We start from the raw sequence: 125581 nt of genomic DNA, 5'->3' as shown, positions 1-125581 counted from the left end.
CAATAATGTGGTGCTAACATCCAGCTTCATTGAGGTTTTTCCTTCATGTTGCATTCTTTTCGGCAAAGCCTTTTTTACTAACTGTATCTTTAAGCATGGTATAATCTTTCTCTTTGGAAGAAATACTTTTCCTTGCATTATTTTTTTTCACATCTCTGTATTTCCCTTTTTACTAAAATATTGGCAGTTCCCCCCGCCCCGTCTGTGTTCTTGCTGGTATACTTAATCACTTTGTCCAGCAGATTTTATGTGGGTGGTCATAATTAATAAAGAATTTGATTAACAAGCAGTAAAATTATTTTTCAGATTAATCGTTAATTAAATACTTCCAGTATCGCTCTTACAGCTATACACAGTAATTCAGTGCTGTGAACACAAAACTCACTTAGGCAGAGTCTATTTGTATAAGTATTAGATGGCTCCCATTTAGTCTGGTTTAGAGAACACTGTAGTTGTGGGGACACAAACTGTCATTGCAGGCCATAGTGACCTTGAATCCCTAGACAAGAACTGCTGTTCAATTTGGGGGTAGGAAATAAAACATTGAATTTGGAGAAATCTCACCCCCTTACTTATAACAATCAGATACCAGGTATCCTCCAAATTGCTAAGCATGGGAGTTAGTAGTAGTAGTAGTGGTAAATAGATCATTTGGTTAATGAATTAGTGCAGTTAAAAGCTTTCTTGTAGCAGCCCATATTAGCAGCTGTGATATAAGACTGTGCCAAAAGGTCCATTTTCTTGGCCTGTCGATATTTTTAAGCCGATGAATTGATCATGTAATTAATAGAAGGTGTATAAGTGTATCTCCACTGTTATTGTGGCTATTGATGTCGTGTTTATTGGATGAGGAATTGAAAACTTAAATGCACAATTCCTCAGAAAACCACAGGGTGACCTAATCATCAGTGGAAAGTGCTGGTGCTGATATCCTGCTGTGCCATAGCAGCACATTCAGAATAGGCAGGTCTTGGCATTTTTCTTAATTTGATATGGGAGATATAATTCCCTGCTCAAAGTGAACAGCAGTATATTTTAAGTAGCTTTTCAATTTTATCCCTGAAGTGCAGCTTCATTTTTTTATTATTATTTATTTTTATATATATATGAATGAAACTGATTTTATTTATTTTTGTGTGTGTGTGTGTGTGTAAAAAAATATTTTTTTTCCCCTGAGATTTTTAGTCTGAGAATTGAATATTCAGTCATCCTGGCTACACTCTTATTTGTCGTTTTTCTCTGAGGAAACACCTTTGTTAGGTCAGCTGAAGTGTGTGTGTGTGTGTGTGTGTGTGCGCGCACGTGCATGTATATATATATATCCTGAAATAATCCCACAGAGGAGGTGGTAATGGAAATATGTTTAAGTGTCTAATTCCACAGAATGTAGCAATATTTCCTCTTTCACTGGCATTCAGTCTAATACTGTACGGGCCTTGGATGAAAAATGAGTTGTACTGTAGTAACCATTTTAGGTCATTCCAGATACTCATTTATGTAGGATTGGTGCCAAGGAAATGTTTTAGTCTTTTTACTCTCTGGTACCAGTGCAATGTATGAAGCTATGTTAGATTTAAAAAAAAAAAAAATCATCTGAGGGGAAATTGGAGTAGGCCATAGTTGTGACCAGAAGCAATAGCTTAGTAAGTGTTAGTTCAGATCTGCGTTCCTGTAGCCCATCTTAAGTGGTGACAGAAGCTGATATCAAGACATCTTTTTATATTTATTTATATATACACACACACACAGTAATAGTCCTTCTTTCCCAACTTTAACTCTGTAGAATATCCTGAAAAAAGAAATGTAGAGTATCGTGAATGCAAGGTTTTGACCCTGAAGAAGTAGGACAGCTGTTTATTTTCATTTCAAATGTGTGTTACTGGAAGAGCCATGTAGCTAGAAGTTCAGACGTCCACATCAACAGTTTAGCCTTAGTCCACTTTTCTTCATTCTATATTCATTGTTTGGCTTTTTCTCATGAGTTTTGTCCCTCTAACAGTATAAAAACTTTTCCAAGAAGGAGCAGATATAAATATGCTTGGAGTCTAGGATTCAGATATGACCTATCAAAGCTGATGCAGATGTTTGCAGCCATAGTTGTTTATGCATGAGAGATTAGTTTAAGGCTGATTGGGTACAATTCAGTGGATAGAATATATTGAAGTGGGAATGTCATGTTAATCTTCCACAGTATTTTTGTATTAATTTTATATTAATACAAAAGTCAAAAAGGCCATACTGTATAAAGTGTCAACATCACAGCTAAGATTCAGTGCTCTGGGGGATTACAGGAAGCTCAGCTCTTACTCCATTAGTCAGACCAAAGATGATGCTATTCAAACAGATCCCTATAAGTTGCAGGACCAGCAATAAAAAGCACTATTAGTAGCCTGTATTAGTCATATGTCATATGTCATATTAGTCATATGTTACCTAACATGAAATAAGTATCCAGCTTTCTATAAATGCTTGCTTGGCAGAGATTCTTGATTGCCACCGCTGAACTGCAAGAAAATACAGCTCTTGAACCCGGTTGCTTTGCATGTACTGCTGCTCATGTTTTTGGGTTGCAGAGCCAGACAGTTGAGCAACCACAAGAGAGCTTTATCTCTTCCCTTCAGCCTCCTTCCACTTCTCTCATGCGAAGTAAACCACAATTCCAAGAACTCTTCAGACTAGAGAATAAGGAGCTCAATTGTACAAGCTTGTACATTTGGGGAGAGAGTCAAATCTTCATCTGTTCACATCTTGGTTATTGATCACTATTTTTTCAGAATGTTTGAGACTACAAATGAAAAAAAAACCTAGTCTCATAGAACAAAAAGTGGTTTACAGTAAGGAATACAGAAAAGCTATTAGACAAGTGGAATTGTAATCTTACTCGTTGATTAAAAAGTAAACTCTAATTAGTACAATAAGACTTAAAGAATGATTTTATTCATTCCCTAAACCCACAAGAATTGCTGATGGTTGAGGATTCTGGGAGTTGTTTTTCAACTAGGGAGAACAAGATGGCTGGGCTGGCTCATTTAGTCCAATCAAACCAATGCCGTTTTCTTTGAAAGTGAGTTTCTAGACCAGTGTTTCTCAGCCTGCATAACTTAAAGATATGTGGATGTCAACTCCCAGAATTCTCCAGCCACTATAGATGAAATTCTGGGAACTCAAGTCTATATATCTGGAGGTTGCCCAGGTTGGAAATATGGTGGTAGACCTTAAAATTGTATACTGTGTAGTCTTCTGTGTATGCTTTCAGAAAAAGAGAGTCCTGTAGCTTTTTGTTGATTAATTTACAATGCTGTTAATTACTGTTACAGGACTCTTCATTTTTTATATAGGCTATAATTAGCTAAATCCTTTTAGGTTTATGAGTTCGCACAGTTACAAAGCCCTCTAGGAAGATCTGAAGCATGTGGTCTTCTGGAAAAGTCTGTTTCTGTTATGGAAAAACAGTAGCTTTTGATATGCGTGAGATGGCAATTGACTGCCATCTCTATTCTTCTATCATTCCATATTTATTCTGTGGGTACTTACAGCATTCAGAGATTGTCTCTTAGCTTCTCATGTCTTCATTGAGAGAAAATGTTGGTTTGTGAGCTAATAAGTTGTACACATTAAATATAAGCTGCTGCCTACATAACTCCATTTTTTAAAAAGGGCATCTCCAACTGGTAATGTGCACTCACTTCTATACAATTAGCAACAAAAGGGCAAGCTAAAACTTCAAAACTTAAATGACCTTTTGTTTTCTTGCAGGAAGCAGGGTAAACCCTCCAAGAGATTTTTAAAGAAATCTCTTATGTCGTTTCTTAAAGACCGCCTTGGCAACTATGGGTGAATACAGTCGGTTTATAGATTGGGACAAAATGGATGCTACAATCCAGGATCAAGATGCAAAGGAACTGACCAGCACAGAATTCCAGGACCTGAAACAACTGGCTCGCCAAGGATACTGGGCCAAGAACCACTCTTTAAGAGCAAAAGTATATCATAAGTTGATCAGTGATATCCCTTGCCGCACTGTGACACCAGATGCTCATGTCTACCGAGACATTGTAGTAAAAATTTTGGGCAAACGAAACAGCAGCACTCTTCCCCTTCCGGAATTTGTAGACAACAGCTTGGTTCCCACATACTGCCTGAATGCTGAGGGCATTGGGGCCGTCAGGAAGATCATCTCATGCATTGCAAGCCAGTTCCCGGACATCTCATTCTGCCCAGCTCTGCCTTCTGTAGTGGCGCTCCTCCTTCACTACAGCAGGGATGAAGCAGAATGCTTTGAAAAGGTTTGCCGCATCCTTGCCTGCAATGACCCATCCAAGCACTTCATTGATCAGACCTTCTTGGCTTTTGAGTCATCTTGCATGACATTTGGAGACCTGGTTAATAAGTACTGCCAGGCAGCTCATAAACTTATGGTGGCAGTCTCAGAAGATGTACTAGAGGTCTATTCTGACTGGCACCGGTGGCTTTTTGGAGAACTGCCTCTGATTTACATCGCCCGTGTCTTCGATGTGTTCTTGGTAGAAGGTTACAAGGTGCTCTACCGTGTTGCGCTGGCTCTCCTCAAATTCTTTCACAAAGTCAGAGTTGGGCAGACCCTGGAATCAGAAAATATACAGCAGGACATCCGAGCATTTGTGAGGGACATTGCAAAGTCGGTGTCTCCTGAAAAACTGCTGGAGAAAGCTTTCGCAATCCGTCTCTTTTCACGGAAGGAGATCCAGCTTTTGCAAATGGCCAACGAGAAGGCTCTTCAGCAGAAGGGCATAACAGTAAAACAGAAAAGGTAGCGGGATTTCAGCATCTCTCTATAGGCTTTTTTAATCTAGTAACAACACTCTTTCTTTATGGGGAATAAATATTGCTATAAAATCAGGTGTATCTGTGCATCCATCCTCAGTTACAGCCATTGTGAAAGTATAGATAATATAAAGATGTGTGTGTGAAAAAGATTTTCTGGGAGCTGGATATCCAACGAGCTTAAATTTTTAATAGGGTGATAACATAGTTCTAAGTTTAACTGAATTAAGAAGAGCAACCTCAGGTGGGTTTTTTTCTGTAATTTGTCACATTACTTAGAAAATATTAGGTTAAATCTGTAGAGTCTTCCAGGATATTTCCTGTATTGCACCAGAGCCAATCTGTGGCAAAATGGTGAACTCTGGACCAGTGGGCAGTATTTTCAATTCGTGATAGCAAGCACGTAAGAAGTGAAAGCCCTCAAGTCTGTTTGATGGTTAAAAGATTGCCTCAGATTAAACATTGACAAACATTAATGCCTCTCAGTTCTTATATCTTGGAAAGCTGAATCAATGTTCTATATATTCCATATATTGCTAGAGTGGTGGCCGAAGCCAATAGTTGACAACAGATAATGGGATTTTATTTTTATTTTGGTATAATCTGAAGAAAAGCTAATGTTCTATCACAGTATGATATGGTTGGAAGGAGCTATTGAATCTAGATCCTTGTTCAGCACAGAAATCCAAACCAAACCATCCCTGACAGATGTCTGTCTAGTGAAGGAGATCCCAGCACCCCTCTGGATAGTGATTCCCCTTCCAACTGCTCCTTGCTGTTATGAAACTTCCTAGTGTGGGTCTGAAATCTGCTTTCTGGTAACTTAAATCGTGATTTTGGGGTCTTGTACTCTGAAACTATGAAGAACAGGTCTTATCCTTGTACGTGACCTCTTTTGAAACAAAAACTTCAGGGAAGGAAGGGTTTCCTAGCTGCTGACTGACCCAAAATAGAAAGCTCCAAATAACTTAGCAGCAAAATCAATAACTGATCATTTCACACACATAAAGGGCATCATTTCTAAAACTATATAAGTGTCAGTTTCCCCCAGTCTGATTATTTACCAACCTCCAGGTAATATATCCCATGGTTCTGGTTTAAAAAAGAAAAAGATACAGCTTGTAAAAGTCGATGCTAGAATGAATGTGAACTTTTAATGCGCTAGAAATGTACTGGATACTATGGTTTATGTAACACCTTCAGTGTACCCACGTATTTAGTTTCATTTAGCAGTGGTAAGAATCTAATAATAGCTATTGTCTTAAGAATCCTTTCTAAGGGCTCCTATAGTGTCTTGCTACCGAAATCATAAGACATAATCTGTAATAGCAAATGTATTGCTGATGCCTTGTCTTTAAAATCCCTGTGTTTGGGGAAAACAAAGATAAAAGGGATTTGTTGAATGGACAAATGAATTCAAGGCAAGTTGATCAGGAAAGGTAAGTTAAAGGTAAATGAACCAGAAGTCATAAGTTCTGTGGAGGGAGATTGCAAGAAGAGAAATGTGATCTAGAAAATTTGAAAACCACCAAAGGAACTGAGAACTGATTTAAAAAAAAAAAGTATATGTTTAAGTGTCTTTTATTTCACTATTGGTCTGTTCAAATCTTGTCCTGTGTTTCTTTGTAGGCCGTTTCCATGCACTTTGGTGGGGATGTCTGAAACTGCTGATCTTTTCTTGATTTCTCCTTTTTTTGTTTCCCTCCTCATGCCTTCTTGTTCTGTCAATTCCATATCTGCTGCATCACTCCCCTTTGCAGCAGTGCGTCCCCGGAAAGGTAGGTTTGAATGTTTGAATCTTCACGCTCTGCTTCTCTGATTTGATTTGGCTTCCAAATGGCTGTGACTGCTATGAGCGCTAAGGTGGCGGCAGCAGTAAAGCTTACTGTGCGTCGGTGGCAGTGGGGTAAAATTCAAGGCTGTCTCTCTGAAGATTTAATAAATGCTGCTGTCAAATTTGGCATGTAACGTCTGTATTCTAGGCTGGCTTTGTTTCTCTTCACTGCTACAAAGCTCCTGGATTTCACTGATAAAATGCACAATGCTGTAAGACTGCTGGAGTTCACAGGAATGTAGTTTCATTGACCATCAGAGGGTACCACAGGACCACTTCCATCTTCTTTGGAACTCATCAGAGGTGGGTGGGCAGATGTTAATTTCGGGGGTTTAGACCCTCTGTCAGGAATCGAAGTCATCTTCACACTTTGGATGACTATTTACATTTGTTTTAGAACCTATCCAGGTTCTGGTGCTCAGCAGTTGCAGGAAGGCATATATAGAAGCTATCAGAATGGTATATACAAAATTATATATACAAGAACTGTTGAGAACCATGCAGGGAGAATGTGATGTTAAACATGAAGCTCCTCTCTGTTTGAGTACATTAAACATGTTTTGAAAATGGTAGCTAACCATGTTCTTCACCATGGTTTTCTACCTAAGAAGGCATTCTTTTGATTTGGTCTCTTCTGACTTGTAATGGGAAGGTGGGTGAACTGTACATTCTCCAGGCTGTTGCAGAAATAGTCCTTAATCCAATTTCAGGCTTTCTGTAGTGCCACATACAAATCTCTGGAGGCATCATGGACATTAAATCTGGGCTATGTGGAAGAAGTTGTTGCCTTTTCCAATTGTCCTGTTGACCACCTACAGTAAAGTATTGTAGAAGAAGAGCTAGGTTAGTCTATGGTGGCAAAAAAAAAAAAAAATTAGAAGGTGTCTGGAAGCACCTTTTCTGACCAGCACATTTTATTAAGGCAGAAGTTTTCATGAGCTGCAGCTCGCTTCATCCGGTTGTCATCAAATGAAGTGAGCTGCGGTTCCCAAAAGTTTGCGTCTTTTAATATTCTCAGAACAGGTGCTCCCAGACTCCTCCTGATTTTTTGCAGTAAGATACTGAACCTGTTCTCATTCATTCTCTTTTCTCGGTTATAATATGCTTTTTCTTATTGTTCCATTATTCCAGTTCTCCCCAGGGTTTTAATATAGCCAAAAAGAGTAACACTGGCTTATTCTGACACTTGTTAAACTTTCTTCCTTTGTATCCTCTCAAGTCAGTCTGATCTTTGCTATATTCCCAGCTTTTGCATCTGAATCCCTAAAGATATCTTTCCCCTGCGCCTTACATTTTAACTCTGTGCACTAAGGTCCCATGCTTTTTTTAATTTTTTTTTTATTTTTTTGGCATTGGCTCCTTGTTCTTATTTCTCACCTTGGCAAGTGTCAGAAGCACATTCCACTGGGATGTGCTGGAAATCCTTTGCTTTCAGCAGCTCTGGGCAGTCTAGTGACAAGACTTTTTTCTTGGGGAATGTGGAAGGTGCAAATATGAATGTTCCATCTTACGCAGTAAAATAGCTGCCAGTAGGAATTTCCAATCATCCGGTGCACTAATCCTGGTGAAGCCTGCAGTGAATGGGAACATACTAGATGTGAACTATGTCAACTGCCAGTGGTCACAGTTGCAAGCTGCGCAGCCGTACAAATCAATTAAATATGTAAATACATTGGATGAGTGGTCATCCTTCGCATAAGCCTGTTGGTCAGGCTTCCCCTTTAGGCCATTCCTAAGCCCTTTTAGTTCTTAAAATGTGCATAAAGCAGTCCTGCCCAACTCAGGCTGTGGCAACAAAATAGGAGATTTGCATAAGCTTTGCCTAAGCTTGGCTAGACCTAAGGCTTAAGTAGTAGCACTACATTTCAGGGAACATGGACAGAGTAGTACCAATCAGAGGTCATGCTTAGTAGAGGAGTCAACCGTAAGATGTGAGAGTGGAGTCCTTGGTGCTCTCTGAGCTTGGTTTGCTTGCAGACGTTTCATTACCCAACTAGGTAACATCAGATATGAGAGTTCCTGATACTGGCTGGTCACTCTCAAGTCTTTGGGTGCAAAACTTTGCACTGTTGAAAATACCAATAGCTACTTTAGTGAGACTCTGTTTGAAGGTATAATCAAACACTGCAGTAACCATTGGAAATAAAATGTGTACCAGGTAAAAAAATATTTCGGTACTAAATAGCAACGCTCTGTCTTGCTTTTCTGTCTGACCACAGGCCGCCAAGGCAGTGGATGAAAAATGAAAATGTATAATACGTAAAACATTACTTTGAAAGAAACAGGTTTCTTTGCAAACCTATCGGAAGAGAGTCAATTGCCAGAAAATGTCTACTTCCCAGACATGAGAAATTGCTTCTTCTGAGGGTTTCTTCTGCTTACTTATTGAAATTTCCCTTTTAAGATCACTCACCTAGGAGAGAGTGTCACAGCTAACATTTCTACAGAAATGTTGCTTCAACCTGAGTTTACCCATTCTTTTATTTAATCCTTCAGTTCTAAGTATAGGAAGTGGGGAGAAGATCTCATGTGAATAGCTTTTCAGCCATTAAACCTTACCAGCTTATCTTTTCCTTCCCTGGGAGAGATCTGGTGTTTTTAGTTACAGACTTGGGCAGAGCAAAAGCCCTAGCATAAAATATGTGGTTTTGCAGAGAAATGTTTTTATTCTTTCTCTATTTTGCTGCTCCTGTGCTGTTTTTCTTTGGTGTTAAAGGATCTATCAGAAGTTACCTTTTCTAGTAGGAGGCCTGGAAATGTTATGGTAAAAAAGCAAGACAAAGGGTTAAAATAATGGACATATTTTCTGGGAGTCAAAGTCCATATATCTTAAAGTTGCCAAGGTTGAGAAACGCTGATACATAGCAAGAAAGGCTGGCATTAGCATTTGAATGAGGGAGAGTGGGAACAGACGTGCAGAGTTTGAAGATGGGTACTGAGGCTTTCAAGAGAGGTTGGTCATATTTTGTACCAAGATTTCTATCAGGAGGATGGTGGTGTGATTCTTCAATCCTCACTAAATATTTTATAGATTCAAAAGCTGCACCATGAAACCATGAGTTGTGCTAATATAATTACGGACATGAGTTGTGCTAATATAATTACGGACATGTTTATGTACTACATAAGCATATTCATGTTAAAGTAGGGGAAAGAATAAGGTGTCTTTAACAGTTCTCTTGAATTTCAAATCTTGTTGGCATGTAGAGTAACATATTCAAAACTTAGCTTGCTTCATTGCACAACCCCTGCATTCATTGTATCTGACATAAACTGCACTTAATCTAGCTTGGCTGGAAGAAAGAAATTGCTATGTTGACTTGTTCCTGGTTTATGTATGTCTCTGTACCCTGCTCTTCCTTTTTATGTGTTGGTCTCAAGTTTCTCATTGTCACCAAGACATTTGTGATTTCTTTTAACTCTTTCTTCCTACAAAATTAGTAGCCCTCTACTATCCTATCTATATTAGTCACCTATGGCATATCTACCAAAGAAAAGATATGCTGGTTGCCAATGCTTTTTTTAATCTTTTAATAGTGATTCTCTCTTGCCAGTTAAGACTTGAATTGGGTAGTATTTGCTTTAGTCAATTGTAATTTCTCAACCTTGCTTTTCATTGTTCCCTAGGCAGAATGTCCACTTGGCTGTTCATGCTGAGAACTTCAAGTCTGAAATTGTTGATGTAAAGAAGATGAGGGACATCTGGTCATGGATTCCTGAGCGCTTTGCACTTTGCCAGCCTCTACTGCTCTTCACCACCTCAGAGCATGGCTGCAGCCTAAACAGGTAGTAATTAACTTCCATCATTAAAAAAAAGAATTTGTAGTAGGAAAAAGTTATTGATGTTGTACCTCCATTGATTATGTGCCATCAAGACGGTGTTGACCTTTAGTAACCACCCAGATACATTTTCACTGGGACAGTCAGTCCCACATTTGGCCCTGCCAGTCTTCCAATGGTACACCCATCACCGCAGTAACTGAGTCCATCCACCTTGCTGCTGGTTGTCCTCTTCTTAGATCCCTTTTTCTCACATGAACTTATATCATAATTGGCCCACACCTTCTCATTCTTTCGATATTTATTTTATTACATTATAAGCTGCTTCAGTCAGAGGATTCTCAGCAGCGTACAAGAGCAACAGCAAGACCCAAGGCCACAGTGATAATGCAATAATGTACAGTAAAACCTAGTATAATTGACAATAAATCACAATATAATAACAATTCAGTTTCTGGCACCAGATACTCTGTAACATTCAAATCCCAAAGGCCTTCCAGAACTTCCAAGTTCTTTCAAGCTTCCAGAAGGCCGTAAGAGTGAAAGCTTACCTGGTCTGAGGGTGGGGGAGGGGGCAAACTGTTGCAGAAGAGATTAAGTATGTAATCCCAGAGAAATGGGATCCACAAGGAGCTTTGGGGCACTACAGTTGATATACCCATCCCTCCAAAGGAGTATCTTCTGTGAGATGAAAATATTTTTTATTTAGGTTCAAGACATAGAAAAGTGCACAGTCTCACTTTAGACACTTGAAAGTATCTATAAATTAATAAGGGCTCAGAAGATGCTATTAAATGTATTCTGTAGTAGTAATAATTCATATATGTGAAAGGAATGGTCTGTGATTTAGTGCTTGGCTGTAACTTTAGTTTAGCTTGAAACTTATAGGTGCTTTTTCTGCAATTTTTCCAAGGATTGTTTCGTCTTAAAGAGAATTGCATCAAAATATTCTTTCGATTAGAGAACATTATTGTGGATTTTGAAGTGGGGGGAAATAAAATGCTTGCTTTGATTGATGGAGCTTTTTAGTTCCTATGGATTGAACTTATCTGAATATTCGAACAGTGTTGAACTGCATAGATGATGATGATGATATTTTTATCCCACCTTTAATATCTATATCTATCTATCTATCTATCTATCTATCAATCATCCATCCATCCATCCATCCATCCATCCATCCATCCATCCATCCATCTATCTATCTATCTATCTATCTATCTATCTATCTATCTATCTATCTATCTGTCTGTCTGTCTATCGGCTGTGAACATACCTAATACCCCTGCTTCTTATTTATGCTATATGTCAGTGTTTGTGACTCTGCCAAATTCTAGGGGAGTGTATACAGTTAGTAGTAGGTAAACTAATGTTTCATGAAGACATAGTTTTATATTTATGTTTGTACATCAGGTTTTACTCGCATTGTGAGGGGCATGAACCAACTCTCCTTTTGATTAAAACAACTCTGCAAGAGGTAAGTGGGGAAGATAAGGAGCAGCATGGTTAGAGGATCCCTTGATGAGTTTCCTGTTTGACTAAAGTAGTGTCTACAATTGTATTGCATCTTCCCTAAATAAAAGCTGAGATTTCTGTTGTCACTTTCTTTTCAAAGAAACTCCCTTTGGCTTTCTCTAACAAATTCGTCCTTTGTAGCATTTCTGTTGGCAAAGGGCTAGCTATTTGCCTTTCAAACTTTCCTCTATCACTTTTAAGAATTGGAGGTCCTGGGGAAATTGGAATAGAAAGCTATTTTTCACATTTTTCTTTCCTAAAGGCAGGATATAAATGTTATAAATGCAGTAATAGCCCCTACTTCATCCACTGCTATAAAAGCATCAATTCCTACATGTTGCAGTTCATGAAACTATCATTGATTAAGTGGAAGTCATCCTGTATATCTTTCCTCCTTAATTCTTAGCCTGTCTTCCAATAGGATGGCAAGTAGATGGATAGTCGCTCCTTTATTTGTGATTGCATGGAATTGCATCATGAAAGAAACTGGCTTCTACATACTTGTAGATCTATGGGAAGAAGATCATACTTGCTAGCTGTAGGCACTTGTCTTTATATGGTGTATAATCAAAAGTAAAGTGATAATTACTTGATAACTATAGGTCGCTTTCAGATATGACATGCTGTTCTCACAATAAGACCATCTGAGAAGTTTGCCACAGACTGTCTATTCACCAAGGAGCTACAACCACTTGTTTGATGCTCCTGTTTTTGCATTTACTACCCAAGATGCATTAGAGGCATACTCAGAAATTTAACACCCTTGGCTTTTAATCTGCCGAAGTTGAGATGTCAACTGAAACATCATCTGTTGAATTTCTGAAGATGTCTGCTTCCTAAAACAGTGTCTGTTTACTGTTACCCATCCTAGGTCTGTGGGGCTTATTTATCAACCGACTGGAGCGAACGGAGGCGAGGAGGAAGCAAGCTAAGTTTCTTTGGGACAGGAGAATGTTTTGTGTTCAGGGTAAGAAACCATTGCTACTTTCTTCTAGAGGTCTTCAGGTCTCACTTGAGCACGTTTGCTGTACCTGTTGAGGGCACCTCAAGGAAGTTGTACTTTTCCTGGGCTCACATGGTAACCAAAGGCTCACATGGAAAGCTTACGACGGTGTTTTTCAAGCTTGGTAACTCTGGCTGGGGAATTCTGGGAGTTGAGGTCCACACATCTTAAGAGTTGCCAAGGTTGAGAAACACTGTTTTAGGAAATGAGGTCACAGTGAAGAATCCCAGATTGGAGAAGACTCTGTTAAATTGCAGTAATCAGAACTGATGAGATCACGAAAAGCTGCCTTTTTTTGACCTTCTAAGGATCTTATTATACAGTAGTTTGCTTTATAATTTGAAACATGAATCCTGAAGATATAGCTGTAAAGCAAAGTATATTCCCACAACAATGCAGATGATTCCCAAAGGTAGCATGCTTTATCCTGACTCTTTCTGTGGTATATCTTCATCTGATACTGAATCTTCCATAATATCAGTTTCATCAGTAAGACTTACTGTTACTTTATCTGACTTTTTTCTCTTTGTGTGTTTTTGTCAATGCTCGAGTATGGTTTGGGGTTTTTTGTAAACCTCTCAGGTTTATTCTTTTTCAGCTACTGCCATCACTTTTTTGTATCTTTTTTCCATCTCTGCTTTGCCTGAAGCAATTAGTGTTGAACGATCCTTTCTTTTCCTATTTCTAGTGTCTCTGGTTTTTTGAAAACTAGGCGAGGATGGATTTAAATGTTCTGCAGGTGAAAATTGCAAGTAGCCATGTGGTTCCTTTTTTCTTTTTTTTTAAAAAAGCAACATTAATAGTATCATAATATCCTTTATCTGAACGACTGTACCTAAATCTGCAGGGAAGTAGAAATTTTTATAATCTATAGGCCATACTTCTCCATAGCTGTTTGCACGGAAGTACTTTCTAAATGAAGATGTGTAAAAGTTTTAAATTAAAACTTGTCCCTATTTACTCAATCCAAATTGGAGTTCACACATTGCCGATGAGCTACCAAAAGCAACATGTCAAACCAGAGATATGCTTTTTAAAAAATAAATGCAATGTTAAGATTAACCCAGAAGATGAATCTTTGCCACTAAACTCACAGCCTGGCTGGGATCACCCCGTTGAAATATTGGCACAGTATCCTTTGCTTTGCAAGGCCTGTAATACTGTGCAGTAAAACTTTCTCATAATGTGCTAATACTCTTATTATTTCTGTCCTGCCTACTAGTCTAAGCTTGGCAGTGTCTGTAAATTACCTGAACAACCTTAAAACCTCTATTCATATGGATATCAATGGCTGGATGATAGATCCGAGGCAGACCCGTATAAGCTCCTCTGTCTTTTCTAAAGAAGGAGCAGGATACAAACTGAATAGCTTCCCTTTCTACTGTCTATCACTTTTATGGTTTCAGAATGCATTTGAATGAAGCTTGCATCAGTGGCACCCAAGCACTTTTTTAGAATGTAGGTCAGTTCTTGGAGAAGGACCTAAGTTAGTCATGAAAAAAAATCTTATTAACTCCTCCAGCTGGTGCCTGAAGTGGAACGCTATGAGTGGGTAATAATCAAGCACCCAGAACTCTCCACGACTGGATCTGAACAAGGGAACAATTCTTCGCAGATTTCTGACTCCGCGTCCACAACCAGCCTCCCCTCAGATCCTTCCAGTCGCCTTTCCCCCTTCCTTTCAGCCCGGCACTTCAACCTGCCTTCCAAAGCAGCTTCCATGTTTATGGCTGGTAGCGCTGAATGCATCATCGTAGGTACGTCTCTGCTTTTTGCTTCCTGTCGAAACAGCCCTTTGTATTTCTAGAGAGAGAAATGAGTTTTAAATTCAGTGCTCCCTGTTAGCACTTGCTGTAGCTGCTTTTACACTTGTCTTTGTGAACAGCCAAAATTGGGAATCTGGGTCAGGATGGAAATGAATATGCAAAATGCTTCTGTTTCCGTATTCTAAAAAGATTATACCTGCTGGGCTAATCATTTTAAAAGGCAGCTAGCTAATATTGAAAGTCTAGCAAGCAACACTAAATTACTGGAATTCCTTTAATACCCAGAATTATTTGGAGTGCTCTTACAGATTTTTTGTAGATGTCACAATCCTTTAGCTTGTGGTACATTTTTGAGAAAGTTCTAAGAAAATGTGCAATACCTCCAGACAGATGATTCTCTGCTGACAGTACATTGCCAGCTGGCTTCCACAAGAGCATGTAGAGCCCCACAGTACCCAAAATTACAAAGCCTAAAATTTAATTTGCACTGATCAGAGGGAAGACAAGAAGCTGACAAGAACCTTCATGCAAGTTGTGCATGACATAGAGTAGAGAGAGGAACAGAGGAACATATTCCATTTGTATAGAAGAATGAAGTGCATACTGCAGTGGCCAAATAATGCAGTACATTGTAAGAGGCTATCAAGCAGTTGCTTAACTCTTTTGAGATATAATATTTCATTAATGACCTGTGTCATGCTCAAGAACGTGGTTGAGCATTGTGTTGTAGTCACTGTCTTCAATATACTGCCGTATTCTACATTGCCACCATGATTAGTTGGTACAACCTGATGACTTGAACACAAGCTTTGCTGAAACCCACTGTATGCATACATGAGTTCCTTCCATGTGGCCATATCTTACCCTCCCAATTGTAAGCATTTTCACCAAGCAAGTATATTCACCCTCCCCTCCTCCAGCTAGCATTTTCACCAGCTGCCCAATGGGAGAGCCCAAATTGGCATCCTACCGCCTTCATTTTTGTGGTGAGAAAGAAGTTCTAAAAACCCAACAAGCCTGTATATAGGGACAGGGAGCGAACAGCCCCTCGATGTGTCTCTATAGGGCAGAGGGATGATGGCCAAGTGCAGTGGCAGGAAGGGGATGCCAGGTCCTGGGGGTGGGGGGCGTGAAATCAGAGTTCCTGCTATTGGGGAACCCACAAGCCCATAACTAGAGGAGACACTGCAAAATTGTCTTTGCATCATATTCTCTAGGAAAAGAGGGCTCAACTTCCAAAGCTTAGGGAAAGATGCAAGGAGATGATGCTGTTCTGAAGTAGGCACAACCCCCATATTTAAAAGATGCAGTAAAACCTCAATTTTATAGATCTTCATTCAGTACAACAGACATTTTAGTTCAGATTCTACCTCCAAATAATGGAAAAAGTTAATTGTTTCTGAAGTAGTCCAGAGAACTAGCATATTTTACATCATAGGCATGAGTGATTCATTTGCAGAATTATGTAATTATGAAAATGATGCCAGTTAGATTAATTAGGTAAATTGAAATTTAGCTGACACCCATCCCTCAAATTTTACTGTACTCATGTTGGATTTTGACAGTCATAAGCTTTTAATTCTAAAGCAGTCTGGTTGAAGGAACTGGAGGCAGATATTTTAGATATATGAAGGCATGAGTGTTCCTCCTCTGCCTACAAAAGTAATACAACAATCAAATGTGAGATAGCATCAAGATGTAGACTAGATGTTCCAGAATGACAGAATGACTCTCTTGTTTACAGGTGGTGGTGATGGTCAAGCCTTCTACATTGATGCAGATTTGAATCACGGAAGAACAGGTCCCTGCAATACTTTCAACAATCAGCCATTGTGCTCTGAAAATTTCCAGATAGCTATCATGGAAGTTTGGGGGTTCAGGGACACTATGAGCAGCTGAAAATGTTGCCTCCTTCAAAAATAACTAGCCCATGAAGTATTTTAAGTTTCTGTGCCCATTTCCAGCTGCAGGAACCAAGCTACCATTTGAATCCACAAAATTAAGCTTCTTTGTTCTTTAAAAAGCTAATTTGAAGTGCTAAGGTAAGTCCCAGTTGTTTGGTCACTGTGTTCTTTGTATGCAATTCCATGAGGTCTAAGTGATCCATCTTTAGTCTCTTTCTGCTGTATTGAGTTTGATGCATACCGTGATATTTTTGGTGGTGAGGTCTTACATCACCCCCCAGTTGATCTATAACTCTGTCAGTATTGCCATCAACTGGTGCCTGGAGGCACTCAGATGTTTTTTCAGATCTTGGCAGATGTGGGTTTAACAGCTGGCTTTAACCAGCAAGTCTCATTTCTTATAAAGATGAGTTTTCATCCAAAGAGAGCTATCTGTAATCATAATCAATCAGATTATGTTGCTGATTTCTTTTCACTCTTCTCCCATTCTGGCCCTCTGTGTATTACCTTGTTCTAGAGATTCCCTGATCCTCAAGGAGCTACAATATGTGGGAAAGATTTTATCACGTAGCATGTAGACCTTTAGATCCAATCCATTATTTTCAGGGACTTATTTTCTTAAATCTATATAACCCCCTGCTTTTTTGTGCTGCATGCAGATGTGTGATCCACCTGGCTGCTGTTCTGACAGCTAACTTTTACTGATCATTCCAATATGTGGGAAATATCATTCAGGAGTCTTAATTAATTTTCATTCTGCTGTGGCACTGATCTGTAGAAGTTGAGAGAACCTCCTGCCATCTTCACCTGTTTCTGTTTACATTCCCAATACCGCACATCAGTCATATCATTATTTTAATTAATAGGTTCAGGCTGCTGAAGTCCAATGCAATATATACAGTCCATAGAAATATCACCCCCCCCTTCCAGCCTTAGTCCAGAACTATTATTTGTCCCCTCTTCCAAACTATCCTTATGCATTTGTGCTTAGAGAAGCAGTATTTCCAAAGCAGTATTAGCCATCTGACCTGAAACATTCAGTGCAGAGTAAAGCCATAATTGATTTGTAAATAAACCAACCATTTCTCTGATTTCTCCATTAATTAGGACTGGGTGATTTCTCCAGGCCTGCTGTTTTTACAGTAACATGACAGCTGTTCAGCTATTTTTGATATCTTACATGCAGCTGTTATTTGTTCTTTATCAGTCACACAAGTAGTGCCAGCTGCTTATTGGGTAAGCAAGGAAGGATCAATTGACTATGGCTGCTTCATTTAAAGAATGAAAGATGAAGCTCTTTTTATGTCTTGATACATACCCACCGTCTACACAGTGAAGCGGGCAACTTGCAGGCTTTGGGGCTTGCTTTCTCCGTTGGATATTACCTTAAGCATTTAATTTAATCATGCCCTTTCTAAAAGTAGACATGGCCTGCAGAGGTAAATAGGACAAAGACGGTTTCAGACATATTTAAAAGCAGTAGAAAACTGCATTGTAACTCAAGAGCTATAGCAGAACTTACTTGTCCCTTGACCTTTAGAAGGCTATGGGAATTCACAGCTGGAAGCCACTGCATGAGATCTTCTGTGTGAGCCACTTGCTTCTAATAGTGATATTTCTCTGCAATAGTATCTCTCTTCTTTGAATTAAAAGTGATTATTCTTCTAGCTCCCTCCTCTTTTTTCCCCAAACCTACAGACATATTGGAATAAAATTCAGGAGGAGCTTTCAAGGCACTTGTGAACAACTTCAGAATATCCTGTTCAGGCTGTTTAGGAAGGGGAAAGTCCAGCCCACAAAGGGGAGCACCTGCGACTGTGCCTCGGGAGCTAGTAAATGTCATTAGTTTGTCAGTTAAAGTTACATAAAAACTGAAATGGGTGTTAAAAGAATATCCACACCAAAGCGAAGCAAAGCCGTGACAGTTCTTTGGAAATGTGATTTGCTGCCTCCGTAAGAGTCCTGCTCAGAGACTTGAGGTTATGAAAACAGTTTTGTAAATAGCCCAGACTTGTAATGTTTCCCAATCATTGTTGTACCTTTTTCATCACAATATTGTATAATGAAGTCCAGACCCCATGATAAGCATTCCAGTCATTCTATGTCTTAATGTATTGCAATTTTGATGGTTGGAACAGAGCCTTCTTAACATTTCATCTAAGTGATATCTTGAGAGAGAAGCACTCTGCATTGCACACTGGATAGCAGGCCCCCCCCCCCCCCCCCAAGCTGAAGACGGCAGATGTAATTCATGGTGTGATGCTAAGCAGAGCTAGAAATATCTTCCAAGCCTTTTTTTTTTTTAAAGGGGAGAGGCAGTTTTCTAACCTGCAATGAGCTTAGTGCTCAAATCCTCTTGGAAACTTACTGAAAACCATGCACTGTTGTTGCTATAGGGCATATTTTCCCTTGGAGAGTTAAATACCTTAACAAAGTGTTTGAATGTAAACAAAATTTTAACATGCAAAGAATGCAATGGGTTGTCGATGCCGTAATTAGGGTGAGAGAATAAAGAATAGCACCTGCGGTTCTTTCACACAGAAGTAAATTCTTCCTGGCTTTGGAAATGAATGCCTTAGTTTTCCTCTGAACTCTTGACTTTTTCCCCTTTGCAGCCACAATCCTAATGTTGTAGGATGCTGCAAGCAGGCAAAGATTTTGTTCTCACCTGCGGCTGGGGCTGAGATGCTTGTTACAGGTGTATCTCTGGAAGCCGAGGAAGATAAACTTCAAGCCAGAAGGCAACAGTTGCCTCTTTATCTTCCTTTTGGTGCCGTGCATCTTAATTTTTGAGCTGGGTGCTCTACCTGGGTGTACTGAATATGTGTGAATGTGCAGATTTCACTTCTGATGGTGTTTTTCTCCCCAGAGACATTTGTAATTTTCTTGCCCTGATAACTTTCCCTATTTCATAACTTACATCTCCCCTTCGTCCAGTTGTGATGGGCTATGTCTGTATAAGCATGTGAATCCGTGATGGTGCAGAAGTCCCACTGATTTTATTGTAAAAATAAACTGAATACAACTTCATTTTTCAAAGCAGCTTCATAATTATTGGGGCCAGCTGTTGAGGTCTGTTGCTTCTAGGACAGGGACACAAGGTTGTTCGGGTGTCAGGATCCTGAGATTTGGGGAGGGATCTCCTGTAACATCACGGCATGATTCCTAAGCATCTTTCATTGTTGCTGTTCAGATAAACCCTAAGAGAGGTCATTGTAAAGTTTCTTTCAAATCACACTGGACTCCATGAAAGGTCCAGATTGTTTCCTTGGAAATGTAGCTGGAAGGTGTTTCCTGCTTTGCTAAAATACTACAGCAGAGTTAACATTTTCCCAAACCGAAGCATTCTGCAAACTGATGCCCTTCAGATATTAGGGCTTTGATTCCTAGAATCTCTAGCAAGCAATGACATTCGGTATGTTAGAATTACAGGAGGGTTAAATGGATGTTCTTCAAGGGTATGTTCAGACGCTTCTTTAAAAAGGTGTGGTAATCAGATAGTACTGCTCACTTAGTCCTCTAGAGGTCGGGGGTCACTTCACACACAGTCTCTAACTGAGGAGTAAAGTAAGAGAAAACTAATCATTTGCCAAATGCATCGCGGGACCGGTGATAAAATAGTTAATAGCAGCATTGGAGAAGCATTTTGTGTTGGCCCAAGCAAGAAAAGGGAAGTTTCCTCTGAAGTTTTTGCAAAAAGACCCCCTTTTTTTTTCACAGAACCTGATTAAGAAATACAGGAATTAGACTTCCCTCTCTGCTTGTCAATCCATACTGTGTGTTTATGCCACTCTGCCACTTAAAAATCACTCTAAGTGGCCCAATTAAAGTAAACCTGGCTGGGCATTGCCCATCCGCTCTTTAAACACTGAACCTGCATTTTCAGAGAGGAGAGACCAACGCAAATGTGTCAAATGTGGGTTTTTTCAATTTTCCACTTGCTATGCAAGTGTTCTTTGTTCAAGCCCACTGGCAGCCATTACAGTTTGTAAGTGGGAGGGGTTATTTGGTCATGTTTTCGAAAGCACGGTTATATAAGAACGACATATGTACTTTGGCAAAAAGGAAACATGAGAGAAACAGTAAAAGAATAGGAACTTTGGCTAAGATAAGAGTACACAATTGCTTTTTTGAGCACATTTTTATCATACTGGGTTAACAGCCCCTGCAAATACAGGATATACTGCAATTATTTCTAGGAAAAAATCTCAGCTTTGTCAACAAATTCTCTTTCACAGCAGCCATCAAAGAATTAAATTAGCATAGAGAATGTAGCCCTTGATGGACTAATATTCAGCCACTATATCAGAACTTAATGAAGACAGGGTTTTTTGTCCTTGAGAGATTAAAAACCCCAGAGGCATAGTTGGCACTTACCCTGGCATCTTTCTGGAGCTTTCTAAAACAGCTCTTCCAGAAGGCCGCTGAGTTGTCATTTGCTACCATGTAGATTCAGGTGGACACCATGGTTATAATTAGTTATCATTACTATTATTCGATCATGCTATTAGTGATAATGCTAGTTCTTGTTTTGATGGGATGTTTGGACTGGATTTTATTGGGTTTGGGGTTTTATTTATACTGTAGCCATCATAGAAGAGTGCTGTGGCAAAGATGCTCAAGAACTATTTTCCATGGCCACAGAAACTAGGACCAGAAATAATGGGGATAAGTTGCAGCTCCCCAGACTTCTCTAAATACAAGGAAGAACTTCCTGAAGGTAAGAGCTATACCCCAGTGGAACAGTCAAACTATAGAAGTGGTAGGTTCTGCATCTCTGGAGGTTTTTAGGGAGAGGTAGAGTAACCTCTTGAGGATGCTTGAGGTGGTTCTCCTGCACCTTGCAGAGGGTTGGCCTGGATGATCCTTATGGTCCTAATTCCTTCATTCTGTATTTCAGAATATGTATAATAAATGTTGCTACACTACTCAGATCTCTAAGCATTCTTCAAAAATATATCTCTGCAAATGTTTCCAACACATGGTTTCCACATAAAGCCTTTCAACTTGCAGTGTGTTTATGAAAGTGACTTTCCTATCTAGAGAACATTGCTCTCAGGTCTGACCCCAGAATAAAGAGGTTCTTACCTGTCTTGCTTTGCTTCCATGTTTAAGAAAAAAGCAGTGGTTTAAGCATATGCAGAAGCTTGATTATTCTGTGACTCATGGAATAACCTTTGTAACTGACTTTGATACTCATGGAGATCCTTAATCATCACCGTTGTACTTATTTTTAAGCACACTCATACTAATGAAGGAGAAATATGAAAAGTTGAGGGCACATCTTTCCAAAGGCTTGGAAAGGCAGGAAATCAGAAGAGGTCTAGTTAAGGCAAGTTGCTCCTGGTTACAATGATTCCTGAGCCTTAATTGGAACTCTGCTCACTTTACTTAGAAAAACACTCCATATGTTGTCACTTAAAAAAAAGGGAAATATTAATAGATATGGAAGCTCTACTGTTGAAGACCATAATGGCAAAAAGCACGATGATTAGCAATCTTAAGGTGGGAGACAAATTGCCTTCTGGCTGCACCAACCCCAATCCCAGAGGGACAAACTTTCTGGAATGGTAAGTTTTTTTGTGTCTCAGGTGAGCAAGGTCACTACTGCATCTGTCCGTTGATGATGTAAGGCCTTCAGTGGTGGTTTCACATCACAAATTCCAGCCTGCCCTAGGAAAAGTTTGCAAGTTGTCAATGGCTAGAGATGCTGCCATTCTTGAGAGGGGCCTGGGCAATGCCCTCTGGAAGACCTGCCTATTCCAGGTGCTGTAGATACCATTTTTCCTTTCTGTCACTCAAATGTAAGATGGAGCTGTCCTCCTGGAAGGATTCTCCAGCATGGGGATGAGGACCTTGCCTGAATTTTCTAAGCAATGCGCAGAGTTGAAATACCAGGACCTGGACCTGCCCCCCAGTGCCTAACCCTAGAGGCCCTGCTTGCATTTCCTCTAGTGGAAAAGCTGTATCTTGCTGTCCTATGTCCTGCCACCACCTCACATCTTTTTTTTTTTTCTGGTCAATAGTTAATCCTTAGAGTATTGTCAACATTGGAACAGGCCACTTAGGCTACAACAGCACAATGCTTTGGATTTGAAGGCAAAAAAAATTGTTTCAGGGCACCCTTTCAAATCCTAAGAGCTGCACAGCTTTCGTATAGTCCCACCACCTTTTTAGTGCAGGATTCAGCTTATACCATATTCCTAATCATTGTCAAAGCATGCACGGCCCTACTGTACAGAACAGCATTGTAATGGTTAGGCTGATGTAGTGGTATGTGAGAAAGACCTTGAAAGACAGGCTAAAGAGATGCTGCCTAAGGAACGGTCAGATAAGAGAGGCATAGCCCGCAGTTGCATAATGGGCTGAGAAAGAGGCTCAGAAGGGACGTCCCTAGCTTCCCAGGTTGTAAAGGAGACAGCAGGAGATTTGTACTCTCAGACTTGCTCTTTAACGTAGATTCTGTTAACGTAGCCTTACAATAAAGTAGAATTAGCTCATCTGGTCGTGTTTCCTGCCTGGTCTACCTGACAGCTGAAGATTAACCTCATACCAATGAACTTCAGCCTTATCAGGTAGAGAGGATAAAAGAATGCTCTACATATACTACTACACCATGATGCATCTGAGAACCCATAATTCCTTCCATCTTGGTGCTGAGTTTTATTTTTCCATTCTTACATAGGTTGAGAAACATTCTTCCCTCCCGCCTTGAAGAGCTGCTTAGAAAATGGAGAACACTCTACTTCCTCTTTTCAGATCAGCTTGGTGCAAGAAAGAGCCTGGAGCAAAAATCTTTATCCTTCAATGGATACTAGATAAGCAATCCTGCAAGGAATAATGCTTGAAGCTCAACTTGGCTTTACACTAAGCCAGCTTTCCATTTTCTTTCATTGAAACTTTTTTTTTTATTAAATCAGGGCAGGGAGCTTGGCAGGAAACACAGAGACATTGGGACAGAGAAAGCATCGCTGCCTATCCAAGAAAAAGAATGCAAATTCAGCCCTGGATCCCTTTGTATCTTGCTCCCTAGACTTAAGCATCTCAGGATAAGTCTGAAAAAGGATCCCATCTCTGTCTGAAAAGAGATCCCAGCTCCATCTTTCCTGCTGTAGTGGTTATCCAGTGAGACAACAGAAGGGGGAGCTGTCTCCTAGACTTGCCAGTACTACTGTATTCCTATACTGACTGTAGGGTTAAAAGTGTGCAAGCTCCCTTTGAGCTTTCACTGATCACCAAGGAGGGCACTAAACCTTTTATTTGGCATGCTTGGGGCTCAGCACAGAGACATCTGAAAGGAGAAGAAACCATCGTTAGATTCAGGATCAAATAGGAGACTGAGGTTCCTGCCACCATATGCAGCGTTTCCAAAATCAAAACCACTGCTTCAAAATAAATACAGTGGTACCTCGGGATACAAACTTAATCCGTTCCGTGACTCTGGACGTATCCCGAGTTGGTCATAACCCGAAATGTTCGTTAGTAGAGGCGTTCGTATCCCGAGGTACCACTGTATCATCGTCATCATCAATGCTCAGTTCATATTAGTAGAATTTGTTTTTTGTTCATTTTTAATCATCTGGATGGTTAATTACTAATAAAGTGCAGCAAGGATTCTTTTAAAGTCTTGATCAGTTTGAGTCTCCTGCCTTTCAAGGCCCCAAGTAGAGCCTTTCCTGATGAACAAGAAAGAAGGAGGAACAAGGAAATGCAACAAAATGTTGCAAGTGGAGTGCTTCTCTTTGGTGTGCCAGCTGGCCATTCATCCAGGATATGACACCCCGAGGCACTCATCATGGGAGGAGAGCCATGGTGGTCTATGGTGGCAAAATATCAGAAGTGTGGTTTTTCCAAGCAACAAATGTTATTAATAGGCATCAGCTTTCATGAAAAGGTGCTACCAGACTCTTCCTGAGCTGAGGACTCAGATCTTGGTCTTCATTTAGCTTTGGGAGTCTCTCAAGGTCTATCAAAAACAGGTAAAGGAATAGAGGCTCTCACTTCTTACTTTGGGACTCAAATGGCATGGCTTTAAGCCATGCAAAGTCTTCCTCCTTAGCAAAATGAGTGGTGATAATGCCTCTGGTTGCAACAGACCTATCTTGGAAACATCCTGCCCGAAAGACAAAGAAGAAAAAAATGTGGAAGTGAAAACCACAAGTAGGAAAAAGACACTGCGGAAACTTGTCACACAATGAGGCATGGGATGAATAGAGATGGTAGAGGGGCTACTTGTAAGGAAGGACTCTGAGAAGGTTGGTTCTGGAAGAGAACTCTTGAGGCACTAGTGAAGGATTCTCACTCAAGACTCAGTGGCGCATGAAATGTTAACATTTGTGAGTCAAAGGCATCTCCACGGAGAATATGGAAGTTAAAATGTAGTATATGAGGGGCAGCAGGATGAGGTACATTGAGCTGAAAGGTAAGGAGCCTAGAGTAGAATAATCACTAACTTCAATCCTGTAGTTTTCCTTCTCTAGTAATTAGTAACCAAGGATGAGCCATTTTCTGGCTACCCAGGTCCTCTCCATGTGATCTTGACTAGGTCAGCTCTGTTGGAGGGGAAGGCAAGTGGAAGAATTGTGCGCAGCTTTTTACACGGTCAGGAAAGGAATTTCCAGCGCTCCCTGCTGTTTCCAAGGCTTGTTCACACTACTGATTGCCCACACTTTGTACAGAGCAGAAAACTGGAAAGAAGTCCAGTCAAGTATAGAATGTAGAAAACCAAAATCTTGGTTAACCGTTTTCACATCATAGGATTTGGCTGAAGCACTCTCTGGAGCTTTCAAGTCGACTTTTTAAGATCAGAAGATGCAACCATAAAGCTTGCATAATACAATAATCCTCTGCCTTTTGGTTTTCTTAAGCATAGTTCTGTGTCGAAATTTTCACCAGCAGTTCCTCTTCCAAACTTGCACACTGAGTGTACCAACAGCCCCAGGAGGTCTCTTGCATAATTTGGGGGGTGGGGTCTGTAGCACAAGATTTATTGTGTTTTGAGATTAAATCTTTAAGTTGAGAATGGATGGGTGTTATCTTGAGTGCATAGGAGAGTAAATCTGCTGTTATCTAGAAGAGCCATGAAGACCTGGCTCTTCACCTAGGCCTTTGGGGAGGGAGAGGGAGACCCTTCATTTCATTGCACATGCCATCTTGGAGTCCTTGGGGTTCTCTGAGCTTGGTTCTTTTCTTGCAAACGTTTCATTACCTGGCTGGGTAACCTCTTCAGTGCTAAAATGGGATGGGGTTTGCTCTCTATTTATGTGCCATGGCCTGCCTTGCCAGTGCTGGTGGGGTGGGGGTTTTGTTTTGCTCCTCTGGTAGTTCTTTGATTGGCATGTGTTTGCTGCTTGATTGTGTGCCTGGTGGTAACCTTTGCTTATCTGGGTGATGATTGCTGGTGATTGATTGGTGGTGATTGATTGCTGGTGAGGCGATCTTCTGGTCTTTTGTCTCTTTTGAATAGTACGTAGATGCTGTTTATCTCTATGTGTCTGTTAATTCGTGCCTTGTCTGAATACCAAGCTTCCAAGAATTCCCTTGCATTTTTGGATTTAGTTTGGAATAAAATGCTGACAGTTTCCCAGTTGAACCTATGGTTGCGTCTGTCCATGTGTTGTGAGATGAAGGAATTTCATCATGTCTTCTGACTGCTCGTTGGTGCTTGTGGATGTGCTCTGCTAGTCTTCTACCTGTCTGTCCTATGTAGTGTTTGTTACAGTCCTTACACTGTATGTTGTAGATTCACTTCTATTGATACATGCCATCTTTTATCTTTATGTTTTATTGATTTTATTGTATTTTTGTTTACTTGTTTGATTGTTGTAAGCTGCCCAGAGTCATTGAGAGTTGGGTGGCATACAAGTTTAATAAAATATGAGGATGAGGGTGAGGAGGACGAGGAGGAAGAAATCAATATCAAGACACCATGGATTATACTGTTCACTTTTCTACACCTTTACCTAAGCAATATTTTTAAACTACTAAATTCTAGCCTAACACCCATGAAAAGTCCTAGGTTATAACAATTCTAGTCTGGTTTTAACCCAGGGAACCATCTTCTTTTCAATTTTACATAAAAGAGGATAGCTGCATTCACCACCAGGAGTTCAATACCCATAGAGGATTCGAACCCCGTGGAATAACATCTGGCTATCCGTGTCTGATGATTCCCAGTAAGGATGAAATTGGTCACACGGTGCCTCTGGTAGTCAATGTAACTGAAAAACACTGCACACGATATACACTGGGTAAAAACAGAGAAATTTCTCCCCTCTTAGAAGTCAAGTAAAACTCCGTACATGGGACATGACATAATATATCATCTATATCTCTCTGCTCTGACACCTTAAGGCAGTGTTTCTCAACCTTGGCCATTTTAAGATGCTGGCTGGGGAATTCTGGGAGTTGAAGTCCACACATCTTAAAATGGCCAAGGTTGAGAAACACTGCCTTAAGATAAGGTGAACTATATATACTGAAAAAAGAAGATAAGTTCCTACTGAATTGACAGATACAGGAGACTTCTCTCCACGATGTAATAGGAAGTGCTCAGAGAGTAAACCCTTGAACACAGAAATCTGGCCGGATCCCCACCTGCAAATTGTTACAAGTCATGTAAGACTGGGTTGCCTGTTGAAAAGTGAAAAGTCACAGTCCTCGGACTCCGAGACTTTCCCTCTCAGGGGTTGCCTGTTTGTCTCCCAGAAAAAATAAAGACTGTGAGGTGGGATTACACCTTTTACTCTTAAATAATCAACAGGTAGACTTGATTAACTCACCACTGAGCGATCCAGAAGAGTGTCTACTGGATTCAGCTCAGTAAATAACCATGGCAACAATGGGCAGCTTATGGAATATGGGCCATTCTAAAGTCACCAAAAGTCTAAAAAAAGGTCATATTCATAAATCTCATACCCGTTGAGGCTGAATTCCACTATTTCCATGCCTGTTGTAAAAGCTTTTTCAGGATGCTAGGCTAGGGACTGAGCTCTGCCTCCCAATCCAAGGCACAGGAGTGCAAGAGGGGTAAAGAGCTGATTTCTGTCTAATTCCCACTGGGATTCCTGATTGGCTTTGCTCACGCCAATCTCACTGAGACTGCTAATTGGCTTGGCCTGCCCTAATCTCTCTGCCTTGGTCTTTTGGAGAGACAGAAAACTTAGAAAGCCATAAGCATGTGTCTTGATACAAAAAGACTCAGGTGAAATACCTCAGTTAATCTCCATTAATAGGAGACAAGAGGAAATACTCAGGGACAGGTTGTGTCAGCCTTACCAGGTTAACCAGACAGGAAACACAGCCATATAAGTTAATTCTACTTTATTGTAAAGCTACATTGACAGAATCTTGCAAGCCTGAAAGTAAAATTGTCCTGCCATCACCCTTATGGCCCAATAACTTAGGGAGGGTCCCTCCTGAGCTTCTTGCTCTGTCCACTATGCAGCTGTGGGCTATGCTCCCTCTTATCTGACCATTCTCTAGGCAGCATCTCTTCACCCCGTCTCGCAAGGTCTTTCCCACATACCATTACAGGCTGAAACACGCGTAGGAATCAGGAATGTGATGTATGAATTAGATATTCTAGAGGACTGTCCTCTCTAGCGTAAGATAGTTGGCCATCCATGTGAGGCAGAGCAGGAGATGGTGATGGTGATGGTGATGATGATGACATTGCACCTATTTGTAATGTCAGGGTACTCAGGATGGGGAAAGACATTCATAGAAAATGGAAAGGGAGCTTCAGAGAAAGTTTGGTATTGAGAATATAGTAGTCCAGTGTACGAGGCAGGAATTTCTGCAGCTCTAGCTACTAACCATTGCTTTTAATGGGTGGGTATGTCCAGTGTTTACCCTATCAACTCTTTTCAGCCCTGATGGAAGAATACACTCAGTGCCTTGTGCTACTGATCTCCTGGACAAGTGCTGTTTGCCTGGTGCCACCCAGATCAACTTCAGTGGAATGTGCTGGCCAGTGTTTCTACTGTAAACTTCTGTGCTTTTTGTTTCTTACCGTGAGAAGCTCCAAGAAACACACTGATCAAGGTTGCTGCTGGAGAACCAGTGTGGTGTAGGTGTGGGTTTAGGTGTTGGGGAGGGACTGGGGAGACCCAGATCCAACTCCACCCTCAGCCATGAAAGTTCCCTGGTTAACTTTGGACCAGTCATGTTCTTTCAACCCAACCTACATCCAGAGCTGTGGTGATGGTGGAAGAAAATTGGGGGATAAAGTGCTGATCCACCACCTTGAATTCCTAGAGAGAAGGCACTTTGCAAATCTAGAAAATAAAATCAAATCAGCAATCAAATGTAGCAAGAGTTTGAAAGGACATGAGGGAAGAGGAGTATGAAAACATGTTTCCTGCATGACTAGCTCTAACCGGAATTGAAGGGAAATGATTTTTTAAGAAATCCACCAAGCCAACTATTCTGAAGCTCCCCAGGAAAATCACTGCTGATTACTGAAATGCTAGCAGCCACGCCAGTCTCCTCCAAATTATCCACGCTGATGAATTGTCAAGAAGGCTAAGAATAAAGGTGCTATTTAGGTGGGATAGGACAGCAGCTCCAAGAATTTGCTCAATTTAACACTGCTGTGGCTACTGATTGATGCGTAGACCACCACAGTTTTTAGCAAGAAGGCTGGTGCTTCTTTGATGATGGAGAGGGAAAGTGTTTTGTGAAATATTCATACCTCAATCAAAGGCATATTCAGCCCCCAGTTGTGCTATTCATGCATCTCACCGACAAGCTGGTGCAAAATTGGATGGGATCTTCAGAGCTGGGGGAGTCAGAGAAGAAATGCGTTACAGCGTAGCTGAACTGAGATTCCCTCTTTCCCTTCTGCATCTTTAAAGATGAGATTCCCTCTTCCCCTTCTGCTGTTCATCACCGAAGGTCATTAAAGTATTTTGTATTTGTAAAAGGAAGCGTCCACTTAAATTAGGGCTAAATTAGGGAAAAGAAGATTTGTAGAAACCTCACGGTTTGAATTACAGCCCAGGGAGGACTTCACAAAGAAGAGTGGCAGAGGGAACCCTTCCCTGCCTAGTTTGAACTTGTCCAAAGAACTATCATGTGATTTTAGAAAACTAGCTCTTTGGGTAACAGAATGAGGAAGCAGCCAAGAAGATGAGCTGTGCACTGTGTTTGCTGCTAAGAAGTCAGAGCTGACAGATGCAAAATGCATAGAAGAAGTGTGGCACCACACAGCTCTTTCCACATAAGGTCCCAAGCATTTCATTCCATTCCTTCCCCCTCAATGCATAAACAGGAGCAGGAGAATTGTGCCGGGACTCCAGCAAGAGGATTGAATTAACCCCTCTACTGTTCACTGTGTTCTAACAAAAACAACAATATGCAATCTGGCAGCATTTATGAAATATAACAGCCCCCATTTAATAAATCGAGAAGAATAAGAATAAGAATAATGTGAATATACAGTAAAAAAGAAGAAGTTAAGAAGCCCTTGTGATTAAAATGAACTGAAACTGAAGAAACAAGAGATCCATATAATATTAATACAGATCTAGCTCAATCTTTTAACATATTATTATATCTTTTAAACCATACCGAAACATATGGCGATTCCAGATGTTTTAGTACTGCATCAGGTTTATCCCCATCTCAGGTTGCTCTAAGGTCCATACCTCAGGTTTTGAAAGCCAGCTGTAGAAACACTGCACTGACTTTCCCCACACATTTGAAGGGCACCAGATCAGGAAATCTTGCTCTAAGCCATTCATCTGTTTGTTTGCTTTAAAGAGATAGGCAGCCAAGGTTGATCAGGGTAGTTTGGCTGCAGGTCTCTACCTTGGAGATGCCCAGATTCTTCTACCACCACCACCACCACCACCATCGTGACTAAGGAGACATCAGCGTTTGAATATCAAAGGAAATATACCACATTAAGCTCTTTTGACACTGAAAAAAAATCACAGCATCTGGATTCTACCTACTAGGCTATGAGAAAATATAAGCCAAGATCCCATCATTATGATTTATGTTGGCAAAGTTCACAGCTTTGAACGTTCACTTGGAGAAATTGGTACACCACAAGCAAACTGGCAGGAACAGCATGTGTGTATGTGTGTGTGTGTGTGTGAATAAAATATACCACTTTTCATAATGTGGGCCTACCAACTATACTGGATACCCATAATTCTCAATCAGCATTATAGCTTTTGCAATCCAGCAGATATGAAGGACATCTGGTTGGGTTAAGCTCTAACTGAATGGATCAAAAAGGCCAAGTTCCAAAACAACCTATTTCCACTGATTTTTCAGCCAATTATTCCTGGCTCTCCCCTTTCATTTAATTCATGTATTTATTTGACAGAACAGAGACCAGCCCTGGTGGGTGGCCTACATGAGCACTCCAAATAAATGAATAATGCCATACATATGTGTCAAACAATTGCAAACAGTAAAAAAAAAGAAGAAAAAGAAATGTGCCAGTAACATATCTAGTATTTTATCTAACTTCTGCACTTCTAAGTATGTCAAGCTTTTACTGAAATACCAGTCTTATTCCAGCTGGAGCAAAAAAGGAGCTAATCTCTGCACTATGAGAACTAGGTTTCTGTCTTCAAGAATTCCAGGGCTCAGCTGTTGAAAAAATCCAAATCTCTCCAAGACAATTTGCAGAAAATCCGGTCTCCGCACATCTGTTGTTTCTTTTGGCTGCGGAAAAGCCCGATAACCTTTAAACGCCCTCCAGTCAGTCTGCTGAGAAAGCAGAGAGTGATTGTGGAGATTCACAGACCCTACTTATTCCCCTCACGCCCTCCCCCCAATCATGGTTTGCTTGGCCAGAAAGAAGGGCGATTTAAGATGTTGCTTCCTACACTATAAACAAATTATAAAAAAATATAAATGAACTTAAATTATTGAAAAAAGTATAAATTGAATTGAACGATTAAAATTATCAATTACATTTAATCATTAAAAATTATAAATTGAATTGAATTATACATTTTAAAAGACAAACTATAAAAATTATATTATAAACAGCATCGCGCTGCCGTTTGCAACGCAAACTGGCTTGACTATCAAACCAGGAGAGAACCCCTCCCTGCTTTATTTGGCTCAGCTTTTTTATCGCTCCTTTCCCACTTTGCATCGAACAGAAGTCACAGATTTCTCCCTGGCTGCACTGCAGTTCAGAGCTCCCGTCTACTTTTAATCCATCACGGGTAGCTGGCAAGCCACTTTTAATATTTACTGGATGGGATATGCCCGTACTGTAATCAGTGAATCATTCAGATGCGCTGCATGAGAGCGTGGCTGTGCCAAATGTGGGCAGGGAGGAAAATACTCTTTCAGATTATTTAATGCGGTTTTAAAGTGCAATCCCAGTGCAAGGGGCTGGCGAAACAATGCTTACACGTGCTAAACGTAAGATTTAATGTTGCCGTGTGCCGTGTCTCTTACCAGGAGTACGTAAATCCCATTGAATTCAGTATGATTCATTCCGAGGTGATGTGCAATGGATAGCAACAAACGAACGCGTACTTCTGTTGGAACTGGTTGGGGAACACAACCCCATGCAAGCAGAGGACATAGGGGCAGGAAAATGATCTATATCGTGACCTGGATTGTCTCCATTACATGGTCTGGTCTGCGGCTCTTCCTCCTGTCTCCCAAGGTCGTTCCCACATATCATTACAGCTTCTCAGGGGCTGTACTGAAGAACTGAAGAGGACCCAGCCCAATCCTCCTGCAGGGCCAATTTCACTTTCAAGGAGGGGCAGAACCTGGTTAGAAGTCTAGAATCAAAGGTTAGGCCTTGCCAGGTTCTATTAACCTTGCATAGGACTGTCCTTCAAGCATCTTCATAGCCAAGGGCTTGGCATTATAGCACAGAACAGCTTTCCCTGATTTGCCAAGTTTCCATTCTTCCATCTTGACAACTCTGAGCATCAAGTTTCCACCTTCCCACATGACCAAACCAAACATCTGAGCCTGAACTTTGGGGGATGACGGTGAAATATGTCATGCAACTGTCTCTGTTAGGGGACACCCCACAGCCACCTCCTTTAGTGCTTTCCACTTTGTGATTTCTCCGGAGAAAATTCCAGGAGCTCCCTCGGGGAGACCCATTTTCTCTACCAGGAAGAAAGAGAAGACGTGCTTGGTATTCTTTTGTAAACCTCTGTTTTTATTTACACATGACTTGGTTTAACAGGGCAGTGGATGTTCCTTGCTTTGAAACTGCATCAGGCTCCCCCAGGCTTGCTCCTGCACACCTCAAAGCTGCTTCTGGCTAGCTAGTAGCATCTGCCTTTGCCCAGATTTTGACTGAAAAACACCCCCCCCTCACAAGCAGTTGAGCTGGGACACAAATGGCATTGCTGTAAGAAATAGTTTACAGTTCATAATTACGTTTATTTGGCCAATGACCAGCAAAGCTGGAAAGAAAGAAATACCCAACAAGGAGTCTCTAAAATAAAAGTGTCACATCCACTACTATTTTTTAACTTATTATTGCTTTTTAATGAATTACAAGAAAAAGAACAAAACACAAAGATGATAATGATGGAGATACCTACATGGGTCAAAAAGGGGAGGAGGAGGAGGAGGAGGAGGAGAAAATGACATATTCACATTTTTTTTCTTTGTTGTATTTCTTTCATGTTTTAGTTAAGGCACTTTTTGTGTGTTTTTTATTTTACACACGCAACTATAATGGTATATTAATTCACTGAACAAGTGTAAACCTCAAAGATTACAACTGACGAAGTAAAAATGCACATCACCTAAAACAAGATAGCTAAGACATAATAAAGCTGAAGGGATGAATAAAACAGAAGGGGTTATTCCTGTGACCGGTGATGCCTTACTGACATCACAGCAAGACAGGATTTGGCTACCGCACAAGTGATGAAGGGTTTCCAATCCTGTAGAAGGTGATTCACATAGAAATTGTCTGACCTTCTTGGGAATTTGCCTACGAGGGGCAGAATTTAAGCTGACTTAATATCCCTGCAGAATTTACAGCAAAATAATATGCGAGAAATTGATTCTATCTCCTTGTCACCACAGTCACCAGTCATCAAGATTCATTAAACACGTATCTCTCCCTCTCAAGTCATTAAAAAAAAAAAAACACCTAGAAGAAAATTGTATCTTATTTGGTCAATGGGGTGAGCCGTCTGATTGCCATCTAACCGTATTCCTATACTGTCATTCTTCATTAGTCTTCAAGTACTGGCAACTACTGAGGTCTCTCGGGGGATTGTAATAAAAAAAGATACAAAGGTCAGAATCCAAGTTGTATTTAACAGGCATTTGCAAATTCATGGCCGTCCTGTGTTGTGGCTTCCCTTGTAGAAAGGGCAATAAACCAGCAGTTTAGCTATAATTTCGGTCTGGGCTAGCAACAGAGATTCAGGGTAAGAACAAAGGTGCAGTGTTAATGAAGATGAGGAATAAACAGAAGGCTTGCTCACTCCTCAGATCTCAACAAGATGAAAGTAGAGAGTAAACACAAGTGCAGGGATAGAAGTATAGTTAGAGGTCACGCCAGCTCATGTTTTACAAATGGTTGCCCCATATTTTCATCAAGGCTATCACCCTACTCCTCTTCAGTCAATAAACATGGTGTAAACTCCAGACTTCACACCTTATGGACACCATCCTACAAAGAACTGAATCCAAGGACTTAAAAGGCAACCCTGGTAGAACATAAGAACCGTCCACCTGGATCAGTAAAAGCCCTACCTCAGCCTTGCCCTGGGTGCCCTCCAGATGGGGGAATGTCAAGTCCCATAACTCCCCAGCCAGCAAAGCCATTGCTGAGAATTCTGGGGATGGAAGTCCATGCATCTGAGAGCAGCCAAGGTTGGACAAGGCTGACCCACTGGGTGCATCGTTCTGTTTCCACACTGGCTAACAAAAGCCAGTTAAAAGTCTGCAAGTGGAACACGAGCACAATTTCCCACTTCCCCAGCAATTGATATAGAGAGGCCTGTTTTGTTCATTCCTGGAGTATCCATGGTGACTGATGGACATTAATAGCCATACAATATGGCTATATGATAACCTAATAATAATAAATAACCATATGATATTGTTCATATCTTTCACAACTTTGAACAATAGTAATGTGAGAGAGACCTTCCATTTATCTGAATCCCTCACCATTAGTGTTCATTGAATGACCCTCAAGTTCTAGTATGTTTTAAGGCTTTTTATTATTATTATATTCATTAATTAAAACAAGATAATATCATAGTGTACAGAAATGTTCCTACAATATGACTTCATCAGTGCCAAGATCTTATCATTATAAATATTTCAAATCAAGACACTAAGTACCAACTCGAGAACTTTTCATAAATAGAACCAAACTTTCCATAACTAACAAGTAGGCTGTTCTTTACCATAATTTCTTTTTTATTGATGAAGAATATCAAATCTTGCCATAGGAATATGGATGGGATTGTCCTGTCAGAAGGTATAACAAATGGATTAATTTTTCTATCACCACACTGTACCGAAGCTACTTATACCATTTGTCTTAATATAACGTTCCTGCTTTTTTAAATCATCTTCCTTGTTACTATCACCCTATAAATTCCCTTCTCTGCAGATTTTATTTTCTCATTACTTTCAGTAAACATTATACTGTATTTGCAACAAAGCTAACTGTAGATCTAGTTTGGTTTCCTAATGGATGATTTTACTAATTTCGCTTAATACTGAACCCCGCAAGTTTCTTATTCTTCAGGATATCCATCAGATGAAAATAAGTGCCTTTCTTGATGAAGTTATTCCAGTAGAGCATAGATTTATTTTTCGATACATAGTTCAGTTTTACCAGATTCATGTACCATCTATGAGTATTTTGATATAATTTTCTCTAATTTAAGTAAAGGATGAGCATATAGACTTGGAAACTCAAATCTTATTCCAACTCTCTTCCCCAATGATAATTTGTAGGTCATTTTCCCCAACTGATTTTAATCCAACGGCAAGATTTAACACTGCAATAAAATAGCAAGAAGTTTAGATGTTAACACCTTTGGTGATGTGCTGATTGAAATTTTAATTTTTCCAATTTACAGTAGTAAGGTGCCTTCTAATACTCTTAGATTAAGCGGAGGAAAAAAGAGTACATTTGCTGCAGATGAAACCAGGCAAGATTGATGTCTGATTTTTGTTGTTTCGTTTTTTCCGCTCCGGGGGAACTAAAATCCCCTTAAAATTTGTATTTCTCATTCCAACCAGGATATCCTTTCTTCTCCACGTTTCCTCATGAAAAGGACCATCTATGACGAATAAAAGTAGTGAAATAGAAGGGGACAAGCAAGGTTGTAATCTCTTCCAAGTTTCCATCCTTGACCTCAAAAATGGATTAGGAGCGATACTCCAACACCTCCTTCAGATCAAGGCCAAGGCAGGAGTCCGGTTTGAAGAGGACTTTACTTTTGTCCTAACCTTTTCTCCATGTACATCCATTCAGAAGGAAGTAAGCCCCTTCTTTGACATGATATATCTATTTAAAGACTGGGATGGTGTGTTTTCTGTAGAATTGCAGCTGTTCTGGAAATATTTTTGAGCCCCATATTATAATAATACAGTAATAATATAATATAATTAATATAATATAATAAATATAATATAATAATTTATTTATTTTTTTGAGCAAAGCCACCCTGTGCCTCTGACACAGTCAATGGCTTAATTTTTTAAGTCAGTCTTTCCCTAACCCAGATGTTCTGGCTGGGGGTTCTGGGAGCTGCAGCCCAAACACATCTGGAGGGCAACAGGATGCAAGGAAGTTGCTTGCAGAGTCTCCCTCCTCTTGTTGCTCCAACCGAAAATGAGTCATAAATGCTCATCTTGCCTTATTGCCGATTAAAACCCGATTGCTATAACGCGATCCGGATTAGCCAGACAGCTTTGCAAAAAAAAAAAAAAACCAGAAAGGAAAATAGGAGCAAGACAAGGGGGCTGGCCTTGCCTCATTGGCCCCGCCCCTATGTTAATCAGCGCTGAATCACGCTCATCTGAAAAAAAAGAAAATCGCTGAACGCTCACGACGAGGTCCGATGAGCTTTGACGGGGCGGAACCACACGCGTCTTACGCGTAGCGAAGGGGAGCCGAGAAAGCCAAGTAGCGTCCCCTGGCATTCCTCGCATCGTTTCAGCCCTCGGACGACAGCCCAATCAAATCCGCTCCTCCACCAATATGCTCTGATGTGGAAAAAATCACCACCAGCGCTTGCAGAGCGGCTGTCCCCCTTTCCCATCGTCGTGTCCCCCCCCGCCTAATTTGGCACATCCCGCATGAAAAAAAACCCCGAGAGGCGGAAGGGAAGGGAAAGCAGCCGCCGCAGCAGCGGCAGCAGGAGGCGGAGCCCGCCGCGAGCCACGTGACGCAGGTGGCGCCGCCATTTTGTTCTGCGGCGGCTGGGTATTTAGAGCCAGCGGCGGGCGCAGCAGAGGACCGTCCGCGCAGGACCGCCGTCGCGTCGATACCGCCGCCCAGGCCGCTGACGCCGCCCCGCCCCGCCATCTTGCCTCGTTCCCGGGCGGCGCAGCGAGGACGGGGGAGAAGTCGAAGAAGCCGAAGCCTCCCGCTGCCCGACCTCCTCGCGGCGCCGCAGCCGTCCTCCGCCTCGCCCCGCACCCGGCTCCGCCATGTCCCCTCCTCCGCCCGGCCCCGAGTACTCCTCCTTCTTCGCCGTCATGGGCGCCTCGGCCGCCATGGTCTTCAGCGGTGAGGCCCCGGGAACACCGCGGGCGGGAGGACGGGTCGCCGCCGCTGCTTCGGGGGGCCCCGCGGCCCCCGCCTCCCTCCAGCCCAGGGCTGCGCTCGCACGACCCACCGGGCTCCGGGGGCGCCTGCAGCGGTTCGGAGCGGGGGTCTCAGAAGCAGGGCACGCTGCCAGGGGGTCGTGTGGATGCGTCTCCCGCGGGCATCGCTTGCGCTGGGCGGATTTTTAAACGGGGAGGGGATGGCTGGGCGATATACCCCTTTCTCCTCCTCGATGGCAAGCCGGATGGGGGTTGCCTGCCAGGGCTGGGGAGGATGGGAGCTGGAGTCCGACCTAACCGAACGGTGCCAGGGTGGGGAAGGCTCCGTTCATCCTTTTTTAAAGCTCCGTCTTCCTCCTCCTCCCCCCCCCCCGAAAAAGTCTGATCGTGCCATGGCCAGGAATGCACCCATCCTGGTTGCGTTGGTGCATTGGGAAGGGCAGCGGTGGCAAGGCTGGCGATGTCGTCTTCTGTGCCTGCTGCCTTTAAGCCCCACCCTGCCGGGAGACGGATCTAGCAGATTCCTCTCTACCCCACCCTGGCTCTGGAGCCCCCGCAGAGACCTGGGGAAGGGGGAGGACGGGCAGATCCCTGAGGACTTCGGTACCTTGGGCTCGGAGAGCGATGCTTGCGGGCACCCTTAGCGTTGATCCCTTTAAGAAGCTCCCCTCCCCCCAGCCACTGTGCTGGCATCCTCCGTGTGTCATCTGCCTGGTTTGCTCCAGCGTAAAGGGAGGCAGGGGTCCGGCCTTTGCTCTGGCCCACCCTGTTCTAGGGCGTAAGAGGCTGCCCTTTTCTCCCCTCCTCTTGCTCTAGTGGCTGCAGAGATGCTCCTACCCTGGTGAAGGGTGGAACCCCAGTCTGGCTGGAGCCAGACAAACACTGCCTGCTGATTTGGTTACACCAACCTTCCTGCCTTCTGGTTTTGGGGTGTGTGTGGGGGGTCCTTTGCTCTTTCCAGTTGGCTCATCTGGGGATTTGCAGGGGGGTAGAAGAAAAGGAGGTAGGCAGGCTCCTTCTTGGGAAAGGCGATGCAAAGGGGGAAATGGGGTGACGTCATAACACCAGCTGATGGAGGAACCCTGGCCAGCCATGTGACTGCAGGGGGGAGAAGGAGCGAGCTGTAGAAGGCGCTGCTGCTTCCCCACATGCATGAATTCAGCTAAGCTTAGGCTGTACCCTGACTCTAGCTTTCTTTGGCATTGCTGTCCCATGCAACGTGCCTGGCTTTCTGTATTGGAGAGATTTCAGTGGGACTGAGAAATTGGCTTTGAAATTAAGGAGGAGCTGCAAGGAATAGGATTCTCCTGGCAGTGTCTCCTCCGCTCTTTGTGAGCTTATCAGCTGAAGGCTGGCTTGTCAGAGCTGACACAGTACTAAGTGGGCCAGGCTTGTGACATCTATCTCACTCTGCAAGAATCTTCTGTAACTGAAGCTTGCAGATGTTGGAGGAAAGGTGTGACTATATCTTCAGTCTTGACTTTGTGGCTGCATGGATAAGAGTCCTAAGTGGCTGATAGAATGAAACCGGTGGCCTTTCTGTTGCAGCCTCATTTAACTCTATCCTCGGGCTCACTTCTCTGTACAGAACTGATGCTCATATTCAGAATTAGGACACTGAGCCACATCTGACCCTTAATGTTTTAGGGTGATGGGAATGCTGCAGCTGTTGGCATGTAACTTTTAAATTTCCTTGAAACCTAATTAAATAAGCCTTCCCCCACTCTGTCATCCTCCAGATGTGTTGGGTTAACATTACAATTACAGTGCTATAAGCCCAATACTGGATTGGTGAATACTGTTTTAAACTATTGCTTCAGATAAAGAAACCTCCCAGTGGTTGGCTTCACCTATCCTGCTAAGCTAGTTTAACCTTGGCTTTATTAAATAAGCCAGAATTGGCTGGGTTAATATATCATGCTAAGTTCAAACCACATTATGACCGTGTGCCAATCTAGTCAGTATTGTTAGTATAAAATTCAAACTGCTCTCTTAAAATGAATGAGCCTGTATTTACAGGCATGGCAGTCTTGGAACATAGAGCCAAGTTTTTTTTTTTTTTTAATGCTTATGTTGTTCTGAAATAGACTTGTCCCTGAAACCTAATTGAGGAACTTTGGCTTTTTCATTCTGAAGGTACTATGCAACTTGTACCTAACTTGTCACCTGTATAATCCCTTTGCTTTTTAGGTTACATTTTAGATAAAATTCCATTTAAGATTAACTTCTCAGGAGAATCTCCTTTCCTACAAAGCTTAACGTGCACTTGAATCATCCTAGAATATCCATTTATTTTTTATTTCTCTTTCCTCTGTGAAATTCATTGGGGTGTTGGGAGGATAAGTTAGTCTTGAGAGTAGCTCGCCCAAGGCATCCAGTATTCATCATGGCTGAATGGAAGTGAGAACCTGAGCTGCCCTCATTGGAGCCATGCTGTCTTTTGTGTTTGCTGTTCAGACCAGCTTAATTAATTTTCATGTTGAAAAAGAAATGAGCAAGAGGCAGAGCGAGTTTTAAGTCTGAGGTCTTCTTATGTGATGTGACTTCCTTAAGTACATTTGCTGCCTTTTTCATGTGACTTAACAGTTATCCGAAATAACTTGCAAGCGGTAAAACATCAAATTGAGGTTTGCGGATCATCTCAATGAGGTGGTAGCAGCTTGTACCATTGAACTGAAGCTATTGGCCCTGCCCCAAGGGGACATGCTATTCATATTGATGCCACTTCTAAAAACTAGAAGAACATCTGTCTCTTTCCTACTCAGCTCTGGTGCTGCTTCTGCTTCTCCACCCTCAAAAAAAAAATCCCAATGCAGAATAGCTAAATACTAAATAGCTTTTAGTTTTTTACTGCAGCAGAAGGTGGAGTGTACCCAAGGAGATAGTTGTGTGCGTATGGTAAAATGTGTGCGATGGAATAGCTCTGATTAAACTTACGTTGGACAACTCCTAGTACTTCAAAGTGCCCAAGTATTTTCTTCAGTGAAATATAGGATGCGGTGCCTGCTAATTACTTCACAGTAACAGGCAAGAAGGTAACCTGCTTGTGGCAGCCATCTCAAGCCCAGAATCACAGAATTTTGCAATGTGAATAGCGTAGGTAGGAATGTCATTGAGTACTGCCTTGAAGTGCTATAAGGAAGAGGAAAGATAGTTGCATACCATAGGTCTTTATGACTCATTGGAGGCTAGTTTTTTGCTAACAGATTCAAGTCTTGTTCTGTGCTAGCAGGCTTGATGCAGAAATCGTGTTGTATAAACACTCTCATCTTAGTCCTATACACGCTAATTTCTGATGATAGTAAACATCTCATAGAAACCATTCTGGTCATGGCTGGCTAGCCTTGTGATGGCTAATTCCTTCGCTGATGCCAAGACTATGATGACCTTCAAGTGATCACCATCGCAGTGCTTACTTGGGGATTGTTCTCTAACCTCAAGGATAATGTGACATTTTTTTTCCTTTCATTAGGTATATCAAGGATGGTCAGATGCCTCTGAGTGATACTCTTATTTAGTCTTTCCATGAAACATGGCTAACTAAAATGTTTCTCATTACAGAAGGAAATGGTGACAAATTTCCAAAGAGTAGAATGGCTATATACCCATCAATTTTCCTACTTCCTCTACATATGATTCTTGAAATGACATGGTGATTGAAGTTACACAGGCTAAGCCATAGATGGTGTGTTTGGTTTACCTTTGTTGTATGAACCCAAGCATTTTGGTTTATGAACCATGGTTTATGACAGTACAGTATGTAGAACAAAGCATTGGTAGTTTTGCAGAGTGATGAACAATCTTTTGGTAGCTACTTAACCTGGAGAAATTGGGAGTCAACAAATTTGGTGGGCCCATCTCATATGATCAAGAATTTGGGTTTGAGAATGGGTCCTTTGCTTTTTAATTGTGATTTGCTTATTTCAGGGCATGTGTTGGAATTTTCATCTCTGTTTCAAAATAGTGAGCAATTGTGCCATCAGTTTTAGCCATTGTGATTAAAGTGACTTTTTGAACAGAAGGGGAGTTTGGGAAGTATATGTGGCTTGGGAGGATGCATATACCCTGGAATAGTCTGACTGTGTTCCTAAGTTAGCTAGCATGATGGCTTGTCTGTCTTCTTTAGAAAGTTGGATGCTGGGAAAATAGGCGTTATCATGATAGGCTTCTGACTAGCAAAATCTTGTGATTATTCATTCAGTGCCATTTCTATATGTTAACTGCTAGTGCAAAGCTACTATTTTCCATTTTGGATTGCTACAATTGTTATGTATTTACCATATTTATATGGCTGTTTATCAGTAGATTGACCAGATCTATGTATTACATTAAGCCATATTGTGGTTTGTTTCATGGTGATTCGATGCATGTATCTGGCCAGGGAAGTATCAGTTACAAAATTGAATGAACTCAGCAAGCTATAGTTCATTCAATAAACCTTGTTTAACAGAATTATGCCTTAAGGGAATGTATGATCCCAGCCATCTTCCTGGGTTACAAAACTGTCTAATTTAACCGTAGACTGTGGAGTCCTTCTCTTCTATTGGTAACTGCAGACTGTCGACATTTCTTCAGAATGATAGCCTAGAAACAGGTAGCTATGGGGAGATAGATGATGAAACCTGCTGGATAATTAGAGTTAATTTGCAGTTTATTCATCTCAAGCTGTTCTGTAAGAAACTTCTGGAGTCCAATGGCTGAGAAACTCAGTACAACATAGTAGAACTTACTCTGTTGAATACTTTCTTATTCAAGCCAATTCTTCTGCTGCAAACGCTATTCTAAGATGACTGTCATTTTATCCAAAGCATCATTTTTGGATCCTTGGAGAAAACTGATAAGAACAAGAAAGTATTGGTGTTACTTGCTTTTGGTGCTAAGATTTATTTATTAAGCAGCATTCTTATGATCCCCAAAATTATTCTAAAGAGTTAAAAAAAAAAAAAAACCCTTGTATTTGTGGCAGAAATATGCTACAAGAAATTTAAAAAAAAAATCCTGGAAATGTGTCGAAAAACCTTGTTAGCCTGCTGTTCTAGTTAGTAGTGTTGTGGGTAGTCTGGGTGTGGTGTGGTCATAAAGTGCAGGAATTCTGTATTTTGGCAGATAAAAATGTTATCTCTGGTCAAGTGAATCATCTTTTCTCAGATGTATAATCCTTGCAGAAAGGCCTGTAACAGCCATGCAAACAGGACAACTCAGTCAAGATTTTCTTTTAGACTGGTATTTAGGATAATGCTCAACAAACCAAGTTTAAGCAAGCATGGCATAATGTGATATATGAACCCGATCATTGTCTAAGCATTCACTGCTCTTCTGTTTGAGCCTTCTTGCAGAGTTCAGAGGGAGAGTTGAGTTACTCTGTTGAAGCATTGAGTCTTCTGACATCTTAAAAGTATTTATATATTTAACTTTTTACTATATCAGATTTATTAGTCTTGAAGACTGGCATTTTTTAAACAGGATTGTACTTGGTAAAAAATGGCTACTGAAGGGATCAAAGGTACTATAAAGAGCAATAAATAGTAACCGAATGGTACTGTTTCTTAATACTAGCATGTACCAATATAGTTTGCTTATTGCACAATCCCGCATGGATGTGCTTAAGCTAAGGATAGGGAATATGGGCCTCCTACTGTTGTGATGTTAGACCATCTCATTGTGTGAACTCTAGCCAAAGAACAGGCTTGGTTATATTTGAATCTGAGGACTATAAATCCTGATAACCAATTTATATTTTGGCCACTGACTTTCATTAGAAGTGGTACACAGTTCCATTGTCTACATTTTTCCAATTGAGTGCCCCACAAACCTGATGGAAGTATCATCGTGGCAGCTTCTGAGCAAGAACGTACCAACTAAACTACTGGATCAAGGAAAAGAATAACGCATAAACCGTGATTCATTTCATATCTGAAATAAACTATATTGTCTTGATCTTCAGTACTCTTAAGCAGAGTCACTATGATGGCTGAAATTCTTCTCTAGATCTTTCATGCCTGTGCACCGTACTAACGAAACCAGTATTGTTCCAAGAACACACAGCATTTTACTGTATTGTTTTTAAAAAATAACATTACATCTTGTGTAAAGACTCAACTGCTGAGCCTGGGCATCTATCTAAAAACATTCTCGTGATTTGGAATATGTTTTGTGCTAAAACACAAACCTGCACCAAGAAACGATATGCTGCTATTTGGCCATGTATGTATATTTGTCCCAGTTCTTCACCTTAATTGGGGACAAATTGGAGCTACCACACGGGCTTCAAAAAGCTGGATGGCCATTATAAGAATATATATCTCTACAAGTTTATTGAGTTTATCACACTTCCCAGGTTCTCTTCCTGAACAGATTGGATCTTGAGATGGTTTCTTTTTATGTAAGGGAACAGTTCATTTCTCTACTGATGCCCCTTCCATTCCCTACTAACAAGTCTGCATAGTAAAGGAGAAAAATCCTTTACATGAATCTTTTCTGTGTCCATGGAAGGACAGTTGAAAACTAAGCCAGTGGATACATAATATTGTTCAAAGAGCTGAATGGCAGTATGTTTAGTTACAACCTCTGTTGAGTTCAGAATTTAGACCTGATATTATCAAGATAGATGTTGGTGATTTGCAAGAAAGTTGGAACAAAAAATTGAAATGCCCTAATTTAATGAATTAATGGCCCTGTTTTAAAGAATGTTACATGTATTTCCTTGGATCTTCAGATGAGACTGATTCATCAAAAGTTTACTGTGATTTTGAGAGGAGAGGAAGTTTCAAGAAGTTAACGTGATGTCAAATTGCATACTAAAAGCTTGGAAACTATCAATTTATGAAGAGCTTTGGGTTTAGCAAGCATGGAGCGTGAACATTGTTCTTCAGAAGGATACTGCTATTCAGTATTTGAAATCCTGGATTGGAGACAGGCATTAACTCTACCTCTGAATTTGGCTGTCTGTCTTTGTAATGGAAGGACAGACCAAAATGATTCCACGTGGTCAAAGTTTAATTTTTAACCCATAAATGTTTGAAAAGAGTGTCTTTTATATCTTTGTTGTAATGGCTGTCAGGTTTTGTTGTTGTTTTCCTGCTTCTTTATCTTGATTGCTTTTCTGTTGAAGATTTTTTTTCTGTTTTTCTTGCACATAATGGCAATAAAAATATGAACATGAGCCTTGATCAAGCGTCTCAGCTTAAGCAGTCATTTTCAAACCAGCAGTTTATTCTCCTCCTTTAAATTCCTGCTCCCTACCAATTTGGAGAGATGAACATTTGACATTGTGCTGTAGCTGGTAGATGAGCATGTAGGGCTAGACCAGAATTCATTTCATTTGTATATTTATTCAGTAGAAAAGAATATATATAGCTCAGGGTTGAACTGTGGAGTTTTTGTTGTGTCTTCCTCAATCTCCTTAATTAAACTCCTTAATCTTGCAACACATGGACAGATTCGACCATAGTTTCAACTGGGAAACTGAACATCCTAGACCAAGCTAAATCCAAAAATGGTAGGGAATTCGGAAGCTTGGCATTCAGACAAATCAGACATCAGTAGACACACACAGATAAATCACATTTACCATTCAAAAGAGACAATAAAAAAAGCTAAGAAGGAAACAAAGACCAGAACACATCCGAGCAGTCTACACTCAGATAAGAAGGGATTAACATTAGAGAATCAAGCAGAAAACAATACCTTAATCAAGACACTGCCAAGGAGAAAACCACCCACTCGCCAACACTGGCAGGGCAAGCTACTGTATATAAACAGGGAGAAAACTCTACTGTCACTAGCACTGATGATGTTACCTAGTCAGGTAATGAAACATCTACAAGCAAACAACCAAGCTCAGACAGCACCAAGGACTCCACAAAATATGGTTCCTCAGTCATAGCTTTCTGGAGCCTGGAAAAGTCTTTTCTTTTCATGGTTTGAAAGCAGTGTATGTTGTGAGTCCCAATCAATTTCCAAAACTGATTTTTGTTCTACCAATTCACCCGCAGAAACTTTTTTTCTTATTTTTTGTTTTACTCAGAAGGTAAACTGTGCAGGTGCCATTTGGGCTACATAACCAGTGATGATCTGCATCTGAAACAGGGAAGGGGAGATGAAGATGTTTGTGCTCTACTAATTCTTCATATGTTTGTCAAGTAAATACTTGAAGTGCAGCTAAAATCTTTGACATTCTTTGCTCTTCTGGTTGCTGCAAATGGCTTTTATTGAGGGTGGTCAAGATACAATTGTCCTATCATTTAATTAGGAAGCATGAATAGAAAACTACTCCCATTCAGTCTGATAGCTGAATGCCAGGTCCATCTAGGACAGTATATGTTCCTAATTGTCCAGTTGGATGGCTAAATATCTCTGAAATTTAAGTGTCTCTAGTTCATGTAAATGCTAGACTTATCCTCAAAGAGGACTTGACTGCTTGGGTACAGTACTGTGAGTTTGTCATATGGAAGAACATTTTGTTCACAGGATGAAAAAGCAAAATCTTACCAGGCATATTAAAACTTTTGGGGGGACCTTAAGTAGCTCCCTGGACCTCAGCCATATTTTTAAAAAATTATTCGTTTTTTGTGTTTATACCCCACTGTAATCAACTGTTACTAGCTAAATGAACCATATGATTGTTTCACAAAATACGATGCACTGTCAAGGGGAAAATAGTTGTCAAATTGTATTGGTAAGATCTAGAAGCAGGTTACTATTCAGTTTCTCACTGCAGCTGTGCAAGGATTTGCAAGCTTCAGTAGGACCTTAGTAGAGTGCTCGTGTGTGCTATATGTCAAGTGTCTTGTTACTGGTTGATGTCCAGACTTGAGTTTTTAGTTGGCATTAGCTGCAGCGAGTAGCTGGTCCATTAGGGTAGACAGATTTTATCTCTTTTATAAGCCGGGTATAAAGATCACCAGTAGGCTTAGATCTGGATTCTATGATGCCCTCAATGCATTTCCAGCAATGCCTGTTGAAAAAGAAGGGAGGATGAAGTGGCAGTGCGAACCTTTAGTGCTGTTTTTATTTGCAGGAATACTTGAAGATCCTGTGTGTGCCCAAGAGCCATTCATAGACTGTGAAAACTGATCACTGCCACCCAGTACTTCCCTTTAAAGTATATTGTGGTACTTGTGAAAGAAAGTACATGAATTAGGAATCTGAGGCCCAGTTCCCCACTTTTACCTAGTTTCTTAGCGATTGTTTCTGTTTCACCCTCAGTTTGCTTTCTTTGAAAATGGTGGTTCTGCTTTGTATTTTAGTTTTGGGACAAGTGACCTGTTCTTCTAGCCGTGTCAATTTATAGTTTGGCAAATGGGTGACTTGCAACTGGCACTTCCCTCATAGCACCCATTTTGTGAGGCCTTTCTCTCAGTCTTCTAAAGGTCCTAGTATGATACAGGGGGTTTACTTGGAAATCTCAGTTGGATTAAGGTGGTTGATTTTTACTCCCTAGACCCATAATTCTACTCACTTGGCATTTAGTCTAGGCAAGACACCATCAGATGGATATCCCCATGATAGTTCATCAAGAAGAACAGTCAAAATTATTTGTGTATACGTGGCCATCTGTAAAAATGAGTATAGATTCAGTTAAGTTAGAAATGTAGTTCTCCCTTTCAGGTCTGAGCTGAAAAGGGTGTGGGTTGAGTTCCATGTGATGCTCAAAGAAATGAGACAGTCTCAACTGTCCAGCTTTTTGTCACACTGTCCAGTATCTTTTGTAGACATGGACCTGTCTGTAGCATTTATTTATTTATTTATTTTTTCAAATTTAGTCACTGCCCGTCTCTCTCATTTACCTAAGAAGCTACATGGCCAAAAAAAAAACTGGTCTAGCAAGTGTAGGTCACCTGGTTGGTTTTGCTGGGCATATAGGTAAGGACTCTTAGCTAGCCTTGCTTGCCGGAGTCATCAGGTACTGCAAATCCTGCAGCGCCAGGCAGTAGGGCCTGGGGTGGGCTGCAGATTTTGAAAACCAGGGCAGAGAATGCCCAATCCTGTGTTTAGAACTGCGCCTAGCAAATATCTGCATATTGCTTACATACTGTAGCACAGCCTCTAGACATGTTGGCACTACAGCTCCAAGAATTGCAACAGCCATATTGGCTGGGAGTTTGGGACATTGTAGCCTGGACGTACCTGGAAGGAAGTTGGGTGAAGTGTCTTTTGATATTAGCAAGTCTTTGAGTCTCTTTGTACACTTTTTAGTATATGAAAGCAGAAGTGAAACATCACCATGACCAGTGAAATAGTCTGCAGAAGCAGTCTCTCAAACAAAAATAAACCAACCTAGTAATTTCTGATATATGTTTCCATGATAGCTGTATTAGAAGCGATTTGGGTTAAAAGGCCTCCCTCAAATACTTCTGATTGGGCTGTGTATTGATTTTACAAAAAGTAGCCCTGTACTAGGAAGTTGAAATGTGTAAACATACTCATGGCTAAGTTAGGAATTAGTTCAGGGTCAGATATTAATAAAAGCTGAACAACAAACAAGCTGATAGTCTCATAACTTTGCTACAGAGAACAAAGAGAACTGTGAGAACTTTGCTCCGTGCTGGGACTGTTTACACCACATTCCTGCAATAAATTTCTAGAAAAGAAACGGGAGAAGAATCCTGTGCCCTTAGCATGTCCCTGCTTTCAATCTGGTTTCTGTGGCACACAGCTTCGGCTATAGAGAGGCTGCAGTATACTTAGTTAAGGTACTAAGAGAGTGAAGGTTTTTCTTCATGCGTAATGTACATCCGGAAAGTGGGATTAAATGGGCTAATCCTTCGCCCGTTTGTAAAGCACAGATAGTGATGTACAACCAATCTCCCCACTAAAATTGCTGCCAAATTGTAATTTATAATATAGTCATTATAGGGATTCATCCTTTTAATTTTAGTCCAACTTCAGGGTGCATCCTTGGGCTATAAAAAAGATTGTGCACCATTGATATGAAGGAAGATATTTGCAAAATCCTAGATCTGACTGGATCATCTTTTTGGAGGGAAAGGTAATTTTGTCCCTCCCAGAACCCCTTGGGAGCTGCTTAAATAGCAGGGGACCCCAGAACACAGATTAATTCTCCTGATTGCTGGAGCCAAGGGAAGAAAAGCTTTAGCCACCTTCTGCTGACCCTCCTGTGATCCTCATGCAAGGATTGGGTAGTTTTTTATAGCAGGGTTCCTCAACCTCAGCAACTTTAAGATGGGTGGACTTCAACTCCCAGAATTCCCCAGCCAGAATTCTGGGAGTTGAAGTTCACCCATCTTAAAGTTGCTGAGGTTGAGGAACCCTGCTTTATAGGATTGCAGAGTGCAAGTTGAGCTACAATCCATGTATCTTTCATGGCAACAATACAGAAGTGACTTTTTAAAAATTATTTAATTCTCAATCTAGGCTATGGTCCTGGTGTCTCCCATCCAGTACTTACCAGATCTGGCCTTGCTTAGCTTTGCGAGAGCAACCAAGAAGAACAGAGGAGAAAAAGTGGCACGTGCCATCTCCGTTGGCAAACCTCAAAGTGCTGTGCTAAGCATTTGCTGCTAGTTCTTTTTCTCCCAGGAGCAAACATTTGATCACAATAGTGTCTGTCCTCAAATTTTGAGGGAAAGCCAGGATCCTAGTTAAAGCTGATAATTGTTAACCAACCTGGGCAGTAGCAGGAAGTCTGCTATCTTGCCGTTCCACATTCTCTCTGCTTTTTTTTTTCCCCCCAGTTCGGTTTGTGATCTCCCTATTCCAGCCTCCCAAATTGAAACTGGTATTTTGAGAGTTGCCGTTAAAGATGGTATTAGATCATGTGTGTTCCCTTTAACTGTTGGGGATGAGGTTGTGTCATACAAGAAGTCCAACTTGGCTTGTACTTGGGTAGACTTGACTCATTGAAGGTGGAGAAAACAAGCTCAGCAAGTTGGGTTTGTTGTGTAAGCAGGCAAATTTCTGTACCTTTCCCACGTAACAACTTTGCTTTCCCATTTTTCGTATCGAAAAAGAATGTAGAAAGAGTTTGATCTAATAATGTATTCCAAAATTATGCTGCTGCTCAGTGAAGAAGGGGGGGGGGATAATTTCTGCAGCCCAGAGTCCCTCCAAACCAAGAGTTTCTAAAAATTAATAATATGGTTTCTTGCTGTTTGAAATGGGAAAATGGGATGTAAGCACTATGTAAAATATATATTTAATATCATTTAAAAAGAAAAAAAATTGCTAATGTTCCCCAGGATCAGAAAATCCCAGCTTCACCTCCATGTGTGACAAATTCCTTCCCGCATTGCTCATTGCAAATGCTTGCTTTTGTTGCAACAATTTTTTAAAATCTGTACCACCATCAAACAGTAAAGAATTATTCATTAGACTAAGCTTGGGCATTGTTGCACTTTTAAGGTGGGTGATGTGCTCCCCGTAGGCTGAACGTCAAGCCTGGGTGGGTGGGTGGGTGTATATGCATGTACAATCTTGCATGGTTTTACAGAAGGGACAGTTAGAAAGGCTCTTCTCTGAGCAGATGCCTTAGTGCCTGGTTAGAGGTTTAGTCTGTACCTTGCATTGCAAGTTGAGAGTTTTGTGGGACTTACCTGTGACTTTTCTCTCCCTTGCAGCCTTGGGCGCCGCCTATGGTACAGCAAAGAGCGGCACGGGTATTGCTGCCATGTCGGTCATGAGGCCAGAGCTGATCATGAAGTCCATCATCCCTGTGGTCATGGCGGGTATCATAGCAATCTATGGCTTGGTAGTGGCAGTCCTTATTGCCAACTCCCTCACGCATGACATCTCGCTATTCAAGTAAGTGTCTCGGGTGACAGCCTCCCTGAAAGCGGTGCCCAAACCACGCCGGGCTGCAGAGGCCAGTTGTAGGCTTGGGGATCAGACTGTTGATGGAATACATCCCACTGGATTCCATTCTGTGCTCCATGAAAGGGAAAACGCTGACGATAAGCTGCAGACCAGAAGGAGCAGGGGCAGAGTTAAATGTAACAGTACAGTAAATGGTAGTATTTATTTTGGAACTTGGTACCCATAAAGATTTTTTTTTTGAAGTGGAACAGAAATAGGTAGGACTTCAGGATCATTGTCAATACAATTTGATAAGAGACCTTATCTATTTCAGCTGTATCTCTGTAGAGCAGAGGAGGAGGAGATGTTGCCCCTAAAAGCTTTGGGTACATCCACCAGAGTCTTTCCAAATGTTCAATGTGATGAAAGGAAGAGTGTTCTCTATATGAGGGATGACCGTAGGATTTTTTAAAAATCCAACGTAAATTAAATTTGTAATTGTCCTGGCCCTGCCAACTGCTTGGAGTGGACATTCTGCACACTGTTCAAAAGCCACAGTGAGCCCACAGTCCAGAAAAAAGTTCTGCACCCCTTGTGTAGGGCAGTAGGCATACGTGTCTTGACTAAGCCCAGCTTTGGAATCATATGGCCAAGATGGAGTCTCGCAGTAAGTGGCTCAGTTCTAGGCAGAAAACAAAGTGTTGTGATAGGAAGCCTCTGGATCTCCAGACCTTACTTAAAACACAACTCGACAGAGCTCTAGCCATCATGTCCAATAATGGGGTCTCCCAGGAGGAGATCCACATCTTGAAGTTTACAGATTCCCCATCCCTCATCAACAGCAGTGGTTTTTGTGTTCTTAAAATTGCAACAGGACAAACCTCAGCATCTAGTTCTCACAAAGGGTCCATCCCGCCAGAAAGACCCTCCTTCGCCTTTTGGGGTACCATCTGGGATCTGAAGCGTTAGGCCCAGCACCAGAGAGCCCACGGCCTGGATTTGTTTGCAGAACTGACTCTTGACTTGAGCTCTGGTGGCTCTCCTTGCTTCTTCCATTGATGAGGCAAAATCCTTTAAAATGAAATAACTCTGATATCCAATGCAACAGTTCAGCTTTTAATTATTCAGTGATGCTTAATTTGAAACGTGTCTGTAAACTAATCCTCTTGCTGCTACATTAGACAGGTCCAGAAGTTGTCCTGCTGTGCTTAAAATGAGCTGAGACACAGTTTTAAATTTTCATGAGTGGCTGTAGTTGGCTAAGGGGACACACTCATGTTTGTCCATACAGGAATAACAAGCCGTAACTATATTGCCTAATGTAGTTTCAGTCAATCTGTGTCTCTTCTAGAGATCAGAAAAACTAAGATGAATTAGAAAGGAAGGTTGAGGAAAAAGAATGTGGGTGCAAGAGCGGATGGTTGTAGCATCATTAGAGGAAAGCTAAGAATAGCTTGCCAAGAACTTGAATGAACAAAATGCTTTATTGCTGACAGTGAGACTTGGCCACTGTTATAAAATTTGCTGGATTGAATATATGAGATGTTACTGTCGTTCCTGTTGCCTCAGGAAGAGACCAGGGGCTTCACCCAATATGCAAAACCACTGTGGCTCATGAACTAAATGAACACTTAGTTTCATGAACTAAGTTTCTTTGTAAGCCCAATTGTGGCTTATTCAACAAACGATCACGTAGCACTGTAGGAACCCAGCATTTGTATACAGAGGTTCAGATGCAGTTGTATCTCTTCTACAAGAACCAAATCCAAAGCAGCAGTGAATTGGCAGCTACTTTGCAGAAGGACTAATTTGCTTCCTGCTTTGATTTGGGATCAAGTATATGAGGTAGTCTTTTTTAAAGAAATAAATATAGCAACATAAGTCAGCAGAGAGTCCTAAAATCTATGACATGTGTTCCACTACAGTTTCAGCCGCAATAGCTCATGGTGGCTGCTTTGTTGTTTGCCGTTTAAGGGGGTTTGAATCTTCTGGCATACGCAGCAGTCTTCCTCTTGCCAAGTCATTGTTCGTAGTCTGGAACCCTGCACCAGCGTTGCTGCCTTAGTGCTCTGGGTTCTGCTGGGCACGGTTATGTGGAGCTGCGTGATGCTCTTAATTGCCAGGGCTCCTTGTCACAGGAGAGTAAACGTGACCCACTCTCTGCAGGGAGGCTTTAGGCTGGCCTAGGCGAAAGAAGCCCAGCTTTTAGAAGGAGTTCCGAGATGGGTCCTTTTTCAACAAAATCTTCTGTGACTGGATGCTGCTGTCCCAAGGCCTTGTTGGAGAGCACCAGGGCTGGAGAAGGTTGGCTTCCAGAGAGGAAGTCAGATTCTTTCCGCGCTGCTCCAGAACAGTCGGGCTTCCCTGGCTGCAGCGGGTTACTTCTAATTTGCAACTCAGCTTGTCTCCCCTTCCCTTCCCTTCCCTTCCCTTGCAGGAGCTTCCTTCAGCTGGGCGCTGGACTAAGCGTAGGCCTCAGCGGGTTGGCCGCCGGCTTTGCCATTGGCATTGTGGGTGACGCAGGTGTCCGGGGGACAGCGCAGCAGCCAAGGTTATTTGTGGGCATGATCCTGATCTTGATCTTCGCCGAAGTCTTGGGGCTGTACGGCCTCATCGTCGCCCTTATCCTTTCCACAAGAGGGTAATCGCCGCAGAGTATGATCCAAACAAAACAAACTAAGTTCCAGAATGAAAAAAAAATGGTCTCTCCACAATGTGTACAGTTGTCATCAGTTTGGTAGTTGATCTCTTGTAAATGCGCAATGTATGTGACTTGTCTGTCCTGTGTGTACTTCCGTATGAAAAGCAGGAGGAGCTGTCACAAGCCCTCTTCTCAAGGCTTGGGGGAAGCTCACGTGCTGTTTTCCATCCATTTTGCCATTAGAGTCCTTTATGTATAAATATGAACTAGAAACAGTAACTTTCCCCTCTCTTCATTGGATGTTTTATTTATAAGACTTGACATGTTCATACATAATGGAACAAGAGTTTTCAATTTCCCATGCTCTCTCTATATATATTAATCTCATGCATAGATAGATTACTACACTGTGGGGTTAACTGTAAGTGCAGAGAAATCCTTGGATGTAAATTGATTCTCAAAGATTGCTGTTGTGTCCTGGTATCGGAGTGTAAGACTGTTTGTGTTTATACAGATAACAGCAAAAATGTCTGAGACACTCCTGTGTTCCCAGTAGTAAAAACTGTATGCTCTGGCATCAAAGTTGTGCAGCCAATGTTGGGTTTTGCAGTAATACGTTTCCAGGTAATAAAAATTTCCTCCACTATATCATTGTAACAAGGTGTGTTTTGATGTGATTTGTCTTGAGAGGTGGGTTCTCCAAACCCTGGCGCCATCCAACATGGCTGACCCCCCCCCGCCCCCCAAAAATCCTCAGGTTGTGAATGCCTGGACCTTACTAACAAACATGACTTGGAGGGGGAGGGGGGCTGGGTTTACCCAGCCTGATGAACCTGGTCAGTTAGAGACCTCAGCTGCATTCCTGCCATCTGGGGAAGCTTGGTTAGTTTTAATGTTGAATAGGTTGGGGCATTAGCAGTTTATGTGAACTCAGCCCACTGGGTTAATTTAGAGTTCATGGTATTGAACAAACCCAGGAATTGAAGTAAACCCTTAGCATGGCTAAGGGTATTGTGAGAATCAAGCTAGGAAATAAACAGGTCAGGAAGGCAAGTGTCCAGCCGCTTCCTAATGCTTTTAATACTGGGCATAACTGTCTTCCAACTTGGCTGTTTTTCTCTGCCTAGGACTGGGTGAGGATGCTCTGACGTTGAAGAGCCTGCAGCTTCTGTCTGCATGTCTAAGCTGAGGCCAGGCTCTGTACAAGCGGGTATCTACGTAGACAAGCAAGGCTAGCAACAGGCCTTCACATGTCCTGGTATAAGGCTAATTGCAGGGTAGTCTAGTCTCTAATACTATAAACCACAGTTTCCATTAGCTGGGGCTAATGTTGTCAGTAACAAGCGATTGTGCCCATTCTCAGAAAGCTGCCTGCCCTTGCAGTAAGTCTTTACAGCCAGGTAGATGGAGAGCTGTTATTATCCTTGCTTTCATATGTGGGTCAACCTTTCTCAGTGAATGCCCTCCAGAGAGGGTGTTCAGCTTCCTCAAATTTCCTAGCCCGTATCACTGTTCTGAGAATTCTGGGAGATGAAGTCTGTGCTCCAAGAAGTCACCCGGGGGGAGGGACACTGCTGTAGATACTGTGTGATCTTGACTGCCAGCTCTGTGCAGTCTGGAGTCCATCTCTCCTCACCCCTAATATGGACTCCCAACTCCTAGATCTCATAATTGGCAACAGGAGTGAATATTTCTCTAATATGGATTTGTCTATTAAGACAATGACCAAACAAGCAGCCCAGTAGGAATATATAAGTATTAAAGGTGTTGTTTTAGTGGGGGGGGGGGGGGGAAGAAATCTTTTAACTTAAAAAATGTGCTTAAATGTCTTCTTTCCAACTTTGCACCCATCCAGCATGAACCGGTAGCAGAGACAGACCTAACCAGCGTCTGCCGTTGTACTCGCTAGGTTGAAAATCTTTGGGAAAAGAAGAAACCCACAATCTGATAACAAAACACACACACACACACACACACATTGTCCAGCTGTGACAGTTGGAATGTTTTAAAAGGCCATGCTTTGTTGTTCAGAGGGTCTGCTTTGAACTAGAAATGTTTTCTGCATCTCTACTTTTCTAGTTTTGGGCATGTGGCCACACTCTTCTGCCTTCTCATTCTCTCCTTTTTGTAGGATCGACTGAAAATTGGACATTGCACATACTGTTCTGAATCTGCAGTCTTTTAATTAACTTCAAGATCTTGGCATATCTTTCATCCATCTTTTAAAAGTAAATGCGAGAAAATTTTGTTTATGAGTACCAGAGAACTGGATACTAAAGCAACTGTTCTCCCACAAGGCTGGAGGAGCTCTCTCTTCAGCTGGAATAATTAAATTCACATTAACTTAATGTTTTGGACCATAAACAAACTGAACTGAAAGTGTTTAAATTGCTCTTACTGAACTCAATGAACTAAAAATCGTCAATTTGCTTAGGGATACTTTAGAAGATAGACCTTTACACCCTTAACAGTATTTTACTATCTTTGCACGAAAAGCTTTTAACTCCAACAACAGTTTTTGAGTGCAGATTTTCAAAGTGGTGGATGATTTAGAACTTTAACTGGCTTAAGTACTAATCCAAGTCAGAATTAAGTGAGTTCTATTTTTTCCTCCGAGGCTGTCATGAACAAATCTCCACAGATTGTTTCCAATCCTGAGTCAGGCAAACTTCAACAGCATGTGTTCTTGAATCACTTTCCAAAATTAACAGCAGAAGGAGGTATAGAAGAAACTGGCCTTGCAGGGAGAAAGGAGGCATCGACCGTTTCCCCAGCCACTGAAGAAATTCCCCAAAAAAGCCAGTAGGAACATTCATCCAAGACAAGGAATGTCCTGGCAGGCTTTCCAGATGGACATCTGATATTTTGTAAATGCACGCCTAAAAAGTTAATACAGAGGAGACAGACAAACTCTGGATGTTCCTGAACTTAAAATTCCCACCATTCCTGGCCAGCATAGCCAGCAATGAGGGATGCTGAGCTGTAGTTCCATAACATCTGGCAAGCCCATCCTTGCTATGCCATTCCAGCTGTGCACCAGGTGAAATAGATTGTTCCAAAACCTCTGATGTAATATGATAGGGCTCTGTAACCCCTATTGCGTTTTTAAAAATTCTTAGAATTTCCAGGACCGTGGCAAGGTAGATGTAATGGGCATAATGGCATGGTTAATGGCCGTTGCCTTAACCACGTCAGATGCTTTGTCCATCTAATTTGGTACTATTTGCGTTGTGTTGACTGGCAATTTCTATACTGTCTTGAATGTTCTGAGAAGCAAGTATGGAAATATAAAAAATAATGAAATGGTTCTCCAGGATTTCCTGTGGAAGTGGAAGGAACTGAATCTGGAATCCTTGCCATAAATAGTACATGTGATTGTGCTGGGCCTGTTGTTCACAAAAGTAGATACATTTATCATGCCTGGATCGCAATGGCTGTGTGCAGGGTTCCCTTCATCTCTGTTTCATTCTCACTACTACCTATAAGGGCTGAATCCACCCAGCAGATCAAGCCATTGTGGGGTTTGCTTCCTTGTGACTTAGGAGGCTATGTGTCCACGGCCATTGCCATTCATACCAGTTCCGCTGTTCCCTTTGGGGGGGGAGGGTAAGCAGAGTTGTGCAAACCCAGAAAAGGAGTGTGAAATAGTAAGCAAAACTAAAGGCATGAGAGATGCAAGGCAGTACTGCTAAATCTAACATCATTCACTGTACCCATTTCTTTAGAAAAATGATGAATGATGTGCCCATTCCCCAAGATATAAACAGTTACTTGAGATGCTTGGGAGAAGGGCAGAGGATGCTGAGCAAGGAAGGGGACCGTGCACCGAGATAATGAAAGAGCAGGAGGAATGATGCTCAAGGTAGGAGCCATAATCCTCAGATGAGGCCTGAATCCTATGCAGCTCCCTTCCTCTTCCCCAGCAAGCCTAGCCATGTAGCCTGCAAAGGAGGAATCAGATCCCTGCATTACGTCCATCAGTATTTCCCTCCCGGATTTCCAGGCCATTGAGAACCCAGTGACTCATTCATGGCTTTCCCTCAGCCTTGCAAGCTTCACAGATGGGAATGGATTGAGTACCATCCTCGACTGGCCAAAGAAACCATTTGAGGGGAGGGGAAAGTGTGGGGGGCAGATGGCAATTCATTAAAATGCCAGGGTTTGCTCTGACTAAGGGATGGGGAAAGGGATCTGCGGAAGAGAAGGGCTTTGAATGGATCTTCTGGATTTCATTTTACGCCGGAGTACGTGTGCTGCAGAGTGAGTCAGCCCTGCAGAGAAGAAGGGGAGGGAAGGAGAGAGAAAGGGGAGCAAAGCAGCGGCAATAAAGAGAAATAAAATCATGCATGAGGCCACCTAACTGCTTTGGAAGAAACCTAAATAGTCTTTTCCCTTAGATAGCAATGCTCCTCCTTCAGGGTGTTCAATCTCAGAGACATCCTTCCCAGATCCATCTGGGACACAATTCACAACAGTCACCTGTACAGGTAGGCAGAGGACCGTATTCAAGTGTACTTCTCAGCCTTCCCACGACACCTGAGAAGCACTCTAGGGTGGAAGGATGGCCCGGACCAAGGGGTAGTCAACCTTGCGTTCATACAGCGTCCTGCCCCAGTCCCCTGCCTTTAGATCTGCTCCTGGGTCAGTGCCTAGATGAGGTTTTTGCTGAGTTGGAGTGTTTTCTGACGTTCGTTCAGGGTTGTGCGTTCTTGGTCTGGAATTTGAGAGAGCCCCAAGATAGGACAAAGACAAAAACTGAATCTTAACAGTCATATGACATCAAGATCTGTGGCTAAATGATTCACGTTGTACCTTGTGACTTGGAGTCAGGCCAAGGGACTGGTTTGCACGATCTCCTGATCTGCCCTTCCTGCCTGTCCTCCTAGCTGGATCAGACTGAACGAAGGCAAGGATGTATTTGCACATAGGCTGGGCGGATTAGAATAAAACAGAGGCAATCTTGCACTCTTGCTTTTGGAAAACTCGCAAGGAAGAATCCCAAAGCAGGGGTTAACCCTTCCTGTTCTCCTTCCGGCATCTCCTAACCCAAGTATGTTTTCTCTGAACATGGCAGTTCTATTTAAGAAAAAGAGCCTGGGCAAAACAGGAATGATGATAAATCTTAACTAGCTGCAAACCGTCTGGGCCATTATTCCAACAACCCTTTCAAGCAAATCTGAGAATGATTCAGAGGACCTTTGTATTTACTTTGCAAAAAATGTGAGAGAGGCAGTGGGTTTGTATGGCTTCCTTTCCCTCAAAATACTCAGTTGAAGCAAAACAAAAAAAAAAGGGAAGGGAAAGGCTGTGGTGAGGATTCAAACCCATTAGCGTGCTGCTGCTTTTGCAGCATCCCACTGACTCCATCCTAGCTCCCGTCCTTGCTGCCTTCATCCCGAGGATGTCATAAGCTTTGATTAATACGCAAGTCTGCGGTTAGGAAACCCTTTGAGGACGGGGAAGGAGCTCTTCTCAGCGACAAGTCACACACAGCAATTGTTTTGCCTGCTCATCTCAAATCTACACAGTGCTGCCGTGGGAAACTCTTGCATGTACGATTCTGTTACGCGCTCCTGATGTTTCGTGGGGTTTTTTTTTTCTCATGAAAAACGACAAAATCTGTCTTGAGCTGGTTGCTGCCTGACATTTAAATGGACATATGGTCCAGAAGAATAAGCACGATGTTACTAAACCCACACAGGGCTGTGTTCTCCTCTCTATCCCTTTCTTTCCCCCAAATCGGAGTCTAATTTCATGCCGCTAAATTGATTTATCCTTGTATCATTTTCTAGTTCTGTTCTACTTTCATCCACCATGGGGAGGGAAGAAATGAAATTGACGGGTCTACTTCAAGGAGCCTTCAGGGCTTCTCCAGGCTGTGCAGGGGAACACACTACTCAGCCACCATGAAACAACACAAAAGAGAAGAAAACTTTATGTTGTTACAACACAAAGCTCTGTACCGAGTATTATAAATGCCCACATTTCCATTCCAAGATACTTGAGCTGAATTCACCCTTCTTGTTCAGAGATCCTGCAGTCTCACCGATGTAGGTTTAGCATGATGGGTGGACACATCCATTAAGACTTAGTGTTATCTGTGAATCAGGACACTACATGATTGATAAAGCAGCGTTGCTTAGAAAAAACCAGCATTTTCAGTACGTATTCTGCACCTTCCTTGCTAGGAATAGCTTCTTAATTGACAGAAACACGTTCATCTTGCACAGCAACAGGATCTTTACAAGCATGAGGGTAAAAGCAGTGCAATCTGTTTCTACCCAAGTACAATGCATTGCATAATATATTCCATATGATTCCAAATTAAAATCAGCCCTCTCCTTACACAGTTTAGGAGGAACTCAAAACACAATTACTTTCTGCTGCCGTTTCAGTTTTTATTTCAGCCACTGAGAATCCGATTGCCACGGGACAGAAATGCAACAAATTGTTACGTACCTACATACATACAATGTTTTTATGGATTTTTATACCTTGAAAACTACCCGGTATTGGAATGGAAACCGGTGACTCATACCTTTTCTAAATAAGGATGCAAATAAATCAATAAGATCTGCAGATGGATAGCTGCATCTGGAACATCGTAATACCCACCTGCAAAAAGACGCTTGCAAGGAGCATCGGAAGCACGCTTGAGGACAATGCTGCCGGCCTGGGTTTTGGCTCTTGACATTCGTTATCTCCTTGAACCAGTTCCCAACTGTTCTTTCACTTCTTCTTGTGCCTCAAGGGTTGGGGCGCATAAGGACATCTTGATAACTAGAACAGCGTCTATGGAAGCCCACCTTGGCTTCTACAGAGCCAGCAGGATGGAGGGCTTAGAGTTAATGCACAAGATCTGGTGAGGACCTGGTTCAACTCACTGCTCGGTCAGGAAGCCAGATTCCAGGTCTGAGTCTAGGTTCACACACTAGGCTGAGCTCCATGATGTTTGGCTTGGTTTTGGCCCAGCGTGTTGGGCGAGCTCAACCAAGTGGGGCGTTCAAAAGCACGGCCGAGCAACAATCCAGCATTTGCTTCTTGGCAAGCTCAGAGAAGGCCGATGTCCCCCAAACCGCTACTGTACTTCAGCACTGACAGCAGGTTTACTCAGCAACGGCAGCGCTCAGCAATGCCCCGGTAAGCACAGCGTTCTTGCCTTCAACTTCGGCACATCAGGCAGACACTCAGCTGGTCGAGCTTGGCTTTTCCCCACTCCATTTCCATTTATGGGGCAGCTGGGCCTGTTGAAGTTCGACCAGTCAGGCAGCAGCATTTGTACCCACGGGCCCCATCCCCAAAAAGAGGCCAACCGTCTTCCTTATGAGCGCGTTTTATTTAAATATTACAACCCGGCCTCTGCCAAATGCTGAATACCACCGGTAGAGCAGAACAAGCTATGTTCACACCACACATTTAACCTGGTTCCTGGATTAATCCATGCCCAGGGTCTCCACAAGGCATGGCACAGATAGGTTGGGTGGACAAATGGAGAAATCGCACAAAACAAGCGTGCAAATGGCCCGCTTTGGTCTCACACCCCCGTATACGTTACTTATTTATTTGTATAATGTGACGTTATCATTTAACGTCATGTTTTTAACCTGGTACGCCACTCAGAGTCGCGCAGGTAGATACAACAAAATCACCAAAAAGTCATTAAAAACCCTTAAAACCATTTTTAAAAATCTGCGGGAGAGCGCACTCAGTTTCCAGAGCAAGACAGCCCCTTTGCAGGCTCCACGCCCGCGCACCCAGCCCATTCTGGATGATGGGGGTTGTAGTCCACCGCCGCGCCTGGGGCACCCTTCCCCTTAAGGACCTCGCCACGACCTCCCCATGATGGCGGCAGCAGAATCAGCCGCCGCCGCCGCCGCCCCCTCTTCCCCCCCCATCATGGCGGCTCCCCGCTGCCGCTCACGTGTCCCGCCCGAGGGAAGGCCAGCCCCGCCTTCCCCATCAGCTGACGCAGCGCGCGCTGTCACGTGACCGAGACCTGGACTTGCGGGGAGCCCCGGAGGAGAAGTTGGGACTGGCGGGCGAAGGGGCTGTCCGGGAGCCGGTAAGCCCGCGGCGGCTGCTCCTTCGCGCTTCTGGCCGCGGCCGGCGGCCGGCGGCCCCTCGCTTCCCCCGGAGAAGACCTCCCGGGCGCGGGGAAGGCTCCCCTACTCCCGGGCTCGCTTTGGGGGGCGGCGGGCGGCGCGGCTCCTCCCTGCGCAATGACGGACAGGCGCCGTCCGTGCCCACCTCCCGGAGAGGCGCCGATCGCCTGCCCCCCCCGTCGCCAGATGGGGCGTGGGTGGATCCCTGCTTGCTCGGCAGAGGAGGAGGAAGCGATCGCGGGGGGGAGAGTTCCGGAGGGCGGGCTGGCCAAAGGAAAGGTTGACAAATGGGCTTAAAAATGGCAAAAGGCGATTGATGGATGATCGATTGATTGATTGATTGATTCCGTGCCATCGAGTCGTTTTCGACTCTTGGCGACCACGAAGGCGACTCCGCGATCCGTTGAGCGAAGTCTTGTTTTTTCCCACCCGGGCATTCTGACAAGATTTTGCCACCTGGGAAGGGCAGTCAAATCGCCGCACCAAGCTGGCTGGAAAGAGGGAGGCAGCGAGAGCAGGGCCCTGACAGGGCAAGAGGGGGGCTGGACACCAGCCTCGGGGTGCAATTTCGCCAGCCACCAACAGTGCTCTGAAGGAGGCAGCGAGGCACCTCTTTGCTGCTCAGGTCCTGATCAAAAGGTGCTGTTTGGAGCAGGGGGAACCCCAAGACCCAAGCCAGGATTGCTGGTTGGTGTAATTTTTGGGGGGTGGGCTTATCGCGCCAAGCAAACTCAGCCTTTGGAGTCTCTGCCCAATGATTGAACGCATGCCATGGTTTTGCAGACTTCGCCAATGGCAGTTGAATCCCTAAAGCGGTGGGTCTCAATTTTGGCCGCTTTAAGATGCGTGGACTTCAACACCCAGAATTCCCCAGCCAGCTTGCTGGCTGGGGAATTCTGGGAGTTGAAGTCCACGCATCTTAAAGTGCCCAGGATTAAGAAACACTGTACTAAACCATGACTTTGTTTCCTTTATTTAAATGTATTAATTAACACAACAGTGGGGTATATATAGAAGCAAAATACACATAACCTTATTGAATTAGATTACCTAGGACCCAACTGCGTAGTAGACAATCAAAATCCCTTGGTTGTGGATAATTAATAAGTTTAGACCAGGGAAATAAAAATCTGTATTGTCCGGTTATGCCATCCTTGTGGGGAGGGGGGGGGTCATCTTTTCCACTAGTGTAAAGCATTTTTCCACACATTTGCCAGCACATGGAAACGTTCAGATCCTTTCCTGCTTTCCAGGATCTTGTTACAACCAATAAGAAAACTATAAACTCTTCATGTTTCAAGGTGTTTTTTGGTTTAGCCAAAAAACCTTAGTAAGGTCAACAGGGTCTAATACACTGTTTCTCAACCTTGAAGATGGGCTTGAAGATGTGTGGACTTTAACTCCCAGAAGATGTGTGGACTTTAACTCCTAGAATTCCCCAGCCAGCCTTGCTTGAAGATGTGTGGATTTTAACTCCCAGAATTGAAGATGTTTGGACTTTAACTCCCAGATTTCTTGCTGGCTGGGGAATTCTGGGATCTGAAGTCCATACATCTTCAAGTTGCCAAGGTTGAGAAACACTGATCTAATGTAATGGCCTGGGTTGTGATCTGTTCTTTTAAGAACCATTTCAATCCCAAAAGACTGAATAACTTTACAAGATCACCACATCTAATCATATGTATTTCTTTACATGTATTTTCTCCAAGCACATGGGGTTTATATGAGAATAAATAATGGTAAGCTTTCTGTGGTGTCAGGGATTGTATAGAGGAGGATGGAGATAGCCTTGAAGAAGATTAAAGTCAGCTTAGGCTTGCAAGGGAGGGAAGAGTGAGAAAGAAACTTAAGATTGCTTCACCTTGATGTTCTTCATATAAGAGGAGGGGGAGAGAATCCTTGTCAGATTTTCAAGATTCTGTTATTTTACCCTATAACAATAAAGTAAAAATCCATCTCTTCCTGTGTTGCCTGTTTCCTGATTTTGCTTACTTCAAAGGGCTGATAAAATACTTACACTGAGTTTCCCCTAATTCTGGATGAGATTGATTTCAGCGATTTTATATGCCAACAATAAAGTTAAATGCAAAGGGGTTTTTATAGTTGTTTCCCATATTGCTTTTATCCCATTCAACAGTTTGTCTTCTAATTCAGTAAATCATGACTAAATAAATCAAGGCTGTATAACAGATGAATCTAGCTTAAATATTGCTTCTTTCGTGTTATCTCCATGCTGTTCCTTATAGTTGCCTGACACGTGTGCTTGAATGATGCCATCCAGTAAATCCACTGTGGATGCTCCAATCCTCCAGTTTACCAACTGCTGCATTTTGAAGGATCACGATCTGCAAAGGTGAGGACTTTTCTTCTATTCTTCCATCTTGTTCTAATGGTTTAGATATGAGTCACTTGCATGGAAGGGTTTCACTTCTACTGGAAATTGGTAAGATAGCTATCACAAAGAACGTCCTGCTAAAGTTAATGTCCTCCAGGTGGAAGGGAAAAGATACTTGTCACTCCATTTCTTTATTAAATCTTTCACCATTTTGGAATACCACCCCAATCATTGAGTTTGGGCACCTCACAACAGTAAACTCCATCCATCTTCTCCAGAACTTTCCCCAAAAGGAAAACTTGGAGATCAGACAACTCTAAGTCAAGAGAAGGCTCCCTTAAAAGGAGGTGCACCACTACCCCTCTCTTTCACCGCCTGTTTACAATAAATAAAACTTGATACAACCAAGCCATTGTTTAGAACAGTCTCTGGTTGTTAACATCTTCAGTGCAGAATAAATTACACATGAGATTCCAGCAGAGAACTGCCTTTGGTTAATTGTATAAATTGGCCAAAGGACAGATCAAGCGGAACGTTTATCTAAGAGCTAGCAAAGAGTTGGATTACTGGCTCCTTCTGTTTTCAGAGAGGATCTATGGGTAAGAGCTGGGAAGATCCTAAACCCAGAGAAGGTGTTCTTTGATGAGAAAAAGTCTGCAGATGTCCAACTGGACTGCAAAGGCAGCATCATCGCACCTGGCTTCATTGATGTACAAATCAATGGTAAGGCATTGCAACTGCTGTTGCTTAGGAGAACGCCAAGGGCCCCAGTCATCCAAGTGATGCAGAAATATCTGGTTGCACATTTTACTCACTCGGACCATGCTAGAATCTGAGTCTTCGTAGCTTTGCTGCAAAATCTGACTGTAAACAAAGAGAGTGGGGACTTTTATGGTCTACAGCTCCCAGCAGCCCTAGCCAGCTTGGCTAATGTTCAACACACCTACAAGGAAGCCATCTGAGGATGATGCTATAACCTATATTCAGTCAGAATTGATAAGGAATGGACAATTACATTTCCAAAGATGGATTGCCACTGGGAAGCCAAAGATAAATTAATCCCATCATCTGTGGAATATATTACCCAGGTGTATAACATGTTTTGCATAGAGGTAGCCCACTGGACAACCTAAATCACAAGGTAGGACAACTCCCTCTTCTGTCTTCTCTCTTTTCTCAGGAGGTTTCGGAGTAGACTTTTCCCTGGCTACAGATGATCCGCAGGCAGGAATTTCACTGGTTGGCCAGAAGATACTGTCCAGCGGAGTGACTTCATTTTGCCCAACTATGGTGACCTCACCATCCTCAGTCTATCACAAGGTGAGGAGATCCAAAGCTATAATATGGATTGTGTTGATTTGGTGAATTGTGCGAACCTGACCACTGTAGTTTGTCAACCAGGGTTTATGGCTTAGTTTGTTGTGTGAAATTAGCCAGTTGGAAGGAAAAAAAACAGAGGAGAAAGTGCTTTGTATAACACATCGATCACCTGGAGAAAAGGTGGGATTTAACTCTAACTAGTAAAGAATTAATTTTGGAATAGCCAGTAAATTCAGGTCAAGCAAGCAATGGCTTAGTGTGATGTAAGTCCAATTCCTGATCATCTTCCTGCCTTAGCTGGGTGTCGGTAACCTCTCAGAACCTTGATAGATTTCTGTTTCTTCTTGTCTGATTGGGGTTGTAGAAATGAGCATGGAAGGATTGCCAAAATAGCCAGAGATCTAGGTTTAATAAGCTGAGTATGAAACTTGGTTCATACAACACCCTATACCACAATATAGCTTGTTTTGTTTTTTATGTTGCATCAGCAACCATGATTAATCCTGGTTAATTATTGGTTTAGCTTTTCCTGCTTTTCTTTCATCCCCTCCCCTTCTCTTTCTTAGGGGGTTAGGAGGAACCTGCTCCATCTCCCACATGTGTTCTTTTTGATCTGGTTTTATAGTACAATATTGCTGAAGAAGTGAATTCAGCAAAGAAACAAGACTACATTTTGTAGCCAAACACCCACACGTATGATTCAGTAACAAAGGTCCCAATGTCTCCTCTCCTACTAGGTTCTGCCTCAGATCCGTGTACAAAATGGAGGGCCTCATGGAGCTGGTGTCCTAGGTGAATAAGAGTAATTAATCATTAATGGTTATATCTTCTGATGGGGTAAGAAACATAAGGATCCTTTGCAGCTTTCCCTAATGTGGTGCCTTCCAGAAGAGTCAACACCTTCAAGAGCTCCAGGCCATCATGGCTAAGAGCTTGAAATTCTGGAAGTTTGTTTGTTGCTTGATCCAATTTACATAGCCACCCATCTATCCAAGAAACTCTAGGAGGTAAACAAAATAAAAACAGAATTTGATTAAAAAAAACAACCTAAAACTGCATCAAGGTTCAATAAAAACACCAAACTCCTACTCACACACCCAAACCAGAGCTTCCATACTAACATTTCCACTCCAGTGCCTGGGGGAAAGGTCAGGTCTTCACAGCCTTGCAAAAGGCCAATAGAATAGGGGCTGTCCATATTTCAGCAGAAATGGTAGCCTCAACCCATTTGGTGATCCCATTCCATGGGAATTAAGGGTCAGAGCTCTTTTAGTAACCATCTGAGAGGGGCATGGCAAAGTCAGGCCCATTTGTTTGTCTGCCAGCTGTACAGTTGAGAGAAAAACAATCCCAAGGCAAATTTTGGAGGTTAGATGGTAGAGGGCTGTTATTATTTTACACACACAGGGGTGAGGCTAGGGGGAAATTCATTTTAAGGGTGAGATGATGGTGCCGTGGTGACCAGTTTGATTATATTATCAGTGGGAAATCGTGGATTAGGAGAAGCCAATTTATCTATCTCTTTAGATTACTCTGGACTGATTAATGGCTTGACTGATTTTGCTGTGAATCAGTTGGAATTTGTGGTGTTCTTGGTGCTCTCTGAGCTTGGTTGTTTGCTTGCAGACGTTTCGTTACCCAATTAGGGAACATCATCAGTGTAAATGAGTGTGGGCTTGCTGCCTGTTTATATTTAATAGCTTGCCCTTCCAGTTTTAGTGGGGGAGTGATTTCCTCTCTGGTGGTTCCTTGAATAGAGTATTATTTTCTGCCTGATTGTTTATCTGGTGTTCATCCCTCACTTGCACCGATGACGTTACATAGCTGGGTAATGAAATGTCTGCAAACCAACCACCAAGCTCAGAAAACACGAAGAACTCCACAGTTCAACCCTGAGCTACAGATCTTCTCTTCTACTGGAATCAGTTGGAGTTTGTCACAGGCCTCCTGCACCCATATTATAATCTTCAGTGGTCCGGGGGTCCATACAAGCTTGCATCATCCTGTTCCAGAGCTTTGAATGCCTTTCTCTCGCCTTCGGCAGGGATTCATCTGGAGGGTCCTTTCATCAGCAAAGAGAAGAAGGGGGCTCACCCAGAGGATTACCTCCGTACTTTTGAGTCGGGAGCCTTTCAAGATTTGCTTGCCACGTACGGAAGCCTGGACTGTGTCCGGATTGTCACCTTAGCACCTGAGATGAAACGCAGCAGTGAAGTGATCCGGGAGCTGACCAAGAGAGGCATCTGCGTATCGCTGGGTAAACTTTGTCCCTGGACGCTGAAGGATTGAGGTTTAGGATTTAGAGGGTCCAGATCTGTTTTGGACACCATGCCATAGGAAGCAGAGGCGTTTGCCGCAAATCCCAATTACACCAAAATGGTGATGCAGGCACAATGACATCATGGCACTACTGTAGTGTGCAATTCCATGCTTGCAACAGGACAGAAGCTGTGGTGTTTTCACAATGATGTCATCATGCATGTGTCATCTTTTGACCCCCTAAAGACAGCGGCCACGATGGGAACACTACGGGGCCAGAAGGAATATTTAGTTTGAAAAGTAGTAATCCTGAAAGTGGATCTCTTTTATTCACTCCATCAAATATCGGGTCAAGAGCTAGGTCCTGCCTTCACCTGGAGCTCTCAGGGTCATGCTCAAAAAGTAGACACAGCAGGACCCCCAGTTGGGCAGGGCTGGCCGTGGCAAAACGTCTGCGCTTTCTCTCTCGTTCTGTCTCTCCTGCAAAAATGGGACAAATGAAATGAAACACGGTTAAACCATATTCAACTGAAACTTGATATTTTCTTAAACCACATTTCCCAATGAGCTAACCAACAGGAAAAAGTGAATAATCTGAGGACGTGTGGACTGCCATTAAACCCCTTCCCCACAAGTGGGCCCTCTGGATCCAGAGTAATGGCTGTTTCAAATTTGGGAAAACCAAAATTGAAATAAAAAACTAATCTTTGCTTCATGTTCTAGTTTCTGTAGAACTAGGCAGCTGTTCACAAAAGCTCGTCTGAACTTCCATGTTCACGTGTCCCTGTTAACCTTTTCCTGTGCTGGCATGCTAGCTAGGGAATTCTGGAAGTTGAAGTCCACACATCTTAAGGTGGCCAAGTCTGAAAAACTAGATGATTCAATAGACCGGAAGAGGCCTCAAAGGAGCATTATGTAGAGTTCTCTCCATTTCTTTCTAGGTCACTCCGTGGCCAATCTATCTCAAGCCGAGGAGGCTGTTCATCAGGGAGCTACCTTCATTACTCACCTCTTCAATGCCATGTTACCTGTGAGTAGTACCTAGGCAAGTTCCCACTGCCAGCATCTTAAGAATCTCTTAAGTGTTTGGGGGTTTCGCTCCTGGCAGATCTTCTTGTTGGGACCAGAATAATTAGTGATGGTAATAAATAATGCCAGTTACATCATTGGCATTGTTCGTGTGATGATATCAAGATGCCAGTGACATACCTCACAGCAGAAATTTGGCCTGCTGCATGTCAGGTCCACTGCAAGTCCAGTAAATCAAAGTTTCCTTTTATTATATAGTTGCACAGTTACCTTATACAGTGGTACCTCTACTTACGAACGCCCCTACTTACGAAATTTTTGAGATACGACCAGCTCCGGCCCCAAAAATTTACCTCTACTTACAAACTTGCCTCTACTTACGAACCGGATCCGCGGCCATTTTCCCTGCTGCCACGCGGTCGTGGCTTCCTGTGGGCGAGATTGCGGTAGCAAGGAGACGTTCGGTGAGGCTTGTGGTGTGTTTTGTGGCATTTGGAAGGTTTTTGTGGCATTTGGAAGGTTTTTGAGGTTTAAAAATAAAATGCATATGTTTCAGAACTGTTTAGCCGTATTTACATTGAACCTTATGGGGGAAATTTACCTCGGGGTGCGACCAAATTCGGAGGGCGGATTAGCCGTATTTACATTGAACCTTATGGGGAAATTTGCCTCGTGGTGCGACCAAATTCGGAGGGCGGAACGGATTAACCGTATTTACATTGAACCTTATGGGAAACTCTACCTTGACTTGAGACCAACTCGAGTTGCAACCAGAGTCACAGAACGGATTAAGTTCGTAACTAGAGGTACCACTGTATATTTATGCTTTTGACCTTCTACAACCTGGGTCTAAACTCTGATTCAAGCTTTGGCTTACCAGATTTTAATTTTTTTAGAAAAGGTAATCTTGGGGAAGTTTTATGGCTGTTGAAATAGTTGAGCAACCACATCTTAAGGCGATAGACTCTGCCGAGCAAGTTTAAGGCTCCCTTGGTCCTCCAATCCAGTTTCTTTAGTAATTAGATTGGTGTTTTTTATACGTTGATTATATTTACAAATATAATCAAATTAGCTCCTGGGGGTTTGCACATTTAGGTACGTGCAAAATCCGCTATTCCACAGAACTCACGATGGTGATTTCTCCTCTACACCACACTGATCCAGCCATTCTGAAGAGATTGCTGAGACGGTGCGGTCCAGAGGAGAAATGGAACAGTAGGTTTTGCAGCCCCTTGGACTTGTGGACGTACTGCATTGTGTCCTGACATTCTTTGTCCAGTTCCATCATCGAGACCCTGGGATCGTGGGACTTCTCACAAGTGACAAGATTCCTCCTGGCCAGCAAGTGTTTTATGGCATGATCTCAGATGGGATCCACACGAATCCTGCTGCTCTGCGAATCGCACACCGGGCCCACCCTAAAGGTGTGTCTTCTTTAGGGTGACAGTTCCCAAGAGATGAGAAGGGGCATCTTTTTTAGTTAGTTTGGCTCTGTAGATATTAGGAGGGTTTTGATATAAGGAGGAGTACATCAGAGAGAGAGAATATATATATATATTTATTTATTTATTTATTTATGGTATATATTTCCGAATATATAAATAAATAAATAAATAAATAAATATTTATTATATTTATTTATATATATGTATTTCGGATTTAGACACTGCCCATCTCACGAGGAAGTGACTCTGGGCGGTTTACAATAAAACAACAAATACATATTAATTAAAATGCAATAAAAACAGTATAAAAATACAGCAAAACCAAACACATACATAAATAATAATATCTTCCAAGATGCCGGTGATTGAAAAGATGTTAACATATGGGAGCGTCTTCAAGGTGCAAGCCACCCCCATATGATTACGTTCACTCAAACTAAGCCATGGTTTGTTTTAACATTGTTTTGAAGATGTTGACCCTGTCTGCATATAATGCATAAGCTGCGAATGGCTAGGTTCATTCATTGTGGTATGTGATAACCGAACTAACCATGTTATGGCTTAGTGGAAGATTGAGGTTATTTTCAGATGGAATTAAGAGGCCCAAATTATCCCTCCTTAGGGCTGGTCCTGGTGACAGATGCCATTCCAGCAATGGGACTTCCCCCTGGCAGACACACACTGGGCCAGCTGGTGGTAGAGGTAGAAGGACCAAATACCTACATTGCAGGTAAGACTGCAATCTCATTTAGCCATTCAAACACGTGGGCTGATTTTTCCCTAAGCTCTTCCCCAAGACCCAGAAGGGTCCCTTCTGCAAACCTTTGGGCTGGACTACAGTTCCCATCATCCCCACCCCCCTGCCTTTGCATTTAGCTGATCATTTTTCTCTCTCCTCCTCCTCCTCACACCTCTTTCCAGGTACCAAAACGCTGAGTGGAAGCATCTCCACCATGGATTCCTGTGTCCGGCATTTCAGAGAGGCCACCGGTAAGGAGATTCTGGCTCACTAAGGCAAGGAGTTGCCATCTCCCGGGGAGTCAGATCTGCTGGGCACTTATTTGTAGCCCCCAAAGGGGTGGCCCTCTTGATGACTCAACTCTCTCTCCAACCGGTTACTTTTTCAGATGAAAAGGCCAAAAATGGGGTTGGTGTTTCTGAGAGTTGGGATTCCCTGATATCTGAGGAATATCAGGTTGGGGAAGACTGTTCTATCTTAAAACAAGCTACCTTTCCAATAGCTGTGGTTGCCTATGCTAAGCCATGGTTTAAGTGTTTCTAGAATAGGTCACAACTAGCTGGGTTTCCGCAACCTACTAGGCCATAAACTGTGATTTCCAGTCTACAAAGGCTTAGGTTCACATGAAACACCAATCCAAAGCAAAATAAACCAGATGGCTGCTGTGTCATGTGAACTCATTCACTTGCAGGAAAAATACTGGTAGATTCACATATTGTTATGTGATCCCATGTTACATTTTCCTCCTTGTTTGTTGAACAAACTCTACATTCTTCAATGAAGCCTAGTTTACAAACCCAGCCGTGACACTAAGCCAGCCCCTTTGTAGCCTACTAGAAGAGAAGAAACGAGTCCAACTTCAATCTTGAGTCTTTTAAAGTTGAAGGAGGGGAATCTTATAATATATTTGATGCTTGTATTTTCTTTGCGTTCTCAGAGCGGCACAGAACATCTCTGTTCCTGGTTGCAAGTCAGGGCATTGGAAAGAATATGCTTCTCCGTACAAAAATGAATAAAAATCCATGCTTTTTGGAAAGTCGGCACGGCAGGGGGAAGGGTCTTAGCATTCTCCTCTGCGTGTCTGCAGACATATCTTAAAAATATGTGATTTGCACAGAGACATAGTCAATCATAGGGTTCCCCTGCCTATTCGGAAGTGTTATGGCATGGGCACTGCTTCTCTTGCCAAAGCGAAGAACCCTTTGCCTTTGCTGATTTTAATGAAAAAATAAAACCACCTCCATTTCTTTTTGCAGCTTGTTCGATAGAAACAGCCCTGGAGGCAGCCTCCCTCCATCCTGCTCAGCTCTTAAATATCAAGGACCAAAAGGGAACCTTGGATTATGACTCTGATGCAGGTATTTTATTTTTATTCTGGTCAGGATTGCAGGTGGATGACACTTTTTCTGGGGGAGGTCCACATGGAATCCATTGAGAACCCTGCGAGGTCGGCTGAGCTGAAAGAGAGGGGCTGGCCGAAAGTCACTCAGAGAGCTTCTGTGGCTGAAGGGGGACTGGATCTGGACCGTCCTGGTCCTGGTCCAACACCTTCACCACTACTCTGCACTACACGGGTTCTTGATGGTGGGGGAATCCAGACCATGTATCTCTTACCCTCCTGTTCCACCTTCCACCCTTTAGAATTTAGGTGTGTTGTAAGGATTTCAGGCACTCATGGAATCCTCTCCCTGGCGAGGCCCACCTGCCTCCTCCTCCTTTGGTGAATGAAAAATTATGGGAGGTGTAGTCTAACCCATTGTGAGGACTCCAGTTGGGGTTGATTGAAACTGTCACGTCCATCTCTCCTAGATTGTAGAGCCTGGATGAGTTGGATACCAACTCCCAAAATTCCTAGCAACAATCCTAGGCTGGGTAATTACGGGAGCTTTGATACAGGCACCATTTGGAGGCACCAAGTTGGAGAAATCTGATCTACTACATTTATGATCCTTTTTTTTTTTTTAAATTGTGGGATCCAAAGTTGGATTCCCTAGTGATCTCCCCTCCAGAACCAAGGAGCCCAAACCAACTTAGCTTCAGCAAACCAAAGGCAGAGCTATCGTCAGACCATGCAGTTGTTTACAGGCCAGCATTGGGTTGAGTCATCCTGTATTTCTGAAAGGGGGAGTATCCTTGTTTCATGCCCTGAGAATATATGCTTTGTATGCAAAAGACCCTAAGGTCAATTCCTGGGGCCTCAAATTGGGAAAAATGAATGCATCAGGGAGCAGATGATTGGAAAAATTGTGCTGGAGAATGACTGCCAGAGTCAGAGAGAATAACGGTCAGCTGGGCTATCAAAAGGCTTCTTCTGCTTCTTCATGCGTAGAGATCCTACATTGCCCTGTCCCAACCTGATGCTCTCCAAATGCATTTGGAATCGCAGCTCCTGGAATTTCACAGCCAGCACGGCCGAGGGAAATTTTGGGAATTAGGGTCCCCAATCAATCCTTCTTCTGGGGTTTAAGAGCACGGCAAGAGTCCTGGGCTTGGGCCAGAGAGGCATCATTTCCTCTTTTTGACAGATTTTGTGTTGCTGGATGAGAGTCTCCACGTACGGGCCACTTATATTGCCGGCGAACAGGTCTGGAGGCAAGGCAACTTCACCTTCTGAAGCTGGTGCAGAGACGGACAGGCAGCGCTTCAGACTGAAGGCAGAGGGGGACCTGGAGTGGCGCGCAGCTCCATTTTTCCTTAAGACCTTTTGGTTTTGCCTCATTTTCCATCCTAGTGTCTCTCTTCGAAGAATCCTGCACAAACTCTAGCATTGGCTGCCCTCCTTCCTATGGAACGTGATGGAACTTTTCCTTTTTCCTCGACTTGACCCAGGTTGCTGTCCCACAAACACCAGCTGGAGCTCCTTGCAGAGCTTGACAGGAACTTTTCTCGCTGGGTTAATCAACAGACTTCCCGCTACTGGGGAACAGCAGCCATTTTTTTCCCAGAGTGCCTCTCTCTTTGCCTTGCAGTGCAACCCCTTTCATATTTGGACGGAGCTTTGGGAAGGGGTGTGGGTGAACCATCATCTGCCTTGTCCCCAGTTAAAGCCAACTCTATGCAGTACTGTTATAGCTGGCTGGATTTGCCTAAGCAGCTGAGCCATAAATCTGGGGTGAAGTGAAACCCCAAGACAGTGCACATCCTGCAAAAATAATTTTTTGGCAGCCTGGGAGCCATTTCTGACCACAGTTGCTGAAATGCGTAGTATGGTTTCATTCCATTTTGAGCTGGAAAAGACATTAATGAACACCCTAAAATAGGTTCAGCTTTTTTTAAAGCCTCCCAAATCCCCCCTACAATTCAGAAAGAAAATCTCAGCTCCACACAAATGTATGATTAAGCCAAAGCCAAACACTATCATGGCTTAACATTGACATCAGTCTTCCCAGATGCATATTCTACAATTAAAAGTTTATTTAAAATAAATTCATGTTTCCTTTCAAGGGGGCCTCTCAAATCTGGCAGATTAGTCTATGTTTTCCTTCTATTTTTCACATGTTGCTCATTGGGATTGCTTTTGCTGCCCCGTGGATTAGTGTGGATGGAAGCTGACATTGTTCACTTATGTCTTCTGGAAACCATCATCAAGGTATCTGCTGCAGTAAGTGAGCCATGCAAAGAGCCCTTTGCACAGCTGGACAAAATTGTCCAACTCAATCAAATCAGATGTAATAAAACCTCTTCTAGTGGATCCTAGTCCAGTGTTTCTCAACCTCAGCAACTTTAAGATATGTGACTTTGACTCCCAGAATTCCCCAGCCAGCATGCTGGCTGGGGAATTCTGGGAGTTGAAGTCCACACCTAAGTTGCTGAGGTTGGGAAACCCTGCTGTAGAGCACAGGTACACAAAGCGGGATGAATGCCATTGGAACAACCGTTACATCTGAAACACATTAGAGTTTCTCAGTCTTACAATCTTACCCAGTCAGTGGCTAAGCCGGTTTCTTATTACTAAAAACTGAAACAAAATCCTTGATAAAAGAGGGATCTTTTAAAAAAGGGATTTGACAGGTGAAAACCCTCCAAGGCAGGAGTTCATAACCTTTTCGTGCCATCTGAGAATCTGGTGAAACCTATAGACCCCTTGTTGGAAAAATGTATTGAAATGCATAAAATAAAATATATAGATACAGATTATATTACAAAGGAAACCAAGTATGCTAAAATGCAGTTATGAAAATATTAAAAAAATAACAAATATGCACCACAGTAATATACGTGATTCTCTATTAATCTGTTAAATGAATAATGATAGTACCCTTTTTAAGGGTGTAATAATTTTTGATAATGAGATTCCTTGACTTGAACAAACATTTTTGGAGTCTGGAGGCCATACATACCTGGTGGCCTACATACTCTATTGAATGAAAAGCTGTATTTCAGTTAGAACTTTGTGGAAATTAAGTTATAATCTTTTTTCCTATCCAAGAGTAAGAACACCCTGAAATCTGTCCATAGACATCCAAGGAGTCAGTAGCTCCCAGGTTAATAATATCAGTGAATGACCTTGGTTTGCACAAAATGCCAAGCGATGAAATACTGGCCATGATGAACATCGCATGTTCTGCTGGATCTTTGAAGTGAGCTGATCATGCAGATGCAGGCATTGTATGCTTCAGTCTCCTGCAACTCGACAGATTGTATTTCTTTTCTCCTCTTTGACAGGCTGTGAATTTAAAGTTTCAGCCATCGTGAGTCCAGCCTGGCACCAACCTTTATAGGATTCATTCTTTTGGAAATGTTTTTTAAAAGTATATCTTTTGTGAAGGGGAATAAAACGTTCAGTCCGCAACTGCTGTGTTGTTTCTCCAGCAGAGGGCATTCATGGTGGATGTTCTCTCTGAACAGATCTATTTGCTGGGATTCATTGGTTGGTTAGTTGGTTGGTTGGTTGGTTGACTGATTATGTGCCATCAAGTCATTTTTTACTCCTAGCAACCACAAAGGTAGATTTTCTCCATGATGATCGGTCCCTAACTGGATCCCTCAGGTCTTCCAACAGTGCCCTAATCAACTCTGTAACTGAGCCCATCCACTTTGCTGCTGGTCCTCCTCTTTCTTTCCAACTTTCCCAGCGTTAGAAAAAAAAGAAAGAAAAAATCCTCCGCTGGATCATTTATGACAGAAAGGAATGCATGATCTAGCCTTTCACAAGCTTTTGCCTGTTAGAAAAACGACCGGCTTCCAGAGATTCAACTCTCCAAGTGCTTGCCTCCAGATTTTTGGAGAAGGCTGGAGCAGAATGTTTAGGCAAAACAATCCCAGACTAGGGAGGATGATAGGTGTTGTAGTCCAACCCCCCTGGAGGCCTGTGGTAAGTCTTCTTTACCAACAGCCCTCAGACTGAGAAGCTCTCTTGGGTGGGAGAAAACGGCTGACCTCCAAGCCAATCAGAGGGGAGGAACGACTTCCGGGCGGAACCGAATTACCCGAGCTCCGGAGCGAGGGAGAAGGAGTCCAGCGACGGACCAGGCCCGCCTTGCTCGTGCTGGCGGCGGGATCCCAACGGAGTAACTCCCGTTAATGTAACGGAGCTGGACTTGGACCTCGGTATGTTTCAGAGTGGATTGATCCGGATTGAACTGGGGGTGGGGGAATCTGTGTGAGCTCCAGGGTAGAGGGGAAGCGAGGCGCGGCCTGGTCGGGCGCGAGATTTGGAGTTGTGAAGCACTTTCATGCTTTTAACTTTAATGTCAAATGCAGATTATTAAGAGCCCGCCAGGCCGGTCTCAGCACAGCAGATGGATGATTTGAGACTAGGTTTATTTTAGCTAGCCACTAACGTTTTTCTTCTCTGTCCTCCCACGGTCAGTCTTGGCTTCGCACTAGCTCCTGTATTATTATTATTTGGGACGGGGGGGGGGGGCTTTAGGAATTTTGTTTGCAAACCCTGATTAATTTTAAAGCAGAGCACGGGTAGTTTTGCATGTTAACAACCTTAAAGAGCATTGCAGATAGAGGCATGACATTGCCCAGGGGCAAAATGTGTTTGCTTTAAGAATAAACACCGTTTTCTTGCAAAAAAATGAGAAAATATATATGTATATGAATGAATGAATGAATGACTAGATTTTTATTTAGGCCTGTAAAGATACCTATAACAATGTAGAAAGTGTCACTCCTACAAATGCTTATCAGTTATGTAGCAAACACAATTGGGCCTTTGAATAAAGATATCCTAGATTTCATGGTAAATGTAAATGTTCATGTGTCACCTTGTGTTTCTAGGTGATTGAGAAAGAAAATATCTGAAGATTTTATGTGAACACTTATTGCAAACTTTCTTAATGGAAGAGGTAAGAAGTATGTTCTTTGTAGCAACAGATCTAGTTAACTGCTTTGAGTTGGTTAAGACTGAAGCAATATAAAAGGCCCAGAAATTAAAAAAAAAAAACTAAATAAACATTAAGACTCCTGTAACTTTAATTACTGTGACTTTAATTACTGTGTAAGACAGGGAATTTTAGCAAGGACAGAAATTTTGTCACAACACCGCTGGGATTTAAAGGTTTTGCACACAGGCATGTGCAGACATCTTTTTAAAAAGAGCAGCCCTTAATTTTGCTGTACTTTTCCCACTGAGCCAGGCTCCCAAACCAACATTTCAGGATGAACTGGAATGGTGCATCACTCAACTGGAGACTGGCCTTTTGCGTCTCAACCCAACTCCAAAACAAGGTATGTTGTTTTAACTTTTTCTTTATACAGCTTAATTCTAAATGTTCAACAACTGGTTCCAGAAAGTTAATATGTTTTGGTTAGTTTTGCTGGTCAACCAAATTTGTTATTACCAGACACTTTCAGTGCACCAAAGATTAGGTCTTGGTTCCAATCTCATGGTATTTTTTTAAAATGCAGAGTCAGGGAAATATCTTTTGTTCCACTCTTCATTTCAAAGCTTGGGAAGGACAGAAAACAAGGCCTGGTCCCACAGGTATCCACGTGGTTGAGGGACTGATAAAAGGTGCATCATAATGCAAAAAGCATGTTTTATATCAGTGTTTCTCAACCTTGGGGACTTTAAGACCTGTGGACTTCAAGTCCCGGGATTCCCCAGCTACCCATGCTGGCTTGGGAATCCTGGGAGTTGAAGACCACACATCTTAAAGTTCCCAAGATTGAGAAACACTGCTTTACATACTTGCATCAGATGTCAAGACACAAGTACACAGCGGCAGGATTTGCATCATGATGTTACTGCGTATGTTGTCATTTTGATCTAATCTTGATTTGTGATGAACACCCATGCCTTATCTCTTACAATTCAGAGCTAGAGTGCCCTTTCTTTGACTTTTTTCCTGCCCCAGCAACATCAATTAAGCAATCATTCAGAAGGGATGTTCTACCATATGTTTCTGTTTCGGTAAAACTGCAGAGCTACATGAATGGGACTTACAGTCATATGCCAATATGTTCATGAACTCTGCTTCAGAGCATAATACCTCAAAGTCTAGACTGCTTAACATGGGTCTACTATTTAGAGATCTAGGACACTCTAAAAGAAAAAGAAAGGAGGACTGTAAAGCGTTCTGCAGACTGAATGTATTGCAAAAACGAACTGCAGCACAATAAAGCCAGGGATTCATGAGTAACTTTTTACATTCTTCATATCTGGTTCCTGAGAGCAGCAGAGGAAACACAGCGTATCCTTAGAGTATTGCGCTCACGTAAAGCTCCCCTTGTGAAGAAACGGCAGATGATGAACCATGTCTTTGGAGATTACCGTCTCAAAATGGCTGAAGAAAATGAGAGAGCAGCAAAAGCAGGTGAGGTGGCAAATCCTGTCTTTTTCATCAGTCACTTACTCATGCTACTTCCTCCAATTCTTTCATCCTTATGTATATGTCTTTTTGTTCTTTCCCACTACAGCCACAGCCTGAATGGGTTTGTAATGCCATTCTGCATGTCAGCGATCCTTCCCTGAAATGTCTTGCTTTTTTGCTCTCCCTCCCTCTTTCTTTTTATCTGGTGTGCTGTGAGGACAGAGAAAGGTTGCTTTTGCTTGAGGACAGATCACTCATACAGGATCTCTGCAGACAGAAGAAGAGGTTGTGAGGAAGTTGCTCACCTTTGCCCTAGATCCAAACAGAATTACCCCTAAACAAAACGCCAAGTTATAGATACTCCAGGATGAAACAGGCACATACCGCAACGCTGTCATCCAGTTTATCATGATATTTAGATGTCACTGGCAGCTGCTGCAGAGTCAGCTGGGGCAGCCTTCTGCAACTTGAAGCCTTCCAGATATTATGGATTACAGCTTCCATTTTTGTTGCCTTTTGGCCGTGCTGGCTGGTGATGAGGGATCTTAGCTCAACAACTGGAAATGCACCAGGTCAGACAAGACTAAGCAAAGGTGGCCAACTGCAAAAGAGGAGTGCAGAATTCTGTTCCTTTAATGAACAGTGAAGCATCGGGGAGCAATGATGGATGTTGTTGAGACTGCTGTCCAGCCAAGAAAATGTATGAAAATTACTTGGGTCAAAGTGACCCTTCAGTTTTCCTTTGATGAAATAACCATTCTACTGTAGACTTGCCTTAATTGACCCTGAGCCCTGTCTTCTTTGAGATCTAGCCACTCCACTAGAAGTTAGGGATGTGGCCCAAAGAAATGGAGCAGGTTAGCTCATGATAATCTGCCAGGAATATACCCTTCTCTGTAAGGCTGTTGCTTGTTTCTGCTATCTGCTGAAGCCTCTGTTTTTTGCTATTGTTTTTGCTGTTGTTAAGATCTGAGCTTGATCTTCCATTAGATATGGCTAGAGAAGCAGGCAAGTAACCAAGTCATTGGAGAAGCATCAACCAGCCAGGCAGAGATGGGATCATGATTAGGAGACTGTGACAAGTGCAGCTTCTTCTCTACAGTACACATCCAGTCAGCCTTAGTGACCTCTGTAATCTCAAGCCAAATTCCACAACATCCACAGTTTAATGTTTCATGTATACGGCATATAAAATTTGGGTTTCCTTTATTTAAAGAGTATGTAATTTGGTGCACTGGGTTGAGTGTGCTTTGGTGATTTAATGAGAATGTTTCTGTTTCTGCCCTGTAGCTGTGAGGCCTGAGAAGGTAGAAATACACCAAGGAAATGTTCTTCCTTTGGGCAGCGTGGTGTACAGGAAGCAATCCAACTGCCCTTCTGCAGCGTCAACTTCATTGCTTGCATCATCAGATAATAGCTTTCAATTTAACTTTGTTCTACCTGAAAGAACCACAGAAGAAACTGATAGAATCACAGCAGAGGAACATAGGTTGGATGACTCCAGAGAACAGTCCACTGGTAATGGTCCCTCTGGGATTCTGGACTTCTCCACTGGAACTCAGAAGTCTGACTTTGCCTTCAACTTCATCATCCCAGATGTTCCCTCACTTTCAGCTGTTGCCATAGATTCTGGCTTTGGAGCTGCAGCTGCAGCAGAAGCAGCTCCAGAGATAGATGTCCCATCCAAGAAGGGAACGGTGACAGCAGAGAGATCAGCCTTTTCAAAACCTGATAGAACTGATGTGACGGATTGTGTAGGCAGACAAGGTGAAGAATGTCCTATACAAGAGGTACCGAGATTGGAAGCAACCCAAGTAGGTACGGAGACCACTCAGTTTTAATTAAGTCTTGGAAAGAAAGATACACCTATTGATCTTATACAAGTTGTCAACTAATTCCAATACTAATTCATTTATTACTAGAATTGGCTTTTATTTCTGTTCTGTAGAGTTTAATACCGGTAGTCCTTGCTTAACTATGGTAATTGCAACCGGCAATTCCATTGCTAAGCAATGTGGTCATAAAGCGCAGCATCATATGACTGTGCCAACTTATGACAGCAATTGCAGCAGTCCCCATTGCTGTCGTTAGGTGAATCCTGTGCAGCTGCAGTGTCCCATGGTTACTTGATCATTTGTGAACTCCTGCCAGCTTCCCCATGGATTTTGCTTATTGGAAGCTAGCAGTGAAGGTCGCACATGGTGATCACATGACTGCAGGATGCTGCAGTGTCATAATTGTGAGCTGATTGCCAAGGGCTCGAATTGCGATCACATAACCACGGGGACCCTGCAAGGGCTGCAACTATGAGGAGCCATTATAAGTACCCCTAGTTCAGCGCTGTCATAACTTTGAACAGTTCCTGAATGAGTGATTGTTCAGTGAGGACTACCTGTAATGCATTAATTATAGAATGATAATTTTACAGAATAAAAAATAATTCTCCCTTGGTAAAGAATTTTCAGATATGCAAACTAATATAAATCTAATGTTATTGATTAAAAAAAGCAAATGATTAAATAAAAAAAAAATTGGTGCACAGCTCCAACAGAAGTTACAGAAGAGAAATTGATTGTGGCAGCTGGTGAACCATCTAAGAGAAAAAAGAAAAAGAAGCCACCGCTGTCAAAAATAGCGCACGTTGACAAAGGAAGTGGAGACAACAAGTCTTGTGGCCAAGGAACATCTGATCAAGCTGAGATGTTACAGGCATGTAAAGACCATGTTGAATAAGGATAAGACAATGAGTGGGTTATAGATTGGTAGCTCTGACAGAAAGTGTGGTAGGCAGTGATGCAGAAGTATTCATTTGCACTCCTATTAAGTCTCTATGTTTATCAGTAGATCATTCAGGATGGAAAATCAAGGTGCCACTATGGTTGTGACTTGCCTGAAGGTCTCCTGATGTTCCAGTCTGGAGTCTCCCTTTTTCACTGTTTGAATTCAGTGCTTGGGGTTGGGCAACAAGCTAAGCCAGTGTTGTCCAAACTTGGCCACTTTAAGATGAGTGGACTTCAACTCCCAGAATTCCCCAGCCAGTATGCTGGCTGGGGAATTCTGGGAGTTGAAGTCCACTCATCTTAAAGTGGCCAAGTTTGGACAACACTGAGCTAAGCCATCATGTGGTTTCTTTGGTTTTAGATTAGTGGGTTGTGTGAACTGAGCCATTGTGAGTTATAAACCAAAGTCTATGTCTTGGCAGGTAGTCTGAACCCAGTTGTAGGTTCACCCTACAGAATGTGGTTAGGAAATGATGGTTTAGCATGATGCCTGAACCAAGCCTGTACCTCTTACCATTTAGACTGAAATGTAGCTATGAAAGCAAGAGACTTTTCATTGATTTACCCCCAATTGTGAAATTTTCTCCCTAGAGTGGGATGTCAAGAACCTCCATGTTGATGTCTTTCTAGTATAAGACAGGGTCTTTTAACAACATTTTAATATATTCTGGGAATTGATATTGAGTCAACTGGTCTCTGCTTTTTGAAGCCCCTGCATGATTTTTAGTTTTTCTTTTTCAACAGTGTGATTGTTCATGATTGGCATTCCCTTTGGATCCTTGAGTTTTAAACTTAAAAAAAAAAAAACTTTTGTACTCTATTTTACCATTGTATTTACGTTTCCATTTAAGATATTGTGCGTCAGTTAGAGCAGCATTTTTCAACCTTGGCAGCTTTAAGATGTGAGGACTTCAACTCCCAGAATTTTCCAGCCAAAGTTGAGAAACACTGAGTTAGAGAAGTCTGCCGTGAGATAACTTAGAGATTGAAACAAGATGCTAGGAGTAGTTATCTTGCAATGGCATCTTCAGCTAATTCTCATTTCCTCTGTATGTTTCCCCTTCTCCTGAATGTAACAGCCAGATGATCAATTGAAGAGAGAGGTAGACTGGTGTGTGGAACAGCTGGAACTTGGCCTGAAGACTCAGAAATCCACCCCCAAACAGAGTGAGTCAACTTGCTTGGTATCATTTATTTATTTATTTAATTCACTTTAGGCACCTGCCCCTCCCAACTCCAACTGAGTTGGGCAGGTCACAATATAATACCCTATAAAAAAAAATCCAATAGAAATCAAAACAAGATGGGATCCAGTCACTGTATGCAGACATACACAAAAATAACAAGGGCCCACCCAGCATAAGGCCCCGTCCAACTCAACCCAAAGCCCAAGAGAACAAACAGGTCTTCAGGGTTTTACAGAACCCCAACAGGGTGGGGGAGGGCACATGGATTTCAGGGCTGGGACTATCCAATGGAGATCAATAATTTATGCTAAGGTGATGAGTGATCCTCCATTAGCAAGGAGCCTTATAGAAGTCAGCAGGTGGCAGCAGTCAACCAACCTTGGATTATCTCAGAAAAGATAAGCGGAGTTAGGCCTAATCAGTATTTGGATGGGAAAACTCCAGGCTGTAGGCTAGACTGGGAAGATTAAAAAAAAGACGTACTGGATCATGGCAGTGGCCAACCACATCCATACTGGTGCCAGGAAAGAAAACTACATTAGTCACCAAGAGTCAAATCTGACTTGATGGAGACGTTACCTTTCATTTGACTGGTTGTCCAAGTCACTCCATTCCTGATATTTTAGAGCAGAGGGAGAAGAAACAAGCCAGAATTTTGGGAAGAAGAGTATCATTTCTCATGTGGAGAGCCCTCCTGAGTAGGGATGAGGACCTTGGGTCCTCCAAGTTCCATCATCCTCAAACATTGGCCATACTGGTGGAGTATATGAAACTACGTATGTGACTTTTCCCAAAATAATCCATTCTAACCGTATCTGGAAAGTCACAGGTTCCTAATTTTGTTCTAGTGTCTGACAGTTCCTGCCCAGAAGGAAAAGAACAACAAACATCTGGGCACCTATGGTTCCTGCATTCCTTCCTGTTTTGTGGTTGTAGTCTTTCCCAATCACTTACCCTCATCCTTTCATTGACCTTGACTGAACAATGGAACAGTTATGGCTCATTTATTATTTCGAAGGTGTTCCTTCCAGGATTGACAACATCCTCTCAAAGAGACTGAGAAATGCAGGGCATATTCCAGTAATATCATGACATTGAGATCACCAGTGGCAACTCCAAAAGCAGATAGTGAGCAATGACAACTTCATCAAACTTCTTCCCTTATGAATTTTATTTTGGAGAGAAAATAGGTCTGCTGCATTAATTTATTTATTTAGTGGGTTTTTTAAATGTATGTCATATTTAATTTTCCATAACCCTTAGCATGCCTAAATATGTATAAATGTAAAATAAAGGGGGGGGGGACTTTTGAGATGCTTATTTGGATTACAGTTCTGCCTTGGACTCAAATTTCTTTTATCTGATGGTTGTCTTCATAGAAGCTCTTCCTTCCGTTCCTCAAGGTTACTTCTTCCGTCCATTACAATAAATGACTTCTTGAACCGTGTAGTCAGTAAGGCTGAAAGGAAACCATCCACACCCAAAGGGGGAGATTATGAGCAAGCTTGAAGAAGGATGACCAGTCCTTAAGAGGGAATGTTTGCTGATTGAGGAATAGAATGGAATGAGTTATTTGGGGAAAAGTGACTACATGAAATCTGAACAAGAGTACATACTTTTGCTGCCCATCCTACTGAAATGATAAATGTCATGATGTCCTTGGCTCCTTTCAGTGGAAGAGGCTCTCCGTGCCATCAAAACGTTGCGCAGCAAAAAAGCAGTGTTGGCAAAGAAACGTCAAGTGATGCGGATCATGTTCGGTGACTACAGAGCCAAAATGGCAGAGGAAAGGCAGAAGCAGCTGAAGCTCTTGCAAGCAGGTAGGGGGAAAGGGGCTTGCTCTCAGGGTTACAAGTTGGAACGAGGTGTTGGCCTCACCCAGTAAAGCAGATAGGAATCATGAGCTAATTCTACTTTATTGTAAAGCTACATTAACAGAATCTTGCAAGTCTGAAAGTACAGTTCTCCCCCCATCTCCTTTACAGCCCAAGAAACTAGGGAGGTTCCCTTCTGAGCCTCTTGCCTCACCCACTGTCCAGCTGTGGGCTGTGCTGTCCCTTATCTGACCGTTCCTTTGGCAGCATCTCTTGGCCCCGTCTCCCAAGGTCTTTCCCACTTTTCATTATCCAGGGTTGGAGTTGCTGCAGGATGCAGGATGTTGCTGAGGGAGCGATGAAACTGCCGCTTGTTAAAGTCTCCTCCTCTGCTTCCTTCTTCTCTGTCCTGTTGCTTCCCACCTTCGTTCATTGGCTGCTTAATGCAGTTCCTGCATTTGTCCATTTTTACAGGTTTGCGTTAAACCACGCCCCAAGAAAAATCCCTATCTGTGAGGGAAGGTACTACGAGGAGGAGAGTGATGTGGAAGATCAAGGCTCTCGGGAAGGAGGGGGTGCATTCCAGGAGGGGAGAGGAGGCAGGAGGCAGCATAGTCCGCAGGGGGAGCGTGAGAGGAGAGAGAGATTCAGGGTAGCCACTCCTTAGAATCTCCCAGGGTAGATTCACTAGTTGCTGTAGTATAGATTTAGTTGGGCGAGATTCTATCTTTGAGGCGTAAGCAAATAAAGGAATTATACTTGACTGGGCCCGACACTACCATGAGTAATACTAGCCAAATTCAGTTGCAAGAATGTACCTGCTGGATCTTCACTTGACTGGGTGAAATGAGCGTGAAAGTAGTTTTCTTTTTCTGAAATTGCAAGCCATCATTCTTGTCAGCTGGAAAATGTGGTGCAGGAATTTGGTTGTTGAACTAGGAGCATGTAGACCCAGATTTAGGTCTATCCTTGTCCAGAGAAGTCCAGAGAATGATAACAGTCAAGCCACTTTCTCTTAGCCCAGCTATGTCCCAGGATTCTTATTACTGGAGAAAAGTTGGAGGAGAAGAATTTTGTCCTTACGAATCTTTGCAGTTGCCAATTTAATATACTTTGGTGCATGTGTATGTTTTAGCCCCTCAGTGTTTGTAATAACTAATACAGATTTTGAAGGTGTTGCCTAAATGAAGTATAGATTTCACAAGGGATGGGGGGGGCGGGGATTATTGGTAGTGTGTTATCTTCCAGTCCGTTGTATGTGGGCCTTTTCCTCCTTTTTTAATTTGTCAGCTGTTAAGGAGTTGGGCAGCCTCAAAAGTGAAATAAATAAATCCTAATCCACAGGAGGCCAAGGAACAAAATATTGTACCATAAAATGTATCGGGCCAGGCCAGACTGTAGATAATCAATTCTGTTTACTTTGCAACCACCATTCCTTTTTCTTCCTGCTCATTGTTGAGGCTTAGCTTTCCTGCCTGTTAAAGATGGTAGACTTCTTCACTCCCTCTTTAAAAGGGGCAAATAGTGGGGAATATGTAACGGCTGCTAATCTCGCAATGGCACTGATGTCTGCCTGGAAGATGGAACTATTTAATATGGTGTTTCCAGGGAGAAAAGGCACCGAGAAGCTGCCTTCCAGCTTATTCTCTGCTTTCAGATTCTAACTCCTTTTCCCACTTGAGCTAGCAAGACGGTTCAGGAAAAAAAGGTAGACAGAACACAGTGAATGTTGGCCTTTTGAGGTTTTTGCATTGATCTTTCATCTCTATCCTTCCACCCCTCTAAGCCTCAAAAGCAGCTCGCATCGCAGAAGTGACTGAAGAGACCCAGAAGAAGAGAGGTCAGGCATTCAGGAAGTCTGCAGAAGGAGCCAGAAGGGGCCAGAGCCTCCAAGAACCTTTCCTTCAACCCCACACTTCCTCAGTTTGTCTCAGAGCAGCTGACCCTTGCTGTTTTGCATTCAGGCCATCGCAAGAGGAATTCCGCTTCAACTTTTTCTGAGCAACCATTTTGGCTCCCAGGACATTGATTTTGAAAAGGTTTCTTTGGCAGGGGGAAAGAAAAGCAGCAACCGAGCAAAAACTGAATGGCAAGCCTGGCCTGTAAAAAAGGGGAAAGTTGCATGATTGGAAAGCTCAAGAAGTTTGAGGAAGAGAGGCCAACCAAATATGGTGTTACATGCCCAGTTTTGTTAATGCAGTGGCAACTTTATGCATCAGAGGGATACTTGATTTGATGAATTTTTCTATGCAAATGCTTTCTTAAATGATGCAAATGATTTAGAGTTAGGAAGATAGTAGCAAATGTGCTCATGCGCGCATGCACACACACCGCAAGCAGATGGTCGATCAGGTAAGAGAGATGCATGAATGTAGTCAGAAGTATTATGCATTATTGGATGTTCTGTTCTCTAGACCCTTCAAACCCTTTAAGGAAAACCCGAATGTATACCCACAGCCACTCACGGGTGATTGTCAGCTGATCACAAGCAATCACCAAGTTTGAGCTTTCTGCATTTAGGCACAACTTGATCTGGAAACCTCATACGCAGAAACAGATTTTCCTGGCATGGAGAGAATTAGGTCTTCTCCACTCATTCCTGCATACTGATGTCCAAAAGCGCAGCCCATCTAACTTGCACACAATTTAGGCACCTTCACAAAATCTGGATATCGCAAAGGATTGTCTACTGTGATTTACCAAGCTTCGTGGGAGCAATCCCATCTTGGCCACTGCACTTACTGTTTTGAAATAACCATCTCCAGTGCCATTTCTTGGGATGCAGAAGACCACCAGAGGTTTCCTCAACCTGAGTTAAGAGCAGGCAGTCTGTGCGAACTGCCTCTGAGCACGACTCCGCCTTTGGAATCTTTGAGTCTCTGTGATTTTCTCTCAGTAAGGGAGCAAAGAAAGCTTCTGAGCAGATGAAGGTATTGTTCCCATTGGATCAAAGTTCAAATAAACAGATCCAGGCTGTGCCTCTTGCATTTTTCTTTGAAAACTCATTTCAGAAGTAGTTTTATATTGGAATCACACCCAGGAAGGCATTTTGGCTGGATTTGCATAGACTAGGTTGAAGGAGTTGGATGGTTTGTGATTCCACATGTTATGTCAGAGCATGCTGTGTGAACCAAAAGACTGTGTGAAGCCAGGTTAGGACCTGCTTGGTCCTAGCATGTTCTATAACCAAACGGTCATGTTTTGTTAATTTGCAATCGGGTTAGCATGTTATAAGAAGTGGCAGAAACAGGAACCAGGTATTGGTAATGCTTTTATTCTAAAAGGTTCCTCCACTCCACCCCTAATTGTTATATCCTCAAGTTTCAGCCCTGAAAATGGCCACTATTGCAGTTTACATCTCTTAATGCTCTCCCTCTTTCATACAGAGAGAAAGCAACAAAAATAGAGAAACGGCTCAACCATCTTCCCAAACCTGGTTAAGTTAAACTGGACTCCGTTTCAACCCACTTTCCCTGTTTTTTGTCTATAGCTTACAAAATTTAACAGACCTCCAGCTTGGGCAGTGTATAAGATTGGAGCAAATTTGGTAATTACAGAACTAAGCTAAGTAAGTCCCATTTATATCAATGAGTCTTGGAGCGAACATACGTTCAAATCAAGGGGTAGGTTGGATGAATCTAGCCATTGTGATTCATATTCCATAGTTCGTGACTTAGCCTGATGTGTGAACCCAACAACTATATATAGAAAATTGGCCTTTGGCTAGATTCTTGTTGCTATATAGGAAAAGAGTTATCATTCTGAGGATCAAATATCAGTTAAAGACACAAGAACAAGCCAGACTGGGTCAGTTGGCAGCCTTCAAATATATACCTTCTGAAATTTCCACTCCTAAAAAAACAGTTGGAGGAGCAACATCTTTCTTATTTTCTTTATTAATTTACCCCCAAGAGGCCCCCCAAAATGACCTCTAATATGCAGTTGGTTACCTTAGTTGGTAAGTTCATTCTCTAAAGCCATAGTGCCTTGGGTGCTTTCAATCCTGTGGAAGGATGCCTTAAACGTCAAATTGCTTCCAGGCCCCATACACATTTGGTGATTTTTCTGCACCTCTTAAACATTTAGGTGGTAAGAAAAGAGCCTCAGTTGTAAGAACAGGCTATTTTAAAAGCTGTAACTGAGCAGTCAGCAAGTCAAGAATAAAGTAGAAAATATAGGAGGTGTCTTGATACCACCTGTCCCCCTTCTAGCTCTGGCATTCTCTCTGCTGTAACAAAAAACCCCTGGCAGGAACTCAGATATGTCTTGTAATGGCTTTCAGGTTTGGCTTAGAAGGTTCAGCTCTACCAGCCAATCCTTCTCCATTCACTTTTTTGGCTCTCTAACTCCAGACTGGCCCTTCAGCCCATCTTTGCAATGATGAATGATATGCAGTGACCCTCTTCCAGGATTGGTTAAAGATGGGGGTGGGTGCTAAATTTTAATTGGCCCATTGACTATTGAGTCATATGGAATAGCTAGGTGGATGGGTCTGAAAAGAGGGTGTGCTAGGAGAGAAAGCTTGACTTCAATAGCCATAGAAAGCATGATAAGACTAACATCCATTTTCTGATGATCAAAGATCTTTGGAGATAAATTGAAGAGATTTGGAGATTTGCATTTTCTAATTACTGATTGTGCTTACAACTCAAAAGGCTGGATCTTCTATCCTGGCAAATAATTTTTAAAAGTAGTTCTTGCTTAAATGTTCAACTCTGCAGATTTTTTAAAACATTTTTGAATAAGGGTTGGTTGATTTACAAATCATTTGAAGTAAATTAAAATATCCTGGAACTGACCACATTTAATTATTAGAAGTCCAGAACCCGTACTTACCATCTTGGATTTTAAAAATAAAATACAAGACTACTTAAACATTGTAGTACTTGCATATTTGAAATATAAAAGGAGCACTGGACAATTGTGAGAACCATTCCTGAATCTGATTGATATTTTTGGCTGGAAAAGTGATCTCCACTGGTCTGAAGAATCATCTAGCTATCACCATCAGCAAGGAAGCAACAAGGGCAAACTGGCATTATGAGAACATGGAAACAAGGAAGTTTCTTTAATTCTTTAACAAAACATCTGCTCAGAATCTAAGAAAAAGGGAGTTCTTCTGTAACATCTTCCATATGATCAAGGTTCAGTTTTGCTTACATTTGATGTTTGCTTCTGAAGAACATTTAAGGTGGATGAAAGTTCTTTAAGCAAGGAAGTTCTAACTTCAGCTTCCCAAAATATTAGTTACTTAGCTGGAACGGACGTATTTGTGCTCTTCATTGGAGTAAGTTTTTCCTTGTACTAAAGGATAGTGAAAACTTGCTGAACCCAGCACCACTTTGCTATTTAGTGTGGCAATATTTAAAGTTCTGACTGAATTTAGGTTCCTGCATCTACTGAAATGGAGGAGATCTGGGTTGTCTACCTGTGCATGGTTTTGTTTGTCCTTATATTTATTTTGATGAAGCAGAAGCCAGAAGATGAGATCAAGAAGAAGACAGATGGTCAGAGCCCCTCAACCTCAACTAGTCAGTTTATCAGCAGCGCTGGAAGAGCTCTTGAGTATACAGAGGAAGAGCTGGAGGCCTCCCTGCAGAAGCTAAGCAGTCTTTTCTTTAGCACAGATACACAGAAGAAGCAACCTCACTCTGATCACAGAGTCCATCAGAGAGAATCTGCAGGAAAAGAGCCTCAGGTGAGCCACGATAAAATCCAGATGAAATATAATAGAGGGGGTGGACTTCAGTTTTTTGGAATCCCGGAGGCCCTCACTATTGGAGGCATAGCCGGTAAGGTGATAGCTACTCCAATCCACTCGTCTACCTTTGAGGTAACTACTTGGATGGAATCACATCTTGCCTTTTTGTTGTTCCATTATTCAGCTACTTCTGAATTTCCATGGCTTGAGGAACCTCATTTCCCCAGGATTGTCCGTCCATAATTGTCTCTGAGATCTTATAAGCTCAGGCTGGTGGTATTAGTGTCTTCTGCTGACCTCTTTTTCAAGTGCCTGCAATTTTTCCAAGCATTGGGGTCTTCTTCAGTGACTCTCAGTTTCCCGTAAGGTGTCAAAAATATTTAAGCTTTAGCTTCATTAGTAGGGTTTCCAGCAAGCAGTTTGGTTTTATTTCATTAGTATTGAGTTATTTGTTCTTTTTGGCCAATAACAAATCAACTATTTTCTCTAACATCACAATTCAAAGGCATCCCGTTTTCTTCATTCAGCTTTTCTGATGGCCCAGCTTTCACAGCCATATGTTGCAATGGGGAAAACTATGGCCTTGACAATAAGTACCTAGGCAAATGTGGGGTTGGGTTATTTGTGGTCCAGCAGATAGTGAAAAAGCTAGGCATTTTCTTTGCTGGTTTTTGATGGCTTCTCACCTTAAGTCATCATGTAGGGTTATTGTTTGTTTGGGCATAGTCTGTTAAATGACTACAGAATGGTGCATGGTTAACCTGGGTTATGTATTTGCTCATGATATTTAATGGCTTAGCAGATTGTGTGAACATAGCCAGTAAATCATGATTAAACAAATTATGTCTTACTGCAATCTGTAAACCCAGTCTATAACTGGCCTGCATTGCTGCAAGAAGACTCATTAAGAAATCTGCATCTCATAACCCATCCATGCATAATTTACAAGAGAGAATGTCAAGGTTGTAGAAGAACTTATTACTGTTATTTAACTAATGAACCATTTAATTATTTTATAATCTACTTGCTGATCTAGTACAAATCCTGCCCTGCCATCTGTCTGCCTTGACGAACAAGTCCCAAAGAGAGTATTTGAAATTCAGTACAACACGGAATCTGTTGGCTGTAACACCATGTTCTCCTGAAATGGATATCCAGATTATAGAGTTGAGCATGGAATATTTATGTCTCCCCTCATATCTGTTTCAGCATTACCCATTAATACAACTTGTGGACCGCAAAATCACTGAACACAGATTAGTTACCACTTAGTTAAATGCTCCATGACCTACTGAGCCAAACCCAAACAAAATATATTATAGATTAGAATGTGGTTTGTAAATTGTAGTTTATGGTTTATGAATCCACCTGACGTGGCTTATTCAGCTAGCCATAGTTAAGCATGCCAGATCTTAGCACAAACATATCTTGACTCTCCCTTTGATATGGAATCATTTATTTTCTCCATGATGGCAGTCATCCAAAATGAGCAAGCTATAGAGGGTAACAATTTTTCCCACTTAAATGAGCACGTGCTTTTTTGTTGTGGTCTACTGTGAAAAATCTTCCACCTCTAACTTATGCATCTGATCAAGGTCATGGATGCATTTAGAATTCAGCCATTGGATAGACAGGGTTCTCTTAAGCCAGATTATATTTTTTTAATTTAAAAAAAAGCATGTTTCTAGTTTTTAATAAAAATGAAAATAAATCACATATTCCAGGATGCTATTACTGTATGCTTGTGCTGCCAAATTGTTCCTATTTTGTCCCCTGGAAAGGCTTACACTGTTTCATTACCTATGATTATTAACCCATTTGTCAGATGATATATTTCCAACAAGAGAAAAATGGGGGAATATTTGTGGTAGGGTAGAATCCTTTCTTTTATCCTCTATAAATATTTTCCTCTCTCCTTTACCCCAACTAGAACCTCACTTGTCAGATGACACATTCTTGGAGGGGGTAGAGATGTTTGCAGAAACTGTGCCATTTCAAGTTAATAATTCTTTCTAATTCCAGTGCTCTGAATACCACTGTTTACCCACCCAAAAGAGAGTCATCCACCAGCAAGAGCTGTTTGGGAAAAAGTGAAGATTTGCAGACTCAATCCATCATTCTTTAAGGGGGGGGGGGGGGAGTAATCTTAGTGGAGAAATAGGAAAGACCAGCCCAGGTGGGCAAGATTTTCAAATATTATGCGGAATACTGATGGGTTGTAATGGGGGAAGAAAAAAATGAGTGAAATTGTAGTGCTAATGCAATGTTTTTCAAACTTGGCCACTCTAAGATGTGTGGACTTCAACTCCCAGAATTCCCCAGCCAGCATGTGTGGACTTCAACTCCCAGAATTCCCCAGCCAGCATGTTTGGACTTCAACTCCCAGAATTGCTCAGCCAGCATGCTGGCTGAGGAATTCTGGGAGTTGAAGTCCACACTTGTTAAAGTGGCCAAGTTTGAAAAACAGTGTGCTAACCAGAGCAAGAGAACTGCAGAATACCAAGATGGAAGTTGCTGGTATAAAAAGAAACTATGGGTGCGTGGGGTGAGATGAACTGAAATCTGATGGTCATCAGGCTGCAACTCTAAAGGGTATTACATGTATGCAGAATAAGCCCAGCAATTCAATCATAACATAAGTATTTAGCAACACCAAAGCAATGGACTTTGGTCCCCCCTCAAGGTAGAAATTAACTTTGCATTTCCACTTTCATCGAATCAAAGCTTAATTCTGTTATTATTCTGACTGGAGACTGGGTTCCATTGACTTGGATGACAGTGTGGTTTGATTCTGAAACGCTTTTTTGAGTCGTCAATAAAAGCTGCTACATTGACTTGGATGAAACCCATGACTTTTGAGCAGGAGGGCAAATATTTTAACTCCACTTTGGAAGAAGTGTGCCTGGGAGGGGAATGTCTTGGTGCAAAAGGGACAGGACTCGTGTTCCCTTAATAGCTGCATGAAAGGAGAGATTTCAGCCGGAGCATCTTGACCACTACACCCCAGAAGCTCCTGAACAGCTTCTTTTTTTTTTTAACCTTTTGAATCTGCCCATCCTAATCTAGGAAGCCGAACTCTCTTTCCTCCATGCATCCCAGGGAAGGCGATCCTGTTTGCAATTTCCTTATAGCTATGTGAACAGTTATACTTTTCCCATGGGGCAGCTATTGTTCCTGCTGCTTCTGTTTGCTCTCCAGAAAAGATCTCTGTAATTCTCAGTTTCCCTGGAAACTTCGTGATAACTAGAGGGGAGGAAAGAACTGAAGAAGTCTAGCAGCTCAATTGCCAGCATTGAATTTCAGTTAACCTTCTGCAGGAATGCAGTCAGATAGGATATCTGACCCAGCATAGCAGCCATACCTTTGGAAGCCCCAACTTGAAACAGGTCAAGCTGATGTCACTACGATGCATTTAGCACTGGAGAGGCTTCTAGAAAAATGTGCTTACCGTCTCTTTGCATTTTTCCTCTCCTTTTAACAACACCAGTGGCTTCAGCAGGCTGGGTGTAGTCTGAAGAGGCAAGAAGTCAGCTCAGATGACATTTAAGCCATGATTAGGAAGAACTAGCGATATCAGAAGGTACAAACCAGCTTTTCCCAAACTTGATGCCCTGCAGAAATAGGGGACTGTAAACACGGTTTCAGTTGCTATTCGGGTTGGTCGAAAGTTCATCCAGTTGGCAGCCCAGGTTAGACTTAACCAAGCCTCCAACTAATCTGTATCTTCTTTCTCTCTTTCCCCCTCCCTCCTCTTTTTAAACCAACAGGTGAAGATTTCTCACCCTGCTGCTCAGCAGAATATCTTGGATGAGATTGGTGAGTCCCTGTCACGTCACAAAATTGTTACCTCTTTCATTTGCATGTGTAGAGGATTTATCTTGTCCCCAGCTTGGCTCCCTCCTACTGCATTTGGACTACAATACCATTCTCCTCAGCCACTGTGGCTAGGAAGGTGGGAATCGGAATCCAACTCAAGGCTAGAGGTCACTGGGGTTGGGGGAAGAGTGACGTTTGTGCTCTTTTTCCTGATTCTCCAGAGGCATTGGATTTCAGCTGTATGGCCAGTGGTGGATTACGCTATGGGGAGCCCATCACATCCGGAGGCTGCGCTTGGTTGGGAAAAACTTGGCAGCCAAGTGTGTTAAGCCTTTCAGGGGCTCCTATCTGGATTCAAGAGTGGGTTTTTGAGACAAGGTGTGTTTGTGAGACTCAGCCAGTCTTTAAACACACAACAAGCATACACACTTGGGCTACTTTCATATTATGATTTATACAACAGTTCTCCCTATAAGGGAATACAGGATTAACAATAATTTAAATCTACATATACAATCTGCTGACCCTTCATGCTGATCAGGTCTCAATAACCAGTGATATTTTGGCTCCTCCTTAACCTCAAGGCCATTCTTAACAATGACCACAGTTCATCACGCTCTGAATCCATCAATTTTGAGAAGGATGTTGGCCAGCACCATGTTCCACAATCATTAATTTTTCATTCTGGTTGAACTTCTGCTACTTCCTGGTTTTTTTCATGTGAAAAAAAATGCCCATTTGTTTTCAAAATGGTATGAACTTTCCCACCATTGTCATGGACAGAAGTCTTGACTGGGCCTCATAATAGAAGGAATGTACTATTTATTGGAATGACCATAATAGAAAGACCTTAGAAGTAGAGGTACATGTGAGCAGGCCATGGACTAGAACAACGTGGAATAGCTTAGATCAGGTAACATGGAAGGTACTAAGAAAGCCATCTGTGGGCCAGTTCATTTATTTTCATCAAGCATCGATGATCCCTTATGGAAGCTGCTTCCAAAGGTGGTTGTCTGTGCTTCTTCCGCCCATCTGGGTTACCTTGATGCATCTTCTGATGAAGGTGGAATTACAGTGGACTCACTGAGCCAATGATCTGGCGACTAAAAGCTATACACATGCAAAATGTTTTTGATACCTACAGATAAAAAATAACCAACGCTTTGCAAACACTTTTCTTCTTTCTTAGCAGGTTAGCACTAAGGGATTTGGAGTGTTAACCTGTGTATCTTGCTTTAGTGAGATGCCCGAGTGTGAATAAGCCTCTTTGGTTTGGTTTTTCTCCATTGGCCTGCAGAGCAAGCTGTGCAGGAGACTGCAGACACAGAAGTGTACACAAGGAGACATCCACAGCAACCGGTTCCCAGGCGGCATCACGAGGAGAGTCAGTGGTAAGGAAAATACGGAGCAGATGAATCACGGGAGGGATCCTGCTATGTTAGAGCAAAAGCCCACCCATGTATAACACTAACCTGGCCAGGTGGCTTGAAGCATTGCAAGCTATTGTTCTAGTTCAATAACTAAGATATGCGGACTTCAGCCCCCAGAATTCCCCAGCCAAGGTGTGAACTTCAACTCCCAAGATTTCCCAGCCAGTATACGCATCTTAAAGTTGGCTGGGGAATTCTTCAATTCTTCAAGGCTGGCACCTTGAAGACGCTCCCGCAGGTTAACCACCATCACTTACCATCAATTACCTTGGAAGATGCTATTTATGAATGAATGTTGGTTAAAATACTGATTAAAATGCAATAAACCAATATTTATTTTTGTTTTTATTGTAAAACCGCCCAGAGTTGCTCATTGAGCGAGATGGGCGGTGACTAAATTTGAAATATAAATAAATAAATAAATTCTGGGGGAGTTGAAGTCCAGACATTTTAAAGTTGCTGAGGTTGAGAAATGCTGCTCTACTTCTCCATGGATTAAGGGGAAAATAGGGAGAGAGGCAGAGTTCAGTGCGGAGGGATTCTCTCATACCGGTTCAGGGAATCATCCCAATTCTGACACCACGTAGAAACCTGAAGCCATCTTAAAGTAAAGCCACTATTTTCCTGTTACCTCATGAGGAACTGTTCCACCGAGAAAGTTGCGAGGCTGTGGTGTTTTCCCTGCATTTGCTCCCAAATTAGTATTCAGTGGCATGCCCCCTCTGAGCATTGGTTCTCTGTAGGCTGAAGGCTATTCGTTGGCCAAACAGAACATACTTCTCCAAGCACTGAAAAAGCCAGAAGCAGCCTCAGTTCACACACCATGCTAAACTACAGTCTCTTTAATAAACCACAGCTGGACTGGATTCATGCTAAATCAGCTCTGATTTGCAAATCACCATGGCTGAGTTCACGCCTCATCCCAAGTCAAAAGAGAAGAAACTATGCTATGGTTCATGTATGAACCAAACCTTTATATTTTGTTGAAGGCCATGCAACAAAGGTTGCAGGGTGATTTAATAACACTTTGTTTACAACTATCTAAATAGATTTCTGAAACAGAAAGCCCAACTGCTAAAAAAAAAAAAAAGGTATCTGACTTTCAAGCCTCTCCTCCTGTCCTCAGTTTTATTAAACCATGGCTTAGCACAATATATGAACAATCCAATCATCATGTCTGATGTCTGATCTGGACAACCACCTCTGTGGTACCTTTAAAAGTAAGTCAGTCAGTTTTTGAGAACCAAGCTAGCAGGCCCGTTTTAAGAAGCAGGTACATTTCTAGATATGGCATTATTGCATGCCCTGCCCAGTAACTTGGAGAATTTCTTGCTTCATTTCCTTTCCTAATTTTTTTTTTATTTTTCTCTTGCAGATTTGGAACCACTGACACATTCTAGAGTTAGAGTGCCCGGTGAGTAGGCATTTCTAGCTTTCGTGTGATGCTATTTGGCATCTAACACATTGTTCAATTTTTATGTGCAAAACCCCACAACACAGGGACTTTCTCAAAGGTATTTTCCATCATACCTTTCCATGCTTTTTCCCCACAACTTTCCTTCCTAGGCTGCTCCACACTTAAGTCCTGCAGGGAGGCTGTTGTGTTGGGAGGCAGGTAGAGGAATAGAACAGCCCTGCGTGGTTAAGATCCAAAATTACACAGAGGCATTTTAAGAAGCCTGTTCTTTCAGGAAACAGAAGAAAGCATCCAAGAGCCATTTTACCAAAAGAGAGAAAAATGCAATGATAAAAAGGATAAAATGTGGTAGAGCTGGAATTGGAACCTAGAGATATCCTTAAGTCGTTTCTCCATTTTAAGAAATTTGAAGCGTTTGATTTAAGCAAGTCATTCGTTTAGAAATGTCTGAAGCCTTCAACATTTCACAAGGTCCACAAATTTTGCAAGATTCCACCGCTGTTGCATCACGAAAAAAATGGTAGCATTTCATGAGATTTGATTTAATTGTGAGGGAGGATGGCTTGACACCCAAGCCATCTTATGATCAGATTGCTCACCGCTGAAGTAAAAAAATATCAGAAAATAGTCCTTTTCTAATCTGGAGACCCTGGTTTTAAAAAAAGGCAAAAGTCCTCTCTTTGGTTTCCAAGGACAAGACTGCCAAAAGACCACTGAGTATAAGTGGAGTGCCCACCAAGCCAAATTCTAGTGGGAAAAGATAACTCGTGGGCTGTTCTGATCCCAGGCTGTTTTGCACTTTTCCTAAACTACTTCAGAAGTTTTAAAAATCCCGATAGCTGTTCTCACAAGACTGACATTTTATCACTTGCCATTCATTCAATCCCTGAGAAATATTCTGCTTTTTCCTGCCCCAGCTTGAGCAATCGATGCTGAAGCCTGCTTCCACGGAAGAAAAAAGGACTTCCCTTTTTTTTAAAAAAAGGGAATTTTTCCCTCCTGTCCTCCCCATCCACTGCGAAAAGCAAAAGTATTTTTGACACAAATGTTAGGCTTTTCTTGGGAGTTTTTCCAAGCGAACGAGAGCTGTGCTCACAGTTCCTTCAATGCCTTGATCCCTCTTGTGTTTTCACAGCTGCAGACTGAGCGCCTTCGTCCCCCCAACAGTGCCTGCATCGTGAGGTGCTTCCCCGGAAGAGAACCACCACCACCCCCCGCATCCCTCTGGCTGTCGCAAGGGTTTTGGAAAAATTGGAATGGGGAGAATGTGAATGGAGGCAGTGCGCCTTAGAAGACGCAACCCGAGTGCTTTGAGATGTCACTTTCCCGGCCCACCCTTGAAGCTTCTGTGCTGTTTCTGCAGGAGCTCGGCTGGTCTTTCACTCTCCCCCGAGCAGGTCTTGAAAATCTGTTTAGCTGCACTTCCTTCCCACCCTGATTAAAACTTGTGCACCAAACAAGTGCCTGACTCAGCCTTTATTGCTTCAGCCTCTTGAGGCCTTGCTCTCTGTGTGTGTGTGTGTGTGTGTGTGTGTGTGTGAGAAAAAGAGAGAGAGAGGATGCTGATAATTGTTTTGGGCTCTGCTCCATCATTCCAAGTTCAGGGAAGGGAAGGGTGGGTGGCGATACAGGCAAGGGTTGCATAAGACATTTTGCTGCTGAAGATAGAGAAGTGGGTGACGCCTTCTTCCCCGTTCCGTGCACAGAGTTCCAGCCGGACTAACGCTTGCCTTTTGCTTAATTTCTAGGAGGCAGATGGTGTTGCCTGCAGCTGTACTTGAACCAGGAGCCTACTTTAGAACAAGCTGTATGGCTCCCAATTCTATCCCTAGGTAATAGCCAAAGAATTCAAAAGCTGCCAGCACTGCCCACCTAATAATAGGAATAACAGTAAGAACGACTGTGGCAAAAGAAAGCAAAGATAGTGCCAATAGTAAGAGGCGCCTTGGGTGCAATCCCAGAACATCTGGAGCACCACTTGAAGACCGCCAGCAAGGACAGAATCACCGTCAGCCCATTGCAAAAGGCAGCTTGACTTGGAACAGCTCACATCCTGTGACGATCCCTTTAACCCCCTCAAACAACATCTGCCCATCCCGGGACCTTGGGAAGGACTCGATAGGAGGATAAAAATGCCAAATGCACTGACTGCTACCAACAATAATTTATGAAATTTACATGCTGGGTGGTTTACACTTGTTAAAAACATTGAAAAACAAAAGAACAATACAACCCCCCCCCCCCCACAAAAACAGCACAAGACGAAGGAACAAACAATGGCCAAGAAAAGAAACCCAGAGGGGAACGGGAAGAAAGGGGCGTCAGTCCTTTCCAAAGGCCTGGGCGAAGAGCCAGGTCTTTGGGGCCTTTCAAAATGCCTGGAGGATGGGAGTTGTTTGAATTTCAGGAGGAACCTTGTTCCAGAGGGTAGATGCTGCTACAGGGTGTGCTTCCATGATCCAGACCAGTGTTTCTCCATCCTGACAACTTTAAGAAGTCTGGACTTCAACTCCCAGAATTCCCCAGCCAGCATACTGGCTGGGGAATTCTGGGAGTTGAAGTCCAGACTTCTTAAAGTTGTCAGGATGGAGAAACACTGGTCCAGACAGATGGCATTGTTTAACCGATGGAACCCGGAGCACACCAATCTTGTCAAATTGAGCTGGCCAAACAGGTACTATGGGATACAGGCCATATTGGACCACTGCCCAAGATAAATGCCTCACCCTGCCCGGTGGTAGAGCTGGTCTCCAGGGCAGAAGTGCCCATTCTCCCTGATATAATTCCTGACGTGGCTCAGCTTAAGGAGCAGGAGAAGAAAACCAAGTTTTCCTTCTGGGCACCGCACCCGTGCCAAGGGAGAACAGTGTATTGCATTTATATAACAGATTCATACCCTGCCCTGCAAGACAATTCTCAGTGTTCTGTAAAATGCTTAAAATACTACGAAGTATTTTAAATCTATTTAGACTGGATCCACATCTTTTACTAAGCCATATAATGGCTTAGTAAGGACCAAATTACAAAGCCAGAAGTTTGTAAATTATGGTTTATTGCATCAGATAAACACAGCCAATTCTGGCTTATTCTGTAAAACAAAGCTTAGTGGGATAGATGAACAAGGCCTCTCAAGCACTATTAAAACATGCAATATTTAAAAAAAAAAAATCTCTCCAGGACAACATTAATGGAATAAACGTGACTTCCTTTAAGACAGAGGTTCCTTCATTGTTTTAGTTCAGAAGACTATCAGAGATTGAACAGCTATACTGAAATAATTGCACTGAGACAGCAAGAGACAATCTTGGCTAATTTTAGAACTGAACTTGGTAGGAACATGGATGGGAAACCACTAGGAACCTTCAGAGCTGTAGGCTGGACTAGAAGACAACATTCCTCAGAAGAGAATGGCAAACAACGTCCATGTTGTCCCATCGGTACCATGAGCTGAGCTTGGCTGTTCTCCTATTCTTTAAAGCTTTTTGGCATTTTTCAGGCAGCCATGTGAACCTGAAGAAAAATTATACCTGCTTTAAGGAATCCACTCAAGAATAATTCAATGCTGAATGATTTTTGAAGTATTCATAGCCCTAGAATCTTTCTCTTTTTGAGATCTGATAGGAAAAACGGTGTTACTGGAGTGTACTTGATACAGTACGCGTCATCTTGATATTGCATACAAGTACAGAGTACACCATTATTGGTCCCCAAGTCACGCCCAAATGTCTTTTTCCTAATAAAACCCCAACACTGCTTCATAGAAGCCACAAGAGACTTGTCCTCTCCAGCAACAACATTTTAAAGGCCTTGAAACATTCCACATTCAGAAGGTTGGCAAGTTAATCCTGCTACGTATCTGAAGATGCTGGCATTGGGGGAAGTTTGAAAAAAATCACCCCAGCTGACTCCAAAAAAAATTTTTTTTTTTTATGCCTTCAAGTCAGCGTTGACTCCTGGCGGCTGTCTGGAAAAGGCCCTGCAGTTTTCTTGGCAAGATTTCAGAAGGGGTTTGCCATTGTCTGCTTCCCAGGGCTGAGAGAGAGGGACTGGCTCAAGGTCATCCAGTTGGCTTTGTGCTTAAGGTAGGACTAGAACTCACGGTCTCCCGGTTTCTAGCCTGGTGCCTGAACCACTGCAGCAAACTGGCTTCCAACAACGTATACGACGGGAAATTAAACGACGGGAAATTTCCCCTGCCCCCAACCCTTAATTGGAACCATAGTCAAAAAAGGTCCCGGTTGTACTTAAGATGTATTCTCTCTCTCCTTCAAACTCCCCTCCCCCCAAAAATCCCACTTCTGGATGCTCTGCTTGTTTTTGTGGGTTAGTTGAGGACCAGCGGCCCTCTGGGAATTTCTGAATTATGATTTTCAGCAGCTCCAATTCGGCAGTCTTAGGCAGGCCACGGGTTCTCCCATTACTATTCAGCTGAGGAAGAACGTTAGTGGCGAAGAGAGAAAAATTGACCCAAAGTAGTGGAACAGGAGACTATGTCCTTAAAAAGCTGCCGAGAGGAAGACGTAATGGGAGGTGCCTGACTCAAAGTTCCATGGGACAGATGCTAGAGCAGAAAAGGCACGCCTCCTGAAATAACTCTCCAGATGTTGACTCTAGTTTAACTCATGCAGAAGAACAGATTTCTTTACAATATGCCTCCTCTGTGCCACTCCACAAATGTGATTCTTTTGCAAGTTCAAAGATGGACTGACTTCAAGCCTGGGAGAACAAATTTGGTTGCTCCAGACTCATATTCACCCAACAAGCTAAAGTACGATTTGAGGAGCCATCATTAATGGAGTAACCCATGTTGGCAAGGTTCACCCAACACAGCAAAAGCAAACTAACAACTTTTAGTTACTTTGCCAGTTTGGTCTAGTGGTTAAGGTGCTGGCCTAGAATCCAGGAGACGGTGAGTTCTAGTCCCACCTGAGTCATGAAAGCCAACTGGGTGACTTTGGGCCAGTCCCTCTCTCTCAGCCCAACCCATTTCATAGGGTGGTTGTTGTGGGGAAAAAGGAGGAGGAAGGAGGATTATGTATGTTCACAGCCTTGAGTTATTTATAAAAATAATAATAATAAAGATGGGATAAAAATCTAATAAATGAATAAATAAATATGAGCCGAGTGGGTTGTGCAAACCCAGCTGCCAAAATGCTGTCATCCACCAGATAAGAAAATCTTCCCCAAGCTGAGCTCAGCTCTTGTGACTTTATGACTTCTTCATGTCGTTTTTTTGGTAACAACAAAACCAGTGCAAAACAGCAGCTGAGACAGGCAGGGACTTTATGAACATGATCTAGAATTTGCAGTTAGTAAAATGAGATCACTCAAACACTTCCACATAAAATCGACTTCTGGTTTTTGCTCCTCAACATTCTTTGTCACCAACCTAGGGCCAACTATTTCTAAAATATTTTACTTATTGCCACTCTTCAGAACACCAGGAGTCCAGAACATTTGGTAGCCTATTGCAGACCGAGAGATTCATCGGAAGTTTCTGATGTATTTTCTATCAAGCCTAGGTCTTAAAGAAGGCAACTGATTGTTCTCCACCATGGGCAGAAAATCTGAGAAAACAACAGAGAATCAGAACATCCTGGTTGTGTTCCCACTAAGACCATGAAATGTTTATATTCAATTCTGAAAAGGAGCTTCTAAGTGGAATGGAGTGCAAACGGTGCACAGAAATTAGCCATTCCGGAAAAAACAATCCAGAATCAGTTCTAAGCATAAAATGTCTCCCAAATCTCATCCCGCCCTCTGTTTTTGCATTCAGGTTGAACTTTTTTCACACACCCCCAACTCGCATTCCACCCCGAATCTAGTCCTGGAGTTTGTTTTTCCATTAGGATTAAATTTTTTGACAACCATCCCGCCCTGCACCACTACTGCCAGTATCAGGAATTTTCTTCCCAGGAGCAAAATTTGGCCATTCTAGAAAAGATGACGCAGAACCAGTTATAAGCATAAAATTCCACCCCAAATCTAGTCCTGGCATCCATTTTTCCACTTGAATTGAACTCCCCCCCCCCCCAATACCGCACTCCCCTACCACCAGCATCAGGAATTTTCCTCCCGGGGAGCAAAACTTGGCTGTTCCAGAAAAGACAAAGCAGAACCAGTTATAAGCATAAAATTCCACCCCAAATCTAGTCCTGGCATCCATTTTTCCACTTGAATTGAACTCCCCCCCCCCCAATACCGCACTCCCCTACCACCAGCATCAGGAATTTTCCTCCCGGGGAGCAAAACTTGGCTGTTCCAGAAAAGACAAAGCAGAACCAGTTATAAGCATAAAATTCCACCCCGAATCTAGTCCCAGTGTCTGTTTTTGCATTCAGGAAGAACTTTTTTCATACCCCGCGCCCCTACCATGGGCATCAGGACTTTTCTTCCCAGGGAGCAAAATTTCACCATTCTGGAAAAGACAATGCAGAACCGTTTCGAAGGATAAAATCCCATCCCGAATCTACTCCCGGTGTTCATTTTTCAATTCGAATTAAATATTTTGGGACCCCACCTGCCCCATGTCCCTTCTGCTGGCATCAGGAATTTTCTTCCTGGGGAGGAAAATTTGGCTGTTAAGGAAAAGACAATGCAGAACCAATTCTAACCCTAAAATTCTACGCTGAATCTTGTCCCACCACCCATTTTTGCATTTGGGTTGAACTTTTTTCACCCTCACCCTCTGCCCTGTGCCTCTACTGCCGGCATCATGAATTTTCTTCCTTGGGAGCAAAATTTGGCTGTTGCAGAAAAGATGATGCAGAACTGGTTGTAAGCTTAAAATTCCACCCCAAATCTAGTCCGGGTGTCTGTTTTTGCATTTGGGTTTAACTTTTTTCACCCCCAACTCCTGCCCCGTGTCCCACCATCTTAAAGTTAAGTCCACCCATCTTAAAGTTGCTGCAGTGAAGAACCCAGCACTAGAGGGTGGCAGAGAATTGGAATCCTTGCTATCTCTTTGCTGCCCCCTAGCGGCCGTTGATTTTTTTCCAGCCCGGATCTACGTACAGCGGTGTTTCTCAACCTTGGCAACTTGAAGAAGTGTGGACTTCAACTCCCAAAATTCCCCAGCCAGCAATCCAGAGGTTATTAGTGACTTAGCTAGAACCGTAACGGCACAGCCACCCACCCAAGTCAGTGTTCAAAGATGTTTTCAGCACTGCAAACAGTCCAGTCGGGTTGAAGGGAGGGAGGATTTGGCAGAAGCAATTCTGCTCCTAAGATCAATATGTTAGTCTTCAACTTTAACAGTGCCAGCCGGGGGATTCTGGGAGTTGAAGTCCCCACATCTCCAAGTGGCCACGGTTGAGAAACACGGGAGTACAGTGAAGTAACGGAGGAATTAGCACGTTTGCAACGGGATGGCGCGGACAATCAGGGCCGCTCCCTCTGAGACCGTCGACGGGAGAACTAAACACCAGGAAATGCCTTTGGGTTGTAAAACCAAAGCTGGGAAAAGGAGAAACAAGAAATAAATAGATGCTGTGATTTAATCCTCCAGGGGAAATCCCGACGAAGCCCCCGCCCCGGGATTTGGAGAAAGCGGGGACCCGGGCGCCTCCTCCGAAGAGCAAACCCGCTTCTCCGGTCGCTTCGGCGGCTCTGCTTTGCAAGGCGGCCCGGGCTGCGGGGAGCCTCGGAGCCGCCAGGACGGCCGGGCGGGGGGCAGGCGCGGCGGGGCAGGGAGAGTAGAGCGCACTTTCCTCGGGCGCCGCTCGGCCTGGGACTGCCAGCGGCGAGCGGGATGAGCTGGCCGGAGGCGGAGGCGGGGGCGGAGGCGGGCAGGGCGCGCGTGGGCAGCCCGAGCGCGACGCGCCTTGGCGCACCTGGGGCCGCCGCGACCGTTTCCCCTCCGCGGGCGGCTCGCCCGCCTCCTCTTTTCGAACAGAGCCGGGCCAGGCCAGGAGCCGCCCTTCTCCCGCGGGGTCTCTTCTCCTCCTTGCACGCCGCCGCTTTCCGAGGGACGGGGAGGGCATCTCTCCCCGCCGGCCTTGGGACGCGCCTGCCCGGCGGGCGCTCCAGCCGGTCCGGCGCGCGGCGCGGCTCCCCTGAGGTAAGGAGGCGCTCCCGGGAGGCGGCGGCGCCGCTCGCCCGGCTCGGCGGGGCGACCCGTCTCCTCCTCGGTCCCCCCCCCGGGAGCTCTGAGCTGCGCTGCGCTGCGCTGCGCTGCGCAACTCGTCTGGCGCGGGGAAGGGAAGCGAAACTGCGGCGCGCGGAGCTGGGCGGGGCGGGGCTGCGGCCGGACTCCGGGAGAAACGGAAGATGCCGAAATGCCCGTTATTTTGTCTCATCTTATTTCATTGTATTTTTCCCTCTTCCCCTCGGAGCTCACACGCCGGGCGGGCGTTACAGCTGAGTCCCCCGCTCCGCTGGCCCGTTTGCTTGTGACATCTCATGAGGCTCGTGGAGGCTGCCGGCGGGGCGAGAGTGCGGGCTGAGCCCCACAAACTGGGGCTTATTTAAACCAGAGCTAAGCAAACCATGGTTGGGGGGGACGCGGACATATGTTCTCCTCCTGGCTCGCAGATGGGGACTCATGGGAGGAAACGGAAGAGTTGCTTTTCTCTTGAAAGAAAAGGGGCCCTGAGGGGTTGGGTTGTTTTTTGGGGGGGGAGGGAGTTCTGCTTTATTATTTTCATTTTATTTATTTTTTATTGATTTTGCTACCTATAAAGCCCCCCCCCCTCCTCCCAGAAGCTTAGAGTTGGGGAGAGTGACTGGATTTAGATGTTAGGCTCAGCCAGCTTGCGTTTTGCTTCGTTCTGGCTTAAACCCAGCTATGGTTTGTAAACCATTGCACAATCGCTCGACTCGTACAACCCATTCTGAAAGCCAGCCATGGTTACGTGCAATGCTTCGCCCTCAGCTTGAGTGAACAAAGTACAGCGGCTTTGCTGACGGGCACTGCCACAGGACGCCTTGAGTCACCCCGGCTGTGAAGACCGCGGTGCTTCCCGCAAGCGGCGTGTTGCCCAATCCTACTTCAGCGTGTTGAGGTGGTTCTTTCTCTCACACATATATCCAGCGGACCGGTGCAACAGTCTGGCAAGAGAAAGGATTTGTGAAGAGAAGGGATGCAGGCTGCGGTGGTGGTCTGTAACTAAGCAGAACCTGCGTCTTGCATGCCGATGCGCTACCCGATGTGGTCATCACTGTTCTGTGTTAGTGCAAAGATATTTCTGCCCAGCATAGCAGTGTTTTTCTCTTTTCTGTTCTTTGCTCTTCCAGGAACTGAATACTCACAGGGACCGCGGTAGCATGTTTCTGGTACCATGCAGGACTAGCATTTTTTTTTTAACTTCGTGGTCTTTCCAGCCTTCCAACTATCTTGACAGGTAGGTAGATATTATTCCCGTGGTTCCGAGGGGGCAAAGGTTGGAGAAAACAGGGGTTGTCCAAGACAGAATAAGACTTGAAATGCAAACTTCCTCGTGAATCGCTCCGTTGCTTTGCATTTAAAATACCCAAAGGTACCAGCATCCCTTTGTTTGGAAAAAATAATTCTACAGAAGTCTAAGCTGCTAAGAAAAATCACATGACGGGATAAAACTGGAGAAGCTGAAGTTTGGGCTCGCTGGGGAAAACAGGGCTTCAGCGGTTAAAAGTTCTGGAAAGTTTAGTGGGTTGTGTTAGCAGCAACGAGCTTTGATGTGACAAGCTGCCAGAGTTGCATTGTGTAAGAGGTTTTCTCTCTCTGATGCGTATGCACATAAGCACATTCTTAATTTAAATGGTATTTTCACCACTAACAGGATACGAGATTTTCCAAGCTGTGGTCAAATGGGACGGTGTCTCTATAAAATACTGTATTTTGTCGCTCTAAACCACAGTTTCTATATTAAATTAAAAGATGGAGCAGGAAACACCCCCACATTTTGCTGGTGTGTACAGATCATCCCATTCGTTTTCTAATAGTAAAACTGTTTAAACAAACAAAAAAATCAGGTTATTGTTCCACACGTCATGGTAAAAGTGGTTTACGTTTGGTTTTCTCTTTGTAGAATTTGGTTTGAGAACAACAGACTATGGCTTAGCATGTGTGGGTGCTGCTAATTATGGCTTATTGCCAACCATGGTTAAATAAACGTCTTGGCCTAATGTGGGAAGGAAGTCTGTTTGGTGGGGTAAGCTGAATGGGCTTTTTCTCCTTTATTAAGTGAATAAAGGAACAGATAACGTGAGGCAATAAAAATCCATGTATTAATTTTTCAGGGTTATACCAATGTTGACCAATCACCTAGTCTAAAATAATCTTATGAATAATCCCTGTATAGTGTAAGATTAATAGGAGGGAATGATATGATACAAATTAGCTATAAGGAAAGGACTCAATTAAATTTGTGGTATGGTTGCATGGAATAACAATACCTTCCAAGTGATGTGTCTATTCTTTTCGTGCCATAAAGCTCCATCATAGAGCACAGAGTTCCTTAGAGCATACATAGAGTGTTTTCCTCCACTGCTCTGTAAGTGCAACTGATCGATAAGCATCTGTGGGGGCAATGCAGTTTCCAGGCTGAGGTGCACAGCCAGCCACCGTGCCAAGTGGGGAGGGCAGGGGAATTATTCCTGTTATTCCTTGCAATTCCAAGGTGGAAAATGACAAATGCCGTATCTCGGGTTTCCAACATCTAGGGTTTCTTATGAACAATTGCTGTAGTCCCTTCTTGTATGGTGGTATTCTAGTTAGGACGAATCACTCCAAATGATCAAAGAAGGCAGAAAGGATGGTTGCAAATTTTGTTCCTCACCTTAATACAAAGAGGGCATCTCTTTGTGGGCATCTCCAGGATGGGACGCCTCTGACCTGCAGTCCTCATATTGTGAAGTTAAATGGGGGGTTGGCTGCCCGTAGAAATTGGGGAGCCTAATTCCGGATGCTTTTGCTCTGAAGCACAAACTGGCAAACCACATTTTCTGAGCAGGTGCATGTAACCCATTATGGTTGCGCATGAGAATCCAAGCAATGGGGATTGAGTAAACTATGGTTAGCCTAACCTGGCTGGGTGCATTTCTCACGCATGCACATTCTCAGAAGTACTTTTTTTTTCCTAAACGAATTCTCTCTCTGAACTAATCTTATTCCCAGTCCAATGGCCGTGGAATGGCCATTCTCTCTTCGGAAAGAGGAAGAGAAATGGGTGGAGATGAAAAGCATGTGCTATAGTTTTTTTTTTTTTATTATTATTATTATTATTATTATTATTATTATTATTTGCTGTGGTTTTGGATCATCCAGGTTATGGTCATGTTGGCAATGATTTACGAGTGACGTCTAGCTTTTTATTTTGCTTTGTTTTTCTAATGGAAATGATAAGACTATAAAGGGGAACTTTGAATGCACATAATTCCTGAAGAGCACTAGACTTCCTTTTTGCTCCTCTTTGCATTTGAGGCATCTGAATCTTTGGACATATCACTGGTTGTGATGACGGAATAGCTTTATCACTTAGAATCCCGTTTTCTGTTTTCCCCAGCTCTTTTCTCTTCAGTTCTGTCCAGACCTCTTTGGAAAGTGGACCATAGCGTTTGACCCCTGGAGAACAGCTAGTCTCTGCAGTCATGGGATCCGGCTTGATCGGTGCATCTGTATTCCTTCTGTGCATTTGGCTATGGGAAGTGAGTTCACAGAACCTCATCAAGGACCAGAACCAGAAGATGAAGCCAACACTCCTGATTAATGAGGTCAATGCAGATAATCCAGGAGAAGACACCATGGAGTATGTGGAACTGTATCACATCAGTGGACAAAGAGTTGCTTTGAATGGATATTATTTAGTCTTCTACAATGGAAAGGGAAACACAGCCTACAAAGTCATGGATCTTACTGGTTTTTTCACAGATGACCAGGGTTTTCTCCTGATTGGGTCTAGCAATATTATCCCGAGACCAGCTGTAATCCTCTCAAAGGGTACAATCCAGAATGGACCAGATGCAATTGCTCTCTATTTTGGGAGAACAGACTTGTATTCAGGCATGCATGTAGACAGTAAAGGCCTGGTGGATGCTTTGGTGCATAAATCTAATACAAAGGACAAAGCAGATGAGTTGGTTCGGGTTCTGACCCCTGGCACAGAACCTTTCTTGGAGGACCCTTTATTCCGGACCATTGATGAGTCTCTGGAGAGGTGCCAAGGGATGGATTCCCAGATATTCTTCCAAGTAGGAACACCAACCCCAGGCTCAGATAACCACTGTGTTCCTTTCTCACATTTGAATGCATCTTTTTTGCTGATCAATGAGGTTAAGGTGGCATCCTCCCCTGGAGACTTTGAGTTTGTAGAGCTTCAAGGTCCCCCTTCCATAGAGGTAAAGGACCTGGTGATGGTGCTGATTGAAGGGAGTACACAAAAGATCTACTTTGTCATGGAGGTGAAGGGCGAAACTTCTCCTGATGGGTTACTTCTGTTGGGTTCAGGACTGTCCAGGATTCCAGGTAGGGCTAAATACTTTCTGTATAACTCCTTGTCCAGGTACAGTTTCTGACACAGGATCCATTGGCCCCCATGATCAGTAGCCATAGGCTAGATCATATATCACACTAGGCCACAACAGTTGGGTTCACGCAACACAATACACCATAATATGGTTTGTTTGAGTTGGCCATAACATGCTATGTGAACCCAGATGCCATGGTTACTAAACCAAGTTTTATATTTTGGGAAGTTTTGTGAACACAGCCAATTATGCTTTATTCACAAGACCATGATTTAGAAACTCATGGCTTAGTTCAGAGTCATCTGCAGGGAGAGATCAAAACAGTCATGTGCATCATGTGAAAAGGGCTGAGGCTTCAGCTGCACAGTCACAGCTGCCATCTTGACTTTTTTGACCCTCCCTGCAGATGCCCCTGGCTTAGTCTATTGTGCGAACAGGCCAATGTAGTTTATTTGATTTGGGCTTTGCTGGATGTGTGAACCACACACCATTATTGCTTATTCTATAAGCACAGCTAAAACAATGGTTTAACACGTTTTACCCAATTACTGTTCTGTTTTTCACATCATGTGAGTTGGTGGCCACCGTCTGGTCAGGATCTTCAGATCACAAAGATGAATAAAATTTCTGAGAATTTCGGGTATCTCCCTCCCTCGAGGCTTTGATCAAATGAGCATGACCTGATCCTCATAATGTACTGAATCATAGTGTAGGTTAATGCCTTTAGTTTAGCACGCTGTGTGAACCCAGCAAGTTGCAACTTATTTGAGAAGCTGTGGCTTAGCAAAACAGCACATCCATAAACTTCATAAATTATGACTGTGTTCACATGACACGTTAAATGATGCGTTACTGCATAAAATGACAGTTGGGCGAACTGGTTCACCATGCTAAGGCATAAGCTGTAATTTATAAGCACAATACATCCCGCTCTACACAAGACACAAGCAACTTTATTTTAGTATACTGCGTGAATCTAGCATTTGTTTCGGAAGCTGTAATCATTCCTCCTCTGATGAAAAAGCTACCCTTGACCCCGCCAGAAGACGCCTTCTCTTTTGGAAGGCGTGCTTGAATCTCACATTCATCTCTTGAACATCTTGCCAGCCCAAGGCTGAAGCAAGTTACATGTCTGGAGAGTGAGACTTAGAAATAATGATCCTATAATCCTTCTCTTAACCAAGTTGGTCTGATGTGCTGGAATTTTACCACCATGCAGTTCTCCTCTGCTCTTCTAGGCTGCTCTCTAGAAAGATAAACTTCAGCTCCCAGAATTCTCAACAACAACCATAATGGCATGGGGAATCTGGGAACTAAAGTCCACCGATTTGGAGAAGTCTGTCTATAACCCGACACTCTCCTAGCACTGATTTTTTTATCACCAAAATGGAGGTGGAATATGCATGTGGAGTAACATACAGGCTTCCTTTAAACGCTACATAAATTTTCTCTCTCTTTCAGGGGGTGCAGGTCATACGCAGTTCCTCCAGAATTCCAGCACCCCCCTTCTCAAAGCAGGCACCAACGCCGTTGCCCTGTACCGGGGAACCGTCAGCCACTTTGGGGTGGGCTCTACTGCGGCATCAGCCTCAAACCTTCTGGATGCCTTGGTGTACACCACCCTCGAACAGCCAGATTCAAAGCTGCAGGACATCTTGACCCCTGGGAAGCCTCTCTTCTACGTGAGCAAACAGTAAGGCAGAGAGATGCAAGGAGGAATGTCCCGTTAACCGTTGTAGAAGAGGGCGCACAGCTGCTGAAACAGATCCCCAAATTCTAGGACTAGAAAACGAGGGGCAGAAGGAAATGTGGGAGCTGCTGCTGTGGGGTCCCAATACGCATTTATGATAAAGCACAATGATCAGGAACATCCAAAGGGAAGTTGGGGGGAGCGCTGCTAGTCTGATTCATGTTGCAGCCCGATTTATCTGTTGGTTGAACGCCACCCCTTAAAACCACTCTAGGAAAGGTTTCCCGGCCATTTCTTCGGCAGGGAGGCTAGAAGGTTTATTTATTTACTGGTAGTCCCCAGTTTAAGAACGAGTTGCGTTCCCAAGGTCTGTCCTTAAGTCGAATTTGTATGTAAGCCCGAACAGTATTACTGTATAATACTTTATAAGTAGCATTGTGTATTTAACTTGAACCATTGTGTATTTAACTCGAATCATTGTGTATTTAACTTTTACTACAATAGGCTCTGTTCTTAACTATGGGGCATCCTTAAATGGGGCATTCTTAACCCAGGGACTACCTATACCATGAACGTGCTGTAGATGTGCCCATAAAATAGCTTGCAGGGCCCATTCCATTTAGCAATACATCTCCCATGACCATTTTGCGGAAGAAAAACTATTAAAACTGTTTCGGCCATTTCTCTACTTCTCACATTCTCTTCCAGCCGGTCCCTTAGATTAATTATGGATGTTGCTCTTCCCTCCTATTCATTTTCAACAGATCCCAGCAGGAGGGGGCATCTGTGAGCCGGTGCGTGTGCTGTTCTGTCACCCGTGATCCCTCCTCCTATGCGCTTGGCAAGCCCACACCTCTGCAATTCAATGACTGCCCGAAGAAGCGCTTTGGCCGAAAAGTTTCCTTGTGTTTTCAAGTCGCAGGTAAGTGCTGCCTAGAGGTAGTGAAGGACCTGTGAATTGAAATATGGGATTGCACCAAACATACCGTAAGGGCACGTGGGAAAGACCTTCGGGGACGGGGCCAAGAGACGCTGCCAAGGGAATGGTCAGATAAGAGACAGCATAGCCCACAGCTAGATAATGGATGGGGCAGGAGGCTCAGAAGAGAGCCTCCCTAGTTTTTTCTGGCTGTAAAGGAGATGAGGGGGGAGAGAATTGTACTTTCAGATTTGCAAAATTGATGTCAGCGTTACTAGGTAGATCAGACAGGAAACGTGACAGATGAGCTAATTCTACTTTCTTGTGAAGCTTTATTTAGAATCTTGCAAGTCTGAAAGTACAGTTCTCCCCCCGTTTCCTTTACAGCCCAAGAAACTAGGGAGGGTCTCTTCTGAGCCTCTTGCCTCACCCACTGTCCAGCTGAACGTTCCCTTGGCAGCGTCTCTTGGCCCAGTCTCTCAGGGTCTTTCCCACATACCATTACACATACCTTAAAGGGGCTATTTTATACATTGCCCTGTCATGGTTTGTTTAAGTGCAGCTTGCTGATGAAACCATAGTGACTGGATTCATGCAACATACTAAACCAAAACAAAGCAAGCCACCTTACGATTTACTTTAGACCAATGTTCAGCCCAGTAGTAATGGTTACTTTGAGCTTGCTTTCCAAATTATATCATATTGCTGTACAGGAGAGATATTTTAATTGACGTCACTACTGTGGAAAGAACGGTTAAACCTCTCTCCTGTGGATGGTTATCCAGATTTTTTTTTTAAAAAAAACATGTTTCCTGTATCTTGAATTAATTAAAAAAAACTTACATCGTTGCTAAATTTAGTTTAAAAAATAGCAAGTTTGATCCCAGGGGATGAAAGTCTCCAGTTGGTTTTGTCATTGATTCTTAACCCAGCTTAACCTACTCAACTTCAAAGCATTGTTGGAAGGAGACAGTGAGGAGGGCAAGGAACAGCTGAGTCCTGCGTTCTGATCTAAAAGCCTGAAAATTTTGTCCTCTTTCTAGCTGGACCAGGGTGCATTACATAAAAAAAATAAAAAACAGGCAGAGCTTCAATTGTGCTACTGTGTCTGCCATCTTGATTTTATTGACCATAATCTCTGGCTGGACACCGAAACCCAAAAGCAGGCTATGAGTCCTGGATGGTCTGCTTTGATTGCATCTGCCTACTGCACCCTGGTAGGGGTGCCTCATGAGAGGCGCAGGCTGACCAATTTGGGTGGTACCACACTCACTTTTCAGGTCCACAGCCTTTCCTTGAAGGCAGGGAGGGTGTAAATGCATTGAGCAAACTAACTGGAGACACAGATGTGGTATCTTCTCCATCCCTTCTGCTGATCTTCCCTCTGTGTCTTTTCTATCTTGAGATTGTCAGCGAAAAGCTCAGGATGAAAGCATGGTACAAGGAGTTTTGGCCCAGTCGCTGGAGAAACGATGCAACTGCAGCTTTTCCCCTGCTTATTTCAAAGGTAAGCCAAGGGGTTGTTTCTCTTTGGGCTTTTCAGTTCAAGTGGTTAAAAAACCATCTCTGAAGGAACCCACAAAGGCGGTGGCTCCATGTTTCTGCAAAACCCTTGACCAAGATCTGTAACATCCCCACCCTGGCTAGACATCCCTGGAAAAGCTAACAGATTCATGTAAAAAGTCATAACGCGGTGGTTGAAACCAAAGAAAGGAAAACTTGATGGTGTTCTTTCATGGCTTAGTCTGTTGCGGAAAAGAGGATCAGTTGGCTGGTTCATTCTATTGTGTAAATCTGGGAACAGGGTGATTTTGGTAACCAGATTAAATGAGTTGTCTGAACAGAATGGTTCAGTTGATGAGACGACCATTTGTCTTTATGACTATATTATTTTTTGATTTACCCCCTGCTCTTCTGGTGCCAGTCTGGGAGATTCTGGGAGTTGAAGTCCACCCATCTTCAAGTTGCTCAGGTTCGGAAACACTGGGTTGAACGCTTTATTGCAACTCAGGGATTTAAGCAAAAAGCCAGCACGGGAGACAGACTTCAAGCCTAAGTCTCTTTTCTGGGGCTCAGACGTTTTCAGTTCTTGGCCCTTTCAGATAACTAAACCAACAAGCCCGCCATGCCTAGATACAGACAACAACAATAAATGGGTGAAAGACTTCATCCCTTTACAGTCAATTGCCATAGCTTCCGCAGCTCCAAATTGGATCTTCCTTGCTACCATCTGCGATACGAATCCGCCAACAAAAAGCGAATTGTTTCAGTTAGCATTTACTGGGGGTGGGGGGGATCTTCAAGAGGGCCCCTCCTGCAGATTTAGGAGCTAGAAGGGTTTGTAACCGGACAGGCAGTCCATAGATAGTCAGGACCTAGCTGTTTAAGCCTCTGTAAGTCAATAGTGACATGTTAAATAGTATCTGGGGAGCAGACTGCAACCTAAGCAAATCTTTCAGAGCAGGCATGATACGATTCTTGGCTCTTGCAGCGGTCAGCAGACCAGCACTAGTTACAGTTTCCAGATGCTCTTCAAGGCTATGAAACCAAGGCATGAAGAACCATCACCAAATCCGGTTTGCAGCTTGCCCATTAGGCACAGTTGTACCTGAAATACATATTTTTTTAAGTGGGGAAGCTGTGATCCGGAGACTTGTGTGTCTACTTCTCAGTCCCTGTCCATAGGCTGAGTATAAAGAAGGAGTTCCTTGTGCTTCCTTATGTGTAAACTGAATTTTGGCTGGCGTGTGCACTGTTTGAAGGGGGAAAAAAAGGGAATGTGCTTTCAGAGGCTCCAACTGAGGTGCTCATTAAAACAAAACAAAATTGAGGACTAATAAAGGGTTGTAAGTTGTAAGGAGTCACTGGGAGTGGACAGCATACAAAAGTAATGCATAAAAAGAAAAAAATTAAATTAAAAAAAGTGATTTTCGCTCCTCTTTCTGTTTTCTTTTCCATTGTCCTTTCACCCCTCTGTGCACAGATCCTGTTTTAACATGTGAAGGCAGAGAAATGGTTTTCACTGCACTCCTGAGCGCCCGATCAGCAGAGCAGCTGGACCGCGAGTTGCAGGCCCTCTCAGTCTTGGTGAAGGGTGAGGAACTGATGCACTTTGGAAACCAGAACAGCAGCGTAGCCATTAAGGCTTGTTCAAGCGATGCAAATGGGACAGACACACTGCCAGGTACAGTAGTGCAATGGAAGGGGGAATGCAAGGAAGTGTGGCTCTCGGGAATTTTTTTCCCCTCCCCAGAGCACATACAGGTTTGTCATCACCATCTCTTGGGACAGAAGAATCACTTGGCCTTATTATAAGTGCGTGCAGTGATAATAGGGGCCTTCAAGTTTTACGTTGTGGCAGATCAGCATGGGGAGCCAGAAGTCAGAAGGAGGAAAAAGACCTTCTTTGGTTCTGTTTCATTCAAGTGGTATTGATGGCAAACTCTGTAAAATTGTGTCTAATTGAAAATATGAGATGTCAGAGGTGGTTCCCAGACTGATAATGTTTCAGGAGACCGTTATATAAACAGCCAGCTGCAAGCTTCCCCATTATCACTGAAGAGGCCCATCTCCTCACCAGTGATAGGAAGGCAATTAGAAAGAGAATTAGAAAACATCCACCCTAATAAGTACAAGGGTACATTGCTTCTAGAAAGGAAATAGTTCCGTCGCTTTTAGAAAGGAAATAGTTCAGCTGAATTCTTGTAACCCGCTTCCACCTATCTCAGTGAATCCTGCTAAGATGAGAGTCTTGCTTAGAAAGAAATGTCTTTTGATTTTAAGTAGCTACCTTAGAGCCCACCTCAAGGTTGCATGTCTCTTGAAGGGGATTTCTTAATAGGTATTTAACGCTGAGTCTACATACTGAGTTGTGTGATGATTAAATAGTCTTACAAATCCAAATGGAGTTAGCCCATCTGTGGTTCCATGTGTTGTGGAACCAAGTTGTTTAGGCGTCATTCATACCACGTGCTGTTACGTTCACAAAATGTTATGTGAACACATTAATTGTATTTTGTTTATCGAGGGTTAATGTGATGTGTGAGCCCTGCTAATTGAGGTGGGATCAGGAAACCCAAATCAGGGTCTCCATTTCAGCCAAGAAAATCACTTTCTCTCTTCAGCGATCAGGAAAGAAACATTAGCTAATCACCTAGAATAAGATTCTTGGATGTTCAGTCTGAGGTGACAAGGTTTGGCTCATTGCAGGACTAACTTCAGAAGAACCAAGGACAACCAGAGAACCTCCGACTCCAGCCCTGGAGCTGCTCATCAATGAGGTGAACGCGGACAATCCGGGAGCCCGAGAAGACACGGAATACATTGAGTTGTTCTACCCAGGACAAACACCATTTTCACTCAAGAACTACTGGCTTGTTCTTTACAATGGCAAAAACAACTTAGCTTATAAAGTCTTGAACCTGACAGGCTACTGGACCAACGAGTTGGGCTACTTCCTTATAGGGAGTGGTGGAGTGACCCCCAAACCCTCACTTGTTTTGCCAGATACCACCATCCAGAATGGTGTAGACGCTGTAGCGCTCTACCGCAACCCCAACAGCCTGTATAAAACCAACATGCAGGTGACTGTTGACGGGCTAATTGATGCTGTGGTGTACAGAGCCCGGGGTTCAGAGAAGGCTGACAAGCTTGTGGCTCTTCTCACTCCGGGGCAGAATGTCCTCCATGAAAATGACTCTCATAGCACTGAAGACGAGTCGATCAGCCGATGTCTCAGCCTAAAGCCTAGAGACTCCAGGAGCTTCCAGGTAAAATGGCTGAGGTTGAATTTGACTAAGAGGAACCACAGGGATCAGCAGAGATCAGCCAAGACTCCATCTCTGCCTGCATTTCTTTTTTACTCAATCTTGGTTATGTTCATCTAACATGCCAAGTCATAATTTACTTTAGCATGGTTGGTTGAGTAATTGACTGGGCTAATGACATGTGTTATGCTGTAAACTATACTGCCCAGCTCATTTACTGACTGGCTTCATGCAACTCATGAAGCCACACAAGCCGCAGGATGGTTCTGTGCAATGTCTAACAACCCACCCAACTCCATTTTTGAGAAACAGCCCTGCTGTATCACTGTTAGCCGTTCTAGCAGAATCAAGGCATCTCATCAACTTGAACTCCAGTTGATGGAGGTGGGACAAGCTTAGAAAGAGGCTATTGAGCGTAAGTCCTCCTAAATGGGCTTTCTGGGAAGAAACAGGATGTGGGCTGAGTTAGTCTTTGGGTTTAATCCATTAGGGTCCTGTTTGTGTTGGCATTCAGAAAGAATGTACCCCCAACTCCTGAAAATGAGGTATTAGGTTAAATAGGAGGTTGCTTATCATGCTCTGCTTGAGTGGGTTTCTCAGTATCTGGTTGATACTGGAGTACGTGGACATTTTGGTCTCATTTATTCAGAAGAACTCTTTTTCCATTCCAGAACAATATCCTCCCCAATATTCATGCAGCTCCCATTCTTGTGATGTTTAGGAAGCTACTAAAAGCCTGGTAGTAGCTTTTAGTTTTCAAGCCCACTTTAGTTATGTTTGATTTACAGCTGGGTTTATTATTCTTCTGGTCAGCCACAATTTCTTTTTCTGTGTATTGTTTCTCTTTTTATCTGTAAGCTGTCCAGAGTCCCCAAGGAGTTGGGCAGCCTTGAAATTGGATAACTAAATGAAATAAATCCCTGCCCTTCGATTTTTTTCTCCAGTGCTAAATTCTGAAAATAACTCTATGGAGTGGTTATACGGAGCACTCAGTGGGGGAAAGTGGTTTTAGAGGTTAGAAATCTAAAAATTAACTTTTAAAAATGAACACTGCACATTCATATATTTTTGGATGACTTCCTCTGCCCAACTCCCAGGTGACTCTAACAACGCCTCTTCGTGAAAACGCGTGTGCGTACTTCAACTTGAATTCCACAGAGGAGATGCTCCATAATTCTTCCACTGTCATTAACGAAGTGGGCATGGCCAATGACTCACTTCTGTACAAGTTCATTGAACTGAAAGGGAAGCCGGGAAACAGCTTAAAAAAATACACATTGCACTTCTTCTCTGGAGATCATCGCTGGCCGTACACCAGCATTCACCTGCAAGGCGAATTTGGGAGCAACGGTCTTTTTGTCATCATGCCAGGACAAATGTCCCAGGGTGGTAAGACTAATGGTATGTTGCTGGCCCTAGTAAACTCTTCTGTTCACAGAGGCTTCTTTCCATGTATAACTATTGAGACTGGGTCCAAATCCCAAAGGGTGGAGAACATGAAAGCGATCACTTTAAAGCTCAACAAGATGGACATTATGATCTTGAGCATTTAAACTATTAAGAACTCTACTAGGGTATTTCAAATGGATGTACAGTATACCAACTCATATACCACAATTTCTTAAGTGTTCCTACCAAGGCTATGCTGCTCCAGTTGTAGATGAGCTCAAATTTCAATGCTCTGAGGATTAAAATGGAAAATGCTTCAGTGTTATATGAGCCTATCAGGTAGAACATTATTTATAGTTTTGGATGTCTCATTGCAAATCTGTACACAGTAAACTCTCAGTTTAATGGACTAATGGGAGGATGGGTTGTCTGTTAAAACCCAATGTCCATTAAATCTAAATGTGATTTTACATATAAATATTTTTTTGCATTTTACATGCATGGAGTGGGATTTGACATGCTTGTGTTTTACATATTTTGTACATTTTATCCATGCATAAAATGGTGGACGGGTTTTTATCTGTTCACAGAACCATGTTATGCATGGAGAGATTTTGTCAACTGCTTCCAAGGATCCATTAAATCAAGGGCTTACAGTTTACTGAGTTGAAACAAGGAAAAGAGTAGGTAGTGGAAAACATTTAAAAATTGAGATGTTATGCCATTGAAGAAGCAAACATTGTTAAAAGTATATTGAATGCAGCAGGAATGGGGTTCTTTAGAACTGTGTGTGGTAAAACAAAATAATGAACGGGTGCAGAATGAACATGGATTGAATACAGAAGTGAGTAACCAGTACCAAGTTGTATGTTACAAGTTAGCAAAATTACAGATTTGTTGAGAGGGGAAAATTTTAAATCAGTTAAGTCTGTTGAAGCTGTTTGGCAGTGGGTTGGTCCAATTCACTTGTGTTCTAATCAGCAGTTACTTTCCTCTGTTATTTTTTAATGCTGGTCCCTCCTTAACTTTATCCCATCTGTTTCCAGAGCAGTTGGTGATGCCCACTCTCTGGAATCACCCATCCTCAAAGCAGGAGATCCTAACGGTGGCCATATTCAGCCATAAAGTGCGACTTCCTTATGGTACTCTAAACATTGCAGAGAAAGTAGAAGATATTTTGATGTGGAAGCCTGGGATGATCCCTCAAATCTCCTTTACATATGGGAAAAGAGAAAGGTGAGGAACTTGTGTTCCTATCTTCTTGATATCCCACATTTCTTTCTGTAGTACTTAGGCATATGTGATTCTGTCTCATGAGCTGGTTTTACTTAGTCAGTGGTAGGGCTGGCATGTTTGCAAATCCCCAAACAGGCAACAATGCAGAAGAAAATGGTTTAATCCAAAACAATCCATCCGTGTCAGTTTTGGGCTGCAAATATCAAAACCCAGTCAACTGTGAGTCAGTTGCCAAATCCCGATCATACACTGATTGCTCTTTGGAGAAGAATGAACAAGGGCAAACCTGTTCACTTCTCCCCTCACTCTGAGTTGGCTTTGATGTCCTTTCCCAGTCAAATCTCACTGGATACGTGATGTCATGATGACTTTATTGTATGGATTATGTCATCACCACTTCTGGCAGAGGGAATGTGTAGTCAGTATGTGGTTAACATAGTGGATCAGGGGACATCGCTGCCTGTGAGGGAAAAAAATCATGCTTAAATGACAAATGAAGGAGGTAGGTGTATGTGAAGGATGGGGCATTGTAATGGTATGTGGGAATGACCTTGGGCAATGTTCTTTCAGACTTGCAAGATTCTGTAAATATAACCTTACAATAAAGATAGAGCTAGTACTCCTGGGTGTGCTTCTTGTCTCGAAGGGCTTACATCAATCTTGCAAGTCTGAAAGTGCATCTCTCCCCCCTTGCCTTCATAGTCCAAGAAACTAGAGAGAGTCCCTTCTGAGACGCTTGCCACACCCCCATTTCTTCTGCGGACTCAACTGACGCTTATCTGACTGTTGTCTAGTCTGCGGCTCTTCCCCCTGTCTCCCAAGGTCATTTCCATGTACCGTTACAGGCATTTATTGAAATCCTTCCCCATAACCATCACCATGATATCTGCTTGCAAACGTTTGGTCCCCACGTAACGTTTGCTACAGAACCTTTTGTTTTTGATTTTTGTTTCCTTGCAGGATGTGGTCTTTAAGTCGCTGCCCTTCCTGCAGGGAACCCTTTCTCATCTCTGACCCTACTCCAGGCTTGGAGAACAGCTGCCCTCAAGAGCTTCTGTCCTTGGATCTCAGAATGTGCCTGCTGATCCCTAGTAAGAGAAGGCGTCTTCTCTCTCTCTCGTGCAAGTGGGGAGAATGAGGACAACCCCTGGTTCCTTTCCCAGACAAAGGCACGATGCTACAGACGCACCCAAGAAAAAAAGATCTTGGTATTGTTGGGCCATGCCAAACCCCATGCTAGTTCTTTCGTGTGTGTGTATGTGTTGTGCCTTTGAGTCAGTTTTTGATTCCTGGTGACTGGGTGGACTGGTCCCTGCACTTTTCTTGACAAGGTTTTCAGAAGTGATTGGTTCTGGCCTTCTTCTTCCCAGGGCTGAGAGAGAGGGACTGGCCCCAGGCCAGCCAGCTGGCTTCATGCCTAAGGCGGGACTAGAATTCATGGCCTCCTGGATTCCAGGCTGGTGCCTTAACCACTACCCCAAACGGGCTCTCTTCATTGTGATAGTAGCCTCATCTATATTCAGAGAGAGGGACTGGCCCAAGGTCACCCAGCTGGCTTTGTGCCTGAAATGGGACTAGAACTCACGGTCTCCCGGTTTCTCGCTTGGTGCCTTAACCACTACACCAAATTGGTTTTGCCCATGACACCAAAAAATAAAAATAAAAATGGGACTTTTAACTTGTAATTAAGTAATGCATAACTTTTTGAGAATTGGTGCCTGAATTTGCTGCTGCTCTTTTTTTTTTTTGCTCTTCCTTCCCATCTCTCTTTCATCTTGTGTCATCATTTCTGTTATAAATCCATGCATGGGGTCTTGCTTTCTGCGATTGACACCCTTTTTTAATTGAATGGCAAAGATAAAATGCTACAAATAGAAGGAAAATAACTTTAGAGGGGTGAAGGAAGAGTAGAGGAAGCCCTTTGGGTAATTTAAGGGTTTTCCTTTTAAAATAGCCTTTTGCTCATTAAAAGAGCAAACCCCTAGTCCTTTTCACCATGTTTGCATGGGATGAGTCCACCTTTTTTATACCTTTTTAATGTATGGTTTTTATGTCGTTCTTTGTTTTTATATAGTTTGTAACTGTTGTAAGTCGCCCATAGTCATATATTTGAGATGGGTGGCCTTATAAATTGAAATAATCAATCAGTCAATCTCTGCTGTTAGACTTCACCCACTTCATGTTCTCACCCTGCCTATTCTTCTCTTGTTAGACTGTTCCTTCTGGCATCAGAATCCATCGCTACGAGCTCGCTTCCGGCAAACATTAGTACAATCCATGGAAGACAGCTGTTTATGTGGTATCTCTCTGTGTTCTCTGCAAGGTCTGTGTCCCATAAATCTTTAAAAAAAGGTGTAACATTTCCTGATATTGCTTCTTGCAAACATTTCCGGGGAAAATGCAGTCCTGCCATAAAAGGCAGTCGATGTGAATAGTCTTATTACTGTCTACCTACTCCTCTGTTTCTGAATTTTTCAAGCTAGGATGGGAAATCTGTGGCCACCCAGATTTTAATGTATATCAGTGCTCATCATTCCCTGCCAGAAAAGCCAAATGTCAGGGATGATGGAAGTTATTATCCAACAACTTCTGGTAGGACACAGATATTCCATCCTTGGTTTCAAGCAGAGACGCATGAGCTGGTCTCCTCAAGTAGCCTTGGGTGTGGTGCCCGGAGCTCCTGTAAAAATTGCCCACTATCACATTTTGCAATTTTTAATGGGAAGGGAGAAATTATTCCCTGTACAGGGAATAATCATATTGCCTGTGTTTATCATTCAATTTTAAACTTAAAATTGTCTGCCCCCTCTTATACAGAAGAGAATCAAGGTGGTGTTATTCTGAGTTTCTTTCTCACTCCTTCTTCCTTCCCAGGGCTAAGTGAATGTTTACCTAACCATACTTGTACTCCTTCTTCAAGATTAACTCTGTATTCCTCTGTGAAAGTCAAATACAATATTTTTGTCCTGGCTTCTCCTTTTAGAACTGTAGTCTTTCCTCCCCCCCGACCATTGGTCTGTTCCTGCTTTACAGAGATGCTTCTTCGCACATTTACAAGTACACCCCCCTCCCAACAATCTGAATGGGATGATCATCTGAGTCCAATGTGTAAAAATTCTAAACCTTCTTAGGGAGGGGATTCAGCAGTCTTTCTCCTTATTGTAGAAAACAATGTTTATTTTTAAATCTGTGCAGAGACCCAGGCACCAGGAGATGTTTAATGATGGGAGTCATAAGGAAAAAAAAAGAGCTGGATATTTTTATAATGTTGAACTGTGTAATTGTACAAGATTTACTTTCAATTAAAGCTGAGCAACTTGTGGGCCCAGGGCTGCACATAGACCCCAAATCCTTTTCATGGCTTTCCATCCAAGATCAAAGACGATCAACTAGGTGCCGCTCTTTCTGCAAACAGGGAAATGGGGAGTACGTTACCTTGTCTTAACCAGAGTGGCTATCCATCTCTCTTGTGGTCTTTCCCCAGGACTGAATTTCACCTGCTCTAATACCACACTGGAGGTCTCTGGTCAGGTGTGGGCTGCAGATGTGGAACAGCTGCGGGTCCTTATCCAGTGGCAGTCGAATTTCTCCTCCTTAGGTCCCCACCCATTTTCAGTGGATGGAATACTGCTCAAAGCTAATGCACCCTGTACACCTTCCAGTGAAGCGGTACCAGTATCTAAAGGTGAGCCAGTAGGGTAGTGACCAAGATTTGCCAGGGGGCAGGGGAGGGAAGGAAGTGACCAAGAAGAGCCCCAGGTTCTTCAAGGTAAGAACTCTTGCTCTTCCAGGAGTGATAGCTAGAGGAAATGGTTTCTCCAACCCTTCCTCTCTGCATATGGATATGATGCATTCAGCATATCTGTGGGCTATTCTAACAAGCACCCCCTACCTGATACTTGATCTAAAATGCAGTTGGAGGTCATTCATTTTTCAGTTTCCAGAAGAAAGTTGTGGACCTCATAACCACGGAGAAAATCTGAAAATGTGCCCTGAAACCGATGAGGTCACATTTATTTATTTTATTCATTCAGAAGGCCAAGCAATATAAAATGGCAAACCAAACAGGATAATTAAGAACCAAGAGGGGGATTAAAAGGTGAATTCTTTCAGCAGGTTGCAATTGGGCCCTTGCACTGTCCAAGGACAGAAATTGTACTTTGTATATTTGAGACTGTGGGAATTGGACAATTTGCTTCATTTATTTTTTATTGATTTTTTTAATGTAAGGTTTATAGAGAAAAACCCTGAGGATCAAATTATTAATGATGTGTCTTTTTTGCTATACTCTGACCTTGAAAATAAGTTGTCATGCGATTTAAAAGGACTACAGTTAGAGACCTCATAACTGCTAATATGTGTGGCAATTCATCCTCTACCAACATTTTAAAAACTATTTATTCAGAAATGAGAGTTGGTAACAATATTCTGAAAAGCTCAGTACGTATGCCAAAAACATTGTTCTGATTTAATTTTATTGGAACTTTTGCATTATGGCTGATTCTATAAACCATTAAAAGAAACTATGGATGAACCCAGCCCTTACATTAATAATTCCTTCTCTTTCTCTCTTTTTCTACAGCTTCATTTCAAACCTGGGAAATGGTTCTTTTGGTCTTGGGCTCCATCTTGCTAATACTGCTGTTAATCGGCGCAACTTTCTATTGTATGAAAAGGTAAAATACAGCTGTTTTCAGGATTTATGTGGTGGCCAAAGCAAGGAACTAAAAGATGAACCTACCAACATTGGCCCAGCATGAACCCCTACTCCATCATCTTGCATGGGCACTATGGTGCAACTCAACATCTCCCAGTCTGGCACCCTCTTGATGTGCTGGACAACCGTTCTCATTCCATCCAAGTTGCGCCTCCAGTGATTGGGTGATTGATATTGTTGTCCAGCACAGCTGGAGAGACAGAAGTTGCAGAAGGCTACTTAGAGGGGAAAAGAAAGAAGTTCCCCAAATGCAGGAACATATTTTAGTAGGTACTAAATTGTAACTGAGCTTAATGGGTTTAACTTAAAACCCTCAGTTGGGATCACCATAAAACAAAGCTGGGCACTGATCTGTATTTTCCATACAAAAAGATTCAAAGGAGCGACAAGGCGTTTGTTTAGAGTCCCTAAAAGAATGATGATTGGCAAAACGGCGGTGGCTTCAAGGGTGGCTCAGGATGGAGCAATCACCATTGTGCACTCTAGAGGTTCTTCTTCCTTGCACTACACAAGTTTGTGCACGCACCACAAAAACACCCATGTGCTTTGCAATATCTGTCCCTCCAGTTTTTGGGGTGTTTTTTTTTTTTTTGCTACATTTCCGATATTCTTCCCCACAGTTTAAGTTCCAGCTTCCTTGGTGCTTTTGCTGACTCTTTTTTTCCATTCTTATAACGGGGATTTCAGATTTCAACATGTCCCTGCTTGCCCTGGATTAGGAAATAAAATGCGCTCAACTTCCTCAACGGTACCACTGAGGATTCAAGACAGTCGTTGCCTTTGTACATAAAAAAAAAAAAAAGGCAGAGATTGGCTCCAACTAAACTTCTGGGGACTATATGGGTGTTTTGACATAGTCTTCTTCTAGAATGATGCTTAGATGCCTTAAACATCTGTTGTGACAATCAGAGCCTTGTTAATTTAGGAAGCAGCCTGTTCCAATCCTCTCCCCATCTCATTAACCAAATAAAAGTCACACTGCTCTCCATAACCTGCTTCCTTCTGGGTTTTCCAGACCGCAGAATTACAACAACATTGAATTGAACGATCGCTGCGAGATTATGTCAGACATCTGATTCTGCCAGGAAGAGCCTCCCTGGGAAAAAGCTATAATGAAGAGGTAAATCGCAGAGGAACTTTGCAGCCAACTGGCCACAACATAAATGGATCCAAATCCTGGGAGTATTTATTCTGAGGATGTTTTTGTTCTTGGATGGGATGTGTGAAGCCCACCTCTTTGTTTCTACAGCATTTCTCACTGCCATTATGTATTGGGTGAAGAATTGATGAGGTACCTTGGTATTTTCCCCACCCACCATGAAAAAAAATGTGTAGGCAGGGTGATTATTTTCCACCCCATAATTTGTCAGTGGGGGTTATTGCTCAGTCTTTCTTGGAGGCAGAAGGCCTCACCTTCAGGTCTAGTAGATCCAGGATTTTGTTTTCAGAAAGAAAAGGTGGGGGGGAAGGTGGGGGGAGATCTGCTTGAGTTGGCTCATCTTCATGGATCGTCAATCTGATCTAAGGTAGCTTCACAGCAATGGACAGTCTTGGTTGTCGTGTGTGTTGCGAGTGGCAATGAACGCCCCAAATGTGTTTGCAGAAGGGACCTATCTTAGGGGACGGTGCCTGCTTTCCGTGCAGAGAAAGGCTCAGATTCATTTCCTTGTTCAGGAAATAGGAAAGATCAGTTTCACAAAGACTTGGTTCAGGTCACCTCTTGAGCTAGGGGCCAGGGAGTAAACTAGACATAAGGCAGGTTCCTATGGTCACCTCCCTCTTTCTAAACAACAAAAGTCAGTGTCTAGGCAAAAGCAAATAAATAAATAAATAAATAAATAAATAAATAAAAGCCACCCTTGTCCAAACATTCCATTCTTCCCCAGAATTAAACTAAGGAGTTTGTATAGTGAAAAGTTGTTTGCTGTCTTAACATTGCTCACATAGCTACAAGCTCTGCAGACTTGAATTTCTTGCTCACACCACAGCAGAAATAAGAATGAAAAGCCACGGCACAAAGAGAAGACAGTGTAAATTGTGATGGCGCTCTCCCACAGGGGCAGAGCCCAAATTTAGCATCCCCCAAATGCTCTCCTCCAGAGCCAGCTTCTCATGTCTCTGCGGAAGGGAATATACTTCTTCCTTGTCTTCTGCCCTGAGCCTATGCGTCAGCCCTTCGAGATAGGTCAGGTGAGGAAAAGGCACTACAAGCCATAGCAGAACTCTACTTTATTGATAGCCTCCCCCTTATACCAAAGAGAGTCAAGGCGGGGCAACCTTGAGTTTATTTCTCATGCTTTCCTGTTTTCCTGGGCTAAGCTCATGTTTTGCTAACGGTTTCTCCATATCTTCTCCAAGGTCATTTGCTGTGCTCTTCTTCACTGTGCCACCTCCCCTACTGTTTGATAAGTTTTTCTGATGACTGGACACAAAGCACACCGACCACTTGAAAGGTTCTTTACTTTTGAAATTCCCAGCACCCTCCAACACTCTAGATATTCTGGGGGAACAAGAACTCCCT

The 125581-nt window shown here is 42.8% G+C and overlaps 5 protein-coding genes and 1 long non-coding RNA gene across 10 annotated transcripts in view; 5 read left to right on the top strand and 1 right to left on the bottom strand.

The window, feature by feature from the left end:
* Window positions 1–16682, top strand: part of TBC1D24 (TBC1 domain family member 24) — a 21217-nt gene extending 4535 nt beyond the window's left edge. For 2 of the 4 annotated variants that reach the window (XM_025163841.2, XM_088148159.1), the window contains exons 2-8: window positions 3757–4789; window positions 6564–6581; window positions 10265–10423; window positions 11831–11894; window positions 12804–12899; window positions 14458–14692; window positions 16446–16682. In XM_025163841.2, coding sequence (XP_025019609.1) covers window positions 3831–4789; window positions 6564–6581; window positions 10265–10423; window positions 11831–11894; window positions 12804–12899; window positions 14458–14692; window positions 16446–16600 — 1686 coding nt within the window. In that variant the 5' untranslated portion in view covers window positions 3757–3830 and the 3' untranslated portion in view covers window positions 16601–16682. The remainder of the gene's footprint in view (window positions 1–3756; window positions 4790–6563; window positions 6582–10264; window positions 10424–11830; window positions 11895–12803; window positions 12900–14457; window positions 14693–16445) is intronic. The other 2 variants (XM_088148160.1, XM_025163842.2) reach the window with 2 other exon arrangements.
* A 20317-nt stretch (window positions 16683–36999) lies between these two features.
* Window positions 37000–53422, top strand: ATP6V0C (ATPase H+ transporting V0 subunit c). Its single transcript, XM_088148157.1, has 3 exons — window positions 37000–37330; window positions 49947–50130; window positions 52559–53422. Exons 1-3 carry the CDS (start codon window positions 37252–37254, stop codon window positions 52764–52766), a joined length of 471 nt encoding a protein of 156 aa, XP_088004283.1. The 5' UTR covers window positions 37000–37251; the 3' UTR covers window positions 52767–53422.
* On the bottom strand, window positions 46234–48885 carry LOC112540149 (uncharacterized). The gene is made up of 3 exons (XR_003084217.2): window positions 48779–48885; window positions 46829–46923; window positions 46234–46324 (listed from the first exon to the last, which is right to left on the bottom strand). It is a non-coding gene; the product is annotated as an uncharacterized LOC112540149 (long non-coding RNA).
* A 7313-nt stretch (window positions 53423–60735) lies between the features above and the next one.
* AMDHD2 (amidohydrolase domain containing 2) lies at window positions 60736–74192 on the top strand. Its single transcript, XM_088148156.1, has 12 exons — window positions 60736–60824; window positions 63111–63217; window positions 63786–63922; window positions 64380–64519; window positions 65257–65311; window positions 66564–66776; window positions 67720–67808; window positions 69087–69231; window positions 69875–69982; window positions 70174–70242; window positions 71248–71349; window positions 72517–74192. The coding sequence occupies exons 2-12, from the start codon at window positions 63132–63134 to the stop codon at window positions 72603–72605; spliced, it is 1233 nt and encodes a 410-aa protein (XP_088004282.1). The 5' UTR covers window positions 60736–60824; window positions 63111–63131; the 3' UTR covers window positions 72606–74192.
* Window positions 74193–75398: 1206 nt separating this feature from the next.
* Window positions 75399–97349, top strand: CUNH8orf33 (chromosome unknown C8orf33 homolog). Of its 2 annotated transcripts, XR_015797446.1 has the most exons (12): window positions 75399–75541; window positions 76220–76287; window positions 76579–76669; window positions 77620–77757; window positions 79045–79572; window positions 80297–80463; window positions 81614–81701; window positions 83395–83541; window positions 93004–93052; window positions 94350–94443; window positions 95858–95896; window positions 97035–97349. XR_015797446.1 is itself a non-coding variant. In XM_007423846.3 (9 exons), the coding sequence occupies exons 2-9, from the start codon at window positions 76279–76281 to the stop codon at window positions 85534–85536; spliced, it is 1383 nt and encodes a 460-aa protein (XP_007423908.1). In that variant the 5' UTR covers window positions 75399–75541; window positions 76220–76278; the 3' UTR covers window positions 85537–87466. The 2 variants fall into 2 exon arrangements, 1 of the variants encoding a protein (XP_007423908.1); XM_007423846.3 differs by lacking the exons at window positions 93004–93052; window positions 94350–94443; window positions 95858–95896; window positions 97035–97349 and adding an exon at window positions 85322–87466.
* A 6245-nt stretch (window positions 97350–103594) lies between these two features.
* On the top strand, window positions 103595–124892 carry LOC103056377 (uncharacterized). The gene is made up of 15 exons (XM_088148155.1): window positions 103595–103958; window positions 105134–105240; window positions 107383–108341; window positions 109805–110036; window positions 110798–110955; window positions 112358–112459; window positions 113936–114136; window positions 115162–115721; window positions 116816–117119; window positions 118154–118343; window positions 119304–119434; window positions 120556–120666; window positions 121828–122028; window positions 122926–123019; window positions 124076–124892. The coding sequence occupies exons 3-15, from the start codon at window positions 107468–107470 to the stop codon at window positions 124134–124136; spliced, it is 3219 nt and encodes a 1072-aa protein (XP_088004281.1). The 5' UTR covers window positions 103595–103958; window positions 105134–105240; window positions 107383–107467; the 3' UTR covers window positions 124137–124892.
* Window positions 124893–125581: the final 689 nt, after the last annotated feature.

The sequence above is a fragment of the Python bivittatus genome, unplaced genomic scaffold (assembly GCF_059951505.1).
Source record: "Python bivittatus isolate LINGU-HERP-01145 unplaced genomic scaffold, Pbiv_v1 ctg000560_np1212, whole genome shotgun sequence".
Lineage (NCBI taxonomy): Eukaryota > Metazoa > Chordata > Lepidosauria > Squamata > Pythonidae > Python > Python bivittatus.
Note: the sequence above shows the minus strand (reverse complement) of the source record. Positions and strands in the feature narration are given on the sequence as shown.

What these genes read in the sequence shown, in the direction of transcription:
- LOC103056377 (XM_088148155.1), top strand. Translation starts at nt 107,468, where the DNA reads ATGGGATCCGGCTTGATCGGTGCATCTGTATTCCTTCTGTGCATTTGG. An exon ending in AGGACTGTCCAGGATTCCAG is followed by an intron (nt 108,342 to 109,804) that starts GTAGGGCTAAAT and finishes TCTCTCTTTCAG; the next exon opens with GGGGTGCAGGTCATACGCAG. An exon ending in CTCTTCTACGTGAGCAAACA is followed by an intron (nt 110,037 to 110,797) that starts GTAAGGCAGAGA and finishes CATTTTCAACAG; the next exon opens with ATCCCAGCAGGAGGGGGCAT.
- AMDHD2 (XM_088148156.1), top strand. Translation starts at nt 63,132, where the DNA reads ATGATGCCATCCAGTAAATCCACTGTGGATGCTCCAATCCTCCAGTTT. An exon ending in AGGCATCTGCGTATCGCTGG is followed by an intron (nt 66,777 to 67,719) that starts GTAAACTTTGTC and finishes ATTTCTTTCTAG; the next exon opens with GTCACTCCGTGGCCAATCTA. An exon ending in ACACCGGGCCCACCCTAAAG is followed by an intron (nt 69,232 to 69,874) that starts GTGTGTCTTCTT and finishes ATCCCTCCTTAG; the next exon opens with GGCTGGTCCTGGTGACAGAT.
- ATP6V0C (XM_088148157.1), top strand. Translation starts at nt 37,252, where the DNA reads ATGTCCCCTCCTCCGCCCGGCCCCGAGTACTCCTCCTTCTTCGCCGTC. An exon ending in GGCCGCCATGGTCTTCAGCG is followed by an intron (nt 37,331 to 49,946) that starts GTGAGGCCCCGG and finishes TCTCCCTTGCAG; the next exon opens with CCTTGGGCGCCGCCTATGGT. An exon ending in CATGACATCTCGCTATTCAA is followed by an intron (nt 50,131 to 52,558) that starts GTAAGTGTCTCG and finishes CTTCCCTTGCAG; the next exon opens with GAGCTTCCTTCAGCTGGGCG.
- CUNH8orf33 (XM_007423846.3), top strand. An exon ending in TGAGAGAGCAGCAAAAGCAG is followed by an intron (nt 77,758 to 79,044) that starts GTGAGGTGGCAA and finishes TCTGCCCTGTAG; the next exon opens with CTGTGAGGCCTGAGAAGGTA. An exon ending in GAAATCCACCCCCAAACAGA is followed by an intron (nt 81,702 to 83,394) that starts GTGAGTCAACTT and finishes GGCTCCTTTCAG; the next exon opens with TGGAAGAGGCTCTCCGTGCC.